We start from the raw sequence: 127,207 nt of genomic DNA, 5'->3' as shown, positions 1-127,207 counted from the left end.
CTTGATGGAGGAGTTAGAAAAAGTGGTGAAGGAGATGAAAACTAATACAGCCCCTGGGCCGGATGGCTTTTCGGTCCTTTCCTTTAAGGAATTCTGGGGCGAGGTCAAACATGTAATAGCTGAGATGCTAAACAAACTGTTTGAGGGTGAGCTAGATCTAGCAAGGTTGAATTACAGAGTAATTACCCTGATTCCGAAAATCAGTGGGGTGACAAATATTAGACAATTCAGACCCATCTGCTTATTGAATATAGTTTACAAAATTATTGCGAAAGTGCTGACAATTAGACTGACATTAGTAGCTCACAAGGTGATTGGGGGCAATCAATCAGCCTTCTTACCTAGCAGAAATATCTTAGATGGAGTGGTGGTGCTTCATGAAACTCTGCATGAGCTAAGGAGGCAGAAGAAGGAGGGTATTGTCCTGAAATTGGATTTCGAAAAGGCCTACGATAAGGTTAGTTGGAATTTTTTGATGGAGGTCCTTAGGAGGAAGAACTTTCATGGCAAGTGGGTGGAGTGGATGGAAAGTGCTGTAGTTGGAGGGAGACTGGCAATCAACCTCAATGGTGAAAAGGGAGAATTTTTCAGAGGGTATAAGGGTGTAGACAGGGAGACCTGCTGTCACCTCTTCTATTTAACCTGGTGGGTGATGTGTTATCTGAGCTTTTGAACCGTGCGAGTGACACAGGGCTAATAACAGGACTGGTTCCTCATCTAGTGGAAGGCGGACTGACCCACTTGCCGTATGCGGATGATACGATCCTGTTTGTGGAAAATACAGAAAATAACATTGTTATGCTAAAGTTCATCCTGTTTTGCTACGAGGAGATGTCGAGCATGAGAATTAATTACAGCAAAAGTGAAGTGTTTGTGGTTGGAGTGGATTAGGACAAGTGGAAAAAGATAGCTAACGCTTTCAACTGCCAAATAGGATCCTTCCCGATGAAATATTTGGGCCTTCCGGTTAGTGATAAAAGGTTGTCAAAAGCTGAGTTGAGTGGGTCTGCTGTCAAGGTGGAGAAAAGATTAGATGTTGGATTAATTGGATCTAGAGCCTATTAAGTCAATTAATCAAATAATTCCAAGGACAAAGATGGAAGAGCTGGATATGTCCGTAGTATCCGGACATATATCCGGAGTTTCCGGATTTCTGATGGGATGTCCGAACCTTGATCCAGAGTATCCAGACATATATCCGGAGTTTTCGGATTTCTGATCGGATGTTCGAACCTTGATCCGGAGTATCCGGACATATACCCAGAGTATCCGGCTTACCAAGCTGAGCCAGGCGTGTTTTGCAGTTTCAATCTCTATTGATGACTAGTAACTGACGATGAGTGATGGTTGTTAGTGACTAGTAACTGACGATTGATGGCTGGCCACTAATATTCAGAATTAGTAACTAATGTCAATTATGGTGGAGGTTACTAGTAACTATCAATTAATGGCTGTCATTGCTGCAATTTTGGAGGCTTAAAAGCCTACCAGGCTCTACATATGGGTGAGCTCCTCTTCTCTTCCACACTTGAGAACACACAGTACATTCCATTGCTGTTGCTGCCCTTTTGCATCTCCGTTCTAGAAGCCTGGGTGCACAGGTTCTCTGGAAGAGCAGGCCTCCGAAACTCCGTCCTCTTCGAGACTCTGCAACGAGTTGTGGGCGATCAAGTTTGTGGGAAGCGCATCGATGCGACTGCTCAATCTACTTCGGCTACTTCCTGGCATCGCAGCTGCACAGCGATCACATGCACTGCAACAACTTTGATCGGCATGCTCAACTAGCGATGTCAGGTAACGGCGCATCTGGTTCCTTCGGAACTGGCCCCGCCACTGGGTACTTCCTGAACTTCATGTTCATGTTTGTTATTTTTGTTACAAGCACGTTGGATCATGCTCTTGTTTTTACCTATGGAAATGTCATGATTTATACTCTCATATTTCTAATTAAAATGAACCGTAATTGGCCTCTAATTCCAACAATCCAAAAACTTGATAGGCAATTTTCGGTTGCTGGCTTTGCTGCGCAACTAAAACCGAATGAGTTTGATGGAATGAATTACAAGAGATGGGTAGGCAAGCTTGAGCTGTGGTTCACGGCTATGAGTGTGTGGCATATTACTCAGGGTCCTCCTCTTGGACCACGCACTCTTGATGAGGAGAGGGCATTTCAGACTGCTGATAGTCTCTTCGGAGGGGCCGTGATCAGTGTTCTTGGAGAGAACATTGTTGATACGTACCTATGGCTTACCCCTGGATAAGAAATGTGGGATACACTTCAAGCAAATTGTGGAGTTTCATATGCGGGCAGCGAGTTGTACCTCATGGAGCAGTACTATGACTACAAGATGGTTGATGACCGTTCTGTAGTTGAACAGGCTCATGAGATACATACGCTTGCTAAGGAACTTGATAATCTCAATTGCTCGTTGCCGGATAAGTTTGTGGCTAGCGGTATCATCGCCATGTTACCTCCTTCATGGAGGAACTTTGCTACTTCTCTGAAGCATAAGAGGCAGGAGTTCACGGTGGTGAATCTCATTGGCTCTCTTGATGTCGAAGAAAAGGCGAGACCAAAGGACACACGTGGTCATGGCAATGAGGGAGGTTCTAGCGCCCACGTGGTGCAGAAGAAGAACTTCAAATCCTACAAGAACAAGGGAAAAGAGAAGGCTGAGTTTAAGCCAAAGTCTGTCTAGACTACCAACTTCAAGAAGAAGAAGAAGAACGGGAAATATTATGTGTGCGGTAGTCCTGATCACTTTGCTAAGGACTATAAGGACCGCAAGGACAAGCAGCACCACAGGCAGAAGAAGTCTGCAAAGATTGTTATTGGCGATGTTGAGAAGGGAACATCAGGGTATGGTAATCATGCTACTGTTCTTTCAGTTTGTCATTTACCAAATTGGTGGATTGACACCGGGGCTAATATACATGTATGTGCTGATATTTCTCTGTTTACTTCTTACCAGGTCACAAGGACTGGATCCGTGTTGATGGGGAACGGTTCGAATGCGGCTGTTCATGGTGTTGGTACGGTCGATCTGAAGTTTACTTCGGGAAAGACCGTGCGACTGAGGAACGTGTAGCTTGTCCCCTCAATAAATAAAAATCTTGTTAGTGGATCCCTTCTTTGTAAGGATGGTCAATAAATAAAAATCTTGTTAGTGGATCCCTTCTTTGTAAGGATAGTTTTAAGTTGGTGTTTGAGTCGAACAAATGTGTGCTGTCTAAATTTGGTTCCTTTGTTGTCAAAGGATATGAATGTGATGGTTTGTTTTGCCTATCGCTGTCAGACTCTTGTAATAAAGTTGTGAATCATGTGTGTAACGATGATGCATCTAATATTTGGCATTCAAGGCTTTGTCATGTGAATTTTGGTTGTATGTTGCGGCTTGCCAGTTTGAGTTTAATTCCGAAATTAACTTTGGTCAAGAATTCTAAATGTCAAATATGTGTGCAATCTAAGCAACCACGCAAGCCTCACAAGGCTGTAGAGGCGAGAAACTTGGCACCATTAGAACTTGTTCATTCCGATTTGTGCGAAATGAATGGTGTGTTGACTAAAGGTGAGAAGAAGTATTTCATGACTTTGATAGATGATTTAACTAGATATTGCTATGTGTATTTGCTTAAATCAAAAGATGAGGCGTTTCATTTTTTTAAGGTCTATAAAGCCGAAGTAGAAAATCAGCTTGAGAGGAAAATAAAACATGTTAGATCAGATCGAGGTGGAGAGTATTTTTCAAATGAGTTCAATTTGTTTTGTGAGGAGCATGGCATTATTCATTAGAGAACACCACTATATTCTCCTGAGTCAAATGGAGTGGCTGAGAGGAAGAATCGCACCCTAATTGAGATGGTCAATGCCATGTTAGAAACAGTAGTACTTCCTTGGGAATGGTGGGGTGAAGCTATGTTGACTGCTTGTCATACTCTTAATAGAATTCCTATGAAAAATAAAGAGAAAACACCATTCGAGGAATGGGAAAATAAAAGATTAACACTCTCATACTTGCGTACTTGGGGCTGCTTAGCTAAGGTTAATGTACCAGTTGCTAAGAAACGCAAGCTCGGACCAAAAACAGTTGACTGTGTTTTCCTAGGCTATACTTTTCATAGTGTTGGATATAGATTCTTGATAATTAAATCTGGAGTGCCTGACATGCATGTTGGTACAATCATGGAGTCTAGAGATGTTATGTTCATTGAAAATATCTTTCCAATGAAAGAAACACCTAGCAATTCTAGTCATGAATTTGTTGAAACCCCTAAGAACAATGATGAAATAGTAGACTTTGACCAACCACTTGAGAGAATTAATGAGAAGGATGACAATGAAGTAACTCGAAAGAGCAAGAGACAAAGGACTGCAAAGTCTTTTGGTGATGACTTCATTGTGTACTTTGTAGATGACACTCCAAGAACCATTGCTGAGGCTTATGGATCACCTAATGCTGACTATTGGAAGGAAGCAATCAAAAGTGAGATAGATTCCATAATGTCTAATGGAACTTGGGAGGTAGTTGATCGTCCATATGGGTGCAAACCTGTAGATTGCAAGTGGGTTTTTAAGAAAAAACTTAGGTCAGATGGTACTATTGAAAAGTACAAAGCAATGCTTGTGGCTAAGGGTTATACCCAGAAAGAAGGCAAAGATTTCTTTGACACTTATTCACCTGTTGCTGGACTGACTACCATTCGAGTACTACTATCCCTGGCTGCCTCACATGGTCTTCTCATTCATCAGATGGACGTTAAGACAACTTTCCTTAATGGAGAGTTGGATGAGGAAATTTATATGGATCAGCCTGATGGATACGTAGTAGAAGGTCAGAAAGGAAAAGTGTGTAAGCTGTTAAAATCATTGTATGGCCTGAAACAAGCACCTAAGCAATGACATGAGAAATTTGATAAAACTCTCATGTCAGCAGGCTTTATTGTGAATGAGGCTGATAAGTGTGTGTACTATCATTTTGGTGGGGGACAAGGAGTGATCATGTGCTTGTATGTCGATGACATACTGATCTTTGGGACTAACCTCAATGTGATTGAGGAAGTCAAGAGTTTTTTGTCTCAAAGTTTTGAGATGAAAGATATGGGAGTGGCTGATGTGACAGGTCTGATGCCTACCGTTATATTTGGAGTGGATCAAAAGGTGCATAGGTCTTTTAGTATCGGTTGGTAATACTAAAATATATGCATTAGTACCATTTGGTGTTTCCACCCTGGTCCACCCACATTAATACCGGTAGGTAATACAATCCGGTACTAATGTATAGCTTTTAGTACCTGCTGGTGTTTTCATCTGGTACTAAAAGGTTTTCCACGGATTATTAGTTCAAAAAGAAAATATCTCTCTCAATTACAACTACTGTGTAAAGTAAGATAGTAAGTAAGGTACACGCGAGGTAAGAGATATCAGGTTCCAATCCCATATACCGCATGCACGTATATTTTGTGTGAAAAATCACGTGATTCGCAGTACCGGTTGATGGCTCATTCCACCCGGTACAAATCAAGATTTTTCTGGTAGGGTAGCGTCTAGTACCAAATAAAAAGAGTGTTGTAAAATTTCAGGTATTTTGGGTGCACACTCCGAATTTTTAGCTACACCAAATCAACTTAGAAATTACATAAAAAAGTCACCATAACTTTTTTTTTGAAACAAAATTCACCATAACGCTAATGTAAATTAACTGAAAATCCAGTATAAATTGTATTTAACTAGAAATTTAGGTGTTATGGTTCATTTGAACACCCGAATTTTGATATGAAATAACCTCATAGAAAAATGAGATTATTCTACGCAGCACCTCAAATCTCGGGCTTCACCGATGACCAAAATGATTCAATCTACGCTTACATAGGCAACATACTACAGATACATCGTAGTGATCTAGATCATCAATCCCGTAGCACATACTAACATGGGCGGCGCCAAGAGTATACCCCTATATTGCTTGGTATACCTAAGATTTGAAAGGAAATACTAATAAGGATACATGGATTTATACGGTCAAATATGGCTCATAGGCATAATACAACAAAGCCCACGAACGAAGCTGAGAAATGCAGAAACTTCCATTTGTCCCGTGATCCCATCGCTGCTGAGTACCGCTCGAGTCCTACTCTACGAGTCGCATCCGCCCTTGACGGCCTGACCTCCTGACCTCCCATGTCCCGTCCAGTCAGTGATCGGCGCACGGCGGGACAATGGCTCCCTGCTCAGACGCTCCCCCACTCCGACGACCGGCGGGCAGCACCAGCACCAGCACCTCGCGGATCTCGAGTCCTCACCCCCATCGACCACGCTCGCGTCCTCTCCTCCTAGCGCGGGTTGCGAAGGATGGAAGGAAGGTGCCGGCTACCGAACGATCGGGCACCAGGCACCAGCAGCCAGGCAGCGGCAGCCAAGATGTCAAGCGGCACACCTTCTGCGACCCCTCCTCCGACTGGTGGCCCTCTTTGGACCACTGTTTTTAGTAATATTATTTAATTATTCGTATTTAGAACTTATACTTTGGTTACTATTATGGATTTATTATGATTATTATAATTTATCGTACATTATATTGCGTATTTGTTTTGAATTTTTTTATATGTGGCAGACCTAGCCGCAAAATCCTAGTTCCGCCACTGCATACAAACCCAAATTCTCTCTAAATTGTGCTTTTAGTGCTCCAGCTTGCAATGCTTTATTCCCGGCCTAGCCTACATTTTGGCTTTTTTATGCTTATTCCTTCTTTCTCGATACCTTCGAAATTGCATTTCTCCATGGGCGATTGCATTTCTCAATACCTTCGAAATTGCATTTCTTCGGATGCGAGAGCTGCAGCCTTGGCAGCCGATCTGCCGGTTGACAATGGGCCGAGGTGATTAAGTGAATGTATAAAGCTGACAGCGCATGATTTGTCTAGTCATGTAGATAAATATAAAGAGGGTAGCTTAAGAAAAAAATGTAAATACACTTAGTGGGCATGACGTTTAAATGCTAGAGATTTGACAGTGTTAGGGTGTTTGGTTATATAAGACTTATTGTAAGCCCATAAACCTCTCACATGGAGTGGCTTATAATAAGCCAAATATATGCAGTTCTATTGGCTTAAGTCTTTGTAGTAGGTAAAGACCTTTGTGCCCCTCATTAATGCCTTTTGGGTGGATAGGGTAGGGTAGAGGAGGGGCAAAGGTTGGAAAGTGATGCTTTTTTTATGCACAGTTTCATCGCACAGTTACTAAGAGTGCCATATCAATTTGACACTGGAATGAAACCATCTCTCAATGCACAGTTTCATTGCACAGTTTCATAGATAAGCTCTCACATTTAATTGTTGATTGATATTAATGATCAAATGTGCCATGTGACCAATAGAAGTTGAATAATGTGTGAAGATGAAACTCAAATCCTCTTAGTGGAGTTTTATTATAGTTTCATAGTTCTTGATAACTGTGTACATTAAATTTCATCACCATGAAACTCTATTATTCTCTTTCTTCTTAAATTACATGCTATGTCGTAGCTTTTGCCTATATTGCTGTCATTTAATATGACATCCCGAAAATCCGTTAAAATTAAATCACGCGCTAAATTATTTATTTGCAAAGGTTTTCGTCGTTGAGCTCAAAACCTCCTAAAACCTGAACCCTAACTCCCCAAAATCTTTCCCCTGTCCCGACACCCGAATCCAGTCTCCATTCCGTCCCTCTGTTTCCCTCGATCCGTGCACGCCACTTCCCGCCAAAGCCGCGGCACGCGGACGCGACAGCCACGCGTGCCCGACCGGCGCCGTGGTCGCCGCCGAAAGGCTCGCCGCAAATCTCTCTTTTTCTCCCTCTCACTCCTTTTCTTTTTCTTTTCCCTTTTTCCATTTTATTTTTCTCTTTTCTTCTTTTCTTTTCTTTCCTCCTCTCTCTCCTTTCTCTCTCTCCTTTCCCGAGCGCTGCTCAGCCCGGCCGCACCCCGTACCCGGCCTGACACCTCCCGCGCGAGCCACACCTCCCTCTGGCCCGGGCACCCGCCGCACCCGAGCCGCTCCGCAGCCCGCTCGGCGCGCACGCCCCAGCCCGACCTCGCCTTCCCGCGCGCTGCAGAGCAGCCGCTCGTCGCACCGCCCGCCGCGACACGCTGCTCCTGGCCCCGCGCGTCGTGCCACTCGCGCGCAAGCGGCCACGCCGCCCCGGTCCCGCTCGCCCCTGCGCCCCACGTGCACCGCCGCGCCGCTCGCCGCTGCCCCCACCATTCGTGCCGCGTGAACCGCCGCTGCGCGCACACACGCTCACCGCGCTCACGCCGAGCCGCGCGCGCCACGCCGGCCCTGCCCCTCGCACAGACGTGCGCGCGCCCGTTCCCGGCTGCCTCCACGCAACCCACACGGCCGTGCTGCCCGCTGAGCCGCTCGACGACGTGTCACGTCGCCTGGCCGCCTCGCCGCGCCGCCCACCGAGCCGCACGCACGCTGCACGCAGTCGTCTGCGTCACGCCAACGCTCGGGCCCGCTGCCAAGCACGCCGAGCCACGCCCGCGCACAGCAGCTCGCCCTGTGCTGCGGCCTCGCCGCTCGCACCGCTCCGCGACACGCGTGACCGGCCGAGCGCCATTAATGGCCGCCCGCGGAGCTCGCTAGCCGGCCACCTACCCCGCACCGCTTCACCGCCTTACTTGGGCTATAAAGAGGCCCTCCGCGTCGCCCTTCGCCACCATGAGCCACCACCGCCGCCCTAGCTCCTCCTCTGCTCCCCTAGCGCCGCCGCCAGAGCCGCCTAGCGCCGCCGCCGCCGGCCCTCGTAGCTCCGCCGCCTCGCTCCATCCCAAGTTGAGCTAGGTAGGGGAATCGATTCGCCTCCCCCTTCACTCCCTTTCCCCCCTACTCCGGGCCGTCGCCGTGCCTCCAGGCCGCGGGCCCACGAGCTCCGACAAGCATCGCCCCCTCCCCTGTTTCTCAGCGCGAGGGGAGGAAGGAGACATGGCAAATATGCCCATACCCCCCTGCCCTTTGATGTTTTTATTTAAAAATCCCTCCACCCTTTAGCCCTTTTGCTAATTAAGCCCTACCCTTTACAATATTTACAAAGAAAACCCCCACCATATAAACTTAATTATAAATAAACCCTACATCTTTTCAGTATGTCCCGGATATTTCTAGAAATTACAATCAGGCCCTCCACGCCCAGAAATAATTGCAAATAGGCCCCTGGACCCTTATTTAACCCCTAAACTTTCCTTTAACCTATCATTTCATGCGCCAAACGACCTCGGACCTACCTAAAACTTTACCACGCCTCTCATGACATAGTTTTGCCCATGCCACTAGCAAACCACCCTAAAATACTACTCCGAACTCCATATCTTAACTATTTCCGATTCGAGCTCAACAATAAAACTTTTATTTCTGTTTCTTGATTGTGTGTTTGTTTGTATGCGTCGTAGACCACGGTGTGAACGAAGGAGAGCCCGTTGATGAGCAGTACTGTTAACAGGCGACCCCGAACCCGAAGGACAGTGCTTCGATCAGGACCTCCCCGAAGGCTTTGAAGACGGCAAGTTCAATCCCATCCTTTGATGCATGCTTTTGTCCTAGTTTTTATGAACACAACCTATTGGCCTGTTTTACAAAATTGCATATGCTTTGCCTGCTGAAAACACGGTTGGATAGCCACCCCTTGATTTGTCATAACCATTCCTTGACCACCTAGATTAATGTCTGATTTTGTTTGGACGTTAATCGCTGCTAGAACGCTTAGGATCTTATACACAATGCAACTTGTTTTATAAAGAAAAGGTGTGCGTGTGTGGGAAGGGATAAAAGTAGATTTTCGAAAGATGAGTCTAGACGGGATGGATGGCTTTTCTGTGGGATTTGCCGTTTGGTGTGCTCGTGCCTGTGTGGCAGGGCAAGGAAGGGAGATATCCATCTTGTCACAACTAAGGACCGAGTTGGTGTGACATCTCACATAACTCCACTATCGTGCAAACCACTCGACCGTTGTATGGGCAACGGCTTAGCATAAATCCCACTAGTTAGTCTAATAGCCATTAGGAGAGCTGAGAGCAACGGGTGATCAAAGAGAAGGGATAAGCTCGGTGTGACTTATGCCCTGGTTAAACCTCAGTGATAGGTCAATGGCCCCTTGGTGGATCCCGTATTGGCTAGTCAGGTCTAGCTAAGGTGGGTGATGGCTTTGTTGGGATCTGCACCGACACAAAGGTGATCGAGTTGTGGTACCCCGCTTGTGGGTAAAGTTTCACACCTCTGCAGAGTTAAGAATCTATTCGAATAGCCGTGCCCACGGTACTGGGCGAGTTACGGTGTGGTCACATAACTAGTGTTTAATTTGGGATGGGTTGGCGTGAGTTGTTTTGGAAAAGTATCTGGCAGTTGTGCCGTGTGCTACGGCGGATGAGGAGTCCGGTAGCAGCTTAAAACTTGGATCCTGTGTGGATCAACCCCTCGTGTTACTCGGTACAAGAAAACTGGTTTTGGAAAAATGCTTTGTTTCAAATGAACCCCTGCATAAAATATTGCTTTCCGCAAATCAAACCCTAGCCTTATCCTTGATTTACCCTGTGCATTATATTCTGTTTATACCCCCTCCGTGGGTGTGGTTGGACTTGCTGAGTACATTTGTACTCACCCCATTCTTTATTTTTACAGAAGAAGATCCAGACTTTGTACCTGACGACGTTGAGTAGGGGTACCGTCCTGCACCCAGCCTTGCCTATGGATTAGGGTCACCCGCAGGAGATACCGCATGATGCAATACTCTGATGACACCCTTTTTGTATTTAATATCGTTGCGTGTGTGTGGATTGTAATCCTCGCGATAGTGGTGCTTCTCTGCTCACTGTCGCGTAGAGTTGTACGGTAATGAACCATCTGATGTAATAAATATGTCATCAGCCTCCTGGGACTAATGTTTGTATCACATTTAAGTCTGCTCTTATGAGGGGGCGCTTCATTTAATAAGAATGAAACTCATATGACACTTACATTGAGAATAGCCTAAGGCTAGTCTCAATGGAGATTTCATAAAGAGTTTCATGGTATTAAATTCTATGACACATCATCAATTTTGTTGATATGGCGAGAACGGAAAAGGAAGGAGTTTGATGTGATGAGAGAGGAGTTCATTCCCATGAAAGTTAACTGGCTCAGTTATCTAGTTTCCAGTCTAGGTAACTATACCATGAAACTGTGCATTGAGACTGGCCTAAGCACCTCTCCAAGAGGCTTATGGGCTTATGGAGAGGCTTATAAGGACCATCCCCCGTAAATCTAGGTGTTTGGATGGAATAAGTTTTATTTAGGGCTTATTAGGTGGCACTTATTATAAGCCTCTCCAAACCAAACACCCTCCAAACTGAGTGAAAGTAGAGTTTTGTAATTTTGTAATTATATATTATATTTGATTCCACACAAGTAATGCAAATTGCACCTATGGTATACACAACCTCACTTCTTGCCTAGTGAATTTGTGGATAACTATAAAAAATGAGAAACCATCACCACAAGATAAAATATCAGTTTAAATTATTAGAAACCTAATGTCTCTAGATCTTTCACGGCATCATTTAATTTCAATCTGAAATTGGTATGCTAGTAAAATTTGCCTAACTTATGTGCCCGATTGATCACGTCCTTATGTTGTAAGGCAAGAATATATAACCACTACATATAAAACAGGAGATAGTAATTAAATATACATTTCTATGCGTTAATAGTAGCACATCTATACATAGAAAAAATCTGTCTTCATAAAATATGTCTAGTTTGTTTCATTTAACTTTTGCTTGCATCACCTGTACTAAATGCATATACATGTATCCAAGAAATACAAAGATAACATTTCCAGACACTAAATGCTAGGCTACAAGAAATCCTACCCCCAGATCTTTCCTCATGTTTACTGTCATTATAAAGACCACATCAGGTGTCCACCTGGGACACACGACGTGTACGTCTAGCAGTTCTACACCCTCTTCCTCCGGCATTCTGGCGGGAAGGCGCGCCCGCCACGCGCCCCCCACCCCAACGCGCCCCCGTCGCGCTCCAGTGCCCTCCAGAAACCAGATCCCCGCCATTTGCTTCCCCGGCCGCACGAATCTCTACACGCTGTCGCGGAGAAAACGTTGCAACCTCCGGCCGACCGGAGCAGCGAGGGACACGAGGCGTAGCAAGCGGAAGAGGGGAAATCGAAGCTATCGTCGGAGGACCCGCCCAGGTGCGCGGCCGCCGGTTGGTTTCTGGGCTGCGTTGGGACTTGGGAGGTAATGCGGAACTGATTGCCGCGGGTTCTTGGGAAATTTTGGGGGGAGGGGGGGTGGGGTTCGTTTGGTGTGTGGAGGATTCAAGGTTATTTCTTTTCTGGCTGCTTTTCTTTTCGTTTCTTGATGCTTGGATTGGAGAACTGAGCGGAATGGGTGGTTCCTTGTTTCCCCGCTACTTTCTTGGCTGGTGACTGTTTTTTTTTTTGCTTATGTGGTTATTTTCAGCGATTTTCTCTCTTGAAATCCCTTTCAGAAAACTTGGACGGAAATAGCGGGCTTTTACTTGATTATACCAGCAGGAGCTAGGAGTAGTTCTTGGCTTCTTGCTAGCCCAAATTGTAGTTAAGAGTCGATTTCTTGGTTGCTCTGTTGACGGGAACTGAATCGGTAGCATTTTAATTGATTTTATTTAAATCACCTCCAGAAAATTTGGACGGATCATGACTTGTTTCTGCCAGCAATGGGGTTAATTGCCTATCTTTTCTGGAAAAAAACAATCAATTTATTGGGGTTTTCTTGGTTCATTGGAACTGAACCAACAGTGGTTTCCTACCGTTATTGTTGTGAAGGGAATTGATCAGGGGGCTTTTATGAATCTAGTGGATTTTCTCTCTCTTTTGAACTTCTCTTGTTGGTCGTCAAACATTTGCTGGAAAATAACTGTACAGATGGCATAATTTTCTTACTTTTAGCTGGTTGGCTTCTTTGCATTGATGCATAATGCCTAATCCACATTTTCAAAGGTTTTCTGATGGATGGCGATGAAGCGAAGGAATCAGCTCTGGATTGTGCATCCAGTGCAGCCACTGCTATGTGTCTTGATGCCTCTTGTGAGCATGAATCAACACAGTCAGCCAAGAAGCAGCAGAAGAGGAAGATGGCCTTCTCTGAATTGGATATTGTGGATAAACAATCTGTATCTGCTAAATGGCAGCGAGAACTTGATGCATTGTATGAATATTACAAGGAGGTTTCTGATCATCATGTGAATCCAGAGGAGCTTGTGAGCTTGACGGGCGACTCGATTATAGCATGCTTGCTGGAGGAGAGCAGTCTTCCCTGTGCAAAGTTAACAGATAAAATCCACAAAAGGTTGAAACTGCAAGATGGTGTCACTGTCTCTTCAGTGCGCAACTCAGTGCTCAACATTGGCAAGAGATCTTCTTATGGGATTTGTGCTATAGATGTCGATGAGCTGGAGGATGAGTTGAATTCAAGCTTTTGGTGTTGTGAGGTAATAATCTAAGACACATTACTATTCTTTTTTTGTGTCTAGTGCTCCTTCATCGAATGGCCATACTTACTTTCTTTATCTATTATATGTCCATGGGACAGACACAAGATTTGGCATTGTTACCCTCGCATCTACATAAAGGTTTAAGCATTCGACGGACAGCTCGGAAGCTTATCCATGAAAGGATTCTGGCTCTTTCAGGTATGATAATTTTTCTACTCCCCAAGTTTCTCCTCAAAGGGATAAAACTATAAGCTGTTAATGTTGATGGATTTATATTATATGACATCAGAAACATTTGTTTCTACTTTAGTGCTTGGTAGTCACCTGCATGATCTCAGTTAGATACTTAGATTAGTGCTAGTAATCTATGCTCAGTTATAGTTTCGCCATGCTTATCTATATTTGGTTGAATGAACAAACGCCTCTGTATGCACTAATGCACTTGTCTCTGTTTTTATAGTTTTTCTGTGCATTTTGGAACAGAACATGTTTGATTTCATACCAATTGTCATCTGCATAGAACTCGGGTATTAAATATTTTTATTTATTCTGCTACTATTGTTTGGTCATTGCAACAACAATTATTGTCTTGATGGAACTTACCCATGCAATTCCTTCGTTAAGCTTCATCTTTGGTAACTAAAAGTCTGGTGTGTCCTGTTTTAAGTTATCTGTGTTACTTCCAGATACATACTACTTAATGTATATTAGTAACTTTTGTATTTTAATGCATGCATTTGTGGTACGCTGCAGCTGTTTAGAAATATGCTATTATCTGACCATTCAATGGTTTTGATTGACGTTTGGTCTATTTTAAGTTTGGTCTATTGAAATATGTATATTAAGTTTGGCCTATTGAAAAAGGGCATGTAATTAGCAATTATGCTGTTAACCATCCAATGTGTATTGAGGGTGCATAATCTAATTTATAAAATTAGGAAGCCATTGAAGCTTGTTTTCCATAATTTAGATGCTCTGCATGCAGTCATATAAGTTAGAACGCCCCACCTAGCCAACCCGGCCATAAAACCCAGGTGTTATAGTGGGAGGGGTGGGGGCTTTTATCCTCAGTCCAACATTCCCCCTACTGCGTGCGAGCCGGGCGAGCCGCGGGGCTGTGCCACCTGTCCGGTCTCAGCACTTCGGTCTCAGCGAACGCAGCCAGGGAAATCGCGCAGCGGAAATGCGTGGCCGGGAGGGATCGAACCCAGGACCTCGGCTTTGATAAAGTTAGAACGCCCCACCTAGCCAACCCGACCATAAAACCCAGGTGTTATAGTGGGAGGGGTGGGGGCTTTTATCCTCAGTCCAACAATATATATTGGCAGCTTTATCAATTAGTCCAACCTAAGATGGAAGTGGTTGTCGTAGATGAATGAATGGTCATTCTTTTAGGATATATGAACCAGTACCACTTACGTTGATATTTGGCAATTCTACTGTATTATTGGGCAGTTTAGTACAGGAGATATTATATTACACATTGGACTGCATTAGTTCCAATTCACAATTGTCGAAGTATATGTCAAATAGACTGTAGTTCTGTGACTTGGTGCAACTTTAACACTCTATTACAAATTTGTGATTTAATTTTGATGGGATGTTATCATTGTAATAGCTCCTGGACATTTCTACTTATTGTTCTTGCCCTACAATAGTACAACATGAGTTTTGTGTATGTTGTATTTATGATGGTATGAATCACAGATGTGCAAAGGGATGCTCAATGTTTTCTCCGTATTTTATCTTACAGGCAAGCTGGCTGCCAATGACGCTCCTAATACTCATAGCAACGAGGACTCTCATTCAGTAAATGCTGTGGAAGTGCCAAATCTAGATGAGATTTGCTCTTTCATTGAGAAGTCAAAGCAAAAGAATGATGCTGACATGTACTTATCTTACTTCATCTACATATCATAAAATTTTTTAGCTACTTACTGGATCTTGCTTTTACCTGCAGAACTAAAATGCACAGCAAAACAGAAGCACAAGAGTTACAAGCTACCAGGAAAGCCATGAAGGAACAGCAAATGATGGCGAGGCAGATTGAAAATGAGGAAAAGAAAAAAGTAAGTTCTTTCGATATACAAAAAATCTTCTTTTTCAGTATTTTATCTAATGTTGCAATTACTGGTAAATTTTTTTGGAAAATGATTAAGAAAATCTATATTCCCATATATCTGATGGTGCTATATTACTGGTTTACATAGGCCATGGTTTGCTTCCATTGAAATACTTTTGCCTAAAATAGCTTGTAGTGCTCAGTGATATTTCAAACATTTGTATCGGCTGATTTTTATTACCTGGTGGTTTAAAATTTGATGGAGGTTATTTTGAAGCTGAGGCTTGATTGGAAACTGGTTGGATCTTACTGAAAGTTGATTAAAATATGCTTATTTATTTCTTATCTCATTTGACGTTAAAACTTTTGTTTCTATTTCTTTGTCCTTTCGTACATGAATTTTGCCCCATTGTAAGTTGCATCTTTAAGGATCTAGTACTGGAAGTATATCTAATCATTTTCATTTATAGTAGCATTAGATGTTTAAAATAAAATATTAGAACCAGTGAAACGATTAAGTGAACTTCTGAAAGATTTCAGCTTGTACATTACAAGTTAAAATTGTAGATAATAGCTGGAACATTGATTTACTATTGCTTTGGTTTTGGCTTTTCACCAAAAAAAATGCAAGGGTAACTTTCCAATCACAAGCATGATGCCTAGAGTAGTTATTAGATTCTGTATTGTGCATACTGTTTTCCAATCAAGATCGAAATGCTGAGCTTGGATTAGTTGTTGCAATAAAGAATGCTGTTGTAAAGTAATCCCTGCATTTATATTGCTGTACTGTAATAGATAGTAATGACTTTCTTAATATCTGTAGTAATGCGTCCCAGGTTAGATGCTAGTTTCCTATTGGGGAAGATTATAGTAAATTAGCATATGTGTTTTGTAATCATTGCTGTATCTGTTATTCTAATTAACTTTCATGACATTACAGGATAGGGAACTTAAACGTATGAAAGAAAAAGCTGAGAGGGAAGCAAAACGTATCGAGAGAGACAATAAGCGGCTAAAGAAGCATCAGGAAGAAGCAGAGAGGGCAAAGAAGAGGAAAGAGAAGGAAGAGGCTGAGTTGAAAAGGAAAGCTTCCACTAAAAAGCAAGCAAACTTCATGGAATGTCTTTTCATAAAAAAGCCGAATAGCATCATGGAAAGTTCTAGTAGTCACCACTTGGAGAAGACTACATGCTCAAAATCATCAGGATCTATTGAAGAACCTTCCATTGCAGCTACATCTGCAATGGACCGTACACTATCTCAAGTAAATCATTTGAGTGTGGAGGAATTCTGGGTGTAAGTTATAATTTTTTGCATCTGCATCTATTTGAAGTTTTCAGTTAATAATATATGCTAGCATACAATAAGATTGTTATTTGGCAATAAATCACTAAAACGACCTACAATCAGGTTGCAAGCTTGTATATCCAATCAATATGAAGAAAAAAAATTTGCCCAACATTTTCATTATATTCTAGTTAGAAAGGTTAAAATGCAAGTCACGATTAGAATGATGTGTTAATGGGGAGCGCAGACAGATCATCTGAGCATCATTGAAGATTGCCAACTTTGTTGTGACTTTACAATGCAGGTCACATGTTTCTAGATGGCAAAAACTCTCTCACCATAACAGATTGCACCATTGGGGTGTTAGGAGAAATCCTAAGGTTCAGCTGTTTCCTGAGCTAAAGCTACAGAAGTCAGCTACAACTTCACATTCTGATAATATGTCGACTCCAATAAAAGAGCAGTCATCACAGGAGAGCACAGGAAGCCTTGATTTCAACAAACTTCTTGATGAACTGAAAACGCCATCTCATGAGAAGAATATCCCTTTTAGAACAGTTCAGAATAGCATATCATCTTCAGTTCTTTTTGTGAAGAAGCTTTTGCAGTTTGATAGAAGCTTTAGGCCGGCATATTACGGTACCTGGAGAAAGAAGAGGTATGCTCCAGATATTATGTATGATTACATAGATTTCTCTATTTGGATTTTTTTTCATCTGTTTTATTAAAATTAAAAATTTTCCTTAGAGGATAGCATAGTTGAATTCAACTAGTGATTTTTTGTTCCATGCATAGCATTTTCATATAAGATGGGTTCTACAGTTCTACAGTTAGTGCAAGGCAACCCTTTCAGAGGGATCCAGAACTCAATTACGATGTTGATAGTGATGAAGAATGGGAAGAGGTACTTTCTCTTTTCCCCATTTTATCAGCTTTGGGGAAGAATACTAAGTATATATAGTCTTTGTGCAGGAGGATCCTGGTGAAACATTATCTGATTCTGAGGAAGAAGATAAGACTAAGAATGAACACGATTCCATGATTGATGTGGAAGAGGAAACTGAGAACAGTTTTGTAGTGCCTAATGATTATCTTTCAGAGGATGAGGTATATCTTTCTTAAAGCCACCTCTCTAACCTTCTGAGCATGTCAATTTCATCTTTCTATTGCATGTTGCATTTTACTTGTTTTGATAGGTGGGCAAACATTCTTGTGATATATGTATTGCTAATAGGGCCCCCTAATTATGATAAATAAAAGAAAACTCAAACAACCTATCGATGCAGTTGCCACAGATGATTTACTTGACTCTGGATTTGCATGTAGTAAGTTATTTTACAGTTGCTAAATGTTACCATTTCATGTGTAGGATGCTGCTCATAGTGTCTTGTAGGATGCTCTTTAGAACACTTTTAACATGGAAATGCTAACGTAGGATTACACCTCAATATATTGTCATGTGAAAATTGTGTTCTTTATTCCTGTCATTGCATGATTGCGTCTTCAGAGCCTTGTTTTCTTTTATGTAGGGCGTGCAATATGAGCCAGTATGTGTCAACTTTGATGAAACCTGCAGCATGCTGAGCAACCCTAGGGTTACAGTTGAGCAGAAATTTCTTCATAATGCCACTGAAGATGCTCTCAGGATCGACAGGCCTTTAGTCATATCCAACCTAGACCATAAGAAACTTGACCTGCTGAAAGCTGAAGAAATCACTGCAGAGAGACTCTGTTTGCAAGCTCTTTGTATGAAGAAATACCCTAGCGGGCCCATCATTGATGTGCCTATGGTTGTTAAAGTGACAATGGAAGATACAGCATTTTGCCGATCAAATAAAAAGAGCCCTAGAACACTTGTACCATCCAAGTCCATTTCAGATTCAGACATGCCTGAATTTGTAAGTTTCTGGGAGACATTTAGATGGCACTATTCTCTGAAGTGTGAGATTTTTTTTTTTTTGAACTGAAAGTGTAAGATTTCTTATTAAATCATGTTGTTATGTAGGCCAAACTAGTTACATCATGCTCTCAAGGGATGGGCAAATTGGTGGAGGTATTACATGAGAGATTTCCATGTGTCTCTAGGACACAACTGAAGAACAAAGTTCGGGAGATAGCCGAGTTTATCCATAACCGCTGGCAGGTCTTTCGCTTTTTTGCACAAAACTTTCTCTGAACCTGTGTAGCCATATTTTCTTAATATCAAATAAGAGTATAAATTTGAACAGGTTAAGAAAGATATCTTGGATCAGTACAGTATATGTCTCTCTCCAGGTACTCAAGTTATACTTTACTTTCATTGCTAGATTTTGTAAGTGATACTTTTTTCTGCTTTAGAAACGTGATATAGTGTTGCTATGTAACAATTAAGTTAGATATGTCATATATCAGCCACCGGACCCAAGTATAATTGATGTTATGGTGTTTAAATCAAGCTTTCTGACACAGAGGCCAGATGAAGGTGGTATAAATCTTGTTTCCTAATGGATAAAGTGTTTGACAACTTACTCTAGCCAGCAAACTTAGCTCTTGTTTTATTCAGCACTGTTACATGTTCTGCTTTCTGCAGTGATACAATAATGTCGTGCTTTCTGTTACAGATAAAGTTGGAAGCCACAAATGTGCTAGGCCACACTCCTCCCAACAGTGCGTGTCACCCGATGAACCAGGAAAGACAGGCGAATCTTCTCCCCATTCCACCCTGAAATCCGAAGCTAGCAGACGACAAATTGGTGCCAAAGGTTCCAGTGGCAGTACGCCGTGTACTGATCCTTGATAATTGAGGTTACTGTCCCAAGGTCGCGGGCGGTAAACAAGGTTTTCTGTAGCACTGCGCATGTATATTTGGTCGTTATTAGGTTAGGTTATACAAAGTATAGATATGTAGGTTCAGTATACAGAATCCCATATGCTAGCAAGTAGGATCTGTAGCCTGTGCTGTGTAACTGAAGCAGTCTGGGATTTCTCTCAGGAATGGTTGCTCCGTACCTCCCATGAGAATCCAAGCTGGTTGCTGGTGTTGCTACTGCCACCCACCTCATCTCTCTTAATGTGTGTGCCATCATTCTGTCAGAGGTTTTTGGTGCAGTTCTGTGGTTAATTTTGTCTTGCAAGATAATAGTGTGTACGCTGATGTGTTGGTATGAGTTTAATAACACTGCACAAAATGCTCGCGCTCTTCCAGTTTTTGTCCGGAGGCCGGAGCAGTTTCAAGGAGACTTTTCCAGGATAGTACTGACGTTTGCAAATGGAATTGTCATGTCGCCACGCCAATGCCACAATCGCACAATACAACACTGCTCATCTTTCCGTTATTACTATTACACAGTAAACGCTGATGTTTCAGTTTTTTTTCCTCGTTGCTGTCAATTGTCAATTATGCAGGCTATATATAGTAACAAATTTGCACCGATTTAACACAAGTTAAAGAATTCTGTTTCAGAATCAGTACAGTCGGAAACGGGAAATCAAATAGCGCAGTGTTGCAGAGGCACAGCGGTACTTGGCCCAGAGAGGAGGCCTAGTAGGCAAGTACTTCTGTGTGTATTGGGCTTAACAAAATTAATTATTGGGCTTCTTAGCTGCGTCCTAAGCTCGTGGACTGCAGCTCGGCCTTCTTCATACCAATTGGGCTGAGACAGTGTGGGACACGAATTTAAGCTGACCTAGGCCTGGTGAAAATGGGCTATACTACAGAAAACTAAAAACTGAGTCAGCATATTTTGTGATCAACAAAATCACCACAGTCCTCTCAAAAAGAAAAAACAAAATCACCACAGGCATCTTCTTGATTCACCTTCCTCGAAAGAAAAAATCCTCTTGATTCACGGTCACGTCACTCACAACATTAATAAAAAAAGATAATGAATCATAAATATTCTAAAATAAAAGGGAAATTTGTGTACAGCACACTCTGAAAGAGTGATTTTGTGCAGAGCACACCATGAAAGCTGATTTTGTTCCCAACACATCCTGAGTTTGCAATTTTGTCTACAACACACCACACTGAGTATTATAATCATTTTTAACTGAGTGAAGGTTCAAAAGACCATTTTGCCCCCGGGCCCACATGTCATCTTCTTCTTCTCCCGCTGCTCCCTCTCTTCAGCCGCCACCTCGGCTCCCTCTTCCCGTGTCGCTCTTCCCTCCGACCCTCCTCTCCGCCGCTCCTCCCCTCCTCCAATCTTGCGGTGACGAGCGCGCAGGGAAGCCCGCACGGTGGCGGCGGTCGGAGGAGGAGGAGGCACACGGTGGTGGGAGCCGCTTGGCAAGGACGAGGAGGAGGAGCGCCGCCCGCCCTGGGAGCTCGGGGCGGCGCGGGTCGGGAAGGGCGCGCCGGATCTGGGGAGGGCGGCGCGGGTCGGGGAGGAGCCACCACGGGGAGGGGCGGCGCCGGTCGGGGACGAAGTCGCCGTGGGGAGGGGGTTGCCGCCGGGAGGCTCAGCGCGCGTCAGTTGGGGAGGAATCCGCCACGGGGAGGCGGCGCCGGTCAGGGAGGAGGCCGCCGCAGGGAAGGGCGGTGCGGGTCAAGGACGGGACCGCCGCGGGGGGGGGGGGGGGGTTCGCGGAGGGGCGGCGCTGGTCAGGGAGGGGATCGTGGAGGGAGAAGACGCAGGGCGGGCGGAAGCAGACGCAGGGAGGACGGCGGGCGGCGCGCTGGAACAAGCGCAGGGATCGACGGTGGTGGCCTGCCGGAGGGGGAAGAAGAAGATGACATGTGGGCCCGGGGGCAAAATGGTCTTTTGAACTTTCACTCAGCTAAAATTGATTATTATACTCAGCGTGGTGTGTTGTAGACAAAATTGCAAACTCAGGATGTGCTGGGAACAAAATCAGCTTTCATGGTGTGCTCTGCACAAAATCATTCTTTCAGAGTGTGCTGTGCGCAAATTTCCCAAAATAAAATGGAGATATCATCAAATAAGCAGCATGGGAATTTCTCTCAGAAAATGGCTGCTTTCTTTGGTCATCTGTACCTGCCATGAAAAATCCCAGAACCGTCTTTGTTGTCACACAGCTCATGTCTCGACTGTTGGCATCATTTCGTCAGAGGTTGCTTCTTCACTCGCAAAAAACAAAGAGTTGCTCGATGCGATCCCGATCGAGGTTAGTTGACGTGTCGCGTGTCGGCACAAATTCAATAATAACGCGCGAGTTCCTCGTGTTCCTGGCGTCGGTGTCAGTGTTTAGGCCCCAGCTGCCCACCACATTGCCACAGCAAAGCCACAACAATGGCCGGAGACCAGCAGCATGAAGAAGAAGCCATGGCAGCTCCTCTCCACGTCGTGGTGTTCCCATGGCTGGCGTTCGGCCACCTCATCCCGTTCCTCGAGCTCTCCAGGCGGCTGGCGGCGTGGGGCCACGCCGTCACCTTCGTCTCCACGCCGAGGAACGTCGCCAGGCTCCCGCCAGTGCCAGAGGGCCTGTCCGGCCAAGTCCGGACCGTGGCCCTGCCGCTGCCGGCGGTGGACGGGCTGCCGGAGGGCGCCGAGTCGACGGCCGACGTGCCGCCGGAGAAAGTCGAACTCCTCAAGGCCGCCTTCGACGGCCTCGCCGCGCCCTTCGCGGACTTCCTCGCCGGCGCCTGCGCCGGCGGCCGGGAGCAGGCGGGGTTCGGGAGGAGGCCGGACTGGGTCGTGCTCGACTTCGCGCACCACTGGCTCTGCCCCATCGCTGAGCAACACCAGGTGAGAGCTTCAAGTGGAATTTCATCATTATCTAAAAGAATAATCGGCGTGAAATTTGATCTTCGGCATAAATTTGTTGAGAATCTATCCAAATCAAAATGAAAATAGTACAGTAGAATGTAAAAGATTCACAGAAAGTACTTGTTCAATCCATTTAAGTTAAATAGTATCAGCACCTCGTTTAGAACGGTAAAACTGCAGGCGGCAAACACCGTTTCAGTGTTTAGGTTCGGAGATTGGGTGACTCCAGGCTTAGAACGGGCAACAGTTATGGCCAAGGAGGTGGGTGGTGAGGCAATGTTTATATTGGACGAATGGCGACAGCAGGAGCGACCAAAAATGATGGACCACTAACGATGGAGGCAGGTGAGCTAGGACGAGGGAACGCATGCATCATTGGGGAGAAAACCAAAATAATAATAGCTGGCAGATGGGCCGTGCTTAATGAGCATGCGTGCTTTTAAGTATGCCCCATCAAATGACGATAGCACGTCATACTATTGTTTGGACCATCACTATCGGAGAACCTATATAGGTGCCGAACCTGGAAGTTCTATGGCTTCTGTTGTTTGAGATCCGTACAGCCTAGATCTTCTTCTTCCTCCACTCGCACACACCGACCATCAGCTAGAGGGCTGGGTTGAGAACTAGGGGAGGGGTGGGGGGTGGAGGAGCGGCCGGCAGGTAGGGTGGTGGTTGAGGTCGGTGGGGTTAGTGTTAGGGTTTTTGGATTGCCGAATTTCCAACGGCCGGTGGCTCTAGAGTAGGAGGAGGGGGTCAGCTGCGGCTAGGGTTAACCATCCCGTTTTTTTTTAAATCCCGGTCTTCCCCTGAAACGGAAAACCGGTGAAAAACTGGCCGGTTTTCGAAATTTCCGGCCGGTATTTGAATTCAAATTCAAAAACCGGTGAACCAGAACTTCCCGGCGAAAAACCGGTACTTCTTGGCGGAAAACCGGTGATTTTATCCGGAAAGTGCAGAAAACCGATGATTTAAATTCAAAAATAGTGGGAAATCTTCTTCACGTATGAAAAAAAAATTGGATTTCAATGACTTCTACACCAAAATGCTCATAAAAATACCTAGTTTTTTATCATTTTTTTTATTTTTGAATTTCAAAACGAAATTTACCGGTTTTTCACTTCCCGTACACGTCCGAAACCGGGATTTTTATCGGTTTTCTGGCCGGTTTTCATGGTTTTTTAAACCCTGGCTGCGGCAGCCTGATGGTGGTGGTTCGGCTTGCGGCGGTGAGGTGGCACTCACTCGAGCGAGGTCCGGTGAGCGGTGGCCAGTGGGGGCGACAAGAAAAAGGACAGGTTAGGAAGGGCGGGGTCAAAGGCGGTGGTGGGCGGTGGACGTGCGGCATGACGGCAAGCTAACCGCGAGCCAAGATGGAGTGGGGCGTAGGAGGGCCGGGTAGGAGGAAGGTGAACATGGATAAGGAGGCGGGGGTGGGCTGGATTGAGCTCTAAACCAAGGCTCCTATTTGGCTTCCACGAGCTAGATAGGAGTGCCCGGCCCCGTCACTATGGCTCGCCATGCCATTTAGGCATGTAAGGTATAACTATTTGGGCAGATAGACCTGTTAACCCTGTCCATATAAAGCCTAGCTCCTCTCTTCGTGCCATCCTTTGGCTCATCCTCGATACTACCACTTGCCTTTCCACAGCTAAGCCGATTGCCCCTCCACTTCTTGTTATCGGATGGTCGCTTCCTAGTTCCCCTCTACTCCATGCAAACCATGCCTCACCGCGTTGAGTCACCTTGGGCCTGCTTATTTGGCGCTCAAAGGATCGCAACCACGGAAGGGTATAGGATTTGTCCATTAGAAAGTCTTATTTATTACTTAATTTAGGGTCTATTTTGGTCTAATATATTTCTCAAATAATAAAGAACGCAAGAATATTTATAGGATGGACTTCTATTCCAAATTTTAGGCGTGTAGCATAACTCTCTTCGTAAATAATTAAATCAAAAAATAATTTCTATGAGCATAACATATTTTAGCAATAATTTTTTAAAATCCAACTTTGAGAAAATTATGAAGGATCTCATCCGGGAGCCTATGTTTCTCTCTTTCGTCAATCCAGTAGTTTGGAACAGCTCATTAAGATTTCCATGAAAATTATGTTCTTTCAACCTCACTTATTAACACCCCCCCCCCCCTCAAAATAAGTGTTGTCTTGTGACTGTTTAATTTAATGAAACTATTTTAAAGGTTGGTTTCAAATCACTTTCCGTGTGTTGAATTGAAATTTGGATATTGATTTAGTGATATGTCGGACGTGCAATATGTACTCCGTTTCAACCGTAGATTGTTTTTATACATAGTATTTTACTATGCATCTGGATACACGCTATAGCTAGACACATAGAAAAAAATTTATATAACTCAATTTACCAAAACAATCTATAATTTAGAATGGAATGGTAACCTATGCGTGGCATACTAGAGGGAGAGTATGTTAGTCATGCCAATATGCCATAAACATCAACACTTTTGGGTTTACATTACCAATTAATTTCAGGTTCCTTGCGCGATGTTCCTCATCGTTACGGCGACCGGAACCGCGTACACCGGCTCCCGTCGCCAGAACGTCAGCCATCCCCGCGTCACCGTCGAGGACTTCATGCCCATGCCGAGGTGGTTCCCCTCCCCACCATCCCTCGCCTTCCACCGCCACGAGGGCGCCTGGCTCGACGCCGCCTCCCAGCTCAACGCGTCCGGCGTCGCCGACACCGAGCGCATGTGGCGGACCGAGGAGCGCTGCCGCCTCCTCGTGCTGCGCAGCTGCCCCGAGGTCGAGCAGCCCCGGGTGTTCCCGCTGCTCCAGGAGCTCTACCGCAAGCCCGTCCTCCCCGCCGGCCTCCTGCTGCCGGAGGACAGTCTGCGCGAGTCCGACGGCGACCACGGCGACGGCGCCGGTGTAGGACCGAGAAATGCGACCAGAGGGGGGGTGAATGGGAGCCTTCGAAAATTATCGCGATCAAAAACTTCGGCTCACAATTCAAGAGTGCACCCCAACCCCAGAGTTCTAGGCGATGTGCAGAGTAGCTACAAAGGAGCTACACTAACACAAAACAAGCCTAGGAACCAAAGCGATCAAGTGCGGAAGCAATTTCACGAAAGCAGTGCAAGAACCAAGCAAGGTATATATCATCGGTTGATCCGACGCACACGTTTGAACGACGTCGGTTCAACCGGTGATACAGAGCCTGCAGCAAACAACCAGTGAGCACCGGTTGAACCGACGCTGGGTTTTGAACCTCGTCGGTTAAACCGGTGATCGAACGTCGGTTAAACCGACAAAATCGCAAACTCACGTCGGTGCAGTTGTCCAGAGGATCAACAAAATGCACCAGACCAAGCAATGAACACCGGTTAAACCGATGCTAAAAAAAAACTCGAGCGTCGGAGCAGTTGTCCAGAGAGACAACAAAACCAAAGTAAATGAACGCCGGTTGATCCGACGTAGGCAAAACCCTATACGTCGGTCAAACGCCCAAAACTGCGAACCAAAAAAGTACCGCCGGTTAAACCGACGTCGGGGAGATCAAAGCACCGGTGCAATCACACATAAACCCCAAAAACCCTAACCCGTGACAAAAGCACTCACCGGTTGATCCGACGCTCAGGAACCCAGCGTCGGTTCAACCGGCGTTAAGGAAAACCCGAGCGGAATCCTGCCCGAGCGGAGCAGAGTTTTTCCAGCCCGCGACCTGAGAGAGATTTGACGTTTGAAAGCCCAAATCAAGTCGAAATCTAACCAAATTTCGCAGGCACGCTCACAAAGACCTTGTGAACCTACCCACCAAAGGAATCGACGATCCACTCCATGGATTGTGAGGAATCGACGAAGAACGAGGCAAGAATGGGGTTTTCAGAATTTTCCTAAAACTGAGTTCTTGAAGGCTCGCGATCTAGATGGATTCTAGCACTTGGTTAGGATGATTCTAGTCGCCAAGAAAAACCTTAAGAACCACAGCAACAAGTAGTAGAAACACCAGAACAAGGAAATCAAGAACTAGGATGATTCATGCATGTAGAGCTCAGATGAACATGAAACGAACCTTGATTTCAAAGCCCCGAGGGCACAAGGAGGGATGGCCTCCTTTCCCACAAGATCTCCTTACAAGTTCTTCAAAAATCCATTGCAAGAATCCTAGAGATGGAAGGGGAGAAGAAGAACTTGAGAGAGAGAGAGCTGGGAGGAGGTGGCGCCTGGCTCTCTTCTTCTGTTATGTCCAGCGCCAGAGCCACCCAGAGAGGGGCGCCTTCCTTTTTACTAGCCAGGCCAGCTGCCCTCCCACTTTTCCTTTCTCTCCAAGCCATCCTCTAATGACTAGACTACCCCTAAGTGCTGAAATTAAACTACAAGGCCCTTAGGGGCAAAACTGGAAAAGATACATTGAAGATCATCCGACGGCTGCGACGACTTGGAGTAGTTTGCTTCGACCCGACGCAATCTTCCCGATGTCGCCACGCGTCCTTCTGGAATCTTCGCGGGGGCAGTTTTGGGAAAACTGCCGAAACCGAGTTCGGGTGCGGTTTTGGAGGAACCGCGAAACCTTCCCGCGCGATGTTTCCGGGCACACCCGCCAAGCCCGATGATGCCACGTGTTCGACCTCCCGCCGAAACCTCTTCGACTTGGCCGACGTCGACGCATCTCGCCGTTGGTTTTTCCCAAGGTACCAACAAACTCCACGCCGTCCCGCCTTGGCGCCAGGAGTGGATCGCCTCGCGGCCCAGCAGTGGCCCAAGCATCTGGGCCGCCCTTCTCCACCGCACGGTCGTCCGGTTGGGCCTCCAACGCTACCGCAAGGTCTCCCGCCTCCGCATGGTCGTCGAGCTCCCACCACCGCTGTAACGAACATGGCACCATTGATGCCATTTCGAGTGATTTTGGTGATCAAATGACAACACAACACTTGGACTAATATGATTGTTAAGATAATCATTCTCAGGCTTTTAGGTTCAAGTGATGACAAAGAGGAAGAGAAGATAGGCGTAGCAAGGCCCGATGGACTGCCCCTACGGCTCTTCGATTCAGGAGCACCGGAAGAACCGACGCCAGGGCATCGGAGCATCCGATGGTAGTCGGAAGAACCGACGCCTTGATACTTTGGTGCAGAAGGGAATCGAAGCCAAGTCAGCCTATAGGCACCGGTTGAACCGACGGTCTAAAATAGGGCATCGGTGCAATGGCCGTCCTTTGTACCAGAGACGATGTCAAGTGCCCAGAAGAAGTTTCTTCAGCACCGGTTCAACCGACGGTGCATCGGTGCATACCACCGGTGTAATGACGTCAGCGTCCAGGAGAAGATTCCTTCAGCACCGGTTGAACCGGTGAGGCATCGGTGCAAAGCATCGGTTCAACCGGTGGTCTCTGCGTCAGCCATCAGGAGTCCAACGGCTACTTCGTGTTATGAGTGACCGGATGAACCGACGCTACCCTGCCAAGAGGCATCGGTTCTTCCGGTGGTACGCAGATTCTCAGCTAACCGTTGGAGCAACGGCTACAAGACTTGGTGGCCTATATATACGCCTCACCCCGGCCATTTGAAGATTGCTGGAGTTGCTGGACATCCCACACACACCCAAGAACATCTCCAAGCCATACAAAAGCATCAAGATCATATCCTTAGCCCTTAGCACACTTTGAGAGTGTTGTGTAAAGGATTAGCTCTTAGTGAGTGAGTTTGCAAGGCTTAGAGCCTTTGTGCTGTGGTTCATTAGTGAACCAAAACAAGAGCTTGGTGCGCCGGCACCTTGGAGCGTGGAGCTCGCCGGCAACGTCATCGACCCTCCGACTTGGTGTGGAGCGGCGACGACACCTTTGTGCGGGGGACGTGGAGACCCCCATCCTTTGTGGAGAAGCTCCTTAGTGGAACCCGGGGCCAAGGTGACCGTGATTGTGTTCACGGAAGAGACTTGGTGGCCGAGTAGCAATACTCTTAGTGAGTGCTACAACAACGTGGATGTAGGTGTGCCTTTGTGGCTAACCGAACCACGGGATAAACACCCGCGTCAAGAGTTTGCTATCTCCTATCCCGCTCTTTAAGCTTCCGCATTTCATTCTAGTAATTTGTATGCCTTTACTTTCATAGAATAGTTTCTTGATAGGAAAGGCTATAGGTTGCTAAACTCTTTTGGGATAGGGGTTTTACACTAAAACAACCTAGTTGCACATCTAGATAGCTTATTTTAGTTTAAGCTTTGTGCAAACTAGTTGGAGCCATAGGTCTAAATTTTTATTAGTGCCTAATTCACCCCCTCCCCCTCTTAGGCTAGAGCACCCGATCACTTTCAACCGCAACGCCGCCGCATGGTACATCGGCACGCGCCACGCTCTTGTCAAAACCGACTCGCTGCAACCGCGCCATCCGTGTACCTGCACACCACAGACCAAGAACTGGCGCAATCTCCACAGAGTCGCGACTACACACAGTTAGTCCACTCCATGTGTTGGCAATCACTCATCACACCAAGGAGCAGGCCTCCACTGCCTCTCAATCTCCCCCTTGATGAGTGCATTGTCGACACCATACCCCTCACGGGCACTGGTGAAAGAAAAGGGTAACCAAAAAGAAATAGAAAACAAAGAGAGTTAACACAAGTGATCAAAAGCGAATGAAAGCCAGAAAAGATCACTTGAAGATAGCAAAGCCAAAAGAGTCAGCCCCTAAGACAAGGGCAACGGCTCGACGCACTGACTCCAAAACATGCTTGACCCCTCAAGAAAGAGGCAAGGCTCAACGCAAATCTGTTTCCTCCAGAAAGAGGCTAAGCTCAACGCAACCAGCAAAGAGCGTGAAAAAGCTCAAAAACTCCCCCTGAAATGCAGCTCCCCCTCACTATGCAACTCTCCCCCGATGTGTGCACACTCAAAGTCTGAATCTCTCCCTGAGATCAAACAAACAAACTCTCCCCCTTTGGACAAGGATCAAGAAATTTCACCCTAACCCCTAAGGTGAGACAAAAAACAACATTCTCTCCCCCTTGTTGACAAGGCACACGTCAAGGAAACTCCCTCTGCCTAGATGCTCCCCCTGGAAATATGCCATGAAGTGCATGCGTGCCTAAAAGCTTCCAGGTACAGAACAAGAGCATTTGCAAGGGTCAAATCAGCACAGCATATGAGGGTGCATATACAAAGACAATGCATGAAGAAGCTCATAAGAATATATCTATACAGATCATGAGCAAGCATTTGTCATTTGTAAAGGAAAAGCATCACCATAAAGGACCTAGCATACTAGAAAGCAAGCAAGCATGCTAGAGCTAGCAAGAACATACAGGTGAGCTACCCAACCCATATCACAGCAACTGCCACTCAAGCAGCCTTGATACCAATTGAAAACTTTCAAATTTCGGCGCCAGGGGTTGAAAGCTTGCAGGCGCTTAACTTAACGAATGTGCCAAGCCTAGGTCAAGGACCATCAGAAGCTTAAGACACCACTCTCAGGCATCCACAGCCTTGTCCAAGTTCTCCAGAGGAGCAGTCTCGATACAAGAACAGTGGTGCAAGCAATCCCACCTGGATCTTTTCACTCAAAGCAACCCAAGATAAACCAAATTGTTGGACTTTTTGAAATTAGATACCAATTAAACTAATCCAACAGAAAAGAGAGCATCTTGTTGCATGTGAGAGCAGGGGACCTAGCCACTAAGCATGATCAAGATAGCATAAGCATACAAACCTACACATGCTAGTAGCAGATCCAGAAGGTGACCATGTTTTATGATTTTCAAAGAATAAAATAGCTAAGCTCAAAGCCAATATACAACATATTCAAAGGAGCTAGCTACTCATGGTCAAAGCATATATACAACTCATAGCATAGCACAAGGCACAAGCAAATGCAGATATCATACATGAGAAGCTTAGTGCAAGTGTAATGCATATGAGCAAATGCAATGCAAGATGGTATGTACACAAAATGCAAGAAAAAGCAAAAATAAGGAAAAACAAAACCTAAACTACAAAAACAACTACCCAACTCAAAATGGGTAGCACACGCCAAGCTCTCCCCGCAAGCGAGCATAGGTGGCTTGTTCTAGGGGCTTGGTCAAGATGTCGGCTACTTGATTTTCAGTGGACACATGGGTCAGCTCGACATCACCCTTCTCATAGTGATCTCTCAGAAAGTGGAACCTCACGTCTATATGCTTGGAGCGAGAGTGTAGGACAGGGTTCTTGGCTAAGCTAATGGCTGAGGTGCTGTCAATGAAAATGGGAACTCTGCCATAGGTTAGGCCATAATCACTGAGAGTGTGTCTCATCCAAAGGATCTGGGAGCAACAACTAGCAGCAGCTATGTATTCGGCTTCTGTGGTGGAAAGAGCTACACTAGTTTGCTTGCGGGCAGACCAAGACACAAGAGAAGTTCCAAGAAACTGGCAAGTGCCTGAAGTCGACTTGCGATCAATCCGACACCCACCATGATCAGCATCAGAGAAGCCAACCAACGCAAGAGAAGAGGAGGAAGAGTACCATAAGCCAAACTCAGGAGTGTATCGAAGGTACCTAAAAATCCTCTTCACAGCGTTCTTGTGAGAAGTGAGCGGAGAAGCCTGGAACCTTGCGCAGAGACAGACCGCGAACTGGATGTCGGGTCTGGTGGCCGTCAAGTACAGGAGCGAGCCGATCATGCTCCTATACTCCTTCTGGTCCACAGCAACACCTTCAGTGTCCTCATCCAGCACCGTAGAAGTGCTCATGGGAGTCGGCATGGGACTGAGTTCCCCGAAGTCGAACTTCTTGAGCATGTCCTTGGTGTACTTGGCCTGGTGGACGAAGGTGCCATCCCGGGTTTGCTTGATGTGCAACCCGAGGAAGAACTGAAGCTCACCCATCATAGACATCTCAAACTCCCTGCTCATGTCATCAGAAAAACTAGAAACAAGAGAGTGAGAGGAGCCACCAAAGATAATGTCATCCACGTAAATCTGAACCAACAGAAAATCAGCACCACGCCTGAGGAGAAACAAGGTCTTATCTACCGATCCCATGACAAACCCCCGTTTAAGCAAAAAGGCTCTCAATCTCGCATACTAGGCTCTAGGGGCTTGCTTCAGACCATACAAAGCCTTTTGAAGCTTGAAGACTCGGTCTGGAAACTTGGGACTCTCAAAGCCAGGAGGTTGCTTCACATAGACCTCCTCCTCTATAAACCCATTCAAAAAGGCACTCTTAACATCCATCTGATACAGCTTGAACCCCTTCGAAGCTGCAAAGGCTAAAAAGATCCTGATGGCCTCTAAACGAGCTACAGGTGCAAAGGTCTCCTCATAATCTATCCCCTCCTGCTGGCTGTAACCCTGAGCTACTAACCTAGCCTTGTTCCTCACAACCATCCCATCCTCACCATGTTTGTTCTTGAAAACCCATTTGGTACCTATAGGGTGGCAATCTGGTGGAGGCTCTACAAGGACCCAGACTTGGTTTCGCTCAAAGTTTTCTAGCTCCTCATGCATGGCATTGACCCAGTTAGAATCAGATAAAGCATGTCCAATATCTTTGGGCTCAAAAGAGGCAACAAACGCTGAATGAGCAAAGCCAGCGATACTTGTTACCTTGGACCTCGTGGTTCGTTCGTTGAGGTCACCTAACATTTGTTGAGGTGGATGACGACGCTGAATGTGTCGTGGTGCTTCTCTTGACGAAGTCGCCTCGCCACCGCCCTCAACATGGGTCCCGGAGGAAGAACCTTGAGCTGGACGTGGATCGGCCGTAGTCGAAGCTGTGGGGAGCGGGCCGCCATCGTCGTCAGAACTCGAATCTCCAGGAAGTGGGCCTGCAGCCGGCGCAGGGACACCACCATCATCCTCAAAGGCCTCAGGCTCATCCTCATCCTCAAAGATGTCCTGGCCAACCTCCTCATCACCTGCACACTCCAAAGAAGCAGACAAAGAAGGAGTGGACTCGTCGAAGGTTACATTACAAGTTTCGACGATCCGGTTAGTCTCAAGAATAAGAACACGATAGCCTCTGGATTGAAGAGCATAGCCAAGAAGAATGCCATCATAGCTCCTAGACTCAAACTTATCAAGATTTCCCTCCTTCAGAACAAAGCATCTGCAACCAAAAGCACGCAGGTGGGACACTCTGGGCTGTCGACCAAACCGCAACTCATATGAAGTCTTTTTCATGAATGAGCGAAGGAAGATGCGGTTGGCAACATAGCATGCGGTGTTGATCGCTTCGGCCCAAAAACGCCTAGGAGTCCTATGCTCATCGAGCATCGTCCTGGCCATTTCCACTAAGGTCCGATTTTTGCGTTCAACCACGCCATTCTGTGGAGGAACATAAGGAGAGGAGTATTGGTGATCAAGACCAAAGTCACGACAGAAGTCATCAAAACGAGTGTTCTTAAATTCAGTTCCATTATCACTGCGGATAGCCCTCATGGCATGTGGAAGCTCGTTCTGTAACCTCAAAGCAAGATCGCGAAAGTGCTGAAAAGTCTCATCCTTAGTCTCCAAGAAGAAAACCCAAGAGTACCGAGAGAAGTCGTCAACGATCACAAGAATGTACCACTTCCCACCGACAGAGCGCACACGAGCAGGACCAACGGTGTCCATGTGAAGAAGCTCGCCAGGGTGCGATGTCATCACCTGATTTACAGGTGGGTGCGGAAGGGAAACCATCTTCCCGTGACGACACGGGTGACACACAAGGTCCTTGTCCATCTTCAGCTTGGGCAATCCTCGGATCAGACCAAGTGAGCTGAGCCTAACTAGTAGATCAAAGCTCAAGTGACCGAGTCTCCTATGCCATCTCCAGAGCTCAGAAGACTGACCAGTCACCAGACAGTGAGAGGTGCTAGAAGAAGATCCAGAAAAGTCAATGCGAAACACACGGCCAAAAGGAACAATGCCGCACACAAACTCTCCTCTGGAATCAAGAACACGCGAGCAACCTCTCTTAAAACTCACTTCAAACCCATCATCAAGAAGTTGTGAAACAGAGAGCAGATTAAAACCCAGCTTATCAACAAGAGCAACTTCTCTCAAGGTGAAGTCATCTGAAATCCGAATAGTGCCAACTCCACGTACCTTTCCTCTGCTGTTATCCCCGAAGGTGATGTACTCTTTGTCCTTCATCGGGGTGAGGCTGGAGAACCATCTGTGACTTCCGGTCATGTGGCGCGAACAACCGGAGTCCATGAGCCATATGTTCTCCAGGCCTCGAGTGTCCTGCTCAGTAAGAAGAGAAAGAGCGGACAAATGGCCCGACACTGGGGTTAGCACAGAAAGAAGCAAACCAGTGTCGTGCCATCTGCTCGAAAGCAGGGTAAGTATCCTCAAACGAAAACTGTGGCTGGCGACCACCACGCTGAGGAAAACGTGGTGCGCCTCTGCCACCAAAGCTTCGGCCACGCTGACCATCACCGAAAGCACGGTGTGGACCGGGGCCGGCGAAACCACCAACAGGAGCACGGTAACCACCACCGCCTCCCCCTCCTCCACCTACACGACGTGGCCTGGCATCCCGCCTCTGCCCACGTCGAGCTGGAGTGTGTCTACCTGTAGCCTGGTGGAACACTTCCGGAGCGCGCCTCTCAGACTGCCTGCGCTCAAACCTCAACCTCCGGAAGCAAAATTCTGCCAAGTGACCCTCCCTTTCGCACCACTCACATAGGTAAGGCTCTCTCTTGTGTGTAGGCTGTGGTGTAGAAGCTGGGGCTCTCTGAGGAACTCTGGGGGGCTGAGTCCTCACCTTGGGCTTAGGAATTGGCTTACCACTAGGAGGGAGTGTATCCAGTCGGTTCTTGAGATGGTTAGGCTTGGGAACCCACACTGGATTTTTAGGTGGAGTTTTAGGTGGCTCAGTGAGGATTCCGTCCTTAACTGGTGCTGGCTTAGGAACTGGTGAAGCTGTGGAAGAGAGTACATTCACATTCGGCTCAAGTATCTCACCAATCTTACCATAGGGTTGGACAAAGTCAGCAGGAGTAAAAGCAAAACCAACCCCAACACCATCAGGACGCTTAAACTGCTGAACCATCATGCCCAACTGAGGCTCGCGGGCGGACACCCAACTGAGAATCTCCCGAAGGTGGGAGTTCTCCTCCTCCATCCGGGTCTTGTCCTTCCGTGCCTCCTCAAGCTCAGTGATCAGGCTTGGGCACACAGTACAATCAGCAGAGCAAGAGCTAGGAACTGCGGATTTCTCCAACTTCCTCAAAGCAACATTCTTCTCCTTAAGCTCTTCTCTAAGTGCTGGGCACTCCTTGCAAGCACCCAAGAGGGTAGGCCGGAACTTGAGCTCATCCATGGCCTTCTTGCCCTCCTCGAGCTTGAGCAAGTTCTCATCATACTTGCTCCTGAGCTCGGACAGGTCAGACATCAAACCGATGCACTGACTGCACTCATCCTCCTCAACACAATCCTCCACTACGGGGGAAGACTGAGCAATCTCTAAAGCTAACTTAGCTTCCTTCAGCTCCTGTCTTAACGCCCTAAACTGCCTCTTAGCATCCTTAATGATCAAATCCTGATTATCTAAAGCAGTGTAAAGATCCTCCAACTCCTCAGGAGTGGGGTGCTCAGGACGTACCTCAGAGCTTGACTCTAGCTGAGGTGCAAGCTCTGCAGTAGTGGAAGGAGTTCCGTCGGCGTCGGAGTCGATGGCCATGGTGCAGAGACCGGCCGCCTTCCCAGCATGGAGGCAAAGGCCAGTGAAGCCCTCTGTGGCCTTCTTCTTGGAGCTCCGCTTCTTTTCGCCGCGGTGGTGTGAGTCGGAGTCACTGGAGCTAGATGAGGACGAAGACGTCGAACTCTGGCTGGTGGAGGAGTGATCCTCGCTCTGGGCGACGAACGCCTGCTTGTCCTTGTACTTGCCGACGTTCTTCTTCTTCCGCTCGTGGTGCCGCTTGGAACGTCCGCCATTCTTCTTGTGGGAGTGCCCACTCTTGTGCTTGTGGCGGTGCTCGCGGTACTCCTCGTGCTTGGAGCAGCCGTCATCATCCCTGGAACTCTTCTTCCTGGGGCACTCGGCGGCGAAGTGGCCGGTCTTGCCGCAGTTGAAGCAGGTCTTCGCTCGTACTTGTCTGTTGTTGAAGGCACGCTGGAACTTGTGGATGATCAATGCAAGCTCCTCGTTTCCCAGCACCTCCAGCTGCTCATCTGTCACAGACACAAGAGAAGACAAGCAAAAACCTCCAAGAGAAGGATCAGGGTTAGCTCCAGAGTTGCCTACCAGGGCCATAGACTTGGAGGCGAAGGCATCAGCATGATTGCCTTCCATCTTAGCTCGAGAGAGCTTCTCCACCTCCGAAGCCTTGAGCTTACTGAACAGCTCATCCACAGTGAGGGTCTCATAGCTAGCAGACTCTATGATAGTCTGGACCTTCACCTCCCAGACCTTACGATCAAGAGCATAGAGAAGCTTCATAGCCTTCTCATGATCGGAGTAGGCCTGGGTGCCCTGTGGCTGGTTCGCACGCACCTTGTTCACAATCGACTGAAAACGACTGAACATGGTGTCGATGCTCTCACCCGGCAACTGAGAAAAGTTCTCGTACTCCCGCCGGTGAGTCTCATACAGCCTCGACTTGAAATGGTTGGTTCCTTCATGGAAATTGGCCAACCGTGTCCAGATCTCCCGAGCTGTGAGAAGGTCGCTGACACGATCGAACTCAGGACGAGAGAGACAGGCTATGAGAGCGTTGTACGCCTTGCTATTGACCTCATGTCTCCTAACCTGAAGCTCGGTCGTGCGAACCGCAAGGTTCGCATAATCAGGGTCCACGCAAATCTCCCAGACCTCGGAACCTAGACTCAAAAGATAGGCACGCATGCGCACCTTCCAATAGTCGTAATCGGATCCATCGAAGATCGGGGGTTTGCCCGGTGAACCCATGGTCGCACAACGGTTTCGAACCGGAGAAGGCTATAGAGAAATCGTCCCGGCTCTGATACCAATTGTAGGACCGAGAAATGCGACCAGAGGGGGGGGGGTGAATGGGAGCCTTCGAAAATTATCGCGATCAAAAACTTCGGCTCACAATTCAAGAGTGCACCCCAACCCCAGAGTTCTAGGCGATGTGCAGAGTAGCTACAAGGGAGCTACACTAACACAAAACAAGCCTAGGAACCAAAGCGATCAAGTGCGGAAGCAATTTCACGAAAGCAGTGCAAGAACCAAGCAAGGTATATATCATCGGTTGATCCGACGCACACGTTTGAACGACGTCGGTTCAACCGGTGATACAGAGCCTGCAGCAAACAACCAGTGAGCACCGGTTGAACCGACGCTGGGTTTTGAACCTCGTCGGTTAACTATTTGGGCAGATAGACCTGTTAACCCTGTCCATATAAAGCCTAGCTCCTCTCTTCGTGCCATCCTTTGGCTCATCCTCGATACTACCACTTGCCTTTCCACAGCTAAGCCGATTGCCCCTCCACTTCTTGTTATCGGATGGTCGCTTCCTAGTTCCCCTCTACTCCATGCAAACCATGCCTCACCGCGTTGAGTCACCTTGGGCCTGCTTATTTGGCGCTCAAAGGATCGCAACCACGGAAGGGTATAGGATTTGTCCATTAGAAAGTCTTATTTATTACTTAATTTAGGGTCTATTTTGGTCTAATATATTTCTCAAATAATAAAGAACGCAAGAATATTTATAGGATGGACTTCTATTCCAAATTTTAGGCGTGTAGCATAACTCTCTTCGTAAATAATTAAATCAAAAAATAATTTCTATGAGCATAACATATTTTAGCAATAATTTTTTAAAATCCAACTTTGAGAAAATTATGAAGGATCTCATCCGGGAGCCTATGTTTCTCTCTTTCGTCAATCCAGTAGTTTGGAACAGCTCATTAAGATTTCCATGAAAATTATGTTCTTTCAACCTCACTTATTAACACCCCCCCCCCTCAAAATAAGTGTTGTCTTGTGACTGTTTAATTTAATGAAACTATTTTAAAGGTTGGTTTCAAATCACTTTCCGTGTGTTGAATTGAAATTTGGATATTGATTTAGTGATATGTCGGACGTGCAATATGTACTCCGTTTCAACCGTAGATTGTTTTTATACATAGTATTTTACTATGCATCTGGATACACGCTATAGCTAGACACATAGAAAAAAATTTATATAACTCAATTTACCAAAACAATCTATAATTTAGAATGGAATGGTAACCTATGCGTGGCATACTAGAGGGAGAGTATGTTAGTCATGCCAATATGCCATAAACATCAACACTTTTGGGTTTACATTACCAATTAATTTCAGGTTCCTTGCGCGATGTTCCTCATCGTTACGGCGACCGGAACCGCGTACACCGGCTCCCGTCGCCAGAACGTCAGCCATCCCCGCGTCACCGTCGAGGACTTCATGCCCATGCCGAGGTGGTTCCCCTCCCCACCATCCCTCGCCTTCCACCGCCACGAGGGCGCCTGGCTCGACGCCGCCTCCCAGCTCAACGCGTCCGGCATCGCCGACACCGAGCGCATGTGGCGGACCGAGGAGCGCTGCCGCCTCCTCGTGCTGCGCAGCTGCCCCGAGGTCGAGCAGCCCCGGGTGTTCCCGCTGCTCCAGGAGCTCTACCGCAAGCCCGTCCTCCCCGCCGGCCTCCTGCTGCCGGAGGACAGTCTGCGCGAGTCCGACGGCGACCACGGCGCCGGCGCCGGTGTAGGACCGAGAAATGCGACCAGAGGGGGGGTGAATGGGAGCCTTCGAAAATTATCGCGATCAAAAACTTCGGCTCACAATTCAAGAGTGCACCCCAACCCCAGAGTTCTAGGCGATGTGCAGAGTAGCTACAAGGGAGTTACACTAACACAAAACAAGCCTAGGAACCAAAGCGATCAAGTGCGGAAGCAATTTCACGAAAGCAGTGCAAGAACCAAGCAAGGTATATATCATCGGTTGATCCGACGCACACGTTTGAACGACGTCGGTTCAACCGGTGATACAGAGCCTGCAGCAAACAACCAGTGAGCACCGGTTGAACCGACGCTGGGTTTTGAACCTCGTCGGTTAAACCGGTGATCGAACGTCGGTTAAACCGACAAAATCGCAAACTCACGTCGGTGCAGTTGTCCAGAGGATCAACAAAATGCACCAGACCAAGCAATGAACACCGGTTAAACCGATGCTAAAAAAAACTCGAGCGTCGGAGCAGTTGTCCAGAGAGACAACAAAACCAAAGTAAATGAACGCCGGTTGATCCGACGTAGGCAAAACCCTATACGTCGGTCAAACGCCCAAAACTGCGAACCAAAAAAGTACCGCCGGTTAAACCGACGTCGGGGAGATCAAAGCACCGGTGCAATCACACATAAACCCCAAAAACCCTAACCCGTGACAAAAGCACTCACCGGTTGATCCGACGCTCAGGAACGCCAGCGTCGGTTCAACCGGCGTTAAGGAAAAATCCTGCCCGAGCGGAGCAGAGTTTTTCCAGCCCGCGACCTGAGAGAGATTTGACGTTTGAAAGCCCAAATCAAGTCGAAATCTAACCAAATTTCGCAGGCACGCTCACAAAGACCTTGTGAACCTACCCACCAAAGGAATCGACGATCCACTCCATGGATTGTGAGGAATCGACGAAGAACGAGGCAAGAACGGGGTTTTCAGAATTTTCCTAAAACTGAGTTCTTGAAGGCTCGCGATCTAGATGGATTCTAGCACTTGGTTAGGATGATTCTAGTCGCCAAGAAAAACCTTAAGAACCACAGCAACAAGTAGTAGAAACACCAGAACAAGGAAATCAAGAACTAGGATGATTCATGCATGTAGAGCTCAGATGAACATGAAACGAACCTTGATTTCAAAGCCCCGAGGGCACAAGGAGGGATGGGCCTCCTTTCCCACAAGATCTCCTTACAAGTTCTTCAAAAATCCATTGCAAGAATCCTAGAGATGGAAGGGGAGAAGAAGAACTTGAGAGAGAGAGAGCTGGGAGGAGGTGGCGCCTGGCTCTCTTCTTCTGTTATGTCCAGCGCCAGAGCCACCCAGAGAGGGGCGCCTTCCTTTTTACTAGCCAGGCCAGCTGCCCTCCCACTTTTCCTTTCTCTCCAAGCCATCCTCTAATGACTAGACTACCCCTAAGTGCTGAAATTAAACTACAAGGCCCTTAGGGGCAAAACTGGAAAAGATACATTGAAGATCATCCGACGGCTGCGACGACTTGGAGTAGTTTGCTTCGACCCGACGCAATCTTCCCGATGTCGCCACGCGTCCTTCTGGAATCTTCGCGGGGGCAGTTTTGGGAAAACTGCCGAAACCGAGTTCGGGTGCGGTTTTGGAGGAACCGCGAAACCTTCCCGCGCGATGTTTCCGGGCACACCCGCCAAGCCCGATGACGCCACGTGTTCGACCTCCCGCCGAAACCTCTTCGACTTGGCCGACGTCGACGCATCCCGCCGTTGGTTTTTCCCAAGGTACCAACAAACTCCACGCCGTCCCGCCTTGGCGCCAGGAGTGGATCGCCTCGCGGCCCAGCAGTGGCCCAAGCATCTGGGCCGCCCTTCTCCACCGCACGGTCGTCCGGTTGGGCCTCCAACGCTACCGCAAGGTCTCCCGCCTCCGCATGGTCGTCGAGCTCCCACCACCGCAACGCCGCCGCATGGTACATCGGCACGCGCCACGCTCTTGTCAAAACCGACTCGCTGCAACCGCGCCATCCGTGTACCTGCACACCACAGACCAAGAACTGGCGCAATCTCCACAGAGTCGCGACTACACACAGTTAGTCCACTCCATGTGTTGGCAATCACTCATCACACCAAGGAGCAGGCCTCCACTGCCTCTCAGCCGGCCTCGCCGTCGCACGGCCCGATGCCTTGCGGTGGCTCGACGAGCAGCCTCCAGGGAGCGTCGTGTACGTCGCGCTGGGCAGCGAGGCTCCGGTGACGGCGGCGAACGTCCGCGAGCTCGCCGCGGGGCTCGAGCTCTCCGGGGCGCGCTTCCTGTGGGCGCTCCGGCCGCCGAGCGCCGCCGCGGCCGGCGCGCCGCCGCTGCTGCCGGACGGGTTCGAGGAGCGGACGCGCGGGCGCGGCGCGGTGTGCGCCGGGTGGGTGCCGCAGGTTCGCGTCCTGGCGCACGCTGCCGTGGGCGCGTTCCTGACGCACTGCGGCTGGGGCTCCGTCACCGAGAGCCTCCGGTTCGGCCTCCCGCTAGTGATGCTGCCGTTCATCATCGACCAGGGCCTCGTCGCGCGGATGATGGCGGAGCAGGGCGTCGGCGTCGAGGTGGCGCGGCGCGACGACGACGGCTGGTTCGGCAGGGACGACGTCGCCGAGACCGTGAGGCGCGTGATGGTGGGGGAGGAGGGGAAGACGCTCGCGCGCAACGCCAGGAGGCTGCGGGAGGCGGTCGTCGGCGACAACGGAGGCCGGCAGGAGCTGTACGTCGACGAGCTCGTTCAATACTTCAAGAGGCACAGGTAATTCACCAAGCTAGTCGCTTTGAGGAATTGGGGCGACGCAAGTGTTCCACGAGCTCAGCTCGTTGAATGCTACTCAAGACAATTGCATTGCATTATTGGTGTACCATTGGCTGAGATTTATTTTACTACGGTACATCTTCAACAAGCTGCACCTGATATCTTCTTATGAACTGTAACAGTATGCGTTACAAGTTTTGTTCTAGGACATGGTATTCGATCATATTCTTTTATCGTACGTAAGCAGCTAATTGAACAGATTATGCAAGTTACACAGCTAGAAAAATGTGTATTAGTGCCGGGCTAGAACAAAAATATTTAGTACCGGTCAAAACACCCGGTACTAAAGAAACACATTAGTACCGGTCGGTATTACCGACCGATACTAAATTTCTTTATCTCTACCACGTTTGTGGTTTTTTTTCCTTTTCCTTTTCTTTTCTCATTTTCTTTCCTTTTTCATCCCACGGTGCTGTCCATCACAAATTTCAAAATTACACAATTACATTTTACAAGAGTCACAACAATCACAAGATTTCATTACACAAGAATCAAGAATTCATTTGACAAGTCACAAGGATCACAAGATTACACAACAATTACATGATTTCATTTCACAAGGCTACACAAGAATCACAAAATGCTCACAAGATTTCATTTCTCGCTGCCATTCAGCAGATACAGATTCTTTATCCACAATATCCAATTCAGAGAAGGCCCTCTTCCTCTTTTGTCTTGGCTGACTGTTGATTCATGCTCACAAGAGGCATCAAGACACATAGTAGTTGCTGCACTGGGTGCACAGTCCACGATCTACGTCCAAGCTTTTCTGAAGGGATTTCAAGAAAATCGCTGAAAATAACCACATAAGCAAAAAAAAAGGCCAACCACCAGCCAAGAAAGTAGCGGGAAACAAGGAGCAACCCATTCCGCTCAGTTCCCCAATCCAAGCATCAAGAAACGAAAAGAAAAATAGCCAGAAAAGAAAAGCCGCTCAGTTACCCCTGCGTGCTCCGCCGCCGGGGTGGCCCGGCCCCCGCTCCAACGCCGGGAGGCCGGGCTCCTGTGCCCTCTGCTGCTGAGGTGGCCCGCCTGCGCTTCGCAGTCGGGTGGCCCGGCCCTCGCTCCGACGCAGGGAGGCCATGCCCCAATGCGCCGGCGGTGCCCGCAGCCAAGCCTGCGGGCCTTGCGCCAGCGACGGCACCGTGCGCCGGCATCCCGCCCAGCATTTAGCTCCGCGCCCGCTGGTGCCCGGCAGCCAGAGCAGATCTAGAGGAAGGGAAGAAGGCAAGAGAGAGGAAGAGAGAAGAGAGCCAGTGGGAGGCTCGGAGAGAAGAGGATAGGACTCAGAAGATAAATGGGAGATAGAGGACTGAAGAGGATAGGACTCAGAAGATAAATGGGAGATAGAGAGGAGCCCGGGAGGGGAGTTGCGCTTAGTACCGGGTGAAGCATCCACCCGGTACTAAAGAGGATTAGCTAAATTTATACCAGCTGTGAACACCAACTGGTATTAATACGTCACCTTTAGTACCGAGTGATTCCAGCACCCGGTACTAAAGGGGGCCACGGAGCACGCCGGGAATCTATTCTTTAGACTCGGAACTAAATGTGTGCATTAGTACTGGCTCAATTTGCAGCCGGTACTAACGCTAGGGACGAATGCCCCATTTGCTAGCAGTGTTATGTTCAATGCTGCAACTTGGGATTAGAACATTTCATGAATTTATTAGCTCGTAGAATATAGATGGAAATATTGAACAAATTCTGAATATGCCTCGACCCCCAGTGCCCTACAATTTATCATTTGCTGACTTTGCTGTTTACACAAAAGCAAATGAGTGTTTTACCCTTTATTCAAACAATGGATATTCAAACTTCACAATGTTGGAAATATATTGATTTATTGAAGAGGTCAGTCCTCCAAAGTTCTAGTCACCACCAAATAGCAACACTTCATGGAGTGGGGGGCAAGCTAAATATAGAGTTGAGCATAGCTCAATAGGTTAGGTTAACTTGTATCTAACCATATATCACAGAAAACTAGCCATTCATCCAAGCCCATTAGTACCGGTCACATTTGAAACCGGTACTAAATGGTCCCTGGGGTCATTTAGTACCGGTACTAAATTTTGAAGTGCTCTGAGGCTATTTAGTACCGGATCATACCACCACCCGGTATTAAATGCTATCACGTATATATGTTTCAGTGCTAAGCGACATGCATGTCTGTTGATAATGAGATGTTTGTGATGACGGTCAATCTCAAGTTCTATTTGTCTGATTGTTGGGAAATGCTCGTAGGAGTGGAGTATGCTTGCTTTTATACTAAAGATGAGTGTACCTATGTTTGTATGATGAGCATCTACGCCTATCTCTAGTAGTTGGAGCAAGAAAGGGAAGGAAGTGACAAGATGCCCGGTGACCATGGATGAGGGAGGACAGGATCAGAGGAGGTATATATGTCGGTAGATAATACAATAAGTGGGGCAAAATTTCAGAAAAAAATGAAAGCCGTATTTTTCAAACTTAATGTCCCTTTTGTTAGTTGCAACCACTACAAATAAGCTAACATAGACGACTAAGACCACTCAACCATAAGCCGTCCAAATTATAAGGTTAATTTTGCAATCAACCATGAACCATAAGCCGGTAGATAATACATTTTTTTTTGCATTTTCGACTGGATGACCTACATAGCTAGTCACTGCATGACCACACTAGAGTTAATTTTACAATCTAAAAACTACACCTCAATATGTGAACGACGTGTAGGGATCACGTCACGTCTCACCGGCTGCGTGCATCCATCCCCCATAAGCCACCATGGCCGCCGGAGACGACCAGCAGCGGCAAGATGAAGCCAGCAGGGCAGCAGCTCCTCTCCACATCGTGGTGTTCCCATGGCTGGCCTTGGGCCACCTGATCGCGTTTCTCGAGCTCGCCAAGCGACTGGCGGCACGAGGCCACGCCGTCACCTTCCTCTCCACGCCGAGGAACATCGCCAGGCTCCCGCCGGTGCCCACGGCGGCCCTGTCCGGCCGCGTCCGGACCGTGGCCTTGCCGCTGCCGCCCGCCGAGGGCTTGCAGCGGATGGCGCGGAATCTTCAGCTGATGTGCCTCACAAGAAGGCTGACCTGCTCAAGGTCGCCTTCGATGTCCTCGCCGCGCCCTTTGCTAACTTCCTCGCCTCCGCTTGCGCACAGGACCGGAGGAAGGATGGACTGGAGGGGTTTGACAAGAGGCCGGATTGGATCATGGTCGACTTTGCGCACCACTGGTTGTGCCCTATTGCCGATGAACACCAGGTGAACTGTACTTGCCTGTTGTAAGTCTATTTTTCAACCTCGAACTATCACAATCGTCCGATTTTCAATCCTAAACTAAGAAACTAGACATCCTGTGCCAGCTAACAAACGAAACCATGCAAATTATCCCCACAAACCCAAACCCAAACCACCACGACCCGTACGTATTCTCGCCCAAGGCGCCGACGTGCGCTGGTGGCAGGAGCTGCTGCTGTTAAATTTAGCTGTTAAATTTAGCCTCATATTGAAAATTGATAGTGGGGTAGCAAAACATATATATAATGTGGGGGCAGATCTAATCCAACAAGCTAGTATTTTCAATTGAGTTAGGCCCGATGTCTTGGTTGATTGGGTTCCTGTAGACCCCAGGCCTGTTAGGGCACCAACTCGTGGGTACATCGAGCTCCTCCTCTTCCAACTTGGAGTCGTCGCTCTCCCTCGCATTCTCCCGCTTCTCACTCTCGTTGTCATCTTCATCCTCCGCCCACGACCATGAAGACTTCCCACGCCACTCCCATCGACCCCACGCACCCCACATCCCCACATACGCCTCGTCCGCTCCCACCCCTAGGCAATAGCCCCACTTGCCGCTCCCCCTCCACGCCGCAGCCACCCCCTCCGCCGACACGCCTTCAAGGTGGCAGAGCACGAGACGGCTACAGCCCTACCTGCCGCTCCCCCCCCCCCCACGCCGCACCTCTCCCTCGCATTCTCCCACTTCTCGCTCTTGTCATCTTCATCCTCCGCCCACGACCACGAAGACTTCCCACACCACTCCCTCGACTCCCATGGACCCCACGCACCCCACATCACCACATACGCCTCGCTCGTCCGCTCCCACCCCTAGGCGGCACCCTACCCACCCACCGCTGTCGTAGCGACATCCGCTCCCGTTCGCGCCGGCTACAGCCCCCCTTCCCCCTCCCCCGCCACAGCCACCCCCTCTGCCGACGCGCCGTCAAGGCATGCAGTAGAGCATGAGAGCCAAGTGTTAACTAGATGGTAAGCACCACTTTGGAAGGGTGATGTGGCCCAAAACAGGGGTGGTTTGGGAGGAGGATAATTTGCACAGTTTTGTTAGTTCACTGGTGTATGATGTCTGGTTTCGTAGTTTCGAGTTAAAAATCGGACGATCGTAATAGTTTAGGGTTGAAAACGGACTTTAGCCACAAATAAACTTATATAGAAGCATGACACATGCTCAACTCTTTGAAAATGCCCGCACATATGCGCACCCTATCTCTTTGAGCACCTCAAGACACTCAACGACGTACTATTGGAGAAGTTATTATTACGGTGCCTCTATGGTGGCAAACACATTGCTTATCACTATAAATAAAAGAAATAACAGTAGTATTAATTTCTAAATAATAAATCCAGAAAATGTAACCACCTGCATTGAGTCTTAAAACTAAACATGAAAGGAGAGATTCTATCGTAGCAACACGTATGAGCCTATCCACACGTGTAGTAATATATAATGAATTAATGTTTGTGTTGCAAAACTAATGAATCCACTGCCTGTTTAACTGTAATTCTAAGATGCAATGAAAAACTAGAACAGAGAAATATAAGAACCAATCCATGAAACGAAAATATACACAAACAAACAAAAAAAGGTTACCGATAACTTGTGAAACTGAATGGTTCTATTTAACTGATCAGTATATGCACATCGCACTCTCTTCTCATATGTACAATTGTCAATCATCAATTCCAGGTTCCCTGCGCGATGTTCTTCAGCGTCCCGGCAAACCATGATCGCGTACAACGGCTCACGCCGGGACAACGCCGGCCACCCCCGCGTCACCGTCGACGACTTCATGCGCATGCCGAGGTGGTTCCCCTCCCCGTCCCTCGCCTACCGCCGCCACGAGGCCGCGTGGAAGGCCGCCGCGTTCCGGCCCAACGCGTCCGTCGTCTCCGACGTGGAGCGCATCTGGCGGACGGAGCAGCGCTGCCGCCTCCTCGCGTTCCGCGGCTGCCCGGAGGTCGAGCTCGGGGTGTTCCCGCTGCTCGCCGAGCTCTTCCGCAAGCCCGCCGTCCCCGCCGGCTTCCTGCTGCCGGAGCCGGAGGACGTGCGCGGCGGCTCTGAGGAGGAGGCGGCGGCGCGGCACGGCGCGCTGCAGTGGCTCGACCAGCAGCCGTCGAGGAGCGTCCTGTACGTGGCCCTCGGCACCGAGGCGCCGGTGACGGTGGCGAGCGTGCACGAGCTCGCTGCGGGGCTCGAGCTCTCCGGGGCGCGCTTCCTGTGGGGCGCTCCGGCCGCCGCCGGACGGGTTCGAGGCGCGGACGCGCGCGCGCGGCGCGGTGTGCGCGGGGTGGGTGCCGCAGGTGCGCGTGCTCGCGCACGCGGCACGCCGCGGTGGGCGCGTTCCTGACGCACTGCGGCTGGGGCTCCGTCGCCGAGAGCCTCCGGTTCGGCCTCCCGCTGGTGATGCTGCCGTTCGTCGTCGACCAGGGCCTCGTCGCGCGGATCATGGCGGGGCGGGGCGTCGGCGTGGAGGTGGCGCGGCGCGACGGCGACGGCTGGTTCGGCAGGGACGACGTCGCCGCGGCGGTGCGGCGCGTGATGGTGGACGGCGACGAGGGGAAGAGGACGCTCGCGCTCAACGCGAGGAGGCTGCAGGAGTTGGTCGTCGGCGATGATGGCGGCCGGCAGGAGCGGTACGTCGACGAGCTCGTGGAGTGCTTGCGGAGGCACGGCTCCACCGAGACGCTTTAATTTGATGAGGAATTAAGGCCACGCAAGTGTTCGACGACAGCTTCTATGTACAATGCGTATATATAGGATTTGCCCTTTGCAAGAGCATTTGTATTTGTTTGCCCTTCCCACAGTTCCAGGGGGCATCTATTCATCGCACGTGCAACTAAAGCTATAGTATCGCACACATTTGTTAGAGATATAAAAATAGAAATTGTTCCGAAATAAAATAAAATATTCCAAAAAAGATAAGTTCCGGAACAAACAAAAATGTTCCAAGAAATATGAAGAGATAAAAATTATTCCGAAACAAATAAAAATATTTTAAAAAATATTATCTAAATATAATCAAGTGTGATAGTATGACTTCTAATCGCACCTGCGATGAATAGACATCACGCAGTTCCATCACACAAACCACCCCCCTCCGTGGCACGCGCCCGGACGCACGCCCGGAGGAGATGCTCCGCCCGCCGTGAGTACTGGGCACGGCCCCACGCTGGGCACCGGGTGGACTCAAGCGCCGGGTTGCGGCCCCGCCGGCCACCGCGCCGCTCCCCCGTCAAGCCCATCCATGTCAGTCACCGCCGCCACTCGCTGCTCGCTGCCGGGATCCGGTCAGCTGCCGCTGGGATCCGGTTGGGTGTCGCCGGACCCGCAGTTCCTCGGCCCGATCCACTGACCGCCGCCTGGGCCACGCCCTCCACCTCGGCTGCGCCGTCGCATGGGCCTTGCCAGCGCCGCTACCACCCTCCGCCACAGCCACGCCTCGCCCCCGGATCTAGCCCGGCTGCAGCAGGATCTGGCCCCGCCGTTTGTCGTCCGCCGCGTGATGGCCTTGGCGGCGGCACCGCCACGGTCGCGCCTCGCCCCCGGATCCAGCCCGGTCGCAGTCGAATCTGGCCCTGCCGCCGTCGTCCGCCGTGTGATGGGCCTCGGCGGCGGCGCTGCCATGGCCGCGCCTCGCCCCTGGATTCGGCCCGGCTTGGGCGCGGGCGGTGCCTCCGCCACACCTTCCTACTACCTCCTCGGCGGATCCTCGCTAGAGGAGGAATGGGAGACGCGCCACCACCGCCGGATCCTGCCAGCCCCTCCTTGCATGGTGGGAGCCCTAGCCATGGCGAGCGCCGCCCTTCCTCGCGATTCATGGCGTGGGATCCCTGGCTGTGGCTGCCGTCCGCGTGCGCCGCCCCTCCTTGCGTTCCCCGGCGTGGGAACCCTGGTGGCCATGGCCGCCGGCGCCCGCGATCATGACTCCGTGCGTGGGAGCCCTCGAAGGAAGGGAGGAAATAGAGGGAGGGGGGAGAGAGGGAGAGGGAGAGGAAGGTTGCGGTGGTTGCGGGGGTGATGGAGGTTTTGATGTGATTTAGGGACTGATGTTTGTTTTATATGTTGGAAGTGTTAGTGGGCTGGACATCTGGGCCTGATATTTGGAGGCGGACGACTTATACCGTCCGCTCCGTTAATGATATACCTGCCTCGGTTAATCTATTTTGTGAGACGGTTTTTTAACCGTCTCAGTTAATAAAAAATGGCCGCCTCGGTTAATCACAGACATTAACCGAGACGGTTTTTTAATGTTCCCGCCTCCGAGGCCTTTTTAAAGCACCTCGATTAATCAGTTTTTATAGTAGTGGCCGCTCCCCCGTGGCTTTCCCGCGCTGGTCACCGGAGGAGCTTTGGACGGCAACCATAGGGTAAGGGGCTGTTTGGTTTATAGCCACACCTCGCCACCACTACAGTACTCGCGCCACGCTACAGTTCCACCACGGAACAGTCAACAGCAGCGGCAGTTGATTGTGTGGCGCTGGAATTGCCCGCCACAGCCTGTGGCTTACCACACCCGTGGCGTGGCGTGGTTTGGCTATAATCCAAACAACCCCTAACTCCAGCCCAGGCGGCGGGCTGGAGACGGGATGCAAGCGGGTGGGGGGCCGAGCTGCCACTCCCCCACCATTCCGTTCCTTTTCCGAAAAATTCCAGTACAAGTTGCTGCCTGGTTCCATTTTACGTTTCTGCACTACTAGTAGCTAACTACTCCTGTGGATGGACACAATTTTCTTTCCACTTTTTTTACGGCACCTTGATAGTTTTTTCTTTTGAAGAAAGTCAATTTTACTTCCGTGAACTATATTTGAAGTCTAGTTTTCTCTCTGAACTTCAAAATTGGATAAATAACCTCCGTCAACTTTTAAAACTGTTTATATTACCTCTCTAGCCTGGTTATATGTGGTTTTCTAAGGTGGTTTTATCTTTTTAGTTTAAAAATAAATTCAGTAAATACTCAACAAGGTTTTAAACCAAAAAATATCTCTAAACTTCTAAAAACTCTTAGAAAATAGCAAAAGATGGATTTGACGCAAGAAATTAAAATAAAATATTTAAATTTAGTGAAAAATATCTTTAAAATCTTTTAAATTTTAGATTTAGATCTTGAAAAATATGAAAAATATCCAAAAATATGAAAAAAAACTAAAGATTCTAATCAATATATAATTACATCTTAAATGATTTTTACAATAAAATCATGAGATGAAGCCAACATGAATGCATTCGGCATTACTATATGTTGCATTTTTTCATATCATATTTATACTGCGATTTTTTTTAAAATGTATTAGACATGAATTAGAACATTTTTGTAATTTTTCAGATTTTTTGAATATTTTTTAATTTTCTAGAGCTAAATCAAAATTTTAGAAGATGCCAGAGTTTCACAAGATATAAATATATTATTTGGGTTTCTATATTTGAGAATCTTCTTGAAAACTTAGCAACCTAGACTGGATACATTTTTCATGGTTTAAAATATTTATTCAAGTGTTTACATATTTATTTTTGAACTAAAAGGACAAAACTGCCTTGGAAAGCCACTTCTAACCCGGGTAGGGAGGTAAAATGAATGGTTTTGAAAGTTGAGGGAGGCGAGTTACCAGATCTTATATAGAGTTCAAAGAGGAAAGTTAAATTTCAGGTATAGTTCAAAGAGGTAAAATAGATCTTTCCTTTTCTTTCTTTTTTTGAGATGGGGAGGGGATCTGAGGCGTGATTATATGTCGCTTGGGGTGATGGTTCCGCAAACCATCACCTGAAGCGGACAACTATCGGTGTGCATAACATTTTGGGCTATAATTAGCTCTAATTATTGAGATCGACCATTTCTATGAACCATAAATAGATTATGTACATGCAGATATGGATAAGTAGAGTGACGCGACTCTAATTAAAAAAAAGTAATAAGTACTAAATTGAGCATCAAAATTAAATTTAGATTGTATCATTATTTTTCTTATGATAAGATCTTTTAAACAAGACTAAATTTGCCTATGTTTGCATGATATTTTGAACAAAAATTTATAATTTTTCAGTAATTAAATTCGTCTACTGAGAACAAATATTTTAACAACACGAACAAATAATTATTTTTCATGAACAAAAAAATTAAACATATCGAACAAACAATAATGTACAATGAAAAATATATTATGTATACACGAATATTTGATTGTATAGGATAAATATTGAAAAATGAATATTGTGAACAAAGTTAACATCATGGAACAATTTAATCTACAAAACAAGCAAATAGTTTGACATTACAAACAAATTAAGTTTACAAAATATAAATATAAATAAGAAGGAAAACAAATAAAATAGAAGAAGCTAAAGGAAGAAAAAGGAAAGAAAACACGAGGAGTGACTGCATGTGCAACTGTAGTGCTGCAGTAAGCATGTATGTGCATACTGCAGGAGCACAAAAGCAAAGCATGCATGCTACAACAACAGCACAAAAATGCATGTAGCAGGAGCACAAAAAGCAAAACATGCATGAGCACAGAGCCCATGCTGCAGGAGCACAGAGTGCATGCACTCTAACATGTGGGCTTGGGATGCGAGAAACAGAAATAGCTCAATTAAAAAATTCAACTGACCATGCACCGCTTCAGGCAATGGAAGCCTACTTTGTAACACGTGCAATGTATAGTTGTGGGGATAGTTTTGTAGCCTGGGGAGGGGAGGCGTTGGGAGTAACGCGTGTTACCCCTTGCCGATCCATTGCACAAACCCCTTCCCATTTTAGATTCTGTGTTTTGGACCTAAATTAACTCAACAAACATCCTCGTATGTGTAAACCAGTCAAATTTATTTTGATTTGAAATAATTTTTATTTGTTGCACAAACAATAACAATTGTTCCAGCAAAAAAAATATTTCGAAACAAAAAAATAGTTATTAAATACTGTGTAATGATTTGACTGCTAGTTACACGTGTAGCTTCTAACGTTCGCGGGGATCCTCCTGAACTTAAACTATGATAGAAATAGTTTTACAGCCATCATCCGGCGGATCCAGAAACTATGGTTTTTTGTTTTTTAACCTCAGCTTAAGATGCTCAGTTGGGCTTTCCGATTGTGCCTTCTTCAGGCGCTTTTTTCATTTTTATATTTAAATTTTTTAAAAAAAATATGTCGAATAGGGAAATTTTCAAAAATGGGTGCCTTAATGAGCGACAGGGTGCCTGTCGCCCATCCAGTGGGCGACAAGACCTAAATATAAAAAAAAATTACATTTAGGTCCTGGCGCCCAGGGCGCATTAAATAGTGAACTTGTAAAATTGATATAAAATCGTAGAAAAATAAAAAAAATACAAACTCAACTATTATGGATTCTATGAAACAAGATCTACAACTTTTGTTACATAAATTTTTTTCATTTGATCAATGTATCTTGCTCTATTTTAAATACCAGTTTAATGCACTTTTATTTAAATCTCAAGATCCATCCTTTGGATGCATGTCATCTTTGGCCAAAGTGTTGCATATGGTGAGCATAGGCTTGTACAAAATTGGTAGGCCCAGAAAACATTTCTAGAATAAGTTTTTAAATTAGAACTTGCAATATATCTAGTTTAAATGAGTTATTTATCCATACTGCTTTACTGAGTATTAGAAGCCATAACTTTTACAGTACCATTATTTTATTTTCTAAGAGCTATAAAAAAAGTTTGGTAAATTTTAGATAAGCACAACTAGACAAAATGAATTATTTTAGATTTTTCTAGGTACAAGAACTATTTTTCTTGATTTAGATACATTGATCAAATGAAAATTTTATGTAACAAAAGTTATAGATCTTATTTCATAGAATCCAGAACAATTGAGTTTGTATTTTTCCTATTTTTCTATGATTTTATATCGATTTTACAAGTTCACTATTTAATGCGCCCTGGGCGGCAGGACCTAAATATAATTTTTTTTTACATTTAGGTCATGTCGGGCGGCAGGCATTATTTTTGAAAATTTCGTTATTCGACATATATTTTTGAATTTTTTTTTAAATATAAAAATGAAAAAAGGCCTTGGCCTTCGTACTTGGGTCCTGACCGCACCGTGCAGCAGCCACAAACCCGGCCCAATAATGTGCTCTGCTCCCCTCCTGTCCTCTGCCGTTTCCCGCAGCCGCAGGCAGAGCGAGCGGACAAGGGAAGCACAGGCGAGAGAAAGCAAGAAGCAACCATGGGAGGGTGGGAACTGGGAAGGGGAGATTCTCCCCTGTGGCTGCGTGAGATTCTCCTTTCTGTGTTAGCTGAGGATCAGAGCGCGCGCGGTTGTCGCTGGAGATACGGTTTGCAAGGTGAGTTCGTTCCAAGATTTGTTCCATTGAATTCCCCTTTAATTTATAGCGGTCCCTCGATTTATCCTTCACCCCATCATTAAGTTCAGGATTTGTTGTTTCCTAAGGCGATCTGGGTTGGGCAAAAAAACTAGCAGATATCAGTCACCCATATTTTAGATCCTAATCCATGTAGGGAGACACTGCAAACTTGCTGCCATCCTTTTTCAGTGGAGCGGATCTACAATGTGAGGTCAAAACACGTCAGGTTATGTCAGCCACTTGATTCGTGAGCTTCATATGTTTTTTCTTTAAAGCGCAAACAAACGCCCAAGAGGGCAAACGCTTTACTTACACTCAAATCTGTACTATTACAAACTTTGGCCCAAAGATGATGCATATGTTACAGACTTCATCAACACATGGGCAGCTGCCATCATGCTAGAGCAGGATGATCTAATCACATTTCGAGTACGTTTTAGATGGAAATATGAGCTAAAAGTTGGAAATTTATAAATTCATCCAAAAAAAACATACTTTATAGTTTTGAAATAAAAAATTAAAACTTGACACATCCATAGAACATGTTATGATATATTTTGTCACAAAAGTTGAGATAAAAAATCTTTCTATATCAAGTCATATGAGAATGACTGTTTCAGGTTCTTTTGCACTGGGAGACAAAATTTGTCCACTAGTGCACAAATACCTAAAATTTGTTTTTTTTCATATGAATTAATCTATAATGAATTTGGATCTCAACTTTCACAACAAAGTACATCTATGGATGAACAATTGATGTGTCAAGTTTCAGATATTTTCGAAACTCCAAAGAATGTCTTTTGGATGAATTTTAAAATTTCCAACCTTTAGCTCATTTTTGCCAGATATGTCCCAAGTACCCCTATATGATACCATCAACATTGTTGTATTCCTCTCAGCAGGATATTACACCACAGTGACTGCTAATCTTACCAGAACACAGTACTGTCTGTCGTACTGAATGGAATCCACCTCTTCAAGCACAATCACAATACTGTACTGTATTTTGTTTTGCCATCTCCAATACTAGCGTAGTGCCACATTGCTTCAAAGGTTTGCCAAAATCAGAATTATATTCATACAGTAAGTGCTCGGTGGACCTGCTGCATGTTTGGCCTCTCTTGCGGAGAGTTCTGGAGGCACTGAGACGCTACTGAAATCAACCTTGTGATTTCTTCCTGTTCATCAGTTTTGGGTGCGGGTGGGCGGTGGTCAAGGTGCTCTCTGAGGACCGTGCCCTCCTCCCTGAGAAAATTAGGGCTATTCAGAAATTCTCCGGGATGTTTTCCCATCAGCACTTCTAAAGCTATAACGCCAAAGCTGTAGACATCACATTTCTCGGTGACCAAGGGTGTGTAGGAAAGTTCTGCGTCCAAAAATAGCATGCTTGTAAAGGACACGATGCTATTAAACATACTGAAAGTTAGTTTCTAGTGTGGCGTGGGTGCCTTGTATGAAAAAAAAACATACCAGGAGCCATGTAGCCGTATGTCCCTGCCAATGCACTCCAATTTGATGAATCAGGTTTTAGAAGCCTCGCCGTGCCAAAGTCTGAGACGAAAGCCTTGAATTCAGCATCTAATAAGATGTTGCTACTTGTTACATCTCTGTGGATTACTGGAGGACAGCAATCATGATGCAGGTAGCATATAGCTTGAGCGACGTCCTTTATGAGAGTTGCCCTTTTCTGCCAATCAAACTGGACGGCTTGTTCCATGTCACTTAGGATGGATGCTAGGCTTCCCTTCTCTATGTATTGGTACACTAGGAACTTGTACTGCCGATGCGAGCAGTACCCATACAGCTTGACGATGCTGCGCTGGCGGATCTGTGCTAGTAATTCAATCTCACGATGAAAACCTTTTTCTTCTTTTTGTGGCTCTTCATCCATGGGATGGAGCTTCTTGACAGCAACCACCTGACCATCTGGGAGACTAGCCTTGTACACTTGGCCATATCCTCCCTCTCCAATGCGATGTTTCTCATCGAAATTGTCTGTTGCATTGATAATGTCCTCGAATGCCATTATTCCGTTGAAGTTCCATACGGAGAATACAGCTGTTCTTGCTACAGTGCCACTCTCTTGAGAGGATTTCTTCCTCCAATTCAAAGCCATACTGACACCTGCAGTTATACAAATGATAGCTGCCAAGATAGGAATACCAACTTCCAGCAACAGTTTTTGACCTTTTTTTTTGTGATTTGCAGGGTTTGAATGACATGATTGAAGGCCAACCAGCTCGCCACAAAGTCCTCTGTTGTGAAGAAACCATACCAGTGAGACATTGTGGATACCTTGTGGAACTGAGCCTTCTAGATTGTTGAAGGAAACATCAAATATGGACAAGCTCCGCATACCTGCAACAGAGTTGGGTATACCTCCACTGAATTGGTTGTGAGATAGATTTATGCTTTCCAACATATCTAGCTTCCCTATTTCAGATGGTATGGCACCGCTTAGATTGTTATGGCTAACATCCAGTGCTGTCTGTAGGTGAATCAGGTTGCCTATTGAGCCAGGAAGACTTCCACTTAAGCTATTGTTATTCAATTTTACCGATTGTAGCCCCAAACATTGTCCAATTTCTTTTGGCACTGTTCCATTTAGTTGATTGCTTGACAAATCAAGGACCTCAAGAGCAACCATTTGGCCAATCTGGTTAGGGATATTTCCAGACAATTTATTTCGGCTTAAATCCATCATGTAGAGGTTGGTTAACTCTACAATTTCAGAAGGTATTTCCCCTGTCAAACTATTTGAATAGAGGTCAAGCTTTCTGAGATTTTTCAGCTTTGTGAGATCATGAGGTATATGACCAGTAATCATGTTCTCTGCTAAAAAAATTTCTGTCAGGTTATTGGAGGAACCCCAGCTTGTTGGAAGCTGACCTCGTAGCTTGTTTGAGGTTAATCCTATGAATTCCAGATGCGGGTACACCCCACTAAGTTCTTGAGTTATATCTCCATCCATCTGATTGTACATGATATCAAGGATTATCAAGGAGCTGCAATTCTTGAAACTCCTAGGGAAGGAACCATTGAAGTAGTTGTTTGATGCTGAGAACCACTGGAGCTTGCTGCCTTGGCATAACTCCGGCATGCGTCCAGTGAAGCTGTTCCACGTCAACTCAATGTCAACTAAATTGGTAAGGTTTGAAAGTGTTTGAGGCAACTGTCCAGTAAGTCTATTTCTGATCAGACGCAAATCTTTTATGTTCTTCAAATTTCCGAAGCTTTCAGGGACCGACCCAGATAATCGGTTGTAGTAGAGGTAGAGAGTCTCCAAATTCTGCAGATTTCCTAGATCTGTTGGAATTGTGCTGGAAAAACTATTGTTTTGGAGGAAAAGGGAGGTGATGGAGCTCATGTTTCCTATACTTGATGGCAGCTGACCATCCAATACATTGGAAGAGAGGCTAAGCTCCACAAGATTAGCAAGACTCCCTAGCACATATGGAACGGATCCTGATAATTTGTTCTCGTAAAGGTACAAATATGAGAGCTCTGTCAAATTGCCAAGGCTCAGAGGAATGCTCCCGGTGAGTTGATTCTTGTAAAGGTATATTTCCTGAATATCAGTGAGATGTCCTATATGCTCAGGAAGGTGGCCACTCAGACTGTTCTTGCTGGCTGCTAGATACCGCAATCTGGTCAAGTTTGTGATGGCTGACGGAATGTTGCCAGTGAAATTGTTTTTGGACATAATGAGAGTGACAAGATTTCTAAGGTTTCCGATCTCATTGGGAATTGGACCGGTAAGAAAGTTATCGAACATTTCTAAGTATTGCAGCTTATCAAGGTTACCGATGCTACCAGGAATAGGGCCGGTCAGGAGGTTACCACCAAGCTCTAGGTGTGCCAAATTCACAAGTTTTCCCAATTCTGTGGGAATTGGACCAGAGAGCTGGTTAGTGAACAGCCGTGCATCTCCTAGCATGGTGAGGTTGGTGATGGAAGGAGGGATGGTTCCTGTCAGGTTGTTGTTGTACAAGTGGAGTTTCTGCAGGGACTGGAGCCTACCAATGGATGGAGGGATGGTACCTGTGAGGCCGTTCATGGAGAGGTCAAGCATAGCGAGGCTTCCGAGTTTACTGACTGTCGTCGGAATGCTTCCGGTGAGCTGGTTGCCTGAAAAGTTGAGCGAGGAAAGCTCCACAAGGGAGCCAATTGAAGGCGGCACTGATCCTGATAGCTGGATGTTGTTGCTGATGTCAACTTTGGTCAGGAATGGCAGAGACTGAAAGTCAAGCGCATCGAGCCGGCCGGCGAGGCCCGCGGTTTGGAGGGAGACCTGGCTGATCACAGGACCTTGGTGGCTTGCGCGGCAGGTGATGCCGGTCCAGTTGCAGGGATGGACGCTGAACCTCCAGGTGTTCAAGGCGGAGGCACTGCCGCTTGTCAGGGAGGACTTCCACTGGAGCAGCGCTGCTGCCTGAGCAGTAAGGGGAGCTCTCCCCTGCCCTGCTGTCGGTGCCACTACTGTTGCCTCACCGAGCATGGAAGGAAGAAGAAACATGACCATGAGGACTTCCGTCAGGAAGCAACATGGAAGTTCCTGCGCTCCTGGAGCTCGACATGTAGCCATGGATTGCATCGCAAGAACAGTATGTGATCTGTGGAAATTAAATGGTGTGTACGTTTGCCTTGAACCATCAACCACGCACAAGTACATTGCTAGTATATATAGCAATGCAGATGGAGGAGACAAGTGCAGTGGGTGTCAAATTTTGTGGGAGAAAGCATTCGGCACGGTGAGGCATATTTGTACTATGAATACAAATGTTTTGGTTTACCTAATCGCAGCTGCATCGGAATACTAGCTGTGTGAAAAGATTGACGATGGTCACAGCAAGGTCATGGAATAGAATAGATAAAACTCGACGACCTGCACAGGAAGGTCATTCAAAGGAATAGATAGAGACGTGGTCAAAGATGAACAAAACAGAGCTTGATGACGATCCGGAGGACACAATTGATTGATGCAGTACTAGATCAAGGAGGGCACAACTGAGGGGAAAAATTATCCAGGAACAAAGTACAGTTACAAAATTTAAAGGAATCCAACGATGGCTATGTATAGTCCAAGTCAATGTCCTGCGAAAGAATTTGATACTTAGAGGCAAGTGACTACTTATGACCTGAAATGAGAATGAATAATACGTACAAAGGAAGAAGACTGACTTGCAGGGGCGCCCAGCCAAACCGGGGGCCAGTACGAAATATTAACTTGGGACCTAGTGGCCTAATAAAATTAAACAATAGTAACAAGTAATAATAAAACATATATATTATATATAAATGGAATATTTCAGAAATTACCGTACCTGTTATTCATATTTTCTAGACTGATTTGGCAACGACATGACTTGCAATGGAAAGAACAAAATTAATAGATATATTTTAATCATCAACATAATTAAATGATGAACTAAAAAATAACACGATGCTCTTAAATCTTACTCGGCGTTTAGGCTCCGGTAACCGTCTGTGAGTTGCCGTGGCACGTGGCCGTGCATCTGGCGACAGGCGTCGGCGAGTCGACATTGTGACTGCCAGGCGCGAGTTTGCTCTGTCTTTGCAAGACTGTGGCACCCGTGTCAGTGCACAATAGAAGAGGAAGCAGCATCGGTCTTGCCTTCGGTATTGGTGATCGAGTCGAGCGCGGAGGCGGCTGCCGAGCGGAAGGCTGGGAGTCGGACGATCGACATTCAGCGGTACGATGTGACTTCTGGATGCAATTTGGACCTTGTTTTACTGCAGATTGGACTGCAATTTAATAAAATTGAAGTCTATACATAAGATATACTTCATATTTTAGGTTCCGTGCGGTCGCACGGCCCAGGGACTACCAGACATTAGACTAGTATTAAAAAGAATACAGATAGGTAACTGTAGAGATAATGTGAATTAACTGTGTATGATGTAAGCTTAACTATTAGTAGTACAGGTGTGGATCTTCGTATTTTAGAGGGGAAAAAGAGTAAAAAAAGAAAATAAAACCTCGCCGTACCAAAAGCCTGAAGGCATATAGAGAACAGTATACGAGTATATACTCCTAATAAGATTTTGCAGATGACCTGATCGTCTTGGTAATTCAAATTCTGCTCTTCGAAAAAAGGGTCTGCTGTCTGTGCAACATAGTTAGACTTAGCGAAAACAAAGACATTCCACTTTCCTAGAGTTCAAATGCAGCTATGCAAGTAATGAGAAGTTTGTAAATGTCTGAATTCTGAAACCAAGATCTTGCCACATCCAACTGAACCGCTGGCATGCAGAGTCGTAAAATTACTGTCTCAAAAAGAACTTAATTGTCAAAAGGGTCTGGCACCTATCAGTTTGGAGTAGGGAAATGCAAATGGACTGTAATTCACTAACTGGTACATCAAATGCAAATGCAAATGGATAAACATTCCTTTAATTTCTAGATTGCTAAAAGAATATGTCTTTAAAAAAATTACCTCATTATGTTTAACTAGCATAGTGTCCGTACGTTGCTACGGATAATACAGTAGACCAACGTAATATCATCTACTCCACGTTCATTCACTTTTTGTACACGCTGTGCCGCGATTGTGCGAGATATTGATTGTCTGTTTTTCGATTGGGATTCCGATCGATTTGTTCCCATTCCAATTAGGATTCAGATTGATTTTTCCGGACGATGATTAGGATACCGATTGCCGGACAAAAAAATATTGTTTGCTTTAGAATTTAGAAATAGTAGAGAAGAGATAGTGATAGAGATAACGACTCCCTGATAATATCTTTTTTGTTGCATTGATGGCTAAAAAAAGGTATCGGCGTTGCCCATCCGAAAGGGACCTAATGGCTTAGTAAAACAAGAACAATCTCTAATTACCTACCACTCGATCGCCAGTCCCCCACGCAAAGTCTTCGGCCGGCCATGCCATGGGCGACGATCGATCTTGACCAGCGGGCACGCAACGCAACAGGTTAGGGTTGTTGGTCATGGTCTTATCGACCAATAAGGGATCATATACGATAACTACCACGCCTACTACCAGCAGCTACTTCAGGTAATGTCAGCAACTAATGGTGTTAGGTAAGGGGGCACGGACTTGGCTTTATGGCCCTAGACTATGGCCCATAGGCGAAGCTCCTTGCGTCTGCGCCAAGAGCTCGGTCTCGGACTCGCGGTGGAGGCGACGTGTTCGAGTTCGGTTCGGTGGAGTCTGCGGATGAAAAAAAAAACGCGGCGTTCGAGCCTGCCTCTGTAAAGTTGACGGACGGACGGACGGATGAAAATTGGTAGAAGGCAGAAAAGCACAAAGAATTTGTTCCGTGATTTAGAAATAACTAGGAAATTATATCCGTGCGTTGGACAAATAAAGTTGGCAAAAGTATCGGCTACGTATTAGTGCTCGTGTATTAATCTGTAGGGATCTATGTAATCGAGTTATGGACGGATTAGTCCGACTCGCATACGGATGAACCAAGGTCCACCTGTCAATAACACAGGCGGACCAAACAAACGTACCAAATTAAAAATTTGGGTGGAAACCTTACTTGCTTTAGTAATAGGTATGGACTAGCCAATTATACCCATGTGTTGCTATGGATAAAGTTTGTATAATATTGGATACGTATTGGTGCCCAAGTGTTAATTTGTAGGGATCAACGTGGTCGAGTAGTGGAAAGAGGGGGTTGGTTCGACTCGCATACGGGATAGACTAAGTCTCATATGTCAATAACACAGGCGGACCAAACCAACGTACCAAACAAAAAATTTAGGTGAAAACCTTACTCTCGCTTTAGTAATAGATATAGATTAGCAATATACCCGTTAAGGATGGGAAACGGATAGGAGATATCCGAATTATCCGAAATCCATATCCGCTTAAACATCAATATGGATATCCGTATCCATATTCAAATTTAATGCGGTAGCAAAGTGGATCCATCTGAATCTGATTTTTATTGATTTTCTCTATCCGATTCTACATCCGTATTCGACAATATCCGATACTATCCGTATCTGTTTTAAAAAATTATATTCATTTCTCACAGCCCAAATTACTAATTTTTATAATAAAGATATAAAAAGATTAAATTTACTTTTAAATATTCTTATTTTATCTTGAAATTACTTTTATATATTTTTATTTATATATAATAAAAATTATTTATATTTTTATTGCAATATATTTTTATTTCTAATTATATTTTTATGTGTTTATTTATTAATATATTTATTGATAAATATATTATTTTTAACAAGCTATCTTTATTATATTATTATACTTTAGTTTGTACATGTATAATGATTTTGTAATCTAAAACTACCAATAAAGAAAATAGCTAAACGTTAGCTCATATATTAACTAAATATTCGAATTAGAATCCGAATCCGAGATATTCGTTTTGCATTCGTATCCGAGAATATCTGAATTCGTATCCATATTCGATTTAAAATGTGAATCCATTTTTATCCCCGTGCGTTGCAACAGGACACACAAGACGACGGAAAACAGCCACGGCTGCCGAAACTACAAGCAATACAAGGATGCCTGGCTGCCGGATTGACTGAAAAATTCTTCTCACAACTCTTTCTTAACCAGCCTTTACTTAGTTATTATCCTCTTAAGTGGTAGTTGAGTGGGATGGAATACAATAGCTAGGTGGCGAGTGACGCACTGACATTTATATGCTGATAGCTAACTTTACTAGAGGATGAATTTTCCTATGAGAAAACACACACTCCTGGAATGACTTCTTTTCTTTCTTCTGAATGGTGACATTCAAAACCTAGGAGTGGTGAAAACACGCACTGACATTTTTGGTATAGTTAAAGGTCCACACGTACCCGTAGTGGTGACATTCAAAAGACAAACACATGACTACCGTCATTTTTACTCTAGTGTTTAGCACCTAGAGTTTGATTTAGCTAGGGAATGAAACCGAACCCTAGGAGGTTGCGTTCATGCGGGCTTCTTCAATTTCATTTTACTATGCATTGTTCACCCCTAGATTTTTTTTGAATTGGATGGGACCGCCATTTTTACTCTAGTGTTTAGCATCTGGAGTTTGATTTAGGGAAACCAAAACCTAGGAGGTTGCGTTCATGCGGACTTCTTCAATTTCATATTACTATGCATTGTTCAACCCTAGATTTCATATTACCCAAAAAGGGAGACGAGCGTGGTACGAGGTGGAGTCGGAGGCAGATAGATAGGGGTGGAAATGGATGTCTGGAGATCCGAATTATTCGTATTCGTATCCGCTAAAAATATAAATATGGATATTCGTATTCGTATCTGTATTAATATCGATACTGAAATGGATGTATCCGTATCTGTTTGCCAAATCCGGATCCGGATCCGAATATCCGAATTTCAGTCGGATGCGGATAAAAAAACGGATGTATTCGTATTCGCAGACAAGTTTTCCTTCCCGAGTTCCCAATCCGATCTGGATCTCTCTCGGCTCTCTCTGTCTCTCCCACCAGCCATCGTCCCGCCTCCGGCGACCGGCCTCCACCTCCCGCCTCCCTCCCTCCCTTGGTGGCTCGGTCCCTCTGACGCGGTGGCGCACTGGGGAGACGGCGCGCCGGCGCGGACTGCGCGGCGGCAGGCATGGAAGGGCGTCGGGCAGCCAGGGCGACTGCACACGCGGCTGCGGGCGGGGAGGGCGGCCGAAGTGGGAGGGGAGGGGGCGCCGGGGTGGCGCGGCGAGCCCCCGCACATCGCACAGCGACTGCATTGGGGAGGGGAGGAGGCCGGCCGGAGCTGGAGGGGAGGGGCGGTGCGACGAGCCCCCGCGTAGCGACCGCAGTGCGGCAGTGGGGAGGGGAGGATGCCGGCCGGAGCGGGACTGGAGGGGGCGGCGACCGGCCTAGAGGAGATAGAGAAGAATCGAGTTCGTTAGTGAATGACATACATGTAATCTGTAGATTCATTTTGAGTTGTTATAGTACTGGTGTCTTCCGCATAATATACATTTTGAGTTGAATCGAGTAAATATCCGAATTTGAACTATCCATTTTGTATTCGTATCCGCGAATATCTGGATCCGTATTCGAATCCGGACTAAAATATGGTAAACTATGATATCCGAATTCGTATTCGATCTGATTTCCACCCCTACAGATAGGGATAGGAGCGCGTGTTCGGACCCATCATCGAAACAAAATGGACCAAACCCTAGGAGGTTGCGTTCATGCGGGCTTCTTCAATTTCATATTACTATGCATTGTTCAACCCTAGATTTTTGCTTGGATCGGACGGGCCAACATATATGGAATTTGGTACAGTGATAAAAAAGAGCTAAATGAAAGTATGAGATACCATCAGAGACAATAAGTACAAATTGCAATAGATTGTATTGAAGAGCTTGTCTAGATGATTAAAACACCTTCATTCGATCATTACTACGTGTATATGGACGAGCCTTTTTCAGAGTTGCGAAATTAAAAAGCGAACATCCCTACTTTTTTAAGAGCACATTTCCAAATGCTGGAGCAGACCTTGCGCAAGTCCATTTGCTGGCTTGCTGCCATGCGACTGCTCTTCGCTTGCCGGTATGCGGTTAGCCCAGCGGTACGAACTACCAAGGTGCATAGGCCCTGGCGCCATAGACGGTGGCACAAGGATCTAATTGTAAAAAAAATTACAATTGGATCCTCACGCCGTGGGCGGGGACGCCAGGCTAATTTTCTCCAAATTTTCAATGAAAGCTCAAAAAACTTTGAATATTAAAGTTGTTCAAAATTTCAAATCCTACAACTTTTATCTCAGTCATTTTTTCATTTGAAGCTTCGTTTGAGAGTTAGAAATTCAAATTTAAATTCAAGTAAATTGAACCTATACACCTTGTTTTTTTAATTTTTTCTCCAAATTTTGTGTGGCAACTTAAAAAACTATGAATATGAAAGTTATTTGCCATGCAAAACTCTAAAACTTTGGATTCAGGCAAAGTTCATTTGAGCAATGGGTTGTAATTTGGTTTTTAGCCCAATTAAACCATTTTTTTGGTAATTAAATTTTGAATTTCGGAGTTGCTCAAATGAACTTTTGCCAAAAATAAAAGTTATAGAGTTTTGCATGGCAAACAACTTTCATATTCAAATTTTTTCAAATTTCCACACAAAATTTGGAGAAAAATTTGAAAAACAAAGTGTATAGGATCAATTCAGTTGAATTTAAATTTGAATTTCTAACTCTCAAATAAAGCTTTAAATGAAAAAGTGCCTGAAATAAAAGTTATAGGATTTGAAAATTTGAACAACTTTTGTATTAAAATTTTTTCAAACTTTTATTGAAAATTTAGAGAAAATTAGGCTGGCGTCCCCGCGCCACGGCATGAGGACCCAATTGTAATTATTTTTATAATTAGATCCTGACGCCGTGGGCGGTGGCGCCAGCCTGGAGCAGGGTCTATTTATGTAAAAAAGATTTCGGGTATTATTTTTGTAAAAAAAATTAATAATAAAAAAAGCCCCAAACGCATCGGCTCAACAGCCTGGCGATGATGGCCCATGGAGTATTCACGAGTCCCAACCACACGGGCACTGACGATATCCTTCTCCGAATTCACCTCCAAAAGCACGAGCACGGGACTAGAGGCGGAGGAAAAAAAAAGGAGACGAGCGTGGTACGAGTCGGAATCTGAGGCAGATAGAGACAGGAGCGCGAGTTCGGACCCAAATCATTGAAACAAGACAGACTTCAATATACCGCAGAAAAGGATATTATGACCGTGCGTTGTTAGGAAAAAGTTGGTATAATTATCGGATATGTATTGGTGCACGTACGTTTATTTATAAGGATTTATGTGATCGAGTCGTGGACGTAGGGGTTGGTCCGACTCAAATACGAGATAGACTAAGGTCCACTCGTCAATAATACGAGCAGACCAAACGAAAAAATTAAGTGAAAACCTTACTCTCTTTAATAATATATATATATACTAGAAGCAATATTCGTAGGTTGCTATGGTTTTTGCACGCTATCAATATAGTGTTTCCCGTAGTGTAGCGTTTTGTTCTTGCCGCCCTGACCATTTGTTGGTGGATCTGAGGGCGACGATACCCTCAGAGCACTTGCACTCTTGCACGAATGTTGTCTTATCTTATTGACATCGGACAAGTCATCGTTGTCACACACTGCTCCTATCTCTCCGCTACCACCATGTTTGTAGTTAAAGGCCCCGTTTGGTAGGGCTTCATCCGCGGCTTCACGAGCGGCTCCAGGTGAAGCCCTCCCAAACATTTGTTTTGTAACCGGTTTCACACGTGAAGCCGGTCCTGAAGCCATCGGCGGCTTACACAGGCAAGATGAAGCCATGAAATCGTGACTTCACGCGACTTACACATCAATCTAACAAGTAAAGCTGTTTTGTCAAACATTTTCTAAAACGGCTCCAACTCCACCAGAGAAGCCGCTCCATCTGAGGAGCCAGAGCCGGAGCTGTTTTTGGAAGAGCCGGAGCCCTGCCAAACAGGACCAAAATCTGCACAGAAGGCTTTTTACACTGTGCTGAAAGAGCTGCATCATGGGCGTGGGGTTCTACAACTGGATAACGTCACGCACATGCCTGACAATGGGCCATAGCCCTCCCCTAATCCTAACCCGGCCCTATTATTTTGAGGTTTAGCCCTAATCCTTATCCAATCCTTTAAATAATTTTTTTACCCTATCCAGCTCTATCCTTTCAGCATTAAAGCCCTACTCCAATCCTGCCCATTTTATAGCCCTCAGGGCCGATCCTTTCAGCAATCGAAGGGTCACACAATCATAGATGAGCACAATATAATATAATAGATAGCTGCAGGCTTGTAAAAGATTAAATAAACCCAACTAAATTAGTAAAAGTAGCAGATTCATCACATAAGGATAGCTAGGCTTGTGACGTCACATTCTCCACTCAAGCTGGCCAAATCCATTTCAGGCTAAGCTTATACAATGCATTTCACATAGAGCTTCGGTAACCCATCAACTGAAGGAAAACTCTTTAACCTCTCTTCATGTCAACACTTAAAAAAACAATTACAAGAGTTATGCAGACTCAAAGAGAAGTCTTGTAACTAACAACACTACCATGGGTCTCATAACTACAAGCAGTAGATTTGTTCAATCTTTCCTCCATTTCAGCAGATTGGTCAACAACATCATTGTATGAGAATAACGGGTCCTGGATAATAAAAAATGATCTAGAGTTAATGAAGTACACTGGAAGCTTTCAATATCACACGAGCATAGAATTGATGCAAAGAAATTGCTTGGTGCAAAGTAAAAAAGAGGTCTACAATCATGGAAGCCAGCAGCAAACAACAATGCATCCATATTGCTATTCTTTGGCATTTATCTAACATAATCAGACATAAGCAGTGCTACTTTTACATTCAATCATCGGAAGGACAATGTTACATCTTGTTTGAATATATATATATATATATATATATATATATATATATATATATATATATAATGGTTACACTAGATTTTTTTTGACACAATCATCCAAATATACTCCAAATATCAGCATGACACAAAACAGGTTTATGACCCTGGAGCAGAAAGACCTTCAGATTTCTAACCTTTGCTTCAGGTTCTGGCCATGGAAGTGAATTGCACAACTTCTAGGATCTTTACTCTAGAATCAGAAGCCTCCTCAACAGCGCATCAAGTTGCCAAGCCTTAAACCAACAAAATGCAGTTAACAACTAAATTAATAGATACCAACTGAAGAACTCAGAAATTCTTAAAAGTATTGGAAAGAATAATAATAATGAGAATTCAGAAATTCAGATAAACAAGTTACAACACAACATATCATAGCAAATACACTTAACAAGTTCAAAAAATACAGTTAACAACTAAATTGAATTAATAAGATATGTTGTTATCAAGCATGTTTTTTGAAAAAAGAACACGGACCTCAAAGAATTACTTAACAAGTTCAAGAAATACTAGGAAATTTCAGATAGTAAAAATAAAGGCATGGTAACTAAATGCTCACCTAGATCAAGTGCCATAAACCTCCTCCTCATCATCATCTGAAGCAAACATCCTCTGTCCACTCATTGGCTCACTTTCATCATCATCATTGAATCTGATCAACCAATCTTTAGCACAGATTAAAGCTTCAAGGGTTTTTGGAGCGAGTGATGTTCTGTTTTTACCAAGAATTCGCCCGGCAGCACTAAAGGCTGATTCTGAGGACACTGTGCTCACGGGAATTGCAAGAAAATCCCTAGCCATCAAAGATAGGATTGGGTACGCATCCGAGTTCTTTTTCCACCATGCTATGACATTGAAATTCTCATCCGGCCTCACAAGCACTCTAGAATCCTCCAAATAAGTGGCCAGCTCTGTCTTTTTCGAACGAGAATCTAAATTCTGAGATGCAAATTGAGTGAATGCATACTCCACTCGTCTTTTGCCACAGACTGGTCCTAAAGAACTTGTACATGCCTCCCCAGATTCACTTGTGGGCTGCTGATTAGTTGGAATGAAAATAAGTGAGTTTTGATTCCTCACAATCTTTTCATACTCCAAGTAGTAATGTAGTATCTGTTCAAGTACCTTTTCAGCTCCCTAATCTTCATGTCAACGTTTTCACCAACTGTATGGAAGTAAAATTTGATGTAGTCGATTTTCATGGATGGATCTAGAACAACAGCAATAAGGAGAACAATACTAGGCTTCGACCAGTACTTATCAAATTTGACATACATAGCATCAGCTAACTCATTGAGCAATTCATTTGAGTTCCATGTTTCATCTAGCAACACATCTCTAATGGTCAACACCATCTTCAGAAACAGATGAGCTGTAGGATGTCTATCTGCTGAAAATGCCTTGGTTGCATCACTGAATTCTTTCAAAAAATCATGCAGTGCTTCAGCTTTTGCCCATTCTTGTTCACTGGGAGCTTGGTGATATTGCTCTGTAGCAAATCTGTTCAAAGCTACCTTATACTTTAAGCCTTCATTTAGCATTTCATATGTTGCATTCCAACGATGTGGAACATCAAGAACCATTCCAGACTTCTAAAGCCCAGTGACTGAACAATGGAGTTAAAAATCTGCATGCGGGATGGTGACGAAGTCACGACTTTGATAATATCACGGACACTTCCGATTGCATTAGGAATCACTTTTAGGCCAGCTTGAACCATTATATTAAGAACATGAGCAGCACACCTTACATGCAGGTGTTCACCTCTGAAGAACATCTGATCGCCTAAAGTATCGCACATGTCTTTTGTGGCTTTGTTATTCACACTAGCATTGTCTAATGTTATGGTGAACAGCTCACCAACCAATTCCCACTACATCAGGGGCCTGTCGCCCCTCCAACGGGCGATAGGGGCCTGCCGCCCCCTCCCCCCAGGGGCGACAGGGGTCTCCCACCCTATATAAGCTCTGTCCGCCATTCCCTTCTCATTTGAGCATAAAAATTCAAAAAAAAAGAGGGGTGAAAAGAAGAAAAGCGGCGAAGCTCTGCCGAATTCCGCACTTGTGATCTACCGGTAACTTCCATATGAATCCGTTGATATTGTATAATAATTTAATTTAATTAGCGGATTAGCTGAATTAGATTTGGTGCTTTAGAACACTCGTTTAGTATTACAATTTCAGTACTATTACAGACTTGTTTTTAAATTAATTATGAATTAGAATAGAATTATGACAGTACCTTATTGATATTGCAGTATAAGGCAATAGAATTATGAAAGTACCTATATTTTCACGCATCGATTTGGTATACGATAGGTGCATTATTGAAATCATTGTTCGTCATTTGGCGCACCACACTATAGCGCCAATGTCTTCGTCAGGATCAACCTACATTCCGTAGAGCAAGTGTGAAGCCACCGTACCCGAAAGAATTGATGTGCCAATGTGCTTCTGCGGTTCGTTATGCAAGTTCATGCAATCTGAGATTTTAGGAGATGACTACGGCATGAGGTTCTTTATGTGTGAGAACTACGAATATGATACACCTAAGCGATACGGCAAATACCGGGACAAGGTAGCAGGACAACAGACGCTATTTTTCTTTGTGACCTAATATTGAGTTATGATTCTAATTTTTCTTGGACAAAGTCTCCTCCGCCTCTTTGTGATTTTATGCAATGGTTCGACACCGTGCAGTCGTAGCAGGCAAAGGACTTCGTGGAACAACAAGCAATGTGGGCTGCAGAACATTGGCGCCGAATGAAGCACGAGGAACAGCAAGAGGAGAAGTGCAAGAAAGAGCAAGAAGAGATCCGCAAGAGGATGGAGGAGGTGGATCGTAAGGCGGCGGCGGAACGTGAAGCTGATAGGGAGAGAAAGCGAGAGAGGGCACGCCGTGCGAAGGAAGCCGGACCCAAAACAATTAGAAAGGGCAAATATCCTCGGTGCACTCAGTAGAGTAGTACCATGTAATCCCGGCATTTTATATTCCATAAGGCATGGTAGGTTTAGATGCAACAAGAAATTACCTTGTCGCGTGCACATGCCACTGCAATTAGTTGTTTATGTTTTCAGTTGAGAGCTTGACTCTGTGTGTTGTAACTTTTACCATTAATTTGCAGTTGTAGCCGGGAATCTATGAAATCTTTGAACTTGTCCTTAATATTTCCGGAGCTTTTCATGTCACTAGAATTCTAAAAAGCACACATTTAATTAATATAACGATAAGAAATAAAAATTAAGAAATGCATTACATAATGTGAACCATCAAGTTTACATCATAATATAACAGTAATGAAACACACATCACACATGCACTGGTATGGCAGAACCCGTTGCAAACTACTGTAAACAGATTCTGAACTAACCTAACATGTCTTAGGTAATTTTAAAAAAAACACAACAAACACAACGATGCAGCATGTCACTAGTACTAGGGTAGTCCTAATAGCCGTACCCCCACGTAGCAAACTGTGTTGAGTTTTCTCCGCAGTATCCACCCATTGCAGATGGTGCAGGCAGTGGTGCCGGAGGCGCAGGGCCCTTCTTCTTGTGACAAGAGCAGTTGCAGTAAGGAATAGTGCATGGTTCATCCTGTGAACTGGCAGTATTGCTGGTATCATCATCTTCGACGTCTTTGTTACCCTCGCTCACTTCCTCATAATGGTTCACCTTGCATTACAGATCAAAGATCTTTATCTGGAGGTACTCGATGAACTCCTGAACAGAATAAATAGGTGCAGGATCGACCCACCTAGTAAAACCACAGTTTTCTGAAGCATCGAAATACTGCAAAACAAATTTCATGTAAGGTGTCTCATTAAAGATAAAGAAATGAAACAACCGAGTATTACCCATGTATGTGGACATTTAAAGAAACGCCGACTGCCATCCATCCCGTCGGTGCACATCTGCACTAAGCAGTCCTCACTATGTCTGCATTTTGGCCACGGTTCTCTACGGTTATCATATTGTCGAAGAGGAGTTTCATTGGTAAATTCACTCTTGCGCTGTGGCGGAAACTCAAACACTGGTTCCGGAAAGGAATCAGGTCCAAGAGGCCCCTCCCATATTATGGGGTCTCCCTTTCTTCCCCCTTTTCTTTTCCAAAACCGTAGTAATTCTTACTGCTAGACCCACCTCCAGACATTGGGTATACAATGAGCTTTGGTGTTTGAGTGCTGCTGGGAGTTCACAAACTTTGGAGTATTTATAGGGGCACAAAGGTCTGATACCCGGAGTGTGGAGTGTAAATGCACCTGAAAAGCCTACATGACAACACAGTGAAGAGGCTAGCTGACCTAACACTGAAAAGGCTAGATTCGATTCTCGAACTGACTACTCGATGCATCTCTGTGCATGTAGAGCATCTAAGTGCATGCAGACTCACAGCACTGCATTGCTACCGCTCGGTCGATCGCGTCTAGATGCCGCCTTCCCCACTACACGCCACAAATCTTCGCTGTAGAATGACAGGTCAGTCGTCCTCGCCAGGGAGACTGCTTTGAAGGTGAGCTGGTGTGGTTGTCGTGTTGTCACATCTTTTTGAAATGATGAAAGGGCACTGCTATTGGGTTGTCGTCTTTTGTCACGTATGTCTGGGCGAGGACGTAGCATCTCTAGGGCTCGGTGCTCAACTGCTGCAAAGTAAGACCTGTGACTCGAGTTGATAACTGGGTCTAGCAAGGAGTCCATCTCCATACCTACATTCAAAAATATAAGAGAACACATAGGTACATATATATTTCATACAAACTTGACGCGTAATATTTATACATTACAGATAGTTTCGATACAAACTCCACGCACGATTACTACATATTAAAGATAGGTTCGATACAAACTCCACGCACGATATTTATACATTATAGATATGTTCCATACAAACTGGACGCACGATCACTACATATTACATATATGTTCGATACAAACTCCACGCACGATATTTATACATTACAGATATATTCCATACAAACTGGACACACGATTACTATATATTACAGATATGTTCGATACAATTGTGGATCATGACACCGAGTGCCTTCCACGAGCAATTCTTGCCGATGGTCGTCTGAACATAGGAGGTGCTCCATCTCTGGGATTTCCGGAAGGACCGACGTCAGCAGCATCGTGAAGTGCATTCTAAATACGACGTGTCTTGCTTGCTTGCAACGCTTTTGTGCCTTGCTTGCTTCGGACTCGTCCATACCATTCCGAATACGACGTGTCTGACGGCGGCATTTGACTTTCTTAGTGGCTGGATCAGGAATAAACATCTTATTCTCATTATCCTGAATGAAAGGTCCCACTATTCCAATCCCGTATACCTCATGTCTCCAGTTGGATACAGCTGCTTCCTTGCTGAAGTAAGGTAAAATAAATACTCCTGGCTGTAACCCTGACTCTGCACATGCCGCAATGAGATGCGAGCATGGCAAATGCAATAACTTAGGCTTCATGCAGGAGCAGAAGGCTTTGCCATCTACTGTAATCAAATTCTCCTGTACCACCCTATCTCTACGGATACCACGACCAGTTCTATCCTTGCATAGAACCTCAAATCTATGCTCCATTGTACCTGTCGATATGACGCGGTGCAGTTTGGCCTTTCAATCTTCTCTTGCATATATTGTGTCACTCTTGTGCAAAACTGGATTTGAGAGTTGCTGATGTTTATGCTTGCAGCCATGTAACGCTCTCTGAAATACTTCATGCACCCATACATGATGAACTCAACAATTCCCACAAGAGGAAAGTCACGACAAGAACGCATAACCATATTGAAACACTCTGCATGGTTCGTTGTCTGAATACCATACCGTATTCCGTTAGTATCATAAAGGAATGGCCATTTCTCCTTAGGTGCACCTCGAATCCAGTGTGAAAATGGCTTCTCAATTGAATCCCTAGCCTCTGCAGCCTGACTCGTGCTTGTTCCTGATGCCCTTACCTTCACTAACTCTGCAGTCAACTAATCAAGCATCTGCCATAATGCATTGAATTTTTTCTGTTGATTTTGGGTGCACAATCTCTTAAACATGTTCTTAATATCCTTGTTCTTGAAGTGGTCATAAAAGTTTGCACTCATATGCCTAATGCACCACATGTTTTGGACATCGGGCCACAATAGAGGCGTTATCGCAGTTCCACGTTGCAATTTCAGTATTGATTGTAGCAGACCTGCATGCCTATCACTAATAAGGCACACATCTGTACGTGCAGCAACAACATGAACCTTCACTCGTTCAAGGAACCAATACCAACTGTCTAAGTTCTCATTCTCAACAAATGCAAATGCGAGCGGAACTATTTGGTTATTGCAATCTACCTCGATTGCGGTGAGTATTTGACCTTTATACATTCCAGTCAGAAATGTGCCATCAATGCAGATTACCGGAAGACAACACTGAAATGCTCTAACACAGGCACCTAGGCAAAAGAAGACTCGTTGCAGAATGCTTTGCCCCCTAGTCACGGCTGGTACGAGGTTTGTGTCATAAAAGCTTCCAGGATTTCTAGCAGTAACCTGGGATAACATACGAGGTAGGTTATCATATGATGCCTCGTATGTGCCGAACCACATCTCGAACACCCTTTGTTTAGCGCACCATGCCTTCAAATAACTAATGGTATACTGGTAAGACTGCTCAATGTGTCGAACAATTATTTTTGGCTCATAATTTAGGTTGTCCATAATCAACCCATATATTTGCTTTGCAACAAAGTCGCATGATATATTACGATGCGAGGGAAGAACTTCTGACAGCAAACAAGTGTGCTCTGTCACATTGGAACATTTCCAGTTCGACTTCCATTTTCCCTTGAATGCATGTACTCGCCATGGACATCCATCATTCACACACTTCACCTCATATTCTTTACTGCCAGACTTTACGACTCTAAATTCTCATTTCAATGATATTGCCCATAGTCTCACAATATCTTTTACGGCTTCAATGTTTGGATATGTTGTACCTTGCACTACCCCATTCCCTCTGTACTCCCACTCCTGATTTCGTACGTCTTCTGCGACATGATTGCCAAAACCATACTCCTTCCACTCTTTTGGCAATGAGTACTACTCGTCATCAGATGAGCCCTCATATTCTTCCATCTCTATTGCGGTTTGGTCTTCTGCCTCCATCTCGTCTACAATGCTATGTATCCTCTCTCCCTGATCAGTAAGGCCCTGTGGTCCGATGTTTTGGTTCTCTATCTCTTCTGACTCATCGTGCTCAACATAGTTGGTCTCTCTTCGAAAACTCGGAGTTGCTTGATCTGCACCATGTTGGATTTTATTTTGTGTCTTCTCCTGGATTTGAACAAGAATGGCCAGAGGCCACCCACGCTCTAAAGCTGCTTGCATGTACTTCTGCCAGTCATCAGTGCTGTGTATCATCATCAATTTCCATAAATCACTTTCTACCTCCCAATTAACAAGAGACTGGACGGTCATCACATGTGTCAACAGATCAACACGGAACCCACGCTGCAGCCACTTACATATGGAACCAAAACTCCTTTCCTGAGATTTATCTATGGCGTTAGATGTGCACTTAAAGGAAGAAAGATCTACTCCATTTGGCCCATACAAAACATTGTAGTCACCATAAAATACTTGAAACTGCATCTTACTCGATATATCTGTAGATCATAGAATACTTATCGAGTTATACTCTTTACTTCACTACCTTATTCAATAATCCGTAAAAACTAAGTATGGATTTCAACTACAACATATAAGTATTCATAACTACGTGATGACACTCAAATTCTATACTGCATATGCGAAATTCTATTCTAAATCGTAATTAATTTATAAACACGTCTCTAATAGTACTGCAATTGTAATAATAAACGCGTAGTACTAATTTTCTAAACTAATTCACTACTACGTAACTAAAGTATCATTAAACTCCTACTTAAATGGTTCTACTATAGCACTAATTAAATTAAATTACTCTACAATACCAATGGAAAAATAGATAAGCTAAATGTATTAACCTGCAGATCACAAGTGCGGAATCCAGCAGGGCTTCGCCGCTTCCCTTCTCCTCACCCCTATCTTTTTTTCTGGATTTTTGGTGGAATTTTTGGGCTCAAATGAGGAGGAAATGTGGGTAGAATGCTTATGTAGGGGGGCAAGACCCGGTCGCCCGAGGGGGGGTGCGACAGGCTCCCCTGTCGCGCCTGTGGACGGGGCCCACCGGTCGCCCGAGGGGGGGCGACAGGCCCCCCTTGCACACGCGCGCCCCGGCCAGGGACCTCGTTGCAAATTTGAAGAAAAAAATTACATTTAGGGCGACCGAGGTATATTTTTGAAATTTTTCAAAACGGACATATATTTTTGAAATTTTGATTTTTTTTAATATAAAAAAGAAAAAAGCGCTCCAATCCAATCCTACCTTTTATCTGGAAAGCTCGTAACGAGCCCTAAAATTTTAGCCCATGAGTTTGGAGGCCCACGAGGCCCTCGGATTTTCACGGCTCACCGTCAGGCCTACACGCACTACTGAAACTTAATTGATTTTTTATATTGTTTTTCTCTTTTCTTAGAAAAATTTGGAATGCCGTGTATGGTTTTTCATAAAATATATTTTGCCGGTAGCAGCAGGTATTTGAAAATAAAAAAAGCAAAACAGAAGAAAAACTCCCTTTCTTATCTCATCGGTGCTCGACTCCTGTAGTCCTGTCGTCTATTTTTTCTTGATTCGCAGCTGCACACCCACATCTTCTGCTTCCCCAGCTCATCCATAGTACTCCACTTGTTAGATGTGCCTTAACTGTGCAGCAAAAGGGATCAGCGAGACGCAAGCTCGAAGATGGATGCGGGCTCTTGGTCAGCAGAGCACGGAGGGGGTCATCAGGGAGAGCAGGTGCAGGGCAGGGCAGGGCTGCCGGAGACAGCGCGACAGCACAAGTCCTGGCCGGCTAGCCGGCGAGCGGCGGAGGCGTAGTCCTGTAGCTGGCCTCAGCAGCGGCCGGTGTGCGATCTTAGCGGCTCGCTGACTTCCCTCGTCATCTCTTTCTTTCCGTGCGGCACGACGGTGTGCGACAGTGCGATCGAGCTTAGTGGCTCGCTGACCTCCCTCGACATACCGCTTTCCATGATGATCTGACACTCCCCGGGACCGGACTGGTGACCGGAGTTCCCCGATCAAACTTCTGGATCCGTCGCGGAGGAGGTTCCCACGAGCAACCTTGGGGAAGGCTTCGGTATATATAAACAGACAAATACATCCGTGCATGCTAAGAATAAAATGCTAATTTATTTATAAAAATATACGTGAACGAGTCCTGAACAGAAAGAGCTGGTCCGACTCGTATATGGGATGCACTAAGGTCCACATATTAATAATATAATACGGACCAAACTGAAAAAATCGATGGAAACCTTACTCGCGATATAGGAGGGGAGAGCTTATATATATAGGGTAGCATAGGGTAGTGCTAGGAGGTCCATCATCTGGGTCGGACGGGCCACAGACAACGGCGCAAAGCGCGACTCAGCCGCCCCGCACGCCAGCCCCCCCCAACCCACTCTCTTATCACTTTCCTAGGCCCCACCATGCATGCATAGCTTAAAAAATTAATATCTCCTAAATTAAGAGTCAAAATTGAAAACCGATTTCACCATCGTGTTTATCGCAATTAAAACTTCAAAACTAGATCACACTTGATATATTTATCTCACTTTCACTTTTGCGAAGAATTGCAGAACAGATCAAGAATGGCTGAGAGAAATTACATGAAATGACTGACAAACACGAATGGCTGAATAAAATTAGAAATGGCTGAACAAAAAATCAAAAATAGCTGAACAAAAGTCGAGGTGGCTGACATCATTTCCACGAAATGGCTGAACAAAAGTCAAGGTTAGCCCTGCTAATGGGTTGGAACCCGCACCATACCCAACCCCATCCAAAATTAACATATTTAGATACCCAACCCCACCCAACCCAATTAGTTAATTTCTCAACTCTAACCAACCCGCACCATTATAAGCGGGTAACCCATAAAAACCCATGGGTTCTACTATGCAGAGGAATTTAGTGGTTCTACATTTAATGTGGGGACCACATATATGTCTAGCCACATTACTTTGCACAGAGTATCTGTCAGTCATATTGACTCATCTCTAAAAATTTCAGTCAATTTCGATAAAATTTTATAGTGTGAACGCGAGGTCTTAATTCCAGGGTCCGGCTCTTGATGTGGAGCCCACGTATAGTTCTAGCCACGTTATTTTTGCACAGAGTAGCTGCCGGTCGTACTGAGTCATCTCCAACAAATTTCAGTCAATTTCGATAAAAATTTATAGTGTGAACGCGAGGTTTTAATTCTAGGGTCCGGCTCTTGATGTGGAGCCCACGTGTAGTTCTAGCCACGCTGCTTTGCACAGAGTAGCTGCCAGTCGTATTGAGTCATCTCCAACAAATTTCAGTCAATTTCGATAAAATTTTATAGTGTGAACGCGAGGTTTTAATTCCAGGGTCCGGCTCTTCATGTGGGGCCCACGGGTAGTTCTAGCCACACTGTTTTGCACAAAATAGCTGCCAGTCGTACTGAGTCATCTCCAACAAAATTCAGTCAATTTCGATAAAATTTTCTGATATAAACACGTGGTTTTAATTTCAGAGTCCAGCTCTCATGTGGGACCCACATTTATATATAGTTATACTATTTTGTAAAAAGTATCCATTTCAACCCACCCCAACCCGCCCCAACCCGCATTTATATAGAACCCGCCCCGACCCACCCCATTAACTAATACAACTCATTTTAAATCATCCAAACACACTCCATTTTAAAACCCACCCCATAAAACTCATTTCAACACAACCCATTAGCAGGCCTAGTCAAGGTTGCTGACATCAGTTCCATGGAATGGCTGAATAAAAAAAATGGCGAGCCAACAATTTACTGTAGCACAGATCCGTTTACTGTGGCGCGGACTGGTTGGGTCTAGCCAGCAAGCTGGTCGGCTGGTCCGGGTGATGGACCAACTAGTACATCACCTAAGTTGACATATAGTATATGTATGTATATATATATATATAGCACTATTCTACACACTAGGTGTACCCTACCCATCCAACTATCCAAACCAATCGGGCTCCCACCCCTCTACCGGACCCGTTCCCCACCAGTCCACCTTCCTTGCTCCGCGAGCAGGCGAGTGCGAACCCTCTTGGAGCCTGATGGGGGCGGAGGCCGCGGCAGCGGGGTCGGGGCAGAAACCGACACGAGCGCGACCAGACGCGGCCTACACGGGTATATACATGAATTGTTTGTTTGATGCTGGGTGTAGAATGATATTCTACACCTATCACACACACACACACACACATATATATATATATATATATGTGCGTGTATATATATATACACACACACACGTTTCGGCTGTTTGGATTAAGTCGGCTTGACCTATCACCAACAAGTGTTAAGAAGCTTCTTCTTCTTCGTCTGCTTCTTGTTGCTTGCCTGTTCCGCCACGGGTAATATAACCAATTAATCAGGGTTCAGACTACCCTCGCATCCCATAGCATCAAGATCGAGAATTGAGATCCTTCATCCATCCTCTATCTTCCTGCTTCTTTGCACAAGCCGGTGCGGCGTCCCCCGCCCTATCAACCTTGCCAACCATGCTTTGCGGTGCCACAAACACACTAAGCAGTGCTAATCAGCAGCGCGCATGCTCCAGCGGGTGGCTTCACGGTACGCCGAGCCGGCAGGGAAGAAGGGCGCCTTGGAGAGTTTGTAAGTTGCCGCTGTTGTAGTTGAAGGGGAGCGACCCGTGGACGGGATGGAGGTGAGCGTGGGCAGGAAAGGCAGGCATGCGGGCTGCCTCGAACGCCGCGAAAAGTAAGCGGCGGTACGCAGGCTGCCGCACATAGGGCTGGAAAAAAAGCTCGTGGCTCGAAGCTCGGCTCGGGCTCGGAGCGGCTCGGCTCGGCTCGGAGCGGCTCGCGAGCTGAGGCCAAACCAGCCCAAGCCAGCTCACCAAAGCCCAATAGCGAAACCCTAACTCCCCCCTTCTCAACCCCATCCGCGGACCAGGCGCAGGCGCAGCCGTGGCAGCCGCCACCCGCCACCGCCAGCATGCTGCACGCCTGCACAGTTCTCTCCGCTGTGCGCTCCCCGGTCCCCCGTCCCGGCCGTCCCCTAGGCGCGGAGGTGCTCGACGCCGGCCTTCCTCTCCGACGTCGGCATTGGCCGCGACCCCGCCGCCATCAAGTACTACGCCCGCGGCTGCAACAAATCTTGATGACAAAGAATATCATCATCACAAGTTGGTGCTGTCACAAGCTGGGTAAAATTGGTGATGATATTGTATTGTTCAAGCTCCACATTTGCCCCTTTCTGGCTGCCATCATCCTTTGATAATGCATCATTTTTATTTTGTTTCTGCCAATGAAAAGTCAAATTATTTAATTAAGCAATTTGTGACAAAAACAAATAGAGATGAGCAGCTTGCATATGATATACTTTTGCACCCTTTTTTGTTGGTATTGCAGATTTAGGATTCTTGCGCTTCCCCTTGCGTAGCTCATCAATAAAAGTTTTTGTTCTTCTTGACTTCTTTGACTGAACCTCTTTCTTCTTTAGTTGTGCAGCACTAAACAAATCATCTCTTTGCTGCGTATTTGGGTCAACATTTTCTTTATCCTCACATTGCCCGTTTGTACCACCAGCAGATAGTAAATTGAGTTTCTCCTCTAGCTGTGTACAAAGGCAATCAAGTGCATTTTCTAACACTACACAACATTCTGGAGAGTGACATACTTTATGAGACAAATTGTGAAACTTGTGAGACATAAACTTGTACCACAGTTGAGCTTCCAGTTTTGGATTTGCTACCACATTCCTTCCTTTACTATCTTGTATAGTTCCATTGCGTGCCTCTCTAGTCCATCTCTTTAAGATAGAATGTGGTGGCAATTTCTTTACATTCATTAGGTCAAGAACTTTCAAATCATGTGCACATAATATTCCTGCCCTTTCGAACATTCTACAACTGCATGAAGTTTTTTGGTTTAGAGGAACACCGATCACTTTGTACTCCAACTCAGAACTTACCTCACCAAGCAAATTTCCAACAGCAACAACATATTTGTGTTCTCCATCCAAAACTCTAATACACGTAGCCATGGATCTTTCATATTCGCTTTGGAAAGCTTTAAAAATAACTGGAGTGTACACTTCACTTGCTTGAACCAACATAGGTGTGGACATTAGTCTTCTTGGCTGCTTCCTCCTTGCATCAAATTCAGACTCCAGTTCCTTATCTCTTTTCTCTTGCACTGACCTCTCAAAATGCTTCAGAAATCGAATGATATCAAAATCTAATTTCAAATGGTTTTTCAATGCATTGTTGAAGCTCTCACTTAGGTGTGTACTTCTGACTCCTAAACTGAAGACATCTCTCATATAACATTCAGCCCATTTCTCTTTGACCTTATAAATGCTATCTAACCAAGTTTGCTTATGAACTTTGGATCTCATAATCTGAAATGCTTCTTCAAATAATGCCTCATCTTCGTGGCCAAACATGCAAGCACTAAAATCATAGAGAATATGGGATTCCTCTTCTCCTTTGTCTTCCTCTTCAACTTCGTCTTTCTCTTCACCTTCATCTTTCTCTTCACCTCCCTCTTCCTCTATACCCTTCACTGGAGATAAATGTTTGACGGCATTCTGCATTATGTGAAAGGTGCACAGTCCATGATATGATTATGTTAATACTATCTTTATGGCTTTTCCCATTGCTGCATCTTGATCCGTGTAAATAGTTCTAGATTGCTTTCCATTATGTGCAGCTAGAAAAGTCTCAAACAACCATGCAAACGATGCTTCTGTTTCATCAAATAGAAGTGCAGCACCAAAAATGGTGGTTTCTCTAAACTGATTGAGCCCAAGAAAAACACGAAATGCCCTATATTCTTTGTTTGTCCCAAAAGTTGTGTCAAATATAACATCTCCAAAGTTTGCATAGTCAAGAATCATCTTAGGGTCAGCCCAAAATATGTTGGTTATGTGCTCCTCACAATCCAGCTGCAAAGCATACTGGAAAGATGGGTTCTCAATAATTTTATCATGAAAATACTTCAACATACTTTCTGCCTGTCCAAAAGTCAATTCCCTCTGACGTCTGCTCTGCAAATAATTTTTTCGGTCACGACAAGTGTAGCTAAGGTTAAGTGGTCCACCAACTTGACGAGTGGCCAACTCATGGGCAGCTTTTGGCCTAATACCGGAATCATCAGCTGTTTCTATTTCAACAGCTTGGAGTTCTGAAATTTTTCGTTGTGATCTCATTAAGTGGAAGGTCTCTGGTATGTGGAGTAGGTGGTTGTGTTCAAGCATAACATCGGTGACTTCATAATTTCCAGTCTCTTGATCTAATATAATAACCATCCGACCTTTGCAATCAGTTCTTGTTTCAGCTCTAAAACACTTTCTTAAATGTTCAGTTTGCCTTTTTGCTCTCACTCCTTCATTGGAAGAAACATATCTGCATGAAGTCATCTTACCATCCATTTTGCTTATATTTGTGCCTCTTTTCCTCACATCAAATCCAGTACGGCTGCCATATGCCACCCAAAATAACCAAGCCTCATTTGGAGTTTTTGAATCTCATACCAACTTCAGGTATCTTCCTATCAACTTCTGCCGTTGCCTTCCACAACAATGAATTGCACGGTACTCGAATTTCTGAAAAAAAAACAAACTGTAATAATCAAAACATATCTTGTGATTATGTGTCCAAAAAGCTCCAACAACTCTTGTGATCTCTAGCCTTGTGCAGACATCTTCATAAATCACTTTTGCATCATGGATCTTTAATCTCCCACAATTCAAAGCAAAAGCTAATACCAAGAGCTACCACAATAATCCTAGCTAAATTAAGTTCAGAGGAAAAATAAATCCATCTTTTATTGAACCTGAATGCGCCAGTACCTGTCGGTCGCGGCAGTAGGGTTCCTGCAGCGCCCGCTGCCCTCCCGCGGCGGCGTCCTGGCGGCCAGGCGACACGGCGGCGTCCTTGCGGCCTCCCGCAGCAGCAGCAGCCCGGTGGCCAGGCGACGCGGCGGCGGAGTCGCGGTCTCCCACAGCAGCAGCAATAGCCCGGCGGCGTCCCTGCGGCCTCCCGCAGTAGCAGCCCGGCGGCCAGGCGACGTGGCGGCCCGACGGCGCTTTGCGGCCTCCCGCAGCGAGGGCGCAACCGCGCAAGGGCCACGTGTGGCCTCCTGCAGGCGCTGCCAGGCACAGCAGCCTTCTCCACCGGCGACCGCGAGCACGGGATTGAGGTGGGGACGCACGCGCGACCGCTGGAGTTGGGCTCCGTCCGCTCCGTTTCTACCTCCGTTCCCCGCCTGTTAGCCATTGTTTTGCCTGCAGGTGGGCCCAAAAGAAGAAGACGTTGGATTTGTTTTCAAGGGCCGAGATGCAGCGAAGGTCTCCTTTTGACATTGGAGAGCAATGTCAGTAAGGTTGAAAACGGTCCGAAACGGTAATTATTCGGTAATCAGTTTTTTGGTCGTTTTTCTTTGATTGCGAATAAATAGGATATAGAATCTTGTATACAAATTTGTATTCTTGTTTTGAGCATTGAGCTTGTAAAGATTCATAAAAGGTAAACCTCAAATTCATCCTATATAAAATTCGGTATGGATTCGGAAACAAATTCGGTATTTTTTTCACTTTTTTTTGTTGTAGGGAGCAAATAATGCATAAAATAATTTATGCAAAATTTTATTCTTATTTGTAATAATGTGCTTGATAATATAAGAAATGATCACCATCTAATTTTATACATATCTATTTTAAAATATTAAATTTGTTCTAACAGTTCAGATTACCACTTTCATCCCTTTGTCACCCAATCTGGATCCAAAGCTGAGGGAGGATGGGAAAATGGCCGGTAGTGGGGCGACTGGGTGAGCGTCTTCTACGACTGCTCCTCTCACAGTAGCAAGCACGAGAAATAGACGCCCCCTAGGTTCTTAGACCGTACCGGTCAGATGATTTCTCATAGTGGCGGACTCAGGATTTGAATCTAGGGTAGTTCTAGCAAAAAAAAAATCCGATATGCAATACATTATAAATCAATTCACAATCAGTCAATTCAGTACATGAACATAATTATCTAAACAATTCCTAATATAAAAAAGTTTGGATTATAAAGCCTTAAATCAATAGAAAAAGATTACAATAGTAGTCATATGTGCTAGGATCTTTTAGCATATAACTAACAGAGAATCTTGGCAACTCATTGTGTTATATATGCAGAGCTCCCGGCCGCCCGCCCCACCCCGCCGGAGGGGGCACGAGTCCGGCAGTTCGCCGGTGTTCGCCGCGTGTAGCCGTCGCCTCCAGCACCCACGGCCGGCCACGGGTGTCCACTGTGCACTGTACCGGCGCGGCCCTGGACTGCTCCTGCTCCCCGTCCCCGGTGACTATTGGTGAGTGACTGAAACACTGACTCATTGAGTGCTTCCCTACCTTCTGTTCCCAAATCCCAATTCTCAGAGGTCAGATCCACTTGGCCATGTATTTAGTTTTTAAAAAAATTTCTACAGTACACATCACATCAAATCTTCGGACATATACATGGAGCATTAAATACAGTTAAAAAAATAACTTATTGCACAGTTTAACTATAAGCAACGAGACGAATCTTTTAAGGCAAATTAGTTCATAGTTGGACATTAATTGTCAAATAACAACGAAAGCGCTACAGTACCAAAACCTAAATTTTTTTGCGAACTAAATAAGGCTAGGATTTAGGCATTGAAGATTGCATGCATCGAAGCCGTTTTATGATGAATGATGAATTTAGACCGTTTGGGTCACATGACTGAACCATAGAGATTTGTAAATATGCAAGCCAGTTATTAACCATCCGTTCATGACGAGAGAAAAAACCCACCATAATACCTGTTTCATGTTGCATAGAACGTTCAAATCTCATGTTAAAGATGCAACATTCAAATAAAATACTTGCAACATGTGTGTAAAATATATGCAAATTAGATCTACGTTTGCAACATCCACATAAAATGTTTGCAATATATTTTTTCTGAAACAACCGAAATACTTGAAACATACCACATGGAGCTCATTGCCATCCGCATAACGCTATGGCACCCTTGCCGCCGATCCTCCCCGACACCACCACACCACGCCCTGACGCCACGCGACGCAGCCCGCACAGGGCTCGCCGCGGCTGGGGACGGTCTTGGCGGGGGCCGGCAGGCCGTGGGCGCAGCCGGGCTGGGTGGGTTATTAGCGGCAGCCGGCGGGAGCAAGTGGGCAGGTCCGGCGAAGGAAATGCGTGTGTAGCCGCGGCGGAAGGAGCAGGCAGCGGAAGCGAACACCTGATGCATCGGATGCTCTATTCCTAGCATTTTCGTAAAACATAACAATACATGGTATCAAACCCTAACCAAAAGGCCGAACACTAGGCCCAAGAAACATGGCGACTCAATGCAGGCGGGGCGGGAAATTCTATACATCTTCCGAAAGATTTTTTCTTACCCATCTTCTAGTGTTTGAGATTCGTGCAAACCATCCCATCCATTAGATCTATTCAACCCTAAACTTCTTCTTCCTTCCTCACCACGGGCCGCCGCCGCCGTGCGCTGTTGCCGCTTGCGCCGCGCGCTGCTGTGCCGCTGACGCTGCGCCGCTTGCGTCGCGCGCGGCTGCTGCTTGCTGGGGCGGCCGGCGGCTTGCTGCTACTTGCTGGGTACTGCTGCTTTGCTGCTGCAGCCGCTGCTCCCTTGCCGCGCTGCACGCTGCTGCTGCGCCGCCACTTTCGCTGCTCGGTGCGCGCCGCCGTGCGCCGCCGCCGGAGAAGAAATCCTATTCAACATTTTATATTTTCAATTTCAACATTTTATCTTCATAGTTTCAACATTTTAAAAGCCAAATGTTGAACATGTTTAATAAAATATTGAGTTAATTCTATCAAAATGTTGAACATGTTTGTAGTATATAATTGGGCTAAAGTGAGCTTTAAAGATAAATGGCTTATCTATCTTTTGGAAGATAGATAGGAGCCCTTCGGGCGGGGCGGGTTCATATACAAGCCCGCAAACCCATCCCGCAAACTCATGGATCGCGATGCAAGCGGCCCATCTACAATTTATTTGTGGCCCACTACTGTCCGCATCACCAAGCCCGTTGGGCAAAGCCGCCGCTAAAGCAAAACCCGCAAGAACCTGCGAAGTCTCGCGAAAGCTTATCGCCAGTTCCGCCGCCGTCGAACTCCTCCGCTCGCTGCCGTTTGCTTCCGCTGCTGCGGTCTCCGTGTTCCCGCCCCCGAGGCCCGTTCATGGCGATGGCGCTACCTTAGGCAGGGCACTTGGACGGCTCCTCCGAGGGCCCCTCGTCGGCCTTGAGCCCCACCTCCATTCTCGAGATTAAGCTGTTCTGCTGCGTCGCGCTGCGTGCCCCCGTTCCTGTCGGAGCGGAGCCTCAGGCGCGCACCACGTGGACGCGGCCGTCGCGCCAAAGCCGGCTAGCGTTGGCCTCGCTGACGTGCTCCTGGACCACGGGGACGCCAAGCTTGGCGGCGCAAGGTGGTGTTCAGGTCCCAGCTCCGGATCCAGACCCCTTCCGGCAGGGCCGACGAGCTGGTGTCCTCTCCAATTGAGTTTGGCTTCAAGAACCAGGACATGCAGCTAGCATTGCTGTCGCTCGCCAGGAGGTTCCTGCCGGAGGTGGTCAGCTCGCCGTCCTCTTCCCCCAAGGTACGTGCTGGATCTTCTCGTACAAATCCCCGCCAATGTGATTGGTCCATGGTCGAACACCTCAAGTGTTATTTTTCCTTGCCTGCACATTTCGTGCTTCCTCTTGAGTTGCGGTGGTCTGAATCTCATGGTCCGTGCAATTTGCAAAACAAAAGATCTAGCTCTGATTACTTGTATTTTAGTAAGATTTGCCTAGGAAAATGTAGGCTTCAGACTAGTAAAATATTGTGAACTTCGGAAAAATGTTTCTGACTACTTAGATATAATTGTTATTTTGCTAAGTTCTTGAAACAGTAGATCTTGTTCGTAAATAGTGTCTGTTTTGGCCTTCTTATTCACTATTGCTTTGAAACCAGAGCTATCAACTCTGCAAGAGTATCCAATACACTCTGATTGCTAGTTCAGCTAAGATTTCATATAATAGTCCGACTGCTCTAATCAAGAATTTTTTTTTCTTTTGATTTCAGTGTACTCCCAGGTTGTGGTTGAAGGAAGAATAGGATCTGCAGTTACACCTTTTCTTTACTTGAAATATTGTGAGATATGAGTTCTTTCGCTGAACATGTTCATCTCAGATGTTGTAATCTGTCCCGATTCCCGAGTTGTTAGTTTAATTCATTCGAATAGAACAATATGAGGATCCTGAATGTTAATGCCTTTCTAAATCAGTTGTTTTTTTCTAGATTTTTATTTAAATTTTTAACATTAATACTTAGTGGCTTGAAAGCAAATAAATAAGTAGTGGGAAGCCGGCCAACCCTGATGTACGCGCGGATCATGCGCAGTGGTGGAGCTTGACCTTGAATTTTAGACAAATGAGGAGGGGGCCACTCTTTTGCTACAGTAATAAACAATAGCTATTTTATTATTCATGTAGTGGGAATTTTTATTGGCCAGGGGGGCCAAGGCCCCCCTTGGCCCCAATGAAGCTCCACCACTGATCATGCGGGTTTGTGGGTGGTGCCACTATGCCCACGGAATACATATCAGCAACGTGGTTAAGCTAGCGGAGGAATACATATCAGCAGCGTGGTTAAGCTAGCGGACGGCCGCAAACCCGCAAACTAATTTGGTGGCAAGCTTCGTGGGTATGCGGTCAGCTGCAACCCGCTCCGCCTGCAACGTGAATGGCGACTAAGCAAAGCACCAGCAGTGCCGGACCAGGCCCAGTGAACACGAATTTTGGCCCACACAAGGTAAGCAATCATGATAGTAGTAGCTTTTATAAATTCATCGAAATTAAATTAACTACAAACAGTGGCGAAGCTACGTGCTCGCATAGGGGTCAGCCGACCCCGATGATCCACGAAACATCAGTTGTACCCAACATTTTTCCACCACGTTGGACCCCAGTAAAAAAATTGCATGACCCCGGTGGCCCAGTCCAACAGCCCAGCATAGGCAGCTACAAGGCGCACTGCTTGGCCCATGAGCCAGGATGCACACCAGCCCATACTCCAATCGGTAGACAGGGTCAGGATCGCTGGGAAAAAAATAGGTCGACATCTACTCTTCCCCTTCTCTCCGGCTCTTCGTCTTGCGCCGACCCGTCGACCTAGCGGCCAGGCGGCCAGCCCCTGCCATCTTGTGCATCCTCTCCTCATCTCATCACCATGTTTGGAGCCTAAGAGGCACCAGGTAATCCCAACTCCTCAACTTCAATTGACAATTTGATTCCTTGTTTGTTAAACGGGTGAAAAAATAGCTGCAGAGTTGAAGATGTAGGGGTCTTAGGGATTTTTATAATTGTTGATTCTGGTTCAGTTATGCGATGAGAAAGAACTGAAGGAGAAGCAAAGAGGAATTTTTTTTGCTTGTAACCAGGAAAAGAGATTTATTTGATAGCTGCATTCCTTGTTCCAACAAGATGCCAGGTAAAGAGATTGCATAATAGTGACTACTTTAGTGTTGCGTTCAGTATTTAATTTAATGTTTATTTGTGCTGACTAATTTTTTAGGCAATCAAAGCACAATGGAACGATTCTTGAAAAGAAAATTGCCCCTAACTGATGATAACGATGAGAATCTTGATAGAGGCACTTCAAGAAGAGATGGCACTGCACCAAACGCCAATCATTTTACTCATCTTTCTTCACGGGTCTCACGACAGGAGGTAAATTTTGATGAGCTTCCGTATGATCCAGCAGATAGAAGGAGAATATCAGATTATATAGGCCAAAATCTACAAGATGACATAAGACGAAAGTATTTGATATATAAGGGGTCCTTTTAAACCACCACCTGGTTTTAAGTTTCCAGAGACAATAATAGCAGGTCATCCACGTCGATGTCAATCTAATTGGTTTACTAGATATGATTGGCTAGAGTACAGTGAAAAGGTGGATAAGTGCTTTTGTTTATATTGCTACTTGTTTAGAGATTGCAACATGGGCCAAGGTGGGAATGATGCATTTGTAATAGATGGTTGGGATGGCTGGAACAAATCTGATAGGCTTCGAGATCATGTAGGCAAATGTAATAGTTTTCATAACACAGCTGTGAAAAGATGCAACAACTTATTGAAGCCTGGCCAATCAATTGTTGCTGCTTTGAACAAGCAAAGTAATCTCACTAAAGAGATGCATTTGATTCAATTGAGGACTTCAATTAAAGCAGTCCGATACTTGTTGAATCAAGGTTTAGCTTTTCGTGGCCATGATGAATTAGAAGAGTCCACAAATAATGGAAATTTTCGAGAGTTGTTACAACTTTTGGCAGATGGAAATGACAAGGTAAAGGAAGCAATAAGTAAGGCTCCAAAAAACAATAAGATGATAGCTCCTAAAATTCAAAAGGATATTGCAGAGTGTTTTGCTGAGGTAAGAGAACCTTGCAATATTATTTTGTTTCAAAAAATATGCTCTCTCTCTCTAAGTGTGAATAGATGAATTAATTATTTCTTTTGCAGATCATAGTGAAATCTGTCATTGAAGAAATTGGTGGGGATGTCTTTTGCATATTAGTAGATGAATCAGCAGATGTTTCTGGTAAGGAACAAATGGCTATTGTTTTGCGATATGTTGATAAGCTCGGGGAAATAAAAGAGAGGCTTATTGCTGTGGTTCATGTGAAAGAGACATCAGCTTCTTGTCTTAAAGCTAACATCGATCATGTGTTTGCTAAATATGGATTGAGCTTCAAACAAGTTAGAGGACAAGGTTATGATGGAGCCAGCAACATGAGAGGTGAATTTAATGGTTTAAGGGCTTTAATCATGAGAGAAAATAGCTTTGCGTATTATATCCATTGCTTTGCCCATCAGCTGCAGTTAGTCATTGTTGCAGTAGCTAAAAAGAATGATGATTCTAGTGATTTTTTTGACATGGTATCCCTATTGCTTACTGTGGCGGGGGCTTCTTGCAAACGTAAAGATATGATTCGAGAAATTCAACAGGAGAGAGTGAAAAAAGCCATAGGCAGGGGACAGCTTAGTAGTGGAACTGGATGAAATCAAGAACAGGCCCTTCAAAGAGCTGGAGACACACGTTGGGGTTCTCATTATAAAACCCTCAAGAGCCTTAACAATCTGTACCCTGAAGTTATTGAAGTGCTCCATTATGTTGAAAAAGAAGGTCCAAATGATGCAAAGAGACGTCAAGCTCGTGGTCTCTTGAACTATCTCAAAGATTTTGATTTTGTGTTCCATTTATAGTTAATGCTGCTTATTCTAGGACATGCAAATTCTTTGTCACTATCATTGCAAAGGAAGGATAAAGACATCTTAGAGGCCATGTTAGAGGTGAAGTTAACCAAGCAAAAATTTCAGCAAATTAGAGATGATGGCTAGGACTCTTTATTGGAGGCCATATACTCCTTTTGTGAAGAACATGACATTCCTAAGGTTGATATGGAGGAGGACTATATTGATCGTCATAATCCAAGAAAAAAGACCAATCGCACCAACTATCAACATTATAGATATGATTGCTTGAATCCAATTATTGACTTGCAGATTGCAGAGTTTAGTGACCGTTTTAATGAGGTGAATTCTAAACTGCTTACTCAGATTGCTGCTTTCAGTCTCAAAAATTCTTTTGAGGCTTTCAAAGTTGAGAGCTTGATGGAGTTGGCTAAGTCGTACCCCGATGATTTTAATTCAACACAACTGAAGGATCTTGGACTTGAGCTTCCTATTTACATTGATAATGTGCAAGCTGATGAAAGATTTGCCAATTTGGATACTATTTCTGAACTTGCTAAGCTGATGGTGCGGACAAAAAAGGATCTTGCTTTTTCTTTGGTCTATCGGCTTCTCAAGTTAATACTAGTTCTTCCTGTTGCCACTGCATCAGTTGAGAGATGCTTTTCAGCAATGAAAATTGTAAAGACAATATTGCGAAATCGTATTGGTGATGAATTTATGAGTCATTGTATCATATGCTTTGTAGAACAAGGATTTCTAGCCACAATTCCAATCAAAGATGTAATTGGCGCTTTAACACGATGGAGGACCGTAACCGTAGAGGGTAGTCATCGGACTGAATGCTTACTTTGTATTTGTCACAATACGTGAATGTCCTTTATCTCATATCATTTTATCGATATTAAGATTTTGTATGGTACTATATTTTACCAAATCTATATTGTAACTTTGTAAGTTTGTGCCGACCCCGGTGGCATTTTATCCTGGCTTCGCCCCTGACTACAAACTCCCGAGTGGCCAGCAATTGCGAACTATATTTGGATGATATTTCTTCTCATATAGTGCTAATTAGACCAGCTGTTTTAGTCCTTCATGAAAGACATAAAACTAAGAGTACTCTAAAACTAAACTACATGCCGCAATATCTGTTCAAATCTCTCTTGACTCTTGACTAATCGTGTGAACTTAATCATGGTACACATAGTCCAGGCGGTTCCTTTAGGTTGAAAACGCACACTCATAATCGGTTTAAATTAAATAAATCTTTCATTCTGTCCGGCTGCAACCAGCCAACAGTGTTTTTTCTCTCACACCAAATCAGTATAGTCATCAGCTACCAGCCAGCTAACAGTACTTTTCTCTCACAATAAATCTGCAACAGCCACCCGCCACAGCTAGCCGAACAGAGTTTGTTCGCAATGTTTCCATCAAATTTTTTTATTTGATCCAATATGTATCAGTATCACCGACACTGTAATGTACCATAAATGGACTCAAATATAATAAGAATGTGAGAACACAAGCCGTGCAGGGAAAGGAAATGCTTCGCAGAGGGCCTTGCACGCAACGCGGCCTCGTGGGCCGGGCCAGGCCGGGCCGGGCTGGACCCGCGCAGGTAAAACAAGCCTGGTAAGAAAACCCCAGCTTCTCTTCTCTTGTCGTGTCCGCGACGCCGTCTCCGCCTCTCGCTTGCTCGTCTACTCGTCTCCGCCCCCCGCCGCCATCTCCGCTCTCTCCGTGGATTCGTGGCGCCTCCCGTGCCGCCGCCGCTGCCGCCCCCCGCCGGCGCCCGCTCCCGCTCCCGCTCCCGCCGCCAGGCGTCCCCTCGCCCCCTCCCAGCCGTCACCGAGCAGGGCGGAGGGCTGCCGGGGCTCGGATTGGCCGGTTCGTTCCTCTATTCCCTTCTCTTCTCTTGTACTCTTGCGCTCGTAAGCAACCAACCCTAGCATCCAGTCAATCCAACCAGAATCGAATTTTTGCGCTGCCGCCGTTTGGTTAGTTGGGGATTTGGTTGTTGCCCCGCACGCCGCGAACCTGATGCACCCGTCCGTTCGCTCACAGTTCGGTCCCCGTCTACTTCCCCAAAGGAATTTGGGGATTCGATGCCCGCCGCCGAAATTAGGTTGCGGATTTTGATTCTTGCATGGCGCTTTCGGGAGCGAAGGTGCGTTTGGTTGCGAAAAAAAGGTATAGGGGGTGGACGGAATTCAGATGAGGAAGGGGGCCTTATATAAGCTCTGGCCCTGCAGGAAATGCAGAGTTTCAGTGCTACTGAGACCTTTTGCTACTTCTATGGACTTTTCAATCCATTGATGTTATTTGTATTTAGATAATGAGGAGAAGCCATGCAGACTCCACTCGATTCGGCTCCACGAGCCTTGAATTTCTGGAGGTTTAAGATTTACAGTTTTGTCTATCCTGGATTCCTCATGGTCAATCTGCATACGTTTAGCCATTGCCACGTGCTTTTGTTCTTCTTCTTCATACCATAAGGCATAAGTCGCATTTTCTATGCAGATGTTTGTACACCTGCAGGTATGTTAACCACTTTCTCATTTCTGGTTTTATTATTTCAGTGAGTTATGCGCTAGACATTGATTGCCATGTCAGCGCGTAGGGAGGTTGTCTCCTACCACCCGTTGCCTGCACCAGGAGCAGTGAGCAGCCTCAAGGATGAGATCCAGTCGAAAGTTATGGAAACGGTTGGCAATGCGATCAACTCATTTGATCCAAAGTCGTTGCCTCAGCATATAGAAAGGGGATTGGGAACAGCTGGAAACATTATTAATTCATTTGAGCCAAAATGGTCTGGCCAAAAGGAGTTTGATTTTGGCGGGGAAGCTGATTTCCTCGATGGATATCAGTGCCCTGATAAGTATTGGGGCTCTGCGCCAGTGAAGGCGCAAAAGCCAGTAAACATTAAGAACCTGCTGGGCGGTGTAATGGTGATCATTGGTCGCAACTTGAAAAATACTGAAGATGAACAGCCGAAGGACAATAGGACCAGCGTTTCTTTCCTGAGGTCAAGTGATGATGGGAACACATTCTTGCATTCTTCTGTCTACATGCCAAGCGCACCACCAGTTCTTGATGAAGAAGCCTTGAATTACAACATTTATAGGGCTGTTCTGGAAGCAGAGCCACCAGAATGGCTTCCTGATAGCTATGCTAGCTCGTGCATGCAGTGCGCTGCTCCTTTCACTGCTCTTACCCGCGGACGGCATCATTGTCGATTCTGTGGAGGGATATTCTGCAGGGCATGCTCAAAAGGAAGATGTCTGTTGCCTGCCAAGTTCCGTGAGCGGAATCCACAAAGAGTTTGTGATGCTTGTTATGATAGGCTTGATCCATTGCAGAACTTATTGATCAATTCTGTCAGCAATGCCTCACAAACCGCAAAGCATGATGTTATGGATTGGACTTGTGCAAGAGGGTGGTTAAATTTGCCAATTGGGTTAACAATGGAGCATGAGATTTACAAGGCAGCAAATACTTTGGCGAGTTACAGCCAGTTTCTGAATTTCATTGGTTTCTGTATCTGTATGTTAATTCTTTGAAATTGTTGTAATCTGAATCTAATAAGCGCATAAAAAAAAATCTCAATGCAGGTTGCAAGAATAAACCCTGAGAAGTCCATTCCACATGCAGTACTTAGTGGAGCAAGTGGGCTTGCCATATTGACAGTAGTAAAAGCTGGTGCTATTCTTACTTACAAACTTGGGACTGGCCTAGTAGTTGCTCGAAGATCTGATGGGTCATGGTCTGCACCGTCTGCTATACTTTCTGGTGGTTTTGGATGGGGAGCACAGGTAATATTTTTGTTGCTGCATTTTGTTGTATGGTAAACTTTTAATTTTACTAGGGCGTACCCAGTGCCGTAGGCTTCCCGCACTGTGCGGGGTCTGGGGAAGGGTTGTTTTTAATTTTACTAGATAAGTCATAAATGGCACTGCCTTTTCTTCCTAGGCTACAAATCCAGCACCACCTGTTTATTTCAGTAGTGTGCTGTATTTTATTTTATTAGAAACGTTGAGTATCACTTATTATTTGCTTACGAGAGGCGCATTGTGTTAGATTTAACAGTATTTATGTCTTCACTATTAGAAAATTTAAGAGTTTGTGCCATTTTTTTGAATAAAAAAGTATATACATCTCATTTTGAATCAGTATCATGGAAGGATTGAACAAAAGTAGAATTGACATCCCAGGAATTTTGCAGGCAATGGTTCCTTACTCTGTCTTCTTTCTAAAGTGTTCTATTTAGCAGCTACACCAATGATATGTTGTTTTTAATTCGTTATATCTATTTATCCTATGCCCTTGCAAATTTAGGGGAAGAAATGAAACATTTAGGTAGAAATGGCAAAGAATTGTGTTGCCTGGGGTTCTGCTAGTTCATTCATAGAGAAACCAGAGCTAAACTTGCTGCTTCTTTTTTAGAAAATGATACACTCTTTTCCTATAGGTTGCCATCCTTTGTACAACAATACATTTTTTAAATTTTTTTAAGAGTGACAATACATGTTTGTGCTCATTGTTATTGGTTAATGGTGATTCATGTTTTGGGTGTTAGCAGTCCTGGTCTTTGCGTATCATTTCTGGTTGCATCTTATATTATTGCCTTTGCACATACAGGTTGGTGGTGAGCTAATGGATTTCATTATAGTGCTTCGAGGTCCAGAAGCTGTCCAAACGTTCTGCAGTCGAATGCATTTTTCACTAGGGGCAGGTGTAAGTGCTGCAGCAGGACCTGTGGGCAGAGTATTAGAAGCAGACATGAGAGCTGGTGATAAAGGATCAGGAGTTTGTTATACATATAGCTGCAGCAAAGGTAACAGTTTTGTTTGTAACTTTCAACTTCATGTAATTTGATGTTTCCCAATGCTTTTGGGATTACCATCTCGGAAAAGTTAAATGTGCAATGACCATACAATTTATCACAAGACAGAAAATGTAGCCTACAGAGCTTTTAATTTATTTTGGTTTATTATTTTTTCAGAATTCAGTATATATTCAGTTCTGCTGATAGAAGTTTTAAGTGCATAATCAAAATTGAATGTTTTAGTTGTCTAGATCTTGACACATTTGCTAACATCTTTCATGACTGAGTGACAACAAATTCTTTTGAGTTAATTTCACAACTTCTGAATAATAGCCATCAAGAACAGTTACCTGGGTATTCATGTCCTTAATACTTCATCATACTCTTATGGACAGATCTATGGTATCCATTCTTTAGAACTAACTTCACATGTTATTTATTCTTGCGACTTGGCAGGTGCTTTCATTGGTATTTCATTAGAAGGGAATCTAGTGGCCACACGGATGGATGCTAATCTGCGGTTTTACGGGGACCCGTATCTAACAACCAGCGACATCCTAATGGGGAATGTGGAAAGGCCAAATGCCGCCAAGATTCTTTACAGTGCACTGGATGATCTGTACTCCGGGCTGGATTGCTAGATCAACATGAAGCCGAACTGTACATATGTACTTTGATTATTTCGATTGTAACAAGCTGTATATATCCATGAAATGCCCCTCGTCTGGTGGGCGAAATTTGTATAAATAAAATGCATCAATAGTCTGCTACGGTCTCAGGTTGAAGTTGGGTGAGTTAATACATTACCTAATGCAAGTGGAAAATCAATGTGGAACAAGCGCCCACAGGAAGTGGGCCTGGAGAGGTCGAGCCCCAGGGCGAGCTCATGCACGCTCGCCGCAGTGGGGGGGGGGGGGGGGGGGGGGGTTCCTCATGCGGAGCTGTTGCAGGCGGCTCTCGCTGCCACCCGCTCCGACCTCTGCCCCCACCACAAGCTCCAATCTCCTCGCCCCATCCGCCGCCACAATGCCCCGACCTTCTCACCTCCCTCCACCGCCTCGGTCCTATGCAACCTTGTCGGCGGCCGTTGCACCCACCTCCAACCCCCATCCAACCTCACCCCACCTCCCACCCTTCGTCGGTGCGCTCGTCTTCGTGAGGAAGATGAACAATGGCAGAGCTTCTTCTCCTCCGGCGGCGCTGGTGCTCTCCTCTGACAAGATCTTGCGCAGCCACGCGAGTGAAATAGACGTTCTTGTCACAGGCGCCTCGCTTCCGTGGCCGGCCGGAACATAAGCGGCAGCAGCAATGCGTTGCTCTGCCGGGAGTTACTCGGGGGGCTGTGCGCGTGGCTGCCTGTCATCACGTCGTAGAAGGCTGCCCCTCCCCGGGACCTCTTATACATCGTGTGAAAGATGGTTAAGCGACTCACCTATAAAATTCACTAAGGCCCAGCTGATGGCCCATTCAACATTTACTAGAAAAAATGCTGAACCAACCGTTTGAAAATGTTGAATCTTAACATTTTTCTCACCTTCTCCGGCATAGGGCCAGCACTAGCGGTGGTGGCGGTGGTGCAAGAGCAGGCGGCGGCGTAGGCGCATGGCGGCGGATCGGACGTGCGGCGACCCAGCCATGCGTGGCGACCGACACGGCGTGTGGCGCAGCCCACTAGGGTGGCGCGCGGGGCACGGGAGAGTTGAGTTTGAGTGTGTAGATCCAATGACTGTAAATGATTGCACGAATCTCAAATACTAGGTTGTCGAAAAAAAATCTTTCAAAATATATATAGGATTGGCCCCACCCCCTCTTTTCCCTGTGCACGTGGCCCAAAAAAACAGTCCAAATAGCCCAAATTGTCCAACTCGCGGCTTTGCTATGATTGGAACAAATTGTTCCACTGTTGGAAAAAAATTATTCGAACAAAATTTAAAATTTGTTTAGTTGGATCCAATCTTAACATTAAAAATGAATAATCTTAACATTAAAAATGAAAAAAATATTCCACCGGAACACATTGTTCTGTTGGAACAAAATGGGAAAAAATTGTTTATTGGAACTTGTAGGAGAAAAAAAATATAGAAAACTTAACCTTAAACCTACTAATGGGTCGGCGACCATCCACATCCAGGAGCGAGCGGGCTGCGCGCGCGGGCGCTTGTGCGCGACAGGTTCGCACGCATCCGCCCGCGCTACCCCGAGTATTGGCAGGCCAGACGCGCTTGATGCAGGAGACGCCGGACGCGTTGGGCTGGAAAGCAGCGGCCTTCCACGCGGCCTCGTGGCGGCAGCATGGGAGGGGAATCACCACCTCGCTCTGTTTACTTTTTTTTTTTAAAAAAAATTTCTCATCCTTTGCTCGGTTTCTCACTTCCCTCTAGGCCCTCCATCCTCAGCTCGACGCTGCCATCACATCTTGAGTAGGTACCAGGGGTCATTTGATCATTTACAGTGCCGATTAATGTAAAAGTAAAATATTTTTTTAGTAAAAGAGATAAAATGGCATGGTAATCGAGGTGTCAATAAAATTAATGTCAATTTTGCAAAACCAATAATGTTAATATGATGGCAAATTTACGAAGCCACACGATTACGATGGCCAAAATCCAAATTTCTCCACCTTTGCTACCGCGGTCCATATGTACCACACCTTCAAATGGCTTAGGGCCTCAGATGATTGAGTTCCCTTGTACTTTTCAAGTTGCCGAAATGAAGAAGTTTTCTGAAAGCCGTCCCTTCGCTAGAAGGGGTGAAAGACCCAACAGATTGCTAAGCATCTGGAGTGGTGCTGCTTTTGTAAACGAATTAAGCAATTCCATGTGAGATGTACCCCCATAGAAGATCAACCTTACTGTAGAGTTTATGGAGAAATTTTCTAAGAGGACCTTACTGTAGTGTTTATGAAGAAATAAAATCTTCGTTAATCAATTTGAAGAGCCATTTGATAAGGGCAGTTCCAACCCAGACTCTACCATGGAGTCTAAGTATATTTATAGTCCTCTATTTATAGTTTTTTTTACTGATGTGACACTCTAATTATTGAAGAGAGAAGGAAAAACAAGACTTGGTTTCTAGATAAGACCTCTAGTCTACGCGCCCTTCAATGCCCAATAAATTAGGGAGACTTGCGTTGTGTAGGGGGCGTGGAGTCCATGGATCTTGTGATGGACGAAAAACAATAAATGATTTTATGTATAGAAACTACTATTGCATATTTTGTATTAGAAAATATAGTTTCTTATGATGGAGTCTTTGAGACTTAAGACTCTACGAGTGGAGTCTGCATTGCGACTGACTAAGCAAAACCTACTAATAAAATTGGTGGCAAGTCAAGGTGCAAGACTTCCATCCAAAAAGCCATAAATCAGGTATTTAGCCTGCCAACCCAAAGCGTTGGGCCTCGGCAAGGCCTCTGTCGCTGAATTGCAGCCGGCAATTACTGGCAGCCATCCCATTCGATTCCCACGCGGCGACCCCGGCCGGGTTCCCCGCTCCCTCCACAAACTCCCTTTCCCATCACCGTGCCCTCTCTGCTCAGCCTTCGTCTCGCCTCCGGCGCCTCGAGATCCCACGCGCGCTGCTCCGTCGATCGCCAGGTAACCGTGCTGCCCACGAACCTTCCTCGCTGCGACCTGCGTCTGCGTAAACAAATAAAATTGTTTAGTTTTTGTTTGGAAAAACAAAGGCTTTGTTGATCCCTGTTTTATGTGTTTGTCATCTGCGTTTCTTTTTTACTTGATCTGTTCTTATTGCTCATGGAGTCTGATATGTATGGAAGGATGTCGTATGGAAGGATGTCGTCCTCGGACAGTCCAATAGTGACAGAAAGGAAGGTCGACAAGGACAAAGATGGAGACAACGATGATGATAAGGGAGGTTTCTTCGACAAGGTTAAGGATTTCATCCAAGATGTTGGCGAGAAGATCGAGGAAGCAGTGGGCGTTGGGAAGCCTACTGCCGATGTTACTGGGATCCACATCCCCCACGTCAGCCTGGAGAAGATAGAGCTCGTTGTTGATGTTCTGATTGCCAACCCCAATCCAGTCCCCATCCCTCTTGTCGACATCGAGTACTCGATCGAGAGCGAAGGACGGAAGCTCGTGTCCGGAACAATCCCTGATGCTGGGACCATACATGCCCACGGTTCAGAGACTGTCAAGATCCCCCTTTTACTGATTTATGATGACATCAGGAGCACCTACAAGGAGATCAAGCCTGGAAGCATCATCCCTTACAGAGTCAAGGTCGTTCTTCACATAGATATCCCTGTGCTTGGGAGGATTTCTATACCGCTAGAGAAAAATGGTGAGATCCCGGTGCCGTACAGACCGGATGTTGACATTGATAAGATCAAGTTTGAGCAGTTCTCTTTCGAAGAGTCGACCGCGACACTCCATCTGAATCTGGACAACAAGAATGATTTTGACTTGGGACTGAACTCAATGGATTATGAAGTGTGGCTCGCTAATGTGAGCATTGCCTCTGCTGAGCTCAAAGAGTGTACTAATATTAAGAAACAGGAAGTAACAACTATGAACTTACCTATCAGCTTCAGGCCTAAGGATTTCGGTTCTGCTATGTGGGATATGATCAGGGGAAAGGGAACTGGTTACAGCATAAAGGGACACATTGACGTCAACACTCCTTTCGGACACATGAAAATACCTATAAGCAAAGAGGGGGGAACAACTCGTCTTAAGAAGGGGGATGACGACGATGATGACAAGGTATCTGTCATCTCAAATCTTGGTGTTCCAGCTAACTAGCATTCATCCCCAGCACTCTGATCAATTTTATACTAGAATGACACTTTAGCATTTTTGTAGATAAATATTCCACAAAAAGAATCATAGGTTCAGATATGTTCCGTAAACTCTGAATTCTCACATTGTCTATTGTTTAAAGGGTAAAGTCCGTTTTTCATCCTGAACTATCACGATCGTCCTATTATACTGTAGCAAAACCGCCTTAGGCTGGCCATGGTTGTTTTTCGAATGGTTTCGTCAGTTGGAAGGTGTATGATATCCGGTTTCATAGTTCAAGGACCTAAAATCAGACGATCGTGATAGTTCAAGGTTGAAAAACGGACTTTACCCTTGTTTAAAAGCTATTTATAACATCTCTACATTTGGACTAACTATAAGCAGCGTACAGCACTCCCCCATAGTGCGGTAAAGTGAATCCTACAATCTTAATTTTCTCCATTGAACTGCAAGTTCTCTTTTCCCACAAAGCTCTGTGCTGTTCTCCTACCTGCCACGAAACAATTGCCAATATCTCTTGGTAATGTTTCATCAGTTAGTAATTCTGAAGTGTCATTATCATCTTCCATTCAGTACATCTGGCTGTGGATGTTATAGGCTTCTAATTTTCTAGGAAAAGTGATACTACCCTTATACTGTTCCTAATACCACTAAAACAATCTTGGACTGACAGACAATCTTTGGTAGCATCTCCAAAAGAACAACGGCTTTTAGTTAGTCAAAAAGGGCAATATGACATTTCAAGTAAACTAGCAGACAAGCAAACGGAGTTGACTGAATGTATGGTAACAGTGGCACAATAAAATATTGAAGTAGTGTAAAAACTTTCCATGCTAAAGAGGATAATTTCTCTAAATTTAAGAACAATTCTTATTAGAGGCATCATATTGGACAATTTAATTGACTTATAACAGTTACCATTGCAAGTTTGTCATGGTTTCACTGATTTGAATTGTTTTTCCTTCATGTTAATTTGATTTAAGAAACAGTCGCACATCTGTTTGGATTTTCATGTTTTCCACAAGTTATTGCAAACTAATATAGTCAGATGGCAAAATGGCTTTATCATCTCATCTCTAACTTGATATATTCTTATTGCATAGTAATATAGAGTTGTTTCTGGTCTCTTATTGACACTTATGAGTCCGTTATGTCAACTTATTCTTCTTACTCTCTGGTCTAATTCTTGTATGTACGATTTTCGCAGGACTAGAAGTGGGGGGAATATATTTTTCTGAAGCAGATAAAAAAATAAGAAATATCTCTGTCTGTTTACTGTGCTAGTCAAGTGATCATTATTTCATCTTATGATCTCTAGTTATATTACCTTTCATACATCCACTATTTGTTATATATAATGTTTTTTTTGTCAGTATTCCTGATCGTGTAACTCTCCTCTTCAAATTGCTTTAGTTGTGTATGGTCTTAATTTCAAATCAAAGACATCAAAAAGATGATCAATGAGCCAAGGTTACTCTTTATATATCATTAGTGGTACGGTGTTACATGATGTTTCTCACGTGGAATGCAGTGTAGTCTGAAGTATACCAATATCCATATACTAATTGAACATAGTTAGTTTCATGCATAGAATTGCATCAAGTTAACCTTACACTAATCTTTGGTGGCTGAAAAACCTCGACATACAATATTGCATTGCGCTTGTAGAAAAATCTGAAAACAACTTTTAGGCGGATGTACAATGGTGTACCTATACTAAGAAATTCTCACGAAGTTTTCAAGTTAATCAGAGAAATTATTCCATCTATGTTTTATGATGTTCCAGATATTTTCTCTAGATTTCCTTTTTTCCCTACGTGAATTGTCCACATTTTTCCACCATACAACAACTTCTAACTTATGTGGCTGTATCACTTTATTCCAATAAGTAGCAAAACATGCAAATAGATTCATGAATTTGTCAAATGCATATATGGTCACACGACACCACATAATGTGCCTATGAATGGTCACACGAACACCATGAAATGTATTTTGCCATCGTGGCAAGTGACAAAATACAAATATATGGTGCTGTATATATATGCACACATTTGACAAGTTCGTGAATCCTCTTGCACATTTTAATATACTTGTTAGAGCTAAAATGATACCACAATACATATTGATGTATGGTAGGTGAAATTTACTCTTTCCAAAGTGAAAAGTCTATTTATAAGGGTGAGGCCGGCCCCCTCCAGATGTTTGCCATGCAGCCGCAATTACGTGGCAACGGAAGTTTGCTGGCGTGGCATCCACCATACCCTGGGAAGTTGACATCAATGCAAAAACAAGAGGTATTCCATTCCAGCAGCTAATGCGCTGCCATGTCCAGGTTGATGAATCGAAGTCGAAGGCATTCGGTTTCAATCTGATTGTATTTGGCATCATGCATGGTGACAGCGGCTAGGCTGTGCAATGGAGGCAGTATTGGTCATGTGGGAGCTAAGGGGCCAACTCATCTAAGAATCTACCCCAACACTCCCACCAAACCGGCTCCAGCTCGTCTGTCCCCTTTGCCTGTCCCCGTTCGTTTCTCCGAACACGGGTTGCATTGCCTATTGATTCGTTCCCCACAACCTTGATTTCTGGTGCAAGATCACGATTAGAGCTGATGATTTCTATTCTGCGGTTTCCTCGTCACTACATCCAGTCAAGGTCACCATGATGGGATATCGAGCTGGAAGGGTGATGCATGCGCTCACTGACAGCAGGTTCTGTGAAGACGCTGGTGTATCTTTCAAGCTCCTCTTCTCGGAGCAAGGACTTAGCTATGAATGGAAAAATAAGATGGCGTAGCTCTAGGAGGGAACGAATCAATGGGCTACACGTGTTCGGAGACACGAATGGGAACAAGCAAAGGGGACAAGCAAGCTCCAGCCACCAAACACACAAAAGTTCCTCCACATCATCTGATTCTCCTTGGGGCGCAGGTGACTCAACCTCTGATTTGTATGCAGTTGATTGGACTTCATAGCTCCTGAGCCATCGTCTGCAATGCCATCTCACAATCCAGCTCCTTTGTCCCATTTCCATCAAAGAGATTAGCTTGCTCGTCACAACACCTGCCCATGCATGTGCAAACGTTATTGTTTGGAACAAAAAAAGAAAAGATGGAACTAAGTCAGGTATTGATTTCGATGAATGGTTCGGGTGTTAAGTCTCGTTCTGAACTAGAAAAGATGAGGTGGATTGAGATCCAAAGATATACATTACTTAAATTCATACCAATAGACGAAAAGATGGTGTGTAAAAGAAAGTTGTGCGGGCATGTTTCATGATGCCTCTCAGTCTCAGTGGTCACTGCATCACTGTTTTAGCTACTTGTTATCTCTATGCCTTGCTGTATCATTCTCATTGGTGCTACTAGTGCTACGTACTTTCTCCAGCGGTAAGTATCGGTACTATGGAAGAGTATATATAAGATGGCTCCAGTGGCAAGTGATCATGAATGATGCAATGGAGAAGTATTTACAAGATGGTTATGGTAGTACGAACATGATACTTAATTTGTGCCAGTTGTTCTTACTGCTTGGTAGGTGACAATGTGCATTTCAATTTCCACCAATTATGCACATGGAGTTAATTGGTTTGTTAAAGGACTTCCACTATTCCCTTTTGTGCCAAAAAGAAATAGATAATCTTTGTAGAGAAATCTGCTATTAAATTATGAGCTATGGTCTCAGAACATTTTTCAGTCTATTTTGAAACTACCTGTAGTTTCAGCCTAATCTTTTTCCATGAATATTCAAAATTGTTTTTTCTTGATCATTTTATACATATGATATATATTTTTTGCGAAACACAGTACAAAAACAGACACTCATAAACATATGTACACTCATCCCTATAAATACACGCACGCAAACCCTACCATATGAGCACCTCCGAGAGACTGAGCTAGGTAGATCCTCGACATTGAAGAAGTCACCACTAGCGGCTTGCTATGCTATCGGCGGGCACGTCGCCTACCACTAAAAGAATAACGCTAGTTAAAACTTGGAATAAATCCAGAAAAATGCGAGCACCAGTGCCGAGTCGAGGACTCAAACCTTGGTGGGCAGGTTCCACCAGTGCTCAGTTGAAATTTGGAAGATATATTTGATATGGGCAGTTTTATAGTTAGAAGACAGCATTTTCCTATATGTGGTGTTTCACCATTCAAGCAGCTCCCACCTTGATGATGTTTTCCCCAAAATTTCTGGTCGGTATTTGATTTGAAAAATAAATGAAAATTCAGTTCTCTTAATGTAAAGGAATCCCTACGCATTCATTCCTTTTCTATTTTCATTATTTATGAGGTGCTTTCTGGAGGATTAATTTATCTGTGAATGAGCCATTGTGCTTGGAGATCGAACTTGTCGCCGCTTTCGAGTTCAGCAACTAACCCTTCTTATGGAACTGGAACGAGTACCACCTAACTTTTGGAGTCACTCCATAGTCGAATCCCCCATGGAAGATTCTTCCGTGATGTCTTCCATTCCCACATATTCTTAACGTATCTGAAGGATTTGTCCAATAGCCTCATTCATTCTATTTGGTAGCAGTGCTGTCAACAAGTTGATGAAATAGTATATATGAACGGGATTATGAGGCCTCATGGTGAAGATGGACCGAGACATAAACACACACAGGGCACACACACGCACCACCTTCCCATGTATATATGTAGGTGAAGGTTGATGGATCATTAAACTATCATAGCATTTTTGTGATAAAAACTTTTGACCACATGGTTATTGTCATTGGCGGACCCAGAAAATTTTTGGAGCCCGTGAGACAGTAGTTGTGCCCGTCTGTACTTAGATTAATTTGTGCTTGTTGTGTGCACTGTCTAGCTATCCTAAGCCTACGTCCATGGCATTTCTTTTGGCCAGACCCGTGCAGGTGCCCTTCTGCTCACCTGGGAGCCCGGGCCAGTGCCCAGGGTGGCCGGGCGCTAGGTCCTCCACTGGCTATCGTTGTGGCAATATCTCACTTCGTATTGACCATGATATGGTAATATTTTGATTGAGTATAGTGTTTTGAGTTTTGTAACTTTGCCTGAACCATGTGGAACAGCTGATGATACTGTAGCTATCTAGTTGAGTGTAGAGAAGGACATGCTTAGGGCAGTCCCAACTAGATGACTAGGATGGTTTAATTTTCATAACATTAATTAGGGTGCCATTTAAATAAAAATAGTGATGTGGCAATAGAGTTAGGGAGGAGAGAGAAGGAAAACATTACTCGTGCAAGAAATGCGTGAAACCAAGGAAGTAGAGTGATAGGGGGAGGACAAGACAGAGAGAGAAGAGAGGGGGATTGTATGAGAATTATTTAATAAAGCTATCCATCGAGAGAAGTTTGTTTCTATATGTCGTGTCTATCCGTCAGGGCATGTGTTTGGGTTCGGATTGCCCTTAGTATGTCTACCAAGTCCAGGCAAACACTTGCAAATAATGTTTGCTGATCTTGCATTGAGAGTCCGCATTGATTTGGCTGTTTAGAAGTCTTTTTGATTCATAGCAGCAAGACTACATTGGTTTGTTTAATGGCTACTATAGGACCAAAGATTGAAATAGCCATGGATTATTGAAAGGAAAACTCCAGAGAAAAGAGATCATTGTATTTATGGAAATAATTAAAGAAATAACATGACAGCATGAATATACATTAAGCTAAGGATAGATAATCATCTCTCAAGCTTAGCTTATGGGATAACAAGAATATTAGAAGAGGTATAGGGCTTTGTTGTTGATGAATCCTAGCAAGGGATGGTTAACTTTATTTCGCTAAATATTAGTGGATTCGTAGTATTTGTTTCATGTGGAGCATCTAGCCAAGTCAGTATGTACACGCACGTGAGTTAGGTATCGGCTCACGTGCTTGATGGAGCTGACCCCTTCTGACCCGCTGAACTTGGTGAACTCCGGGAGCCGATACTTGGGCGGTAACGGGATCAAGTCATATTCGCTTGGGTACGGCTTGGAATAGCCCATTGCCTTTCTCTTGGACAGAATGTCGAACTGATCCCTTAGTATTGCGCTGATCTGATCCACACTAAGAACTCCTGGGGCCGAGGGCTCAGCACTCGGCCCGGTAGCGTACTTCGCTAGCCATGCCTGTTTCTCCGCATTTACCCCTGAAGCTCCTGTACCCACCAGATGTCCCGCGCGCGTTGGACTGATGCTGTCAGGTATGTACACGCACGTGTAGCCGTGCGGGATCTCCTTAGGCGGCTCGTTCAGGAACTGGCCCTCCCCGGGATCACCGCCGATCTTGTGGACGACGTAGATCGGCAAAGCCTGCGGACCTGGATTTGTGAGCGAATACGATATTGGCGGCATAGACTGAAGTGAGTTCTCTCCCCTGTGACTCCCCAGGATTGGTCCCGATGGGGAGTACTGGTTCTTGATCACCTCCTGGACGACACGATGTGCCACACGCTCGAGCTAGTTCACCAGGCTTTCTGAGTGTCGATGAAGCGTGTGAGCCACCATGTAGTTCATCTCCTGGCGCAGGGCTCTGGTGCGCTCCTCTGATGGTATGGACAAGTCAACGTTGTCGAGAGCGCCTTCGGGTGAGAACCCCTTCCACCTGATGCCGTGGTTGCGGGTCCTCTCGAAAGAGCCGATGAGATCGGCTACGAACTGAGATTTGACCTCATCGTATTTCTGCTTGTGCTCGGGGGTCAGCTCTTCATACGTGACAGGGCTGGTGACCGGCGCTTGGCTCTGAGGTCCAGTCATTCCGGCGGTGGACGTTGTTGCTGATGAGTGTCCCACCGGGCGTGCCAGAATGTGTTGTCGGTCAAAACCCACCGGCGAGTAGTGACAGGCAACACGAGGAGCCGGGAGGCTGTCGGGGCGCTGGCTGGCACCGGTCCCTCGGTCAACGGCCTAGATCCTGGCACACGCCGTCACTTCCGGAGATGCAGGGCGTGCCACCTGATCTATACCCGATTAGGAGGGTGCGAACATGCCTTTGACGATTTGCCTATAAGCACAGACACATGTAAACATTAGTCCGAGCCGTGGTCGGCTCCTCGGGGCGACTCTTGCATCGGCTTTAAAGAGCCGATCGAGTCCCGGTGTCAGATTGGATCTGCATATCCAGATGGTAATGGATAAAGCAAATAACTGCAAAAACTGCTTCAATTAAATTTAGCTAATCTAATCCACGACGGTAAAGCTTCACTGCTAGATCGGAACATCCTACACGTGGTTAGGCCTAACGAACGTAATAGATAACCAAACCTTAAACAGAAAAGAGGCCCAAGAACAAGCGAAAGCTGATTCCCGGATCAATCCCTATTAAGATCAAAGCAAAGCATCTAATACGTCACCGGAACGTCCAACCCGTTTGCAAGGCCTAACCTAGCAGATATTAAGCCGATTCTTAAGTATAAGAACAAACCATAACAGATTAGATCTACTAGATAAAAAAGAAGCAGGGTGTTATCTCTACGCGACTAATTCCATGCAATGAGAATTAGTATAAGATTAAAACAAGATCGCGCAAAGATGACATGATGTTCGTAGATGATAAGCAACAAAAGCACGATGAATCTACTAAAAATCATGCTACGAAAATCAGGATAACTAGCACTACTCGCCATCAAAAACGCTTCAGTACGAGTAATACCAAGGTAAAAGTAAGAACAACGCTGCCCTGATCGCAAGAAGCGATCAGGGCAGCATGACGCTTACTTGGACGAAACCCTAGAATTAGGGGTGGCGGTGCGCCGAGAGTTGTTGTTTGCAAAACGTGATGACGTTCTCTTTTTACGAATATCAGAGGGTACATATTTATAGTCTTTTAGACTTGACGACCAAGTTAAACAAAACCTAGTCCAATACAAAAACTAATCTATCTCTAATGATTACAGATAAAGAGAGCCCATCGGCTCCCGACGCACACAGATAAGAAGAGCCCATCGGCTCTTGGCATGAACCACAATCGCCTCTTCCCTGGACAATCTGTATAGGGCCATCGACAGCTTCGGCCCATATCCTTCTCGACCAAATTCTGGTGGTAACACAAACGACTCACAAGTCTTCTTTAATTTCCGCACTAAGCCCAACTTGCTCTCGGTCCATTAATTAACCCTGTTAATTTATGGCGATAACATCGGCACTAGCGGTGGTGGCGGTGGTGCAAGAGCAGGCGGCGGCGTAGGCGCACGGCGGCGGATCGGACGTTCGGCGACCTGGCCATGCGTTGCGACGGACACGGCGTGTGGCGCGCGGGGCACGGGAGAGTTGAGTTTGAGTGTGTAGATCCAATGACTGTAAATGATTACACGAATCTCAAACACTAGAAGGTAGAAAAAAATCTTTCAAAATATATATAGGATTGGCCCCACCCCCTCTTTTCCCTGTGCACGTGGCCCAAAAAAACAGTCCAAATAGCCCAAATTGTCCAACTCGCGGCTTTGCTATGATTGGAACAAATTGTTCCACTGTTGGAAAAAAAATATTCGAACAAAATTTAAAATTTGTTTAGTTGGATCCAATCTTAACATTAAAAATGAATAATCTTAACATTAAAAATGAAAAAAATATTCCACCGGAACACATTGTTCTGTTGGAACAAAATGGGAAAAAAATTGTTTATTGGAACTTGTAGGAGAAAAAAAATAGAAAACTTAACCTTAAACCTACTAATGGGTCGGCGACCATCCACATCCAGGCGCGCGCGGGCTGCGCGCGCGGGCACTTGTGCGCGACAGGTTCGCACGCATCCGCCCGCGTTACCCCGAGTATTGGCAGGCCAGACGCGCTTGATGCAGGAGACGCCGGACGCGTTGGGCTGGAAAGCAGCGGCCTTCCACGCGGCCTCGTGGCGGCAGCATGGGAGGGGAATCACCACCTCGCTCTGTTTACTTTTTTTTTAAAAAAAATTCTCATCCTTTGCTCGGTTTCTCACTTCCCTCTAGGCCCTCCATCCTCAGCTCGACGCTGCCATCACATCTTGAGTAGGTACCAGGGGTCATTTGATCATTTACAGTGCCGATTAATGTAAAAGTAAAATAATTTTTTAGTAAAAGAGATAAAATGGCATGGTAATCGAGGTGTCAATAAAATCAATGTCAATTTTGCAAAACCAATAATGTTAATATGATGGCAAATTTACGAAGCCACACGATTGCGATGGACCAAAATCCAAATTTATCCACCTTTGCTACCGCGGTCCATATGTACCACACCTTCAAATGGCTTAGGGCCTCAGATGATTGAGTTCCCTTGTACTTTTCAAGTTGCCGAAATGAAGAAGTTTTCTGAAAGCCGTCCCTTCGCTAGAAGGGGTGAAAGACCCAACAGATTGCTAAGCATCTGGAGTGGTGCTGCTTTTGTAAACGAATTAAGCAATTCCATGTGAGATGTACCCCCATAGAAGATCAACCTTACTGTAGAGTTTATGGAGAAATTTTCTAAGAGGACCTTCCTGTAGTGTTTATGAAGAAATAAAATCTTCGTTAATCAATTTGAAGAGCCACTTGCTAAGGGCAGTCCCAACCCAGACTTTACCATGGAGTCTAAGTATATTTATAGTCCTCTATTTAAAGTTTTTTTGCTATGTGGCACCCTAATTATTGAAGAGAGAAGGAAAAAAACAAGACTTGATTTCTAGATAAGACCTCAAGTCTACGCGTCCTTCAATACCCAATAAACCAGGGAGACTTGCGTTGTATAGGGGGCGTGGAGTCCATGGATCTTGTGATGGAAGAAAAATAATAAATGATTTTATGTATAGAAACTACTATTGCATATTTTGTATTAGAAAGTATAATTTCTTGTGATGGAGTCTTTGAGGTTTAAGACTCTACGAGTGGAGTCTGCATTGCGACTGACTAAGCAAAACCTACTACTAAAATTGGTGGCAAGTCAAGGTGCAAGACTTCCATCCAAAAAGCCATAAATCAGGTATTTAGCCTGCCAACCCAAAGCGTTGGGCCTCGGCAAGGCCTCTGTCGCTGAATTGCAGCCGGCAATTACTGGCAGCCATCCCATTCGTTTCCCACGCGGCGACCCCGGCCGGGTTCCCCGCTCCCTCCACAAACTCCCTTTCCCATCACCGTGCCCTCTCTGCTCAGCCTTCGTCTCGCCTCCGGCGCCTCGAGATCCCACGCGCGCTGCTCCGTCGATCGCCAGGTAACCGTGCTGCCCACGAACCTTCCTCGCTGAGACCTGCGTCTGCGTAAACAAATAAAATTGTTTAGTTTTTATTTGGAAAAACAAAGGCTTTATTGATCCCTGTTTTATGTGTTTGTCATCTGCGTTTCTTTTTTACTTGATCTGTTCTTATTGCTCATGGAGTCTGATATGTCAACGTTTTGATCTGTATGGAAGGATGTCGTCCTCGGACAGTCCAATAGTGACAGAAAGGAAGGTCGACAAGGACAAAGATGGAGACAACGATGATGATAAGGGAGGTTTCTTCGACAAGGTTAAGGATTTCATCCAAGATGTTGGCGAGAAGATCGAGGAAGCAGTGGGCGTTGGGAAGCCTACTGCCGATGTTACTGGGATCCACATCCCCCACGTCAGCCTGGAGAAGATAGAGCTCGTTGTTGATGTTCTGATTGCCAACCCCAATCCAGTCCCCATCCCTCTTGTCGACATCGAGTACTCGATCGAGAGCGAAGGACGGAAGCTCGTGTCCGGAACAATCCCTGATGCTGGGACCATACATGCTCACGGTTCAGAGACTGTCAAGATCCCCCTTTTACTGATTTATGATGACATCAGGAGCACCTACAAGGAGATCAAGCCTGGAAGCATCATCCCTTACAGAGTCAAGGTCGTTCTTCACATAGATATCCCTGTGCTTGGGAGGATTTCTATACCGCTAGAGAAAAACGGTGAGATCCCGGTGCCGTACAGACCGGATGTTGACATTGATAAGATCAAGTTTGAGCAGTTCTCTTTCGAAGAGTCGACCGCGACACTCCATCTGAATCTGGACAACAAGAATGATTTTGACTTGGGACTGAACTCAATGGATTATGAAGTGTGGCTCGCTAATGTGAGCATTGCCTCTGCTGAGCTCACAGAGTGTACTAATATTAAGAAACAGGAAGTAACAACTATGAACTTACCTATCAGCTTCAGGCCTAAGGATTTCGGTTCTGCTATGTGGGATATGATCAGGGGAAAGGGAACTGGTTACAGCATAAAGGGACACATTGACGTCAACACTCCTTTCGGACACATGAAAATACCTATAAGCAAAGAGGGGGGAACAACTCGTCTTAAGAAGGGGGATGACGACGATGATGACAAGGTATCTGTCATCTCAAATCTTGGTGTTCCAGCTAACTAGCATTCATCCCCAGCACTCTGATCAATTTTTATACTAGAATGACACTTTAGCATTTTTGTAGATAAATATTCCACAAAAAGAATCATAGGTTCAGATATGTTCCGTACACTCTGAATTCTCACATTGTCTATTGTTTAAAGGGTAAAGTCCGTTTTTCATCCTGAACTATCACGATCGTCCATTATACTGTAGCAAACCGCCTTAGGCTGGCCATGGTTGTTTTTCGAATGGTTTCGTCAGTTGGAGGTGTATGATATCCGATTTCATAGTTCAAGGACCAAAATCAGACGATCGTGATAGTTCAAAGTTGAAAAACGGACTTTACCCTTGTTTAAAAGCTATTTATAACATCTCTACGTTTGGACTAACTATAACACCGTACAGCACTCCCCCATAGTGCGGTAAAGTGAATCCTACAATCTTAATTTTCTCCATTGAACTGCAAGTTCTCTTTTCCCACAAAGCTCTGTGCTGTTCTCCTACCTGCCACGAAACAATTGCCAATATCTCTTGGTAATGTTTCATCAGTTAGTAATTCTGAAGTGTCATTATCATCTTCCATTCAGTACATCTGGCTGTGGATGTTATAGGCTTCTAATTTTCTAGGAAAAGTGAAACTACCCTTATACTGTTCCTAATACCACTAAAACAATCTTGGACTGACAGACAATCTTTGGTAGCATCTCCAAAAGAACAACGGCTTTTAGTTAGTCAAAAAGGGCAATATGACATTTCAAGTAAACTAGCAGACAAGCAAACGGAGTTGACTGAATGTATGGTAACAGTGGCACAATAAAATATTGAAGTAGTGTAAAGACTTTCCATGCTAAAGAGGATAATTTCTCTAAATTTAAGAACAATTCTTATTAGAGGCATCATATTGGACAATTTAATTGACTTATAACAGTTACCATTGCAAGTTTGTCATGGTTTCACTGATTTGAATTGTTTTTCCTTCATGTTAATTTGATTTAAGAAACAGTCGCACATCTGTTTGGATTTTCATGTTTTCCACAAGTTATTGCAAACTAATATAGTCAGATGGCAAAATGGCTTTATCATCTCATCTCTAACTTGATATATTCTTATTGCATAGTAATATAGAGTTGTTTCTGGTCTCTTATTGACACTTATGAGTCCGTTATGTCAACTTATTCTTCTTACTCTCTGGTCTAATTCTTGTATGTACGATTTTCGCAGGACTAGAAGTGGGGGGAATATATTTTTCTGAAGCAGATAAAAAAATAAGAAATATCTCTGTCTGTTTACTGTGCTAGTCAAGTGATCATTATTTCATCTTATGATCTCTAGTTATATTACCTTTCATACATCCACTATTTGTTATATATAATGTTTTTTTTTGTCAGTATTCCTGATCGTGTAACTCTCCTCTTCAAATTGCTTTAGTTGTGTATGGTCTTAATTTCAAATCAAAGACATCAAAAAGATGATCAATGAGCCAAGGTTACTCTTTATATATCATTAGTGGTACGGTGTTACATGATGTTTCTCACGTGGAATGCAGTGTAGTCTGAAGTATACCAATATCCATATACTAATTGAACATAGTTAGTTTCATGCATAGAATTGCATCAAGTTAACCTTACACTAATCTTTGGTGGCTGAAAAACCTCGACATACAATATTGCATTGCGCTTGTAGAAAAATCTGAAAACAACTTTTAGGCGGATGTACAATGGTGTACCTATACTAAGAAATTCTCACGAAGTTTTAAAGTTAATCAGAGAAATTATTCCATCTATGTTTTATGATGTTCCAGATATTTTCTCTAGATTTCCTTTTTTCCCTACGTGAATTGTCCACATTTTTCCACCATACAACAACTTCAACTTATGTGGCTGTATCACTTTATTCCAATAAGTAGCAAAACATGCAAATAGATTCATGAATTTGTCAAATGCATATATGGTCACACGACACCACATAATGTGCCTATGAATGGTCACACGAACACCATGAAATGTATTTTGCCATCGTGGCAAGTGACAAAATACAAATATATGGTGCTGTATATATATGCACACATTTGACAAGTTCGTGAATCCTCTTGCACATTTTAATATACTTGTTAGACTAAAATGATACCACAATACATATTGATGTATGGTAGGTGAAATTTACTCTTTCCAAAGTGAAAAGTCTATTTATAAGGGTGAGGCCGGCCCCCTCCAGATGTTTGCCATGCAGCCGCAATTACGTGGCAACGGAAGTTTGCTGGCGTGGCATCCACCATACCCTGGGAAGTTGACATCAATGCAAAAACAAGAGGTATTCCATTCCAGCAGCTAATGCGCTGCCATGTCCAGGTTGATGAATCGAAGTCGAAGGCATTCGGTTTCAATCTGATTGTATTTGGCATCATGCATGGTGACAGCGGCTAGGCTGTGCAATGGAGGCAGTATTGGTCATGTGGGAGCTAAGGGGCCAACTCATCTAAGAATCTACCCCAACACTCCCACCAAACCGGCTCCAGCTCGTCTGTCCCCTTTGCCTGTCCCCGTTCGTTTCTCCGAACACGGGTTGCATTGCCTATTGATTCGTTCCCCACAACCTTGATTTCTGGTGCAAGATCACGATTAGAGCTGATGATTTCTATTCTGCGGTTTCCTCGTCACTACATCCAGTCAAGGTCACCATGATGGGATATCGAGCTGGAAGGGTGATGCATGCGCTCACTGACAGCAGGTTCTGTGAAGACGCTGGTGTATCTTTCAAGCTCCTCTTCTCGGAGCAAGGACTTAGCTATGAATGGAAAAATAAGATGGCGTAGCTCTAGGAGGGAACGAATCAATGGGCTACACGTGTTCGGAGACACGAATGGGAACAAGCAAAGGGGACAAGCAAGCTCCAGCCACCAAACACACAAAAGTTCCTCCACATCATCTGATTCTCCTTGGGGCGCAGGTGACTCAACCTCTGATTTGTATGCAGTTGATTGGACTTCATAGCTCCTGAGCCATCGTCTGCAATGCCATCTCACAATCCAGCTCCTTTGTCCCATTTCCATCAAAGAGATTAGCTTGCTCGTCACAACACCTGCCCATGCATGTGCAAACGTTATTGTTTGGAACAAAAAAAGAAAAGATGGAACTAAGTCAGGTATTGATTTCGATGAATGGTTCGGGTGTTAAGTCTCGTTCTGAACTAGAAAAGATGAGGTGGATTGAGATCCAAAGATATACATTACTTAAATTCATACCAATAGACGAAAAGATGGTGTGTAAAAGAAAGTTGTGCGGGCATGTTTCATGATGCCTCTCAGTCTCAGTGGTCACTGCATCACTGTTTTAGCTACTTGTTATCTCTATGCCTTGCTGTATCATTCTCATTGGTGCTACTAGTGCTACGTACTTTCTCCAGCGGTAAGTATCGGTACTATGGAAGAGTATATATAAGATGGCTCCAGTGGCAAGTGATCATGAATGATGCAATGGAGAAGTATTTACAAGATGGTTATGGTAGTACGAACATGATACTTAATTTGTGCCAGTTGTTCTTACTGCTTGGTAGGTGACAATGTGCATTTCAATTTCCACCAATTATGCACATGGAGTTAATTGGTTTGTTAAAGGACTTCCACTATTCCCTTTTGTGCCAAAAAGAAATAGATAATCTTTGTAGAGAAATCTGCTATTAAATTATGAGCTATGGTCTCAGAACATTTTTCAGTCTATTTTGAAACTACCTGTAGTTTCAGCCTAATCTTTTTCCATGAATATTCAAAATTGTTTTTTCTTGATCATTTTATACATATGATATATATTTTTTGCGAAACACAGTACAAAAACAGACACTCATAAACATATGTACACTCATCCCTATAAATACACGCACGCAAACCCTACCATATGAGCACCTCCGAGAGACTGAGCTGGTAGATCCTCGACATTGAAGAAGTCACCACTAGCGGCTTGCTATGCTATCGGCGGGCACGTCGCCTACCACTAAAAGAATAACGCTAGTTAAAACTTGGAATAAATCCAGAAAAATGCGAGCACCAGTGCCGAGTCGAGGACTCAAACCTTGGTGGGCAGGTTCCACCAGTGCTCAGTTGAAATTTGGAAGATATATTTGATATGGGCAGTTTTATAGTTAGAAGACAGCATTTTCCTATATGTGGTGTTTCACCATTCAAGCAGCTCCCACCTTGATGATGTTTTCCCCAAAATTTCTGGTCGGTATTTGATTTGAAAAATAAATGAAAATTCAGTTCTCTTAATGTAAAGGAATCCCTACGCATTCATTCCTTTTCTATTTTCATTATTTATGAGGTGCTTTCTGGAGGATTAATTTATCTGTGAATGAGCCATTGTGCTTGGAGATCGAACTTGTCGCCGCTTTCGAGTTCAGCAACTAACCCTTCTTATGGAACTGGAACGAGTACCACCTAACTTTTGGAGTCACTCCATAGTCGAATCCCCCATGGAAGATTCTTCCGTGATGTCTTCCATTCCCACATATTCTTAACGTATCTGAAGGATTTGTCCAATAGCCTCATTCATTCTATTTGGTAGCAGTGCTGTCAACAAGTTGATGAAATAGTATATATGAACGGGATTATGAGGCCTCATGGTGAAGATGGACCGAGACATAAACACACACAGGGCACACACACGCACCACCTTCCCATGTATATATGTAGGTGAAGGTTGATGGATCATTAAACTATCATAGCATTTTTGTGATAAAAACTTTTGACCACATGGTTATTGTCATTGGCGGACCCAGAAAATTTTTGGAGCCCGTGAGACAGTAGTTGTGCCCGTCTGTACTTAGATTAATTTGTGCTTGTTGTGTGCACTGTCTAGCTATCCTAAGCCTACGTCCATGGCATTTCTTTTGGCCAGACCCGTGCAGGTGCCCTTCTGCTCACCTGGGAGCCCGGGCCAGTGCCCAGGGTGGCCGGGCGCTAGGTCCTCCACTGGCTATCGTTGTGGCAATATCTCACTTCGTATTGACCATGATATGGTAATATTTTGATTGAGTATAGTGTTTTGAGTTTTGTAACTTTGCCTGAACCATGTGGAACAGCTGATGATACTGTAGCTATCTAGTTGAGTGTAGAGAAGGACATGCTTAGGGCAGTCCCAACTAGATGACTAGGATGGTTTAATTTTCATAACATTAATTAGGGTGCCATTTAAATAAAAATAGTGATGTGGCAATAGAGTTAGGGAGGAGAGAGAAGGAAAACATTACTCGTGCAAGAAATGCGTGAAACCAAGGAAGTAGAGTGATAGGGGGAGGACAAGACAGAGAGAGAAGAAAGGGGGATTGACTGCTCTAGAACTCGATGGTACAAGGAACACAAAGATTTAGACAGGTTCGGGCCGCGAGTTTGCGTAATACCCTACGTCCTGTGTGGTTTATATTGCCTTAGGTGTTGATGATTGTTTGGAGGGGGTCCCTACCCACCCTTATATATCCGGGGGGACATGGTTACATGGAAAGTCCTAGCCGAGTACAGTTAGAATCCTACTACAACACAATCGGGTAGTTTCCTTTGTACTGCAGCTAGTTCTACGTCTATTCGGGTAGTTACAAAAGAGGTAAGGTACATCCATGAGCTATCCCTTACTCTAGAACATTCTATGTCTATAAGCAGTCCCGCTGTCCCGGGTCTGACAAGCCCCCGAGCTCTTCATAGCCGAGTCCTGCAGGCGTCGAGTACTTGGCTGGGCGTCTTCGAGTACTTCAAGTAGTCAGAACATCCTTCTGGTTGCTTCTGTTCCTTCAAGGACTTCTGTTTGTTTCGAGGCTGTGAGGTGCTCAAGCCCCGAAATCTTGATCATATATGGTGCGCGAAGTACTCGCGCTCCATATGGAGTAGCCCCCGAGCCTTAGGTTGAATCGCAGAATCAGGCTGAGGGTCACTTCAGTCTTTTTTCCAAAAAAATTGAAAAATAAATCTTTGATGCCTATATCCAGCAGCCCCCGAGCCTTAAATCAAAATCCCTTTTACCGCGAGTAGCCCCCGAGCGTAGATTTGGAATTAAGGATTTAAGTCGTGCCATCAAATTTTATCCTTTAAATTATTTGCAGGATTCATCAGATCCGGAATCCAAAAAGACCTCTTTTTCAGGTAAAATCCCAGAAAAATGATACAATTGGATCCACCACACTGATTGCACCCGAAATAATTTCAGGAATAAAACCCGGGATGTACGGCTCTTTATTCAGTGCTCACGTGAAACGTTACTGTTTGGAGAATCTGCATTATTGCATCTTTGAGTGCGTCCATGAATGCATCCGTGAAACGCGCACTGTTGATTCACGGATTCTCCTTCAGCAAGCCTCCTTGTGGCTATAAAAGGCAGGGGAGAGGCTTTTGCCAGAAGCACCAAAGTGTAGCGACCATGGCTTTTCCTTGGTGTTCTTGTTCTCGCCCTCCTGAATTTTACGTAGTTCCTTCCAACAAAAGATGCTAGAAGAGAACTTGCGAGTGACAAGAGAAGTCTCTGCTGCCTCCTCCTACATCCATAGAGCTCTCATCGGATCCATGCTGGACATCATGTCCTTGCATCTTCCAATGAGGCAGATTTGGGGTCGTTGGGTTGGGTCTTGTTGTGTCACATCCTTGGGGTTGTCTATTTCTGGGTGCCCAAGAACTGACATCACTGGCGGGGAAGCTTGATCTTGCCACAAAGTGTTCAGGGAGAAGGAGAAATTTCTCTGCAAGATGCTACAAGAGGACTTGCGAGGTGATTACTGTAATCTGCCTCCATACTCTTGTAGCTTATCTCCCTGAATACAAATATCTTTATTCCCAAAATGGGAATAACAAGTTTCTACTTTGTCACAGCCTCGGGCCGATCTAGCTGCAGCAGGCGTCGACTAGAAGCTCTAGGAGATCCAGGCAGCAAGCATGCAAGCCCGAGTCTTTTGTAAAGTTATGTAATAAAAAGTACTCAAGTTGTAATGTCGAGTAGTTATACTGTGTCGAGTACTTATCCTTGTTTTGGAATGTAATCCCAGTTAAGGAAAAGGGTGTCGAGTAGTCGACTAGGGATATGAGTGTTTTCTTTTCCAGAATGTAATCTCAGAAAAAGGAATGTCTCTCTAAAAATCCCGTTTTTTCCGTGATTTGCAACGGACTTTTGGCCTATTGGGTGTTTTTACCATGTTGCCACCGCCATTATAAAATGAAGCGTTAACTTAGGTTTTACCCCACCGGCCGCCACTTGTTTTTACTGCTTTAGATATTTCTTTCCATTCTCGAGCTCCTAGATCCAAAGTTCTTGCTTCATTTTGCTCCCCACTTTCGCCCTAGGGTTTCCGCCAGTGTATGCGCGTGAAGCGGTCCGTAAATTTCTGGATGACCCCCAAGAAAACGACCAAGGGGAAGGGTGTGGCTGTAGAGCCAACCCGTGATGAGGGTTGGAACACAAGTAAAAGTTTTCAATCTGACTTAGATTCTCTGGTGTCGTAGGGTCTTTTAGTTACCAGATCTGTTATCCAATGGCGTCCTGCCTTAGGTTCAGATCATCCATATGAAAATACGGGGGAAATCGTTGCTTTCACCTCATACTTGGAACGAGGATTGGGGTTTCCTTGCTCTTCTTTCTTTTCTGGACTCCTGCGCTACTACAGGATCCAGTTGCATCATCTGACCCCAAATTTCTTTGTCCATATTTCCATCTTCGTGCATTTATGCGAAGCTTTTCTGGGCATCGAGTCCCATTTTGAGCTCTTTCGCTTTCTTTTTCATTTGAAACCGCAGCCCAACAGATTCATCTTAGATGTAGTAGGTGGCGCGGATCTCCAACTTAGTCAAAGGAAGGATAGAGTATATATCCCTTATGACTTTAGTAATAAAGTAATCGAATAGAAACACAAGTAGTTCTATGTCAAGAACCAGTCGAGAAGTTTTCCATCCATTACTCCCGGCCCTCCAATCCAATGGCCCGAGTGGAATAAAAAACCAGTCGACGAGAGTCAAATCTCTGAACTACTCGCGCAGATTGCCATTCTAAGGCAAAATATGTTGACTGGGGAAACAGTCATGTTTGACTGGATGAAGCGAAGAATCTAGCCATTGCAGGCTCGGGAATCACTTGGATTCCAGTATCAGGGAACAACTGATCCGTCAAGATACTCGAAGGAAGAGATCTCGGATGATGTAGTTTTTAGTCGAGTCCATCAACTTCTGAAGAATGTAAATAAAATCCCAGTTGTTCCTGGTACATTTTCTGCTGCGAATCCACCGAAGCAGGTACTTGATAAGAGTAGTCGATTCATAGAAATCGAGTACTTTACCATAGTGTAAATCTAATAGGATTTGCTTTCTGTAGGAGGACGTGGATCGCTTTAAGAGTAGTCCTTCGCTACCAGGCATTTATTCGCCCTTTTGTTCTTCTAATTTTCTCGATTTGTTAATCAAATCTTAGTCTGCTCATATGAGGTTTCATATAAACAGTACTGATATCCAGACTTGGTTGTGCAGATGAGGCAACGTCTGGGGAAAGGAGTGATGAGGAGCACAGCCCCACTCCAAGTGCTGATGCCCAGACTGAGCACCCAAGGAGTACTCGGTCAGCGGTGAGGAAGCGTAGCAGCTCCTCCCATACTACTAGCGACAGGTAAGTAGCTAGTTATTTTGCAATCTAGTACTTTCTAGTTGTCGATTTGCAAGTTTTGATTTGTATTTTTGTTTTTCCAAGTCCAGCGGCTAAGATGCCACGGACCTCAGTATCTGGGGATGATATTGCGGTGGGACAAACTTTCCCCTCCACCACAGTGGACCCATCAAGTGGGATCGGGGCTACTCATTCAGCGAGTAGTTCTGATATAAATAAGACCGTCGATGCGGGTAAGCTGGCCATGATCGCAAAGCCTGCCCGCAAATTTGGCATCAAGGGGTTTGCCCTAATAAGAGCTCCTGCATAAGTTCTTTAGAACTTGTATGTGTAGGATCTGTTTTGAATCTAGTAGTTTGTAACTACTTTGTCTTTGCAGAGATGCAGTCCTGGGAGAGGACGTGGTGGCTGAGAGCCACTCGGCTTCTCAACCGGGGCTGGAGAAGCCCCCGAGTACTCCTGAGATGAGTACTCATGATGCAGAGGTGATGGCTAATAGTATGCTTCTGGATTCTCCATTGCTCGATCCTGAGAGGGCTAATGAGGAGATCCTGGAGGATGGTGGAAGCAGCAAGCTTCCAGGAGATGGAGAAGGCGAGAAGCTTCCTGAGGGAGGCGATGATAAACAGCCGTGGAGACCCCTGCAGGTAAGCTTGTAGTGCCTTGTAGAAAGGTATCCTTCTGTCTGCTCTTAGTGTGATTAAGTAGCATGTTCTTCCTTTAGATTCCCAAGTCACGGGGAGTACTGTAGGAAGGTGTAATGTCCTGCCTTCTCGAGGCCGGGCCCGCTTACTTCTGGCAGCTTTATAGGATATAGACTACCCTCAGAGACCAACACCAGTCTTTTCTACACACTTTGTCCTCACTCGTGCGCACCCGGGAAGAACTTCCCGGTCGGTCACCCATCCCGAAATTGCTCCAGGCCAAGCACGCTTAACTTTGGAGTTCTTTCGAGATTAACTTCCGGAAAAAAGTTGCAACTTGTTGACATGAGTATTCTATCAATTCTATTAAGCCCTAGGCCGGGATGTCACATCCTCACCCCCTTAAGAGACCAACGTCCTCGTCGGTCAATCCCAAGCCAGGAACGTCCTCTCTTGGCCACGTCCCGTACGTCCAGTGCCAACGGCCCATGTGCGACGTCCGTGCATCCAGTGCCAACGGTCGCTGTGCGACGTCCGTGCGTCCAGTGCCAACGGCGCATCCCAGATGCCCGCGCACTGACCCGCCACGTGCCCATCCACATGCTGGTGGCATCTGCGCCCCCACGCGCCCGTCCACATGCCCGTGCACTTACGCCCGTACGTGCCCGTGAAACCGCGACAGTCGGCTCTAATACCAGCTGTGACAACACAGGTAATTAAACTAATAAGCAAGAGAAATTAAACCTGTCATCATGCATCATTAACCAAGAAAAATTTAAATAGTTGCATGTGTGTGTATGTATGTGCTTATAGTTGAGAGCAAATACACCTTTTATAAAGAGCTAGTATACTTTTCATGCTTACCATGAAATGACACATGAAATGCATCAATGCACACCCTAGATAATGTTGCATAAATTCATTAGGATATTCAAACATGCATTGAATAAATGTCACATAAAATGAAGAATTAATTCAAATTGTAACAAACCGGCTTTAAAAATAAATTTCAAACCGTTGCTCAAATGAACTTTTGCCTAAAACCAAAGTTGTAGGGTTCAAATGTTGAACAACTTTCATGTTCAAGAATTTTCAAGTTGCTACACAAAAATTGTAGAAAAATTTGAATTTGAACTTGAATAGGGCAATAATTCATATTTATCGAACATTCAAATTTAGCTCTTCATCTAAACTTCAACTGAGTTTTTGCCTGAAAAGAAAGTTGTGAAGTTCGAAATTTTCTACAACTTTTGTGTTGAAAGTTTTTCACATGTCCATTGGAAATTTTGAGAAAATTTGAGTCAAACCCGGCCCAAACCCATTCTCCCTCCCTTCTCTCTCTACTCTCTCTGTTCTCTCTCCTTTCTCCTCGTCTGCTCCTTTGCTTCCTCCATGGCAGAGCAGGGCTGCCTGCGCCACCTGAGGCCGCCTGCGACCGCGCCCCAACAGCCGCGTCCCGATGGTCGCTCGGCGACAATCAGATGCTGCCGAGCTCCCACACGCACGCCGTAGACCCAGGAACGCGAGGAGCGAGCCTGCCGCCGCTCATCAATGCCGCTTCCCTCCTCGCTGCACTCCTACTCGTGGCCTTCCATGATGAGCACGCCAGCGCCTAGTCCCATCACCCCTGCGACGCCACGCTCTCCTCGCTGCGCTCTGCCCAGCTCGACGAGACGACGTGCCGACGCCGCACGCCATGGCGCACGCGCCTGCCCGAGCCGCTGCCCGCGGCCGGCCTTCAATGCCGCGCGCCACCGACACCCCAGCCCCTCCACTAGACTCTTCCCTCCACTCTATCGCTACAAAAGGGCCAGCGGAGCCCCTGCGCACCCAAAATGCCACCGCCCCTCGCCATTCCCGTCGGCGAGCAGCAGCTCGCCATGGCGCCGCCCCTCTACCCACGCATTGCCCAAACCGAGCACGCAGATAGCTTCACCTCATCCCCGTGAAGCCCACGAGCATGACCCCGATGCCCCTAACTCCCCAGAGCGTCGCCGTCGCGGCTCAGTTCGCCGCCGGCCGCCCCTCTCCGTGGAGCCGCCTCCTCCAAGCGCCTCCCCGCGACCCAAGACCACCCAGAGGTAGTTCTTGAGCCCCTCTTGCTTTTCCCCTGCAGGCCCCCCACCTCAGGCGACCCTCCTCGCTGGATTTCGGCGCGCAATCTCTCCTCTATTCCCCAACCAGCCAGGGACTCACGTTGAGAAGAAAACAGAAATCCAGGGGTCCAAGTGTAAAAACGACAGGAACTATAGAACTCAAAAGCTGCAAACTTTGAAAATATCTAAAAATTCATAGAAAAATAAAAAAAATGCAATCTCAAGTGTTTTGGAATATTTGAAACTATATCTACAACTTTTGTTACATCCACTTTTGCTTTTGACTAATAGTTCTATCTCTAGATTAAATATTAGTTTAATCCACATTTGTATGTATCTCAAGTTGTACCCATGATCTTTAGCTTATTTTTAGAAAGTGTACTGAAACCTAGATGAGTAGCTTACTGTAAAAATTTGAGGACTTTTTGACAAATCTAGCTATAGGTTTCATTAGATCTTGTTTTATACCTATGTTAAATAGAGTTAAATACACAGGGTGCTATACTAGTTTTATTGAGCTGAAATTTTTAAAGAAGCCTTAACATAGCTTCTAGATGCTATAGAAAATTTTTGGGAATATTTAGTAATGTATAACTAGTCTTTTTGATTTATTAGTTAATAAAATTTGTAAATCAAAAACCCTAGTTTTATTCAATATAAAAATCTCATATAAAAACCCTAGTTTTATTCAATATAAAAATCTCATAAAAATCTCATATTTTTACTAGTAGCTTACTGTAAAAATTTGTAAATCTAACTGAAGCTGTATAAGACCCGAACCAAAGTTTCGGAAGAGCCCAAGGCTAGCTACGCTCAGGAAGGCAAGCCCCGAAGCATGTCCTATCTATTTTAAATTTATGCAACTTATTATTAGTCCTATCTATTTGTGCATTTAAGTTTACAAAAGTTGATTGGAACCTTAGTTGAATGATCCTAGGTACTTAAGCTTGAACACTAGTATGTGTAGTTCGCTAGTTGGCTATGCTAATGGTTCGGTAGAAGTCGAGTGATTTCCTGTCACTCGCGAGAATTATAGGAGTTGGATTTTTACTACATGCTGCAACTATAAGTTTACGGGCGGGGCTGTGGTACTTGTGATGCCCCGTCTATTTAGTGAAATTTAATAGGCCGCAGTGTGTGGTAGTGGTGGTTAAACATTTGAACGTACTAACCACATGCCGAGAATTATGGTAATCGGTAAGCATAAGTACCTGATTGGCCCGGCAAGTGGACTTTACTTTCACCTTCTTTGAACGTCGTTTCTCATGCACGCACATGCGGGTGTAGAGTCGTTGTATTCTGTAGTCGAGGACGGTGACCCTGATCCACGACCCGAAAAGAAAGGGGAAATGTTGCACGTGTGATTCTGTGAGTAACCACGTGACGTGTGTTTATGTCTGCCTTGCAAGGTTAACAAATTTGATTCGAATCGTCCGCCTCTCATAGATATTGGGACTGCTTAACCCTTTTGCCACATAGAGTAAGAAGTGGAACAATGATGATGATGAATATGGTTGAATGATGAAAAATAATTATTTTCCACCATGTATGCTATTGGATAGATGCTCACTTAGAATGGTTAATTGAACTAGAATTTTGAAGCTAAAATTGGAAATTAAGGATTTATTCTTAGTTGCTTTTTGGCGAAACAAACCCTCCAGCCAAAAGCCTTACATGTCTAGGTAGTGGGCTAAGTATACCCATAGTCGGGTAAGCCTTGCTGAGTATTAGTATACTCAGCCTTGCTTGTGGCTCAACTTTGTTTTCAGGTGATACGTTTGAAGATCAGATAGCAAGCTTGACTTGGCCGTGTACTTTACCTCCTGGTTGGTAGGTGGAGTGGGATTCGACTCCGGCCAATGATGACAATGCCGAGTGATGTCATGTACGGGCTTCATCATGACATCTTGTATCGTCGTTTAGAACTCGTTTTATTTCCGCTGCAGTTGAACTCTGAACTACTTAAAATTTGAATTTCAAGTACCTTTCTGAGATTTCAAACTTGGTTTGTAATAATTAAGTTAAGACTCTGTAATATAATATATTTGTGAAATGCTGTACTCTCTGGACTCACCTTCGTGTGAGTTGCATGTAAGCTTTGGGTTTCGATTACAGCATAAGTGGATTCTTCGGGATTTTACCCGACAGCACTGCCGGATTACTCCGTTTGATGTGCGTGTTAGCCTGTATTGTCTTTATGATGATAGTTAGCACACTTGAGCCAGATTAATTCGGGCGGTTCTACCACAGCTGGTATCAGAGCCGAACAAAGCGCACACCTGAGAGTGCGACAAGATTTCAAAAGTTTTTCTTAAAACTTAGCCACAGAATCGCTTTTGAAAAATGCGTTGGTTCGCTAAGGATTATGCATAGTACGTAAAGCCCTAGGGAAAATTATGGGAGTTGCTAGGTGGCTATCTAACTTATGGTTTATTTATAACTGACTTCCAGCACATTTCTTTCTGTACTTTAAATTCAGTACTTTACATTATGTAACAACGCACCTACGCTAAGGTAAGACGGTAAGGATCCTCAGTCAACTGAGAGAGCATGACCTTCCCGTCGGTGATGCGAGCCGAACGCTGCCCTCAAGCAGTGGCTTACTTGAGGTGTTGCCAATATACCAACTATTAGTTGACCATATTAGGAGTAAAGTATACTCAGTCAGCTGAGGGAGTCTGACCTTTTCGTCGGTGATGCGAACCGAACGCTGCGCTCAAGCAGTGGTCTACTTGAGCTGCTGCGAATATACCGACCATCGGTCGATTATATTGGGAGTAAAAGAAACCGTGAATACGTCGTCTCGGTAGCGTATGAGCGCTGTCCATGCAGTGTTGGATGCATGGATGCCACTTCTATAGTGAGCGGTAATGTATGAGAACGCTTTCATGAGTGCTGGCATGAAAGGTTCAATGAATATATATATATGCTCTGTCAATCTTCTGCAGGAACACTAACCTAGAGACGTAAATTGTGCCATGCCACCGGTGCTAACCCCATAAGTCCAAAACTATTTGGCAGTTGTTTTCTTTTGTGAGGACGAATAGGACATGCATGCATCATGATCATAAAATGAAAGCCAATAAAAATGGATGTGGGTTAGTTGGGAATATTAAGGCTTGCACCTGAGCACGGTTCATTTCTCTCGATCAAGGTCTATCTAGAAATTTGTCTTTTCTGCCGTAATCTAGAGAGATGGGACTTATTGGATATATCAAGGACCTTATATGCTGAAGTGCACAAGGAGAAATTTACTCCAAAATTTTTCTACTACCTGTTGTTAAAATTTGAGAATTTTTGGACATCAACTCCTTGAGTTATGGATACTTTAGTGCACTACCTAGAATCTGTTTTTATCATCTTGATTCACAAGTTTTTCCCATATCACACACCAAATCATTTCTTTAGAGGGCCAACCCTGACTAGGGGAAAATGTGTCACCTACCTCCTGTATGATATTGAGCATTTATCGTTTTCTCCAATTCGAGTTATGATCAGCTTTGGGCCACTCCTTTTCTGAATTTTCGGAACGAGCACCAAGCAGCCCGCACACTTTTAGCCTAGCTTTGAGTTTGAATCTGGTAAGTAGAATCTGAGAGAATTGTTGGACTACAAGTGGAGATAGAATTTGAGAAGGATATTTGCAGGGACCCCAGGATCCAGCCTGGCTCCCTAGTCAGCCTATCAAGTATGAGTAAAGATGTTTTTCGTGGACGAGTTGGAGGAAATCTCAATTGCCCTTCTTGCTCATATAATTTTCAAAAAAAAAATGGTGCATGAAAATACTAGAATATCATGCAGGATCATTACATGCATGGTTGTTGCATGGCCATTGATAAGTTATATGCATCTTAGGGCTCAGTCTCAGTTAACAACCTATGCATCTAGGAAGGACTTCTGATTATCACCTGGCTCTCTCTTCCTTCCTGGCCATGCACATTATTTGGGTTGCTATATTTTCATCTTGTCATGGTGTTTTTCACTGACATATGGTGCCGCGACGGAACCTAGAGCCTCGTATGTGCTGCAGCCATACGCTTGTGCCACTAGGTGCGCATTGGTATTATAGTATGCGATAGCAACTCCGCAACAAACTATTTTTCGCAACCTGCATAATGTGATGACTTGGGTTCTAATTCGGGTCAAAATAAAAATAATAAGGAGTACCTGCATGACTCCCACGGTTGCTAACATGCATTCCAACATGTGCACCATCAGTCATGCATCATGACCGGCACATCATAACCAATGCAACATGCCATGTGCATAATTTCATAAATGCATAGGTCATCGCATCCATGCATTGTATCATCGATCTCCTGGCATGTTGGCATTTCCATAATACATTATTTTTCTCAAAACAAATATCAACTCCATTAAAATAAAAGCAACTTTGAGCAAGAATGTCTTGAGAAAATCTTGCTTATGCCACATAATAAGATCTCGGGTTAAAAATGCCTCAAGTAGTAGTAGAGTTGATCCTGTTGTTTTCCATGCTACGCATGTGCCAGTGCAACTATTCGATTATATACGTACACTACTAGAAAACACGCCATGGGAACCAGTTGGAAACACCTTTCGGCACCGGTTTTCCAACCGGCTCCCCCAAACCGAGACCAATGGCGTCTCCCTAAGACCCCGGATATTTAACCCGGTGCCTTAGGCTTCCATTGGCACCGGTTGGAAAGACAAACCGGTGCTAAAGCGGCTGCCACGCTGACGCATGGTGGCAGCCCCTTTGGTACCGGTTGGTCTTTCCAACCGGTGCCAATGACCTTTTCCCTTTTTTTCCTGTATTCCAGTTTTGTTTATTTTATTTATTACTATTTATTCTTTTATAATTGCTAAACGCACTCGAGCTCTACAGTAGTATACGTTCATTGGTCGTACGTATGTGTTCATTTTCAAAGAATATCTGAAACTAACTAAAAGTGAAATGCGAGCATATAATTAAGCTAATTAGATGAACTAATATATTTACAAATATACAAACATCAAGACATCACGTTTAGAAATATTTACAAATGTACAAGTCATGTTTGTAGTCCAACTACTGGTCCCCTCAGGAGGTCGATGGAAGTCCTCTATGGATGTGACCGTCGTGGTAGAACTCGCCTCTAGGATCCAAGATCTCATTCAAAATGAATCCGGTGAGCTGCTCGCACACGGCGTTGATCCGATCAGTAGAGTAACATTCATCCCCCATTTGAGGCATCTATCATTTAGGAAAAAAAGGATTAACATCATGTGCGTTAGTACAATTATGAAAATATACTAGTGAACGGTCTGGACGTACTATCGTATCTTCATCAGTAGCCTTCCCGCATGGAGTCATGATGTGCAAGTAGTCGCATACGTAGTACCCGCACCAATCAGTTCCTTGTTGTTGTCTCGCACACTTAGGGAGAAACAAATAAATTACTCAATTTAGAACAATTTGGGATTATATACTTAACTAGACAAATCTTTATGAATCAACATACCGGATAATCCATGTTAACGTTCAGTTCGGGCCTCCGTTGACCACGTCCTTTGTTATTTTTCACAAATTTTTTCCAAACCCTGCGCTCAAAGTTAAGTTTGATATTCAGGAATTGTTATTAACAAAAAAAGGATTTAATTGTGCAAACTAAACTTACCTGTTCAAGGGGTCTAGGATATGTTGGATTGCGGACTTTGGATTTCTTATTGAGTCAAAGACTATAAGATTGCCGGTCTCCACGGAAAGTATGGGTAAAATCCAATGATAACTGCAGATATAGATAGGATATATACATACATGCATTAGACGACTTAGTATTTATTTAGTAATATAACAGAGGATTGAGTCAACCAAGGCTTACCCAAAGTTGTATGGTATGAATATATAGGATTTGTAATTTTGACTAGTCAACAAATCGTACATGTTTTGGCACGTTTCCTTGTAATTTTCGTTGAGCACTTTCTGGTTGACTAGCAAAGGAGACATGAAGCCGATCTGATGGTGCCATCTATGTTTTCGGCTTCTTTGGGTCTCCTGTCTAAATGATATAATAGAAATTTTATAATGCACATATATAATTATGTTCTTGTTAACAAAAAGTATTAATGTAGAGGTAAGTGATACTTACAAAACCCAAATGGTGATGATAGAGGCGTCGAGGGCTTGTCGATGGTAAATGTGATATAAATTTTCGAAGTACACCCAGAAGTCGTCCTCCCCGCGGAAGAAATCATGGTCACGATACTTGACTCCAAACATTTTCCCTTCGTCATTTGACATTCGCAGGTACCATCTATGCAAATTGAACATCTGCGTGCCTAGACTTTTCTCCTCTTCCTCAGTGACAAAAGGTTTTCCATGCTGGAATGGAGTAAGAACGGGAGCGACAGGGATTTCCGCCTCCACTTGCCCCGTTGCCTCCTCTAGCGTTAATCCAGTTTTAGAAAGAAATATCGCGGCCTGTAGGTCCGCCTGGAGTTGTACGTCTGTCGGGTGTAGGAGTGGCAACCCTGGCACCCGGAGGGGCTCGAGTTCTTTTTGTTGTGTGCCAAGCTGAG

The 127,207-nt window shown here is 45.0% G+C and overlaps 10 protein-coding genes, 2 long non-coding RNA genes and 1 pseudogene across 16 annotated transcripts; 10 read left to right on the top strand and 3 right to left on the bottom strand.

Moving 5' to 3' along the window:
• Positions 1-11,982: 11,982 nt before the first annotated feature.
• On the top strand, positions 11,983-19,923 carry LOC120668203 (chromatin assembly factor 1 subunit FSM-like). 2 transcript variants are annotated; one of them, XM_039948080.1, is made up of 13 exons: positions 11,983-12,265; positions 13,009-13,499; positions 13,601-13,700; positions 15,256-15,391; positions 15,463-15,571; positions 16,505-16,860; positions 17,156-17,509; positions 17,674-17,755; positions 17,824-17,958; positions 18,381-18,749; positions 18,857-18,994; positions 19,080-19,125; positions 19,452-19,923. In XM_039948080.1, the coding sequence occupies exons 2-13, from the start codon at positions 13,017-13,019 to the stop codon at positions 19,625-19,627; spliced, it is 2,484 nt and encodes an 827-aa protein (XP_039804014.1). In that variant the 5' UTR covers positions 11,983-12,265; positions 13,009-13,016; the 3' UTR covers positions 19,628-19,923. The 2 variants fall into 2 exon arrangements, with proteins under 2 accessions (XP_039804014.1, XP_039804015.1); XM_039948081.1 differs by having other exon boundaries at positions 11,983-12,219; positions 19,452-19,920.
• A 2,036-nt stretch (positions 19,924-21,959) lies between these two features.
• LOC120695136 (putative UDP-rhamnose:rhamnosyltransferase 1) lies at positions 21,960-25,580 on the top strand. Its single transcript, XM_039978445.1, has 3 exons — positions 21,960-22,538; positions 25,070-25,466; positions 25,555-25,580. Exons 1-3 carry the CDS (start codon positions 22,083-22,085, stop codon positions 25,578-25,580), a joined length of 879 nt encoding a protein of 292 aa, XP_039834379.1. The 5' UTR covers positions 21,960-22,082.
• A 12,223-nt stretch (positions 25,581-37,803) lies between these two features.
• Positions 37,804-39,753, top strand: LOC120695135 (putative UDP-rhamnose:rhamnosyltransferase 1). Its single transcript, XM_039978444.1, has one exon. It carries the CDS (start codon positions 37,804-37,806, stop codon positions 38,497-38,499), a length of 696 nt encoding a protein of 231 aa, XP_039834378.1. The 3' UTR covers positions 38,500-39,753.
• LOC120695133 (putative UDP-rhamnose:rhamnosyltransferase 1) lies at positions 39,179-41,186 on the top strand. Its single transcript, XM_039978442.1, has 2 exons — positions 39,179-39,195; positions 40,262-41,186. The coding sequence occupies exons 1-2, from the start codon at positions 39,179-39,181 to the stop codon at positions 40,950-40,952; spliced, it is 708 nt and encodes a 235-aa protein (XP_039834376.1). The 3' UTR covers positions 40,953-41,186.
• A 269-nt stretch (positions 41,187-41,455) lies between these two features.
• LOC120668192 lies at positions 41,456-42,113 on the bottom strand. Its single transcript, XR_005672295.1, has 2 exons — positions 41,951-42,113; positions 41,456-41,777 (listed from the first exon to the last, which is right to left on the bottom strand). It is a non-coding gene; the product is annotated as an uncharacterized LOC120668192 (long non-coding RNA).
• Positions 42,114-43,618: 1,505 nt separating this feature from the next.
• LOC120695932 lies at positions 43,619-47,130 on the top strand (annotated as a pseudogene).
• Positions 47,131-53,589: 6,459 nt separating this feature from the next.
• On the bottom strand, positions 53,590-57,782 carry LOC120668176 (probable leucine-rich repeat receptor-like protein kinase At1g35710). Its single transcript, XM_039948079.1, has 2 exons — positions 54,085-57,782; positions 53,590-53,980 (listed from the first exon to the last, which is right to left on the bottom strand). Exons 1-2 carry the CDS (start codon positions 57,284-57,286, stop codon positions 53,691-53,693), a joined length of 3,492 nt encoding a protein of 1,163 aa, XP_039804013.1. The 5' UTR covers positions 57,287-57,782; the 3' UTR covers positions 53,590-53,690.
• Positions 57,783-78,277: 20,495 nt separating this feature from the next.
• On the bottom strand, positions 78,278-81,381 carry LOC120695132 (protein FAR1-RELATED SEQUENCE 5-like). The gene is made up of 3 exons (XM_039978441.1): positions 80,999-81,381; positions 78,527-80,752; positions 78,278-78,445 (listed from the first exon to the last, which is right to left on the bottom strand). The coding sequence occupies exons 2-3, from the start codon at positions 79,739-79,741 to the stop codon at positions 78,278-78,280; spliced, it is 1,383 nt and encodes a 460-aa protein (XP_039834375.1). The 5' UTR covers positions 79,742-80,752; positions 80,999-81,381.
• A 2,833-nt stretch (positions 81,382-84,214) lies between these two features.
• On the top strand, positions 84,215-85,477 carry LOC120695931. Its single transcript, XR_005683952.1, has 2 exons — positions 84,215-84,795; positions 85,263-85,477. It is a non-coding gene; the product is annotated as an uncharacterized LOC120695931 (long non-coding RNA).
• A 1,705-nt stretch (positions 85,478-87,182) lies between these two features.
• On the top strand, positions 87,183-88,377 carry LOC120695131 (zinc finger MYM-type protein 1-like). Its single transcript, XM_039978440.1, has 2 exons — positions 87,183-87,614; positions 87,704-88,377. The coding sequence occupies exons 1-2, from the start codon at positions 87,183-87,185 to the stop codon at positions 88,241-88,243; spliced, it is 972 nt and encodes a 323-aa protein (XP_039834374.1). The 3' UTR covers positions 88,244-88,377.
• A 1,714-nt stretch (positions 88,378-90,091) lies between these two features.
• LOC120668147 lies at positions 90,092-94,084 on the top strand. Of its 3 annotated transcripts, none has more exons than XM_039948073.1 (5): positions 90,092-90,322; positions 91,015-91,950; positions 92,047-92,247; positions 93,074-93,269; positions 93,717-94,084. In XM_039948073.1, the coding sequence occupies exons 2-5, from the start codon at positions 91,042-91,044 to the stop codon at positions 93,899-93,901; spliced, it is 1,491 nt and encodes a 496-aa protein (XP_039804007.1). In that variant the 5' UTR covers positions 90,092-90,322; positions 91,015-91,041; the 3' UTR covers positions 93,902-94,084. The 3 variants fall into 3 exon arrangements, with proteins under 3 accessions (XP_039804007.1, XP_039804012.1, XP_039804001.1); XM_039948078.1 differs by having other exon boundaries at positions 90,096-90,322; positions 91,015-91,935; positions 93,717-94,071; XM_039948067.1 differs by lacking the exon at positions 90,092-90,322 and adding an exon at positions 90,808-90,830 and having other exon boundaries at positions 93,717-94,071.
• A 2,565-nt stretch (positions 94,085-96,649) lies between these two features.
• LOC120695930 (desiccation-related protein At2g46140-like) lies at positions 96,650-99,487 on the top strand. Of its 2 annotated transcripts, none has more exons than XM_039979129.1 (3): positions 96,650-96,856; positions 97,054-97,987; positions 99,231-99,487. In XM_039979129.1, the coding sequence occupies exons 2-3, from the start codon at positions 97,055-97,057 to the stop codon at positions 99,234-99,236; spliced, it is 939 nt and encodes a 312-aa protein (XP_039835063.1). In that variant the 5' UTR covers positions 96,650-96,856; position 97,054; the 3' UTR covers positions 99,237-99,487. The 2 variants fall into 2 exon arrangements, with proteins under 2 accessions (XP_039835063.1, XP_039835062.1); XM_039979128.1 differs by having other exon boundaries at positions 97,039-97,987.
• Positions 99,488-108,036: 8,549 nt separating this feature from the next.
• LOC120695929 (desiccation-related protein At2g46140-like) lies at positions 108,037-110,788 on the top strand. The gene is made up of 3 exons (XM_039979127.1): positions 108,037-108,159; positions 108,358-109,291; positions 110,531-110,788. The coding sequence occupies exons 2-3, from the start codon at positions 108,359-108,361 to the stop codon at positions 110,534-110,536; spliced, it is 939 nt and encodes a 312-aa protein (XP_039835061.1). The 5' UTR covers positions 108,037-108,159; position 108,358; the 3' UTR covers positions 110,537-110,788.
• Positions 110,789-127,207: the final 16,419 nt, after the last annotated feature.

The sequence above is a fragment of the Panicum virgatum genome, chromosome 2K, assembly GCF_016808335.1.
Source record: "Panicum virgatum strain AP13 chromosome 2K, P.virgatum_v5, whole genome shotgun sequence".
Lineage (NCBI taxonomy): Eukaryota > Viridiplantae > Streptophyta > Magnoliopsida > Poales > Poaceae > Panicum > Panicum virgatum.
The sequence above is the reverse complement of the archived record's forward strand: the minus strand, read 5'-3'. Positions and strand labels throughout refer to the sequence as shown.

Coding starts and splice junctions, on each gene's coding strand:
- LOC120695131 (XM_039978440.1), top strand. CDS start 87,183: ATGGGCCAAGGTGGGAATGATGCATTTGTAATAGATGGTTGGGATGGC. Junction 87,615..87,703: donor TTGCAGAGTGTTTTGCTGAG/GTAAGAGAACCT, acceptor TTTCTTTTGCAG/ATCATAGTGAAATCTGTCAT.
- LOC120695135 (XM_039978444.1), top strand. CDS start 37,804: ATGTTCCTCATCGTTACGGCGACCGGAACCGCGTACACCGGCTCCCGT.
- LOC120668147 (XM_039948073.1), top strand. CDS start 91,042: ATGTCAGCGCGTAGGGAGGTTGTCTCCTACCACCCGTTGCCTGCACCA. Junction 91,951..92,046: donor CTTTGGCGAGTTACAGCCAG/TTTCTGAATTTC, acceptor ATCTCAATGCAG/GTTGCAAGAATAAACCCTGA. Junction 93,270..93,716: donor TACATATAGCTGCAGCAAAG/GTAACAGTTTTG, acceptor GCGACTTGGCAG/GTGCTTTCATTGGTATTTCA.
- LOC120695132 (XM_039978441.1), bottom strand. CDS start 79,741: ATGCAGAATGCCGTCAAACATTTATCTCCAGTGAAGGGTATAGAGGAA. Junction 78,446..78,526: donor CAACAAAAAAGGGTGCAAAA/GTATATCATATG, acceptor TTTCATTGGCAG/AAACAAAATAAAAATGATGC.
- LOC120668203 (XM_039948080.1), top strand. CDS start 13,017: ATGGATGGCGATGAAGCGAAGGAATCAGCTCTGGATTGTGCATCCAGT. Junction 13,701..15,255: donor AAGGATTCTGGCTCTTTCAG/GTATGATAATTT, acceptor TTTATCTTACAG/GCAAGCTGGCTGCCAATGAC. Junction 15,572..16,504: donor AAAATGAGGAAAAGAAAAAA/GTAAGTTCTTTC, acceptor ATGACATTACAG/GATAGGGAACTTAAACGTAT.
- LOC120695136 (XM_039978445.1), top strand. CDS start 22,083: ATGGCCGGAGACCAGCAGCATGAAGAAGAAGCCATGGCAGCTCCTCTC. Junction 22,539..25,069: donor CCATCGCTGAGCAACACCAG/GTGAGAGCTTCA, acceptor AATTAATTTCAG/GTTCCTTGCGCGATGTTCCT. Junction 25,467..25,554: donor CGACCACGGCGACGGCGCCG/GTGTAGGACCGA, acceptor TCACAATTCAAG/AGTGCACCCCAACCCCAGAG.
- LOC120695929 (XM_039979127.1), top strand. CDS start 108,359: ATGTCGTCCTCGGACAGTCCAATAGTGACAGAAAGGAAGGTCGACAAG.
- LOC120695930 (XM_039979128.1), top strand. CDS start 97,040: ATGTCGTATGGAAGGATGTCGTCCTCGGACAGTCCAATAGTGACAGAA.
- LOC120668176 (XM_039948079.1), bottom strand. CDS start 57,286: ATGTACTTGTGCGTGGTTGATGGTTCAAGGCAAACGTACACACCATTT. Junction 53,981..54,084: donor ATACGGCTACATGGCTCCTG/GTATGTTTTTTT, acceptor TTTTGGACGCAG/AACTTTCCTACACACCCTTG.